The 136,602-nt window shown below is 49.2% G+C and overlaps 3 protein-coding genes, 45 non-coding genes and 1 pseudogene across 48 annotated transcripts; all 49 read left to right on the top strand.

The window, feature by feature from the left end:
• The first annotated feature begins 5,099 nt into the window (after positions 1-5,099).
• Positions 5,100-5,171, top strand: TRNAT-CGU (transfer RNA threonine (anticodon CGU)). The gene has a single exon. It is a non-coding gene; the product is annotated as a tRNA-Thr (tRNA).
• Positions 5,172-5,236: 65 nt separating this feature from the next.
• On the top strand, positions 5,237-5,308 carry TRNAT-UGU (transfer RNA threonine (anticodon UGU)). Its single transcript has one exon. It is a non-coding gene; the product is annotated as a tRNA-Thr (tRNA).
• Positions 5,309-5,376: 68 nt separating this feature from the next.
• Positions 5,377-5,448, top strand: TRNAT-CGU (transfer RNA threonine (anticodon CGU)). The gene has a single exon. It is a non-coding gene; the product is annotated as a tRNA-Thr (tRNA).
• A 6,473-nt stretch (positions 5,449-11,921) lies between these two features.
• Positions 11,922-11,993, top strand: TRNAT-UGU (transfer RNA threonine (anticodon UGU)). Its single transcript has one exon. It is a non-coding gene; the product is annotated as a tRNA-Thr (tRNA).
• A 3,478-nt stretch (positions 11,994-15,471) lies between these two features.
• Positions 15,472-15,543, top strand: TRNAT-UGU (transfer RNA threonine (anticodon UGU)). The gene has a single exon. It is a non-coding gene; the product is annotated as a tRNA-Thr (tRNA).
• Positions 15,544-22,133: 6,590 nt separating this feature from the next.
• On the top strand, positions 22,134-22,205 carry TRNAT-UGU (transfer RNA threonine (anticodon UGU)). Its single transcript has one exon. It is a non-coding gene; the product is annotated as a tRNA-Thr (tRNA).
• Positions 22,206-36,617: 14,412 nt separating this feature from the next.
• On the top strand, positions 36,618-36,689 carry TRNAT-CGU (transfer RNA threonine (anticodon CGU)). Its single transcript has one exon. It is a non-coding gene; the product is annotated as a tRNA-Thr (tRNA).
• Positions 36,690-36,756: 67 nt separating this feature from the next.
• Positions 36,757-36,828, top strand: TRNAT-CGU (transfer RNA threonine (anticodon CGU)). The gene has a single exon. It is a non-coding gene; the product is annotated as a tRNA-Thr (tRNA).
• Positions 36,829-36,896: 68 nt separating this feature from the next.
• On the top strand, positions 36,897-36,968 carry TRNAT-CGU (transfer RNA threonine (anticodon CGU)). Its single transcript has one exon. It is a non-coding gene; the product is annotated as a tRNA-Thr (tRNA).
• A 64-nt stretch (positions 36,969-37,032) lies between these two features.
• TRNAT-UGU (transfer RNA threonine (anticodon UGU)) lies at positions 37,033-37,104 on the top strand. The gene has a single exon. It is a non-coding gene; the product is annotated as a tRNA-Thr (tRNA).
• A 5,501-nt stretch (positions 37,105-42,605) lies between these two features.
• Positions 42,606-42,677, top strand: TRNAT-UGU (transfer RNA threonine (anticodon UGU)). The gene has a single exon. It is a non-coding gene; the product is annotated as a tRNA-Thr (tRNA).
• A 5,180-nt stretch (positions 42,678-47,857) lies between these two features.
• Positions 47,858-47,929, top strand: TRNAT-UGU (transfer RNA threonine (anticodon UGU)). The gene has a single exon. It is a non-coding gene; the product is annotated as a tRNA-Thr (tRNA).
• A 68-nt stretch (positions 47,930-47,997) lies between these two features.
• TRNAT-CGU (transfer RNA threonine (anticodon CGU)) lies at positions 47,998-48,069 on the top strand. The gene has a single exon. It is a non-coding gene; the product is annotated as a tRNA-Thr (tRNA).
• Positions 48,070-48,133: 64 nt separating this feature from the next.
• Positions 48,134-48,205, top strand: TRNAT-UGU (transfer RNA threonine (anticodon UGU)). The gene has a single exon. It is a non-coding gene; the product is annotated as a tRNA-Thr (tRNA).
• A 68-nt stretch (positions 48,206-48,273) lies between these two features.
• TRNAT-UGU (transfer RNA threonine (anticodon UGU)) lies at positions 48,274-48,345 on the top strand. The gene has a single exon. It is a non-coding gene; the product is annotated as a tRNA-Thr (tRNA).
• A 68-nt stretch (positions 48,346-48,413) lies between these two features.
• TRNAT-UGU (transfer RNA threonine (anticodon UGU)) lies at positions 48,414-48,485 on the top strand. The gene has a single exon. It is a non-coding gene; the product is annotated as a tRNA-Thr (tRNA).
• A 4,902-nt stretch (positions 48,486-53,387) lies between these two features.
• Positions 53,388-53,459, top strand: TRNAT-UGU (transfer RNA threonine (anticodon UGU)). The gene has a single exon. It is a non-coding gene; the product is annotated as a tRNA-Thr (tRNA).
• A 68-nt stretch (positions 53,460-53,527) lies between these two features.
• On the top strand, positions 53,528-53,599 carry TRNAA-UGC (transfer RNA alanine (anticodon UGC)). The gene has a single exon. It is a non-coding gene; the product is annotated as a tRNA-Ala (tRNA).
• Positions 53,600-66,761: 13,162 nt separating this feature from the next.
• Positions 66,762-66,833, top strand: TRNAT-CGU (transfer RNA threonine (anticodon CGU)). Its single transcript has one exon. It is a non-coding gene; the product is annotated as a tRNA-Thr (tRNA).
• Positions 66,834-66,898: 65 nt separating this feature from the next.
• TRNAT-UGU (transfer RNA threonine (anticodon UGU)) lies at positions 66,899-66,970 on the top strand. The gene has a single exon. It is a non-coding gene; the product is annotated as a tRNA-Thr (tRNA).
• A 68-nt stretch (positions 66,971-67,038) lies between these two features.
• Positions 67,039-67,110, top strand: TRNAT-CGU (transfer RNA threonine (anticodon CGU)). The gene has a single exon. It is a non-coding gene; the product is annotated as a tRNA-Thr (tRNA).
• Positions 67,111-73,568: 6,458 nt separating this feature from the next.
• On the top strand, positions 73,569-73,640 carry TRNAT-UGU (transfer RNA threonine (anticodon UGU)). The gene has a single exon. It is a non-coding gene; the product is annotated as a tRNA-Thr (tRNA).
• A 358-nt stretch (positions 73,641-73,998) lies between these two features.
• Positions 73,999-78,297, top strand: LOC149334337 (uncharacterized). Its single transcript, XM_089557907.1, has 3 exons — positions 73,999-74,043; positions 74,546-75,062; positions 77,921-78,297. Exons 1-3 carry the CDS (start codon positions 73,999-74,001, stop codon positions 78,295-78,297), a joined length of 939 nt encoding a protein of 312 aa, XP_089414033.1.
• Positions 77,119-77,190, top strand: TRNAT-UGU (transfer RNA threonine (anticodon UGU)). The gene has a single exon. It is a non-coding gene; the product is annotated as a tRNA-Thr (tRNA).
• Positions 78,298-81,872: 3,575 nt separating the features above from the next.
• On the top strand, positions 81,873-83,771 carry LOC149334336 (uncharacterized; annotated as a pseudogene).
• A 5,213-nt stretch (positions 83,772-88,984) lies between these two features.
• On the top strand, positions 88,985-89,056 carry TRNAT-CGU (transfer RNA threonine (anticodon CGU)). Its single transcript has one exon. It is a non-coding gene; the product is annotated as a tRNA-Thr (tRNA).
• Positions 89,057-89,124: 68 nt separating this feature from the next.
• TRNAT-UGU (transfer RNA threonine (anticodon UGU)) lies at positions 89,125-89,196 on the top strand. The gene has a single exon. It is a non-coding gene; the product is annotated as a tRNA-Thr (tRNA).
• Positions 89,197-89,264: 68 nt separating this feature from the next.
• Positions 89,265-89,336, top strand: TRNAT-UGU (transfer RNA threonine (anticodon UGU)). The gene has a single exon. It is a non-coding gene; the product is annotated as a tRNA-Thr (tRNA).
• Positions 89,337-89,403: 67 nt separating this feature from the next.
• On the top strand, positions 89,404-89,475 carry TRNAT-UGU (transfer RNA threonine (anticodon UGU)). The gene has a single exon. It is a non-coding gene; the product is annotated as a tRNA-Thr (tRNA).
• A 126-nt stretch (positions 89,476-89,601) lies between these two features.
• LOC149334331 (uncharacterized) lies at positions 89,602-91,072 on the top strand. Its single transcript, XM_089557906.1, has 2 exons — positions 89,602-90,172; positions 90,417-91,072. Exons 1-2 carry the CDS (start codon positions 89,602-89,604, stop codon positions 91,070-91,072), a joined length of 1,227 nt encoding a protein of 408 aa, XP_089414032.1.
• A 3,699-nt stretch (positions 91,073-94,771) lies between these two features.
• Positions 94,772-94,843, top strand: TRNAT-UGU (transfer RNA threonine (anticodon UGU)). The gene has a single exon. It is a non-coding gene; the product is annotated as a tRNA-Thr (tRNA).
• Positions 94,844-102,018: 7,175 nt separating this feature from the next.
• Positions 102,019-102,090, top strand: TRNAT-UGU (transfer RNA threonine (anticodon UGU)). Its single transcript has one exon. It is a non-coding gene; the product is annotated as a tRNA-Thr (tRNA).
• A 5,094-nt stretch (positions 102,091-107,184) lies between these two features.
• Positions 107,185-107,256, top strand: TRNAT-UGU (transfer RNA threonine (anticodon UGU)). The gene has a single exon. It is a non-coding gene; the product is annotated as a tRNA-Thr (tRNA).
• A 68-nt stretch (positions 107,257-107,324) lies between these two features.
• On the top strand, positions 107,325-107,396 carry TRNAT-UGU (transfer RNA threonine (anticodon UGU)). The gene has a single exon. It is a non-coding gene; the product is annotated as a tRNA-Thr (tRNA).
• Positions 107,397-107,519: 123 nt separating this feature from the next.
• On the top strand, positions 107,520-108,710 carry LOC149334326 (uncharacterized). The gene has a single exon (XM_089556234.1). It carries the CDS (start codon positions 107,520-107,522, stop codon positions 108,708-108,710), a length of 1,191 nt encoding a protein of 396 aa, XP_089412360.1.
• A 3,725-nt stretch (positions 108,711-112,435) lies between these two features.
• On the top strand, positions 112,436-112,507 carry TRNAT-UGU (transfer RNA threonine (anticodon UGU)). The gene has a single exon. It is a non-coding gene; the product is annotated as a tRNA-Thr (tRNA).
• A 5,158-nt stretch (positions 112,508-117,665) lies between these two features.
• On the top strand, positions 117,666-117,737 carry TRNAT-UGU (transfer RNA threonine (anticodon UGU)). Its single transcript has one exon. It is a non-coding gene; the product is annotated as a tRNA-Thr (tRNA).
• Positions 117,738-117,805: 68 nt separating this feature from the next.
• Positions 117,806-117,877, top strand: TRNAT-UGU (transfer RNA threonine (anticodon UGU)). Its single transcript has one exon. It is a non-coding gene; the product is annotated as a tRNA-Thr (tRNA).
• Positions 117,878-117,945: 68 nt separating this feature from the next.
• Positions 117,946-118,017, top strand: TRNAT-UGU (transfer RNA threonine (anticodon UGU)). The gene has a single exon. It is a non-coding gene; the product is annotated as a tRNA-Thr (tRNA).
• A 68-nt stretch (positions 118,018-118,085) lies between these two features.
• TRNAT-UGU (transfer RNA threonine (anticodon UGU)) lies at positions 118,086-118,157 on the top strand. The gene has a single exon. It is a non-coding gene; the product is annotated as a tRNA-Thr (tRNA).
• Positions 118,158-129,084: 10,927 nt separating this feature from the next.
• Positions 129,085-129,156, top strand: TRNAT-UGU (transfer RNA threonine (anticodon UGU)). Its single transcript has one exon. It is a non-coding gene; the product is annotated as a tRNA-Thr (tRNA).
• Positions 129,157-129,224: 68 nt separating this feature from the next.
• On the top strand, positions 129,225-129,296 carry TRNAT-UGU (transfer RNA threonine (anticodon UGU)). Its single transcript has one exon. It is a non-coding gene; the product is annotated as a tRNA-Thr (tRNA).
• Positions 129,297-129,364: 68 nt separating this feature from the next.
• On the top strand, positions 129,365-129,436 carry TRNAT-UGU (transfer RNA threonine (anticodon UGU)). The gene has a single exon. It is a non-coding gene; the product is annotated as a tRNA-Thr (tRNA).
• A 68-nt stretch (positions 129,437-129,504) lies between these two features.
• TRNAT-UGU (transfer RNA threonine (anticodon UGU)) lies at positions 129,505-129,576 on the top strand. Its single transcript has one exon. It is a non-coding gene; the product is annotated as a tRNA-Thr (tRNA).
• A 68-nt stretch (positions 129,577-129,644) lies between these two features.
• On the top strand, positions 129,645-129,716 carry TRNAT-UGU (transfer RNA threonine (anticodon UGU)). The gene has a single exon. It is a non-coding gene; the product is annotated as a tRNA-Thr (tRNA).
• A 68-nt stretch (positions 129,717-129,784) lies between these two features.
• TRNAT-UGU (transfer RNA threonine (anticodon UGU)) lies at positions 129,785-129,856 on the top strand. The gene has a single exon. It is a non-coding gene; the product is annotated as a tRNA-Thr (tRNA).
• Positions 129,857-129,924: 68 nt separating this feature from the next.
• TRNAT-UGU (transfer RNA threonine (anticodon UGU)) lies at positions 129,925-129,996 on the top strand. Its single transcript has one exon. It is a non-coding gene; the product is annotated as a tRNA-Thr (tRNA).
• Positions 129,997-130,064: 68 nt separating this feature from the next.
• Positions 130,065-130,136, top strand: TRNAT-UGU (transfer RNA threonine (anticodon UGU)). The gene has a single exon. It is a non-coding gene; the product is annotated as a tRNA-Thr (tRNA).
• Positions 130,137-130,204: 68 nt separating this feature from the next.
• Positions 130,205-130,276, top strand: TRNAT-UGU (transfer RNA threonine (anticodon UGU)). The gene has a single exon. It is a non-coding gene; the product is annotated as a tRNA-Thr (tRNA).
• The last annotated feature ends 6,326 nt before the right edge of the window (positions 130,277-136,602 follow it).

Raw genomic sequence — 136,602 nt, 5'->3', positions numbered from 1 at the left:
TGTCACAGAATTAATCAGCCCTGAACAGTGGCCGCTATAGCTCGCTACCGTGCCTAGATGCATGTGTGTGCCTCCCTGAATTTTGATGTTTTTATGGGGATCCAGTGTTGAGCTAGGGCTATGGCGGGCTCCTATTAAGCAGCCCGGTAACTTGACACGCAAATCAGACTGATTGAAGTTTTCCTCCTTTCTACGGAAGTTCTTCCATGCAATAACGAAAAAAGCCGCTATAGCTCAGTGGATTCGACTTCCGGCCACCGAGCGTGACGGACGTGTGTATCATGGGCTCCCAAGGAGCGGATTTAGCGGCCCAGCCGGGCCGCGGTATCAGGAGTACGATCAAACCGAACGAGGACTACGAGCTGATTTTGCCGCATTTGCCAACAGGTTCGAGCGTTTTGCATACTGTTTTTTTTGCATGGCGACGTCCAAGCCAGGCCATACCGTGTTGAAAACTTTCGTGACGCTCTTGAGCGTCTGTGATTGCTGCCGGAAGTCGTTGCCCTCGGGGCATATCAGATGAATCATGTTTGGGCCGTGACATTCTGCGATGAAGAAGGAAAAAACAAAATGCTACAGGCGGAGGCGTTCAACGTCAAGGACCACCGCTGTGCGGTCATTGACCCATGCAACCAAGGCGTCAGGCTGAAGATGGTCTGGCTGCTACACAGCGTGAAAGATGACGACGTGAAGGCAGCTCTGGCGGCTTTTGGAAAAGTGACCGACATAACTCGGGACAAGTGGAGAGTCAAAGGCTGCGTCGACAAGTCGTCTACTACGCGCTCAGTGACATTGAAGCTGAAGGTGGGCGTTACCATCGTGGACTTACCGCACCAGCTGCGTGTTAGAGAGGACGTCGCACTCGTCCACGCTCCTGACAGAGCTCCGCTCTGCCTCCGGTGCCGCGGCACCGGACACATACGTCGGGAGTGCCGTATGCCACGTTGCGGGCTCTGTCGTCGCTTCGGCCACGACGACGCCCAGTGCGTGCGAACATATGCTACCGTAGCTGGTCCTGGTCGTAGGGATACTACTGAGGAGCATATTATGGACGAAGTCTACGCGGTAGAGGCGGCCCGTGAGAGTCGGGAAGACGCAGTGCCCAAAAGCATAGCCTCAGAAAAAGCAACGCTTCCCACGGAACATGAGGCTGCCAACTCAGAAGAACCACCTGTGCCTGACACCAGAACTGAGGCGGACGCGGGAAAAGCAGATGATGCTGCGGTAGGTGCAGCTGAGACGGTTTTGGAATCGCCCGACGAGAAGGACGTTAACACGGAGATGCCCGCGGCGTCAACTTTGCCAGCGAAGAGGACGCACGACGAAGCTGATGACAAGGCGACGAGCTACGACGGGACGGACCATGAGGAACCTCTTCCCAAAGCGGCTCCTGTTCGACGTGCGGCCTACAAGACCAAGCCGAACATCCCTCCTGATCGTAGGACTTCGTCGGGTGTCCCTCCGCCTTAGCGGAGGTGCCTTGCAGAGTCTTCGTGTTGGTATCCCGGTCTTCGATCGGGTTCAGTGCTGCCACCGCCGTACTTCTCTGCAAACTGGAAGGATTTTTGATGAGGTGAGCTGCAAACCGATGTCACTTCGAGAGCGGCGAATCCCAACCATTTAGATGGCGTCTCAACGAACATCCTGCTTTCGTATTGCAACACTGAACGTGAGAGGTCTTTCTGCGCGAAGGAGGCAAAATCAGCTTAAGCGTCTCTTGTTCGAAAACGAAATCGATCGGTTGGCTATTCAAGAGACAAAAACTGAAAGCGAAGAGTTGACAGATGCGATGGCTGAAATTTACCGTGCACAGTTCAGTGTTTGCGCGTGCCATGCAAAAGGAAAGTCGGGAGGGTGTCTGATTTTAACTCGAAACTGCAAAGTCGCTGTGGAAACTGTATTTTCATGTGAAAGTGGCCGGATTGTAGCATGCGATTTTTACTTTTCTGGTGTAGAGTGGAGAGCTGTGTGTGTATATGCACCTAAAAGAATTCCCGAAGGAGATGCCCTTTTTCGCCGTGTTCAACCTTTCCTGCTGACAGAAAAGCGTGTACTATTGCTTGGAGATTTTAACTGTGTGTGTAGACCTGAAGATAGAGCCACGAACAAAACGCTGCAGGACACGAGTGCCGAGCTGCTGTTTGAGATGATTAATGAAGCAGAATTGGAAGACATTCGCGTTATAATGCAGGGTTCAGAACAAGCGCAGTACACGTATTTTCAAGGCGTTAGTCACGCAAGGCTGGACAGAATTTAGGTTTCTTCAGAGGTTGTGCCCTTGTGTTCCCAGTACCAGACTGTGCACGTCAGCTTCAGTGATCATTCTTTAGTCGTGGTCACACTTGGGGAGAGGAAAAGGACTGTCAAGTTCAGTTGGGAATTATTGAAATTTAATGACACATTGTTGGAGGATGAGGAGTTTAGCAAGAAACTAAAAGACTCAGTCAAAAGCTTGTTAGAAAAAGAGTCAGACTTTATACAAACATGGGAACAATTTAAATGCGACGTGAAAGTGGCCGCTATAGAAAGAGCATGTGTTTTAAAGCGTAAGGAAAAAGAGCAAGAAAAGGAACTTCGTACCGAGCTTGATTTCATGCTCAGCATGGAAGGCGTCAAGCCGGGGTTGTACAGACAAGAAATAAACGAGACCAAAACTAAGCTTGAACTAATAGATGAAACGAAATATCGAGGTGCAGTGATAAGGGCGCGCAGCGAAAGATTTTGGCTTGGGGAGACGCCCACAAAGAGGGCGCTCAGCGACGAAAAACAGTATGCAGTTTCGAAAGAGATAAAGAAAATTTTTTATCGCAATGACGTAATTTCCGAATCTGAGATGATTGAAAGGGCGTTTCTGGGATGTTACCAAAACTTGTTCAGCCTTAAAACGCCCGATGTTGAACACTATAAAACTGCATTCCTGTCGCTAATGCCAAGAGTCGAGGATGACCTGGCGCAGGCACTTGAGGAGCCCATAACGGCAGCAGAAATCGAGGCTGAAATACAGCAGCTGAGCTTAAACAAGTCGCCTGGGCCGGACGGCCTCGGTGCCGCACTTTACAAGGCTATGAAAACAGAAATGGCAATAGCATTACAACGCGTAACAAGCGAGTGTTATGAAAGAAAGTTAACTCCGCCGTCTTTCCGAACCTCCCGCGGGGTGTTGATCCCAAAATGGGAAGACCCGAGTAGGTTGCAGTCAGTTGAGTGTTACCGCCCAATAAGCTTAACTAACGTAGACTACAAAATTTATATGAAAGTGCTAGCCGGACGACTCCAAACAGTAATTAAAACCCTTGTTGGCCCACACCAGACCTGTGGCATAAAAGACAAAACCATTTTTACTAACATACACGTAGCTAGGAGGGTCCTTGAATGCTGTGATGCAACGGAGGGTCGTGTCGCCATGATCCAACTAGACCTGCATAAGGCGTTTGATAAAGTTGTACATGAAATTTTGTTCGCGCTGTTGGAACATGTGAATGTAGGATGTATCATCACTGATGGCGTGAGAATGGTTTACAATGGCTGTACATCAAGGTTCATAATTAATAAGCGCCTGAGTAATAGTATTCCTGTCTTGTCAGTGAGGCAGGGTTGCCCTCTTTCTCCACTGCTTTTTGCACTTTACCTGGAGCCCTTTTGTTTAAACATTCGAGGTTACGCCTTTTGTCATAATGAAGTGAAGGTATTGGCATATGCAGATGATATAGCAGTGTTCTGCAGAGACCAGGAAAGCGTGCAAGAAGTGGTGAGAGAAGCCATAAATTTTTCTGATGCAAGTGGCTGTGCGATAAGCTGGCAGAAATGTTTTGGTTTTTGGCATGGAAAGTGGCAGGCCACGCGGGAAGTATTCTGTCGAATGTGGTGGGTAGACACGCCAGGAAAGTACCTCGGCGTGCCGGTAACCAACTACACAGAAAGCAAAGAATATTGGTCCCATGAAACCGAACGAGTCAAAGCTCAGACAGGCAAATGTTGCGGTCACAACTTTTCCATGTTTTCTAGAGCTACGGTGTGCAACATGTTTTTAATAGCGAGGATTTTCTATGTTCTCCAAGCGTTAACTTTGCCAAGGACTTCAGTGCAAAGGTTGCACAGTGTGTTTGCAACGTTTATTTGGTCGTCAACATGGGAACGTACCAGCCGATGCAATATGTTCCATAAGGTGCGGAACGGGGGGCTAGGATTATCATATTTATTTCTGAGGCAGATAGTGACTAGATTCTTTTTCTTGCGTCAAGATAATGATTTTCTGCGAACTATTATACAAGTGCGATTGTCAGAATCACTGCCTGATTATGTTGTGTCATCCATGTCTGCAGGTCGGAGTGGGTTAAGTGCTTTCTTGCAAGAAGTTGTTGCAGCAGTGCGTATTCTTCGGTCAAAATTTTCCGATGAGTATCTAGCCATTCTAACAAGGAAAAAGATGTACAAGGACCTGCTCGATGTGTTTCTGCCAGTGCCTGTTTATCGCAGTGCATATATTTTGGGTCGCGAACGCGATGTGCTAAAAAGGGTCAAAAGAATGCCGGTGAAGCCTTCAGTGCGTTCTTTCTGTTTTCAATTGCATACTGGAACCCTCCCAGTGAAGCCATGGTTGCAGAGCAAAGGCCTTTTTGTACCTTGGTCAGTGGAATGTCTAATTTGCAAAAAAGTGGAAACTATAGAGCATATCCTTCTCGATTGTCATGACGCTGTCTTTCTTTGGGATGTCTTGAAACGCACCCTGAAAAAACAGTTACCTTTGACGCCTTTTGGAATACGCTTCCTACCATGTGCAGAAACAGGTGAAGTGCCTTGCGACCTGCTAATGTTGCTCTGCATGCATAGCCTATAGCGCACGCGAATGGATGTCAGGCATGAACATGCTGTTGTGCATCCTGCACATCAGTATTTCATTGAAAGCATCATGTACACACAGGAAGTTTTCGGACAGCGAGCTCCACAACCTGAGTGGTTGCCTCTCCTCGACCAACTAAAATCATTTAACCCATTTTGTCATCGTGCACTAGCTAGAAACTGACCGGTGCTTTTATTGTCATGTCATTGTATTTTTGTGTTTCGTTTTTCCGGCCAAGTCGGTAATAAAGAAAAAAAAAGCCGCTATAGCTCAGTGGTAGAGCGCTGGTCTCGTAAACCAGCGGGCGTGAGTTCGAACCTCACTTGCGGCTTCCCTTTTTTTGGCCTAGACGAAGATGCCAACTTCGTGTCACAGAATTAATCGGCCCTAACGGTGGCCGCTACAGCTTAGTGGTAGAGCGCTGGTCTTGTAAACCAGTGGTCGTGAGTTCGAACTTCACTGGCGGCTTCCCTTTTGTTTTGGCCTAGACGAAGATGCCAACTCCGTGTTACAGAATTAATCCCCCCTGAACAGTGGCCGCTATAGCTCAGTGGTAGAGCGCTGGTCTCGTAAACCAGCGGTCGTGAGTTCGAACCTCACTGGCGGCTTCCCTTTTCTTTTGGCCTAGACGAAGATGCCAACTTCGTGTCACAGAATTAATCGGCCCTGAACGGTGGCCGCTATAGCTCAGTGATTCTACTTCCGGCCACCGAGCGTGACGGGCGCAGGATCATGAGCTCCCACGGAGCGGCGACAGCGGCCCTTGCCGGCCGCGGAAACAGGCTAGATGTAGAGGATGATAACGACTACCAGATTATTTTGCCGCAGCTGCCCACCGGGCGTGTCGTGTTAAACACGGGGCGCATTTGTTTTTCAGTCCCGGACTGTCCGGGACTACTTGCGGACTCGAGTCCGGTATTTGTTTTTCTCGGGCAGCCCGAAAGCTCCGCGCACCTGCCTGCATCGCCATAGCAACGCGTTCGTTTTTAGCCTATGGCAGCCCGCGGGCTGCTTGGGGCTGCTGATAAGGCAGCAGATGATAGCTGTGCGCCGCGCTGGCAGCCATATTGAGTTAGACTCCGTGTGCATTTTGAGTATTTTTCATGTTCCTGGAGGTCGATATCATGCGTTAAACCTTCACATGAACTCCGTAGCTGCTCTCTGAGCCATCGCAGTACTTTTAGAGCGAAGCTCTTTGGCGTCCGTGCCTTGGTTTCGCGTCGTCGTCGGCCTCGTAACCAGCTCCGCCCCCCTTTCATCCCCCCAGCGCTAGCAGCGACCGACTGATAACGACCGACTGATACCGCTGGATGCCGCTGACGCCGCTAGAGAGTCAAGATAACGTGACTACATAGAACACCGTCGCCGCCATCCAGAAAGAGGAGGAAAGGGTCCCCCCCCCCTGTTCTTGTGTGGCGGATAGGGTGCTCTTCAGTTGCCGACGCGCCGGTTATTTCACGTAGGCCCCGGCACGTCGACGAATACGTGACCACCTTCCCACGGCTAGACCTGGTTCTTAGCGCTGCGGAAGCGAGGGTATCATATTGTTTGTGTCGGCATCGGCGGCGTTGTCCCTGAAACCAACTCCGCAGCTGGGGTTGACTCACTATCGAAAAGGTGAAACAGCTTATTTGCTGCGCTCAAATTTCGCATTAGGAAGTAACGTAATCGTCGGTAATTTTTTGTTCTTGCATCTTCGTTTATTTTCTTGAAATCCACCGCACACGGACGCGCGTTCGAAGCTGCGAGCGCGTATTGTTTGCTCGTGTCGTCAAGAGGTTCTCGTTCGCTTGTTTAGCGACATGCTGTCTGTACGCTTACCTGAAAGCATCGCAGGTGAACCACTCGTATACTGGAGCAGCTATAGAGCTTGTTGTCAACATTTTTGCGAAGGCTTTCGTCTATCTGCCGATCCGCAACGAGTTGGGCTACTTTGTGCGAACTTCGCCGCAAGCAGTAGCGGCGAGCATACCTCCGAAGCTGAGTTCTGTAATGCACCTACGCTAAGCTGACAGTACAGTCTTTAAATCGACTCAGTATCATGATCGAGCGCACGGCGTTGCTTCGGCGTCGTGGTGGCCGTGGCTTGCGTCGTCTGCTAGCAGATGACAGCGTCCTTGTACGGTAACCGAGGGGGAGCCCGGCTCTGGCGCCGAGTTCGAAAGCAGCCTATGGCAAGTAGGTCATGTGACCATGGGGCTGTTTCCTGTCAGAGCGGAAGCCGAGACCTGTCAGCAAGTAGTCCGGGACTGGAAAAACAAATGCGGCCACGGTTTTCTTGCATGGTGACGTGCGTCCGAGGCCCTTTCGGGTCGAAGATTTTCGTGAAGCCTTGGTCGAGACTGGTACGCTCCCCGACGTGGTGGCTTTGGGGGCGTATCAGGTGAACCACGTATGGGCGGTGACTATCAGTAGCGCGGAGGCAACGAAGCGCCTTCTCGCTTTTAAGGAGGTTCACGTGAAAGACCGTCGGTGCATCATTATCAACCCAGAAGACCAACAGGTGAGACTGCGACTGCATTGGATGTTGCATGGCGTGGCAGATTGACATAAGGACGGCCCTCGCGGCATTCGGAACAGTTACCGAAGTCACTCGGGAGCGCTGGCGGGTTCAAGGTTGCCAACAGAAAGGGTCGACTACAAGAGCCGTGCTCATGAAGCTGAAAGCTGGCATGAAAGTGGACGACCTCCCGCACCAAATCCGAGTCGCGGGTGAGCTGGCTCTCGTTGTCGTGCCCGGAAGGCCAATGCAATGTCTGCGTTGTGGAGGCAAGGGCCACGTCCGCAGGGACTGCAAGGTACTGCGATGTACACAATGTAGACGGTACGGTCATGTTGTGGCGGACTGCGTGCGGACCTACGCAGCGGCGACAGGGTCGACGGCAAGGGACTAGTCGGTAGACCTGCTGATGGACGTAGACGAGGCTGAAGCTGCTGCGAAGGGTGCCGGAGGTGACGAAGGGCTGGCAGTGACGAAGCATTCATCGGTGTCCACGGGGCAAGAGAGCAAGGTGACCGACAGCGCGGAGACGCAGACTGCGGCAGCGGCATCGCCTGAGACAGCTGAAAGAAGAGCGTTAACTGAGGGTGGGAGCCCACAACTTGACGAGTCGCTGAAACCAATGGACTGTGAGGCCGCGACGCGAAAGGACAACACTATCGTGGCCAGTGTCTCCGGCCCCGCAAAACGGTCCCATGCACAGACCGACAGTGAAGAAGACATGGCAGCCGCGACTAACGCAGAGGAGCCGCCTGCAAAAGCACCTCCACTACGACGACCACCTTTCAAGCCGCGGCCAAATGTCGCGACGGAAAGACGGCTGGCCGATAAGCCTGCACCGCAGCAGAGTGACCCTGGTCCACCCGATGACTCAGGGACAAAAGACGGCGTCTAGCTTAGTGCTAGGCGTGAAAGGTAAGCACCATGCTTCCGGCCTCTTCTTTCGATACCAAAATGTATCCGGAGTCTTGCCTTAATTTCGCCACGCTTAACGTAAGGGGCATGAGCGGGAAGCGAAAGCAGAGTCAAGTGCTCCGCCTTTTGACGGACAGAGACATAGATGTACTAACCGTTCAAGAAACCAAAGTGGAAGGGGAGGTGGAGACTGGAGGCATGGTGCAACGATTCACGTCGCGGTACTATGCAATTGTGAGCCATGCGATTGGCAACTCTGCTGGGTGTGTTGTGTTTGTGAAAAGGTTGCCGGGACTCGGGCTTATTTTTCTTGTCAATCGGGCCGCTACGCAGTATGCCATTTTTTGTACTGAAACGTTGAGTGGCGTGTGCTATGCATTTATGCGCCAAACGTAGTGGAAGACAGGGCAACGTTTTTTGAGAACCTGCAACAGTATCTTCTTTCCGACAAACAAATAGTTTTCATGGGTGACTTTAACTGTGTTTTGAGCGCTCGCGATAAAAGTAGCACCCGTGCCTTCAGGGACAGAAGTACTGAGGTTTTAAATCAAATGATAGACGAATACGCCTTGGAAGATGTTGCCGAATGCTTAGAGGGCGCACGCGATGTCCAGTAGACGCACTTTCAACGTGTCAGTCACGCGCGCCTCGACCGCATCTATATGCCACTTGATTTATTGCCGAAATGTCACAAGTACAATGTTTTGCCTGTGTCCTACTTGATCACTGTGCAGTCGAGTGCTCTGTAGGATCGAAGAAGCGAAATAACAGCTTTTCGTGGAACCTATGGAAACTAAACTCTAACCTGCTAACTGACAAAACTTTCACTGGTGCCGTGGTAGAAAAGATTAATAAAATAGAGAGGGAGGGAACAAACGAAGTCGGGTTGCAGTGGGAACTAGCGAAACAAGACATTAAAATGAAGGCTATAGAACGGTCCACCGTTCTAAGGCACGAAGAACGATTACAAGAAAGGCAGCTGAAAGTTATGCTAGAAAAATTATTAGCTCAAGAATGCAAACAACCGGGCATATTTATGGAAGCCATCAAGAAAACAAAGCAAAAGCTGGAAATTATCGAAGAAAAACAGTAACAGGGAGCGCTAGTTCGGGCGTGAGCGGCAGATTTGGTCGCGGGAGAAACGCCCACTAAGCGGGCGCTTGGAATGGAAAAGGCGCACGCTCGACGAAACCAGATTCACGAGGTAGAATGGGCAGGCACTTCAGTCTCTGATAACGATAGCATACAGCTGGCCTTCTTTGAGCACTTTCAGACAATCTTCGCGCAACACGAAGTCGACTCGAATGCATTTAGAGACGAGTTTTTGAAAAATATGCCACGGCTGGATGACGAACAAAAAGAAATTTTAGAGCAGCAGATTACGCAGCAAGAAGTCGAACGCGCTATACAAAGCTTAAACCCTGGAAAGTCTCCAGGCCCGGATGGTTGAAGTGCTGTTTTTTATAAAGTGTTTAAGAGTGAATTAACCCCTCTGCTGACGTCTTTATTTAACGAAGCCTACAATCATAATGCTCTGCCTCCATCCTACGGTACGTCCCACACAGTACTTATTCCTAAAACAGATGACGCGCAGAAACAAACTGGTTACATCATACAGGCCCATCTCGCTGACGAACGTCGATTACAAAATTTTTATGAAGGTGCTAGCTGCCAGACTTCAGATGGTAATTAAAGAAATTGTTGGCCCTCATCAAACGTGTGGCATCAAGGGACGGTCTATTGCTTATAACATTCACAAAGCCAGAAGTGTGTTGGAGTGCTGTGACGCCCTTGGCGCTCGTGTGGCAGTTCTCCAACTAGATTTAGAAAAAGCTTTTGACTGTGTTGCGCATGACATATTGTTTTCTATCCTTCATCATGTTAATTTAGGCACTATTATCACTGAGGGTGTGGCCTTGGCGTACGGAAATTGCGCTACCAGGTTAATTGTTAATAAATCGTTGGGGGCCCCCATTAACGTTCAGCGTTCTGTTCGCCAGGGTTGCCCCCTCAGTCCTCTTTTATTTTGTATTTATATAGAAACTTTGTGTAAGCACATTATAAGAAATAATGCAGTTCAAGGATTTCGGCTACAGATGGCTGAAGTCAAGATCCTAGCATATGCAGATGATGTTGCTGTTTTTGTCGCGAGTGACGATAGCATTCGTAACGCGGTCGACGGGGTAAAGCGATTCAGCACTGTGACGGGGAGCAGGGTTAACTGGGGGAAGTGTGTGGGGTTCTGGCATGGACAGTGGTCAGTGACCCCGGAAAATATTGCTAACGTGACCTGGCACACGACCCCTGTGAAATACTTGGGTGTCCCGCTGGAAAATTACCGTGACAGCGAACCGTATTGGACACGGCAGGTCCAAGAAACACGAAAAAAGGCTGAAAAGTGGAAAGCGTCCTATCGATCTATATTTGCGAGAGCTACAGTATGCAATCTGTTTTTCATCAGCAAACTGTGGTATGTGTTGCAAGTGATGCATTGTTCTCGAATTAACGTACAAAAGTTACATCGTATTTTTGCTGTTTTTGTGTGGGCCTCGAAATGGGAGAGGTGTACGCGAACCAATTTGTTCAGAAGAGTAAGGGATGGAGGACTCGGGCTTGGACATTTATGTGCGAAGCAATTGGTCAAAAGATTCTTGTTTTTGCGCGATGTGAATGATCCTTTTCTGCGCACAGAGTGCCAAGTAAGGCTCGGTAGGGCTTTGCCAGACTTTGTTATTTCAACTGAGTGTGTGACGGGTGGCATTTTTGGGTTTTTCAAGGAGATAGTTGCCAGCGTCCCATTTTTGAATGCTAGATTTTCAAAACAATATTTGAGTGATGTGAGCCGGAAAGATTTGTACGACGATTTGTGTGACATCCTCTTTCCGGTGCCCTTGTACAGGGCCATGTACTGTGGAGGGCCGGGCTACAACGTATTGAAAAGGGTAAAGAAAATGAAGGTGCCACCGGTAGTCAAGAGTTTCTTCTTTAAGTTACACTCCGGAACTTTACCTGTGAAAACTTTTCTTGAGGCAAAACAGTTATTTCTTCCTTAGGGGTCGCTTTGTCTCATAAGCAAACAGCCGGAGACAATTGATCACGTCTTTTTGCACTGTTGGGAAGGGGTCTATTTTTGGGACGTCCTGCAGAGGACTTTAAAGAAATAGCTTCCAATCCACTCATACGGAATAAGGTTTTTGCCAACCAAAAACGAGGATGGGGTTCCCTTAGACTTAGTCATGCTGGTGGGCCTCCACAGTATATGGCGCTCCCGCATGGCAGGGTATCATTGTGACCCTGACGCACGGCCAGCCCGTATGTACTTTAGAGAAAGTATGCACAAGTTTCTTGAAGAACAAAAGCTAATAGTGGAGGTTCCTGAGTGGTTACCAAGGCTGGAACCCCTCGTAACTTTAAGAGAATTTTAACCTAAGTCAGGCCCATTCTTTGGGATCCTGGCTAACTCTGTATAGTGTATGTACATTTTATTATGTCCTGTTTTGTAATGTCGAAGCCCGGCAATAAAGAAAAAAAAATAGCTCAGTGGTAGAGCGCTGGTCTTGTAAACCAGCGGTTGTGAGTTCGAACCTCACTGGCGGCTTCCCTTTTGTTTTGGCCTAGACGAAGATGCCAACTTCGTGTTACAGAATTAATCGCCCCTGAACAGTGGCCGCTATAGCTCAGTGGTAGAGCGCTAGTCTTGTAAACCAGCGGTCGTGAGTTCGAACCTCACTGGCGACTTCCCTTTTATTTTGGCCTAGACGAAGATGCCAACTTCGTGTCACAGAATTAATCGGCCCTGATCAGTGGCCACTATAGCTCAGTCGACTTCCGGCCACCGAGCGTGACGGACGTGCGTACCATGGGCTCCCAAGGAGCGGATTCAGCGGCCCAGCCGGGCCGCGGTATCAGGAGTACGATCAAACCGAACGAGGACTACCAGCTGATTTTGCCGCATTTGCCAACAGGTTCGAGTGTTTTGCATACCGTTTTTTTGCATGGCGACGTCCAAGCCAGGCCATACCGTGTTGAAAACTTTCGTGACGCTCTTGAGCGTCTGTCATTGCTGCCGGAAGTGGTTGCCCTCGGGCCATATCAGATGAATCATGTTTGGGCCGTGACATTCTGCAATGAAGAAGGAAAAAATATTACCGACGATTACGTTACTTCCTAATGCCAAATTTGAGCGCAGCAAATAAGCTGTTTCACCTTTTCTATAGTGAGTCAACCCCAGCTGCGGAGTTGGTTTCAGGGACAACGCCGCGGATGCCGACACAAACAATATGATACCCTCGCTTCCGCAGCGCTAAAAACCAGGTCTAGCCGTGGGAAGGTGGTCACGTATTCGTCGACGTGCCGGGGCCTACGTGAAATAACCGGCGCGTCGGCAACTGAAGAGCACCCTATCCGCCACACAAGAACAGGGGGGGGACCCTTTCCTCCTCTTTCTGCATGACGGCGACGGTGTTCTATGCAGTCACGTTATCTTGACTCTCTAGCGGCGTCAGCGGCATCCAGCGGTATCAGTCAGTCGTTATCAGTCGGTCGCTGCTAGCGCTGGGGGGATGAAAGGGGGCGGAGCTGGTTACGAGGCCGACGACGACGCGAAACCCAGGAACGGACGCCAAAGAGCTGCGCTCTAAAACAAAATTCTACAGGCGGAGGCGTTCAACGTCAAGGACCACCGCTGCGTGGTCATTGACCCACGCAACCAGGGCGTCAGGCTGAAGCTGTTCTGGCTGCTAAACGGCGTGCAAGATGACGACATGAAGGCAGCTCTGGCTGCTTTTGGAAAAGTGACCGACATAACTCGGGACAAGTGGAGAGTCAAAGGCTGCGTCGAGAAGTCGTCTACTACGCGCTCAGTGACACTGAAGCTGAAGGTGGGCGTTACCATCGAGGACTTACCGCACCAGCTGCGTGTTGGAGAGGACGTCGCACTCGTCTACGTTCCTGGCAGAGCTCCGCTCTGCCTCCGGTGCCGCGGCACCGGACACATACGTCGGGAGTGCCGTGTGCCACGTTGCGGGCTCTGTCGTCTCTTCGGCCACGACGACGCCCAGTGCGTGCGAATAAATGCTACCGTAGCTGGTCCTGGTCGTAGGGATACTACTGAGGAGCATATTATCGACGACGTCGACGCGGTAGAGGCGCCCCGTGAAAGTCGGAAAGACGCAGTACCGAAAAGCATAGCTTCAGAAAAAGCAACGCTTCCCACGGAACATGAGGCTGCGAACTCAGAAGAACCACCTGTGCCTGACACCAGAACTGAGGCGGACGCGGGAAAAGCAGATGATGCTGCGGTAGGTGCACCTGAGACGGTTTTGGAATCGACCGACGAGAAGGACATTGACACGGAGATGCCCGCGGCGTCAACTTTGCCAGCGAAGAGGACGCACGACGAAGCTGATGACAAGGCGACGAGCTACGACGGGACCGACCATGACGAACCTTTTCCCAAAGCGCCTCCTGTTCGACGTGCGGCCTACAAGCCCAAGCCGAACATCCCTCCTGGTCGTAGGACTTCTTCGGGTGTCCCTCCGCCTTAGCGGAGGTGCCTTGCAGGGTCTTCGTGTTGGTAACCCGGTCTTCGATCGGGTTCAGTGCTGACACCACCGTACTTTGCAAACTGGAAGGATTTTTGATGAGGTGAGCTGCAAATTGATGTCACATCGAGAGCGGCGAATCCCAACCATTTAGATGGCGTCTCAAATAACATCTTGCTTGCGTATTGCCACACTGAACGCGAGAGGTCTTTCTGCGCGAAGGAGGCAAAATCAGCTTACGCGTCTCTTGTTCGAAAACGAAATCGATCTGTTGGCTGTTCAAGAGACAAAAATTGAAAGCGAAGAGTTGAGAGATGCCATGGCAGAAATTTACCGTGCACAGTTCAGTGTTTGCGTGTGACATGCAGAAGGAAAGTCGGGAGGGTGTCTGATTTTAACTCGAAACGGCAAAGTCGCCGTGGAAACTGTATTTTCCTGTGAAAGTGGCCGGATTGTAGCATGCGATTTTTACTTTTCTGGTCTAGAGTGGAGAGCTGTGTGTGTATATGCACCTAATAGAATTCCCGAACGAGATGCCTTTTTTCGCCGTGTTCAACCTTTCCTGCTGACAGAAAAGCGTGTACTATTGCTTGGAGATTTTAACTGCGTGTGTAGACCTGAAGATAGAACAAGCAACAAAACCCTGCAGGACACGAGTGCCGAGCTGCTGTCTGAGATGATTAATGAAGCAGAATTGGAAGACATTGGCATTATAATGCAAGGTTCAGAACAAGCACAGTACATGCATTTCCAAGGCGTTAGTCACGCAAGGCTGGAAAGAATTTACGTTCCTTCTCAGGGTGTGCCCTTGTGTTCCCAGTACCAGACTGTGCACGTCAGCTTCAGTGATCATTCTTTAGTCGTGATCACACTTGGGGAGAGGAAAAAACTGTCAAGTTTAGTTGGGAATTATGGAAATTTAATGACTCATTGTTGGAGGATGAGGAGTTTAGCAAGAAATTAAGACTCAGTCAAAAGCTTGTTAGAAAAAGAGACAGACTTTATACAAACATGGGAACAATTTAAATGCGACGTGAAAGTGGCCGCTATAGAAAGAGTATGTGTTTTAAAGCGTAAAGAAAAACAGCAAGAAAAGAAACTTCGTACCGAGCTTGATATCATGCTCAGCATGGAAGGCGTCAAGCCGGGGTTGTACAGACAAGAAATAAGAGACCAAAACTAAGCTTGAACTAATAGATGAAACGAAATATCGAGGTGCTGTGATAAGGGCGCGCAGCGAAAGATTTTGGCTTGGGGAGACGCCCACAAAAAGGACGAAAAACAGTATGCAGTTTCGAAGGAGATAAAGGAAATTTGTTATCGCAATGACGTAACTTGCGAATCTGAGGTGATTGAAAGGGCGTTTCTGGAATATTACCAAAACTTGTTCAGCCTTAAAACGCCTGATGTTGAACATTACAAAACTGCATTCCTGTCGCTAATGCCAAGAGTCGAGGAGGACCTGGCGCAGGTACTTGAGGAGCCCATAACGGCAGCAGAAATCGAAGCTGCAATACAGCAGCTGAGCTTAAACAAGTCGCCTGGGCCGGACGGCCTCGGTGCCGCACTTTACAAGGCCTTGAAAACAGAACCTCACCGGCGGCTTCCCTTTTGTTTTGGCCTAGACGAAGATGCCAACTTCGTGTTACAGAATTAATCGCCCCTGAACAGTGGCCGCTATAGCTCAGTGGTAGAGCGCTGGTCTTGTAAACCAGCGGTCATGAGTTCGAACCTCACTGGCGGCTTCCCTTTTTTTTTGGCCTAGACGAAGATGCCAACTTTGTGTCACAGAATTAATCGGCCCTGAACAGTGGCCGCTATAGCTCAGTGGTGGATTCCATTTCCGGACGCCGAGGCGAACGGACGAGTGGGTCATGGGCTCCGTACGAGAGGCTTCAGCGGCCCAGCAGTGCCGCGGTAACAGGATTTCTGGCTCCGATGACCGGGATTATCAAGTGCTTTTGCCTAAGCTACCTACAGGGCGAGTTGTTTTAAGCACTCTTTTTTTTTTCATGACGATGTGCGTGAAAGGCCATATCGTGTGGAAGACTTCCGTGACACACTGGCTAGCCTAGGCCTGCTGTCTGAAGTTATCGCCCTGGGGGCGTATCAGATGTGTCATGTATGGGCTGTAACTTTCAAAACCAGAGAAGGCGTGCATAAGCTTTTGGCTTTGAAAGAATTGATTGTAAAGGAAAGGCGGCGCGTTGTGATAGACCCTAACAACCAAGCCTTGCGTATCAAGCTTCACTGGATGCTTCACAACGTACTGTACGATGACATGCGTGCGGCGCTCTTGCTGTACGGAAGAGTGACGGACGTCTCCCGGGAACGGTGGTGTGCTCAAGGCGTGCAAGACAAAGCGTCCTCGATGCGCTTGGTGGCCTTAAATTTGAAGACGGCTGTGACGGTGGACGACCTGCCACATCAGATCCGTGTTGCAGGTGACCTGGCGCTTGTTGTGGTGCCCGGCAGGGCCCCGCTATGCTTGCGCTGTCGGAATACCGGCCATATTCGACGTGACTGCCGCGTCCCACGCTACGCATTATGCCACCGACACGGCCACGGAGAAGAGCAGTGCGAGAAGACGTATGCCTCTGTCACGCAGAAAGCTACGAGGGAATTACCTGCTGATGGATGAACATGATGTTCAGGAATCTGCGAAAGGAGCAGACGAGAACAGTGCCGAGGACGCGAATTCTCCAGAACAGAAGTCCGGAGATGACCACAAGGCCAAGGCCAGTGATTCTGCGTCTCCCACTACTTCTAAACCGGAGCACACTACGTCGAACGCGACTACGCGTGCAAACTCTAAGCTCGCACGGCGGAACAATTCCAACAGACGATGCTGAGGCAATGGACGCGAGCTAGAAAGACACAAATGTGGTGGTGAAGAGAACTCTTGATGAGTTAGCTACCTAGGATGGACAACCAAACGAGCCGAATAACGATGAACTGCCGCCAAAGACGCCGGGGTAAATCGGGCGACGCTACGCCCGAAACCGAACATCCCGCAGGATAGAAGTTCGGCGGTCACGCCCACTTAGCAGAAAAACTTCTGATTCGAAATGCAAGAAACAACGAAACCTTCGAGCAACACATTCGAGGTACGGTTGTAGATTTTACTGGACATGGTTTTGGTTTGTCTTGATGTTATTTTAAGCATGAAATGCTTTTAGCCCCCGTTGTCGGCAGTGTGGTGACGTCACGCCGAGACCGAGAGCCATCATCCGGGCACTGAAATCCAGTCATCCGGGCACTGAAATCCAGATATCCGGGCACTGAAATCGAGTCATCCGGGCACTGAAATCGAGTCATCCGGGCACTGAATTCCAGTCATCCGGGCTCTGAAACGAGAACATCCGGGCACCGTACGAGACTTAGCGAGATTTAACGAGACTCCATAAGCCCTCCTACGCGACCGGCATGCAAGCGCTGGTTGGTCTCCAAACGAGACAAAAAATAACTGCTGCCAGTGCCTTCTCAATGTTTATCAAGATATCAGTGGAGCTGTGGGTTTGATAACGCACGGAATTATAATTTCCGATTTCTAATAACGCGTGCAAAAACCACATAAATTGCATGTTGCACTTCGTTGTCGTACGTGATCCGGGGGAGAAGCGCTGCGTTCAAAGGGCAAGGCATCGTGCCGAACGGGTGGTGGCGTTCCTCCCTTCCTTTACGGTGCGGTTCGGGTGTCCACCGAGATGGCAGAGAATTACTGCGCCATTTCCTTTCCTCAAAAAACCTTGCGTTCAAATGACAAGGCATCGCGCTGAACGGGTGGTGGCGTTCCTCCCTTCCTGTACGGTGCGGTTCGGGTGTCCACCGAGATGACATTGGGCCCGTAAACATTTCATGCTTACTCTACTTTCGTTTACGGGAGAGGCAGAGATTTTTTCACCTTAGACTTGATAGAACAGTGTCAGTCATGTTTGTAATGACACCATTCGTATCTTTATGCCTGATTTATTTGATTCAAAATGGCAAATAACCTAAATTCTTCCCTACGGATAGCGACAAATAATGTCAGAGGCTTGGCTGCAAGACGACGGCAATACCAACTTAGTCGCCTTTGCATGGAAAAACGAGCTAGATTTAATTGAGATACCAGAAAGAAAGGTGGAACAACAAGAGCAGACTGATCGTATGGTGTCCCCTTTCACAACGTGTTATAATGTCTGTGTATGCCATGCCGTGGGAAGATCTGCTGGCTGTGCTGTATTGATACGGAAAAGTGTGGGGATTATTGAGGAAATGATTACTGTGTCTGAAACTGGTCGCCTCATTGTCTTGGACTTTTCGTTGAAGGGGAAAAAATGGCGTCTGGTTTGTGTCTATGCCCCCAACAATGTCAGTGAGAGATGTATTTTCTTTGAAGAACTTAATCAGTATCTGCCTTATGAAATAAATGTTGGTCTGATGGGTGACTTTAATTGCGTTTGCTTTTCGGAGGATAGGTCGAAAGCGGCCTACCTACGTGATCGAAGCGCCGACTTACTTAGGTCCTTGGGTGATGACTATAACTTGGAGGATGTAGGTCACACAATAACAAGCAGCCGGCGGCCACAGTTCACTCACACCCAGCAGGGTAGTCAAGCAAGGCTTGACAGAGTTTACTTGTCCCTAGCTCTAATCCCCCACTGCAACAGCTACAATGTTATACCTGTTTCATTTTTAGATCACAGCCTCGTGAGTTTCGTCATTGGCAATAAGCAAAAGCAGCCACGATTTAACTGGCACCTGTGGAAGTTGAACGCTAAATTGCTCAATGATGAACCCTTTGTTAAAGGAGTTGAAGGAAAACTGGGACGGGTAGTGATTGATGAGCGAAAAAATTACTCGGCTGCCTGGGAACAATTTAAAAATGAAGTGAAAATGGCAGCGATTGAAAGAGCAAGCATCAAGCGTCGAAATGAGATGAAGAATGAGAAAGCTCTGCAGCGCCAGCTAGAATACTTGTTAAACGCTGCGAGTTTGGAGCCTGAAAAAGTGGCAGACGAAATAAGAACAACCAAAAGTGAACTTGAGGGAATAGACAATGAAAGATATAAGGCAGCTATCATTCGTGCACGAGGTGAACGATTATGGCTTGGGGACGCACCGAATAAACGCACTCTTACTGACGAGAAAAGGTATGCATAAAAAAAATGAAGTCAAACAGATCCGCTATAAGAACCAGGTGACGGGTGAGCAGAAAAGATAGAGGAGGCGTTCGCGGAATATTATCGCGTGTTGTTTAGCAACGTTACTCGTGTCAGCGACATTCTCATCACAGAATTCATGACTGGCATGCCAAAGATAGCAGATGACGTCAGAGACAGTCTTGAGGAAGAGATAAGTGTTTCCGAAATCGAGGCCGCTATCGGCGAACTGCCGGCAGGAAAGTCCCCTGGACCAGACGGCTTAGGAGCCACATTTTGCAAGGTGTTCGCCCATCAACTAGTATATGTGTTGCATCTTGTTATCAATGAGGCGTACAAAGCAAGGCGAGTGCCACCGTCCTTCAGAGCTGCTCATATTGTCTTGATTCCCAAGACGGATGATCGTGACAAGCTGATGTCAGTAGGTTCATACATGCCTATCAGCCTTATGAACACCGATTACAAAGTGTTAATGAAAGTCCTCGCGAAGCGGATGCATGGTGTTATCAAGCACTTGGTTGGGCCGCATGAAACATGCGGCATCAAAGGTCGAACAATCTACACGAACACTCACGTAGCCAGAAATGTGTTAGAATGCTGCGACGACATGGACGGCCAAGTTGTCAGGTTGCAACTCGATTTGGCGAAGGCTTTCGACAGGGTGTCACACGAGGTCCTCTTCTGCATATTGAAGCATGCAAATGTAGGCAGCACAATTTTAGACGGTGTAATGCTGGCCTATCGCGATTGCTGTACCCAGCTCATAATAAATAAGACACTAACGGAAAGGGTTCCAGTGCAATCTTCAGTAAGACAAGGATGTCCACTGTCTCCTCTCCTGTTTGCTATATATGTTGAACCATTTTGTTTAGGAGTAATTCATCAAAGAGCAATACGAGGTCTCAGAATGCATTCTACTGAAGTAAAACTGTTGGCGTATGTTGACGACATAGCCGTATTCTGTCAAGATCGCGAGAGTGTGTTGGAAGTGATCAACCTCGCTAAGGCAATCTGTAAGCTAACGGGCTCAGAGGTAAACTGGGAAAAAAAGTGTTGGTATATGGCATGGTAACTGGGACGTCAAACCAGAAAGTACTTGAAGGAATTGGTGAGCGCTAAAAAACACGGAAAAAGGGACGAACACACAGGACGAAGCGCTTTCTAACAACTGTTAAATCTCAAAAGGAACATGAATATATACACACATTTGACGTCATATCATACACAGAAGAGGGAGGAACGCACGCGCTGACAAGAATGAACCGAAAAAGGAAAACAGGTAAAAACTACGCGCGCTTACAACAGCCGAAGGTTATTGTTCTTGAGATAGGTTAATTCAGTTCCCCCTAACATCACCGAAGGGGAGCTGACGCATTGCTTATCTGGAGCAACGTGCATTGGAAAAAGCTTCGATAATTTCCCGTTCCCGTCTATTTCTAGCCCTACCTATAACCTTGGTGTTTTTTAGCAGTGGTATGCATTTACAATGTTCACAGTGAGGTGCCAGATTCCTAGATTTTGCAATTTGTTCACATAATCTTTCGTGTTCCCGGAGACTCTTGTTAAGGCATCTGCCCCTTTGCCCAACGTAAGTTCGTTGGCAGCTGAGCGGAATGCTGTAAATGACGTTTTCGTCACACTTTACATAAATCTTTTCGTGTTTGATTTGCACCCAGGTTTCTTTTTGTGGTCTTCAGTCTCGCTGACCTTTTTGCACATTCCAATGAGCTTATTGGGAGCTGAGAAAACCACCTGGACTCCGTACTTGTTGGCTGTCCCCCTTATTCTGTGGGAGATATTGTGAACATACGGCATCACGGCAGGGCGTCCCTCGTAGCTCGTTTTCTTAGTTTTGTGGGACCCAGTAACTTCTCTCAGTAATCTTTCAGCAATGCCGCAAAGTAACTGCTCCGGATAACCGCTCTCCTTCAATCGGGAGACCTGTTGGTCTACGCTGTGAATTATCGAGTGGCGGAAAGATTTTTTTATAGCTAGTTTCAGGCAAGACGTAGCTACAGCTCGCTTTACAATACTGGAATGACCGGAGTCAAACCGCAACAGCGGTTTTTCTGCTCTAGGCTTGTAAGCCCAGCAAGTGTGATTGTCACCGCAAGTCACCAGGATGTCTAGGAATCCAATCTGACTGTCTTTTGGGGTTTCAGAAGTGAACTGGAGGCCAGGAAAAGCTATCTTCCATTCATTAAGAATGCTTTCCACGTTTATAGAATCAAATGGGCTGTTGGGAAGGCAAAGCAAGTAATCATCAACATAACTAAAGCAAGTTAAGATATTATATGCATTTAGGGTGCTCGATATCTTCCGATTACCCTGTGCCAAGAAAATGTCGGATAACACAGGCGCCAAACAAGATCCAATACTTATGCCTCCCTTTTGCAAAAACAATTCAACTTCAAATTCTACGTACAAGGAGCATAGGTAGCATTCAATCAATTCGAGAAAGCGGTTGACACTCATCCCACTGGGGTTTTGAAACCTGACAATTCCGAAGTGTTCAATACTTTCTTCCACAGCTTTCAAGGCGGCGCTCCGTGGAATGCTATAGTACATGTCCACCACATCAATTGAAAGCTACAGCACCAGGGGGCTTGATTTAAAAAAATGTATGATTTCCTCAGATCCTTTAACCATAAATGGGTCCCGAATCGGGAGGATCGAAAGATGGGCTCTCAGGAACTGAGACAAGCAGCGTTGCCATGTTCCTCGGTCTTCAACGATGACCCTGAACGGCATGCCTTCTTTGTGCGTCTTGATTGTGTTTTTTAGCGCTCACCAATTCGTTCAAGTATGTATTTCCAATTAGCCGCAGTAGTAGCTCTTTTGAAACCAGAAAGGTTCGCTTCTACGACATGGACACGCACACCTACGACGTATCTTGATCTGCGATTCGAGCACTATCAGGAACCCGCAAGGTACTGGAGGGATTGAACGGAGAGAATGAAGGAGAGGAGGGGAAACTGGCAGGGTCGCGGCTTTTCATTGTTTGCGCGTGCCTCTGCTTGCAATTTGTTCTTGATAGCCAAAGTTTGGTATGTGTTGCAAGTGCTGTGTATGCCCCGCGCAAATGTGGTAGAGCGTTTGTGAGTTCGAACCTCACTGGCGGCTTCCCTTTTCTTTTGACCTAGATGAAGATGCCAACTTCCTGTAAGAGAATTAATCGGCCCTGAACAGCGGCCGCTATAGCTCAGTGGTAGAGCGCTGGTCTTGTAAACCAGCGGTCGTGAGTTCGAACCTCACTGGCGGCTTCCCTTTTCTTTTGACCTAGATGAAGATGCCAACTTCGTGTCACAGAATTAATCGGCCCTGAACAATGGCCGCTATAGCTCAGTGGTAGATTCCACTTCCGGCCGCCACAGCGTACGGACGTGTTAATCTTGAGCTCCGTCGGAGCGGTGTCAGCGGCCCAGTCAAGCCGCGGAAATAGGTTTTTGTCTGCCGTCGATGAAGGTTATCAGGTCATACTGCCAACTTTGCCCACAGGACGTATCCTGTCGAACACGATTTTTATGCATGCCGACCCAGCGGATAAACCATATCGCGTTGAAGATTTCAGGGATACTTTGGGTCACCTTGGTGCGCTCCCTGAAGTGCTTGCTTTGTTGGCGTATCAGATGAACCATGTCTGGGCCGTTACGCTCAAGAGCGCCGAGGCAACAAGAAGACTACTGGCGGCTGCAGATGTGAAGGTGAAGAACCGGCGCTGCCTATTGATCGACCCGAGCAACCAGGACATGCGGTTTTGCACGGCGTTAGTGATGATGATGTCCGGGATGCCTTGCTGCCGTACGGAACCGTGACTGACATTTCCAAGGAGCGTTGGCGAGCTTTCGGTGTCGCAGACAAAGGCTCTACGACGAGAACAGTGGCCCTCAAGCTGAAAAACGTAATTTCAGTGGATGACATTCCGCACCAACTCAAGATAGCAGGTGAGCCCGTACTTGTTGTTCCGGGAAGAGCGCCGCTGTGTCTCAGGTGCAAGGCCACAGGACCTATCCGGCGCGATTGTAAAGTGCCGAATGCAGCCTTTGTCGTCGTTTCGGTCACACGGAAGGGCAGTGTGTCAAAACGTATGCCAGTGCGGCAGGGCCTGCAAGAACCGACGGCCTCTCAGAACACCTCATGGACCAGGTGGACGTCGCGGAAGTCGCCGGTGCAGAAACAAACCAGAGTGCAAAGAACTCAAAGGAGACAACGAACCAGTCTCCTCAGCTTGAAGGGAATTGCCAGAATCAAGACCTGCAACCTGAAGAGAGCGCCTCGGGTAAGGCCGCCGAGGCAAGTGTTGCTTCTATCGACGCCAGCGGTAACTCAGCGTCAGCGCCTTCAAATGAAATGGCACCGATGGATACGCACGACAGCACAAGTGGTAGTCTGACCACAAAACGCGCGCGCGGTGTCACTGACGCAGCGGGCGCCCCCGACAAGGCCGAGCAAGAGGAACCGCCCCCCAAAGCGGCCTCTCTACGCCGACCATCCTTCAATCCGAAGCCCACTATTCCGCCTGACCGGATTCCACCACGGATGCAGCCTTCGCCATGAAGGAGCCCTGTTTTCGTGGCTGCTCTGGACGGAGCTGGGGCTCAAGGATTCCTGATGCGGCCTGGAGCAGCGGCAGATGCGGCCTCGTTCTTTTTCAACGCCAGCATGAACCAGCGGGGGCACCTTGGGGCACTGTCTTTCGGTCTTACTACCCTGTACCACAAAGTTCGCCCATTCTCGTCACCAAGGTATCAGGTGAGATCGTGCGGCTCGTTTAATTCATTTTCAGCATGGCAGTTAATCCTGAAATAGCTTTACGTGTGGCCTCGCTGAACGTACGAGGGCAGTCAGCCAGGCGAAGGCAGTACCAAGTCAGTCGGCTATGGATGGATAACGATATAGATATAATGGCTGTACAAGAAACGAAAGTGGAAAGCGATGAGCAAACGAGCCGCATGGTCCAGCCTTTCTCTGCTCGCTATAATATTTGCGTGTGCCATGCAATTGGTACATCGGTTGGCTGTGCGTTGTTCTTGCGCAACTCTTTGGGCATTTTAGTTGAAGGAGTAACTGTGGGTGATAATGGCCATTTCGTTGTCTGCGATTTCTCTTTGACGGGTGTGCAGTGGCGTGTCTTGTGCGTATATGCGCCTAATAGAGAGGATGGCCGGCGTAGTTTTTACGAGCGAATCGGCGTCTTCTTGAAATGTTCAAGGAGCGTCATTCTGCTCGGTGATTTCAACTGTGTCTGCTATGCCGAGGACAGATCAGGCAAGAGGTCGGTTCGTGCAAAAGTGCGCTACTACTGAGCACGTTAGTGCAAGAGTATAAAATGGAAGATGTTGGACATGTTTTGGCTGGCAGCTCGTCTGCGCACTTTACGCATTTCCAGCGTACAGGCCACGCCAGACTGGATCGGGCCTATGTTTTTTTTTACTTTGCTACCAAAGTGTTCGAATTATAAGGTTAAACATGTTTCCTTCAGCGACCATAGCTTAGTGGCTTTTACTATCGGTACAAAGCAGGAAAAATCGAACTTTTGCTGGGACCTGTGGAAATTTAACGTTAAGCTCCTTGATGATCAAGTTTTTGCCAATGAAGATAAAACAAAAATACAGCGGTTGCTTGACAGTGTGCCTTCGAGATATATTTTGTCGTGGGAACTTTTCAAGCAAGAAGTTAAAATAAGCGCTATAGAAAGTTGCACCTTCCTGAGACAAGAAGAAAGGAAAAAGAGAAAGAGCTGCAGTGCCAGCTAAGTTTCACCTTAAGCTTGGAGAATGTGCATCGTGGAAAGTATACCTCACAGATTAGAGACCTGAAAGCGCAGTTAGAGTGGGCAGATAAAGAAAAATACATGGGAGCAATAGTACGAGCCAGAGCGGAAAGGTTGTTGATGGGTGAAGCGCCGACAAAACGCTCGATAAGTGATGAAAAGCGATACGCGAAGCGAAACGAAATAAGACAGATTAGATGCAGGGACACGGTTACAAGTGACCGTGAGGAAATAAAAATGGCTTTTTTTGAGCACTATCGCAACTTGATAGGGCGTCAACGGCCAGTGGAAGGGAGATTTGAGCTTGAATTTCTTTCATTAATCCCAGCATTGGACTCAGCTGTTACAGCAGTACTGGAAGCGCCAATCACTGTCTATGAGCTCGAAAAAGCTATTGATGAACTTAGTCCTGGAAAAACACCTGATCCAGATGGTATTGGCGCGGCATTGTATAAGATGTTTAAGAGTGAAATATCAATAGCCTTGCACCATGTGATCTTGCAAGCGTATGAAGAAAACTGCACCCCTCCGTCCTTTCGTCGAACTCATATTGTACTGGTACTAAAAGTGAAGATACTTTAAAACTCTTATCTGTAACCTCATATCGTCCAATTAGTCTGACTAACGTTGACTATAAGATTTTTATGAAGATGCTAGTTAGAAGGCTGCAGAAGGTCATTAAGGAAATTGTAGGACACCATCAGACGCGTGGTATCAAGGACCGAACAATATCCACGAACATTCATGTGGCTAGAAGCATTTTGGAGTGTTGTGACGCTTGGGGCGACCACGTTGCAATGCTCCAGATAGACCTGGAGAAAGCCTTCGACCTTGTTGTTCATGACGTCCTTTTAAGAATACTAGAACATGTTAAAGTTGGGTCTATTTTACTGGATGGAATTAGAATGTCATACAACGAATGTTATGCTAGTGTTGTTGTCAATAAGCAACTAACTGAAATTTTTCAAGTTAGGTCGTCCTCAGTTAGACAAGGCTGCCCCCTATCGCCCTTGTTATTTGCGATTTACCTGGAATCCTTTTGTCAGAAGGATCCACTGTGAATATATTCATTGATTTAGACTAATGGCTAGCGAAGTGAAAGTTTTGCCGTATGCCGATGATATTGCTGTCTTTTGTCAATACGAGGAAAGTATTAGGCAAACAGTGTGTTTGGCAAAGACGTTATGTCGAATGACAGGTAGTTCAATAAACTGGGATAAATGTATAGGGTTTTGGCATGGCAGTTGGGATTTCACCCCTGAATCATTCGAAAACATAAAATTCTCGAATTTACCAGTGAAGTACCTAGGGGTCCCACTTGAATGTTACAAAGACACAAGTGATTATTGGGTGCAAGAGACTGAACGTTCTCGTGAGAAAACTCTAGGGTGGGGCGGAAGGGAGCTCTCCATGTTCTCCGGGTCTTCTGTATGTAATTTGTTTATAGTCGCTAAAGTTTGGTGTGTTCTTCAAGTGTTGTGCATGTCGCGAGTCAGTATTCAAAAGCTACATAGAGTGTTTGCTGTTTTTTGTGGGGTTCATTGTGGGAAAGAACAAGTCGAACCAGTCTTTTCCGACCGGTCAGAGAAGGGGGACTCGGTCTTGCCCACTTCTTTCTGAGACAGATTGAGTCTCGCTTTATGGTTTTGCGAACGCGGAGTCATCCTTTATTGCAAACTATGATACAGGTGCGTCTGTGGCACGAGTTACCAGAATTGTTTGTGTCTTCTTCTGGATTAAGGCGAACGAGTATTCGTGGTTTTTTGCGTGAAGTGATATTGAGTTTCAGAATGTTAAATGTTAGATTTTCCAAAGAGTACAAACTTGCTGGAGTGGAAGCCGCCTATACGCGCCTATGCGGGAGAGTGAAGCCTTGGCGGCCATCTTGCCAGTGGCAAAAAGCAGCAGTGCGCAACCGCGCTCGTGCTTCTTCGCGCTGCCTATGAAGTTGCTCGCGTTTACAAAACAATGAAAGCAAGCGGTTGGGGTTGTAAACATTTATTTTTCATCCATCAGCAGCCAACTAGCATGTAGAAAGCAGTTAACCTGAACAAATATTAAGGAACAAAAGCTTAATAATCAGACGCACAGTAAAAATAATGGTGAGAGGGAACCTACTGGTGATTGAAGATAATGACCCTTGACAGAACTGGTCTGACTTTATTCTTGATCAATTCCCGATTTCGTTCCTTTGTCATGTGGTGTATCCTCACTTTCACGTACTCTTCAGCGATTTTTTTGCACAAATTGTAGATATGATTGTCAAGCGGATCGAAGTCAAGGATGTGCTCCTCCAGTTTCTGGAACCACTTTTTCTCTGAGGACACACCCAGGACTTCCAAGATAACGTGTTTTGCCCTTGCCAGCACCGTTGTAATGGCATCACATTCAGGCTGCAGCCGTCGCAGCCCGTTCTCAACTGCTTCACACAGGCCAATGACGTCTTGCGACGGCGAAACAAGTCCACCCCGGCTCTTCTGCTTAATTAAAGGCGCAAGCGCATCAGAGTGCAGGGCTGTGATGCACTGATCGCATGATGTCGTTGCACTAACTTTTCGCACAATGAAGCCTGCTATATATGGCACCACGGCACCGACAAAAGCAGAAAGAGTTTCGGGCCAGTCAATGCGATGTGTGTAGTCGTGGTCATCGGGCTGCAGGACTGATGACCTGCGCATGTCAGTGACCGTGCTTTTTGCATCTACCATGGCTACAGTAGTGGTTGAATTCAAGATGGAGACGATGTCTTGGGAGCAGTTTCCAGAATTAGAAGACGTCACTTCCGTCTGAACCAACAGACGCTTGTATGCAGCCATGAACTGCGCAGCTGTTGGATTGTTGTTATGTCCCCCTCGTCCACGTATGGACCCGAAGAAGTTCTCGGCGTGATCTTGACTGAGTTTGTGGGTCAGCAAGTATTTCAGCTGATCCTGGCCGACAAGCTCGTCGAACATTCTTTCGGTGCTTGCCATGCATATCAAAAAGCCAACAAATCCAGTTTTTTTTTAGTCCTTCTGTAACTGGACGTCCTGCCGGATCTCTCAGCCCGTTTATGTACGCCCGGGTCTCCAAAAATAATTGCACCCAGCAGGATTCATTCTGTTTACGAAGAGGTGCCTTATAAGACCTTGCTAATGGGTTCCTGGAGTTCATGATGTCGAACAAGTGATCGAAAATTCTAATAAACTTTGATGTTGCGCTGGCACCCTTGAATTGTGGCAGCTTGAGCACTTGTTCGCAGAAGTCCAAGGCATCGGCAACTGAGGCACTGAGTGCTTGTACAGCATATCGGACCTTCATTTTTTTTTTTTGCTTTTCACACTGAACGCGGACCTTTGTGAGCTTGTTGCCAAGACGCAAACCCTCTCCACGTTGCAAAGCCTCCAATGCTACTACATAAGCCCACTTCGCATGCTTTCCTTCGGCGTCGATGAGGTGGCTTACGGTTGCCAATGAGTTGCGGATGAGCTTAATCATATGGCAGGCATCAAAAATAATGTGAACATTTTTAGTGCAGTCAGCTGGGTTGACAAAGCTTGAAATAAACCCATCAGAGTCCGGTCGAAGCTGAGCACCTAAGCACTTAGCCATAGTGAAGTTCGATGAGGCACCGTCAAATGTAAGAGAGACAACTTCAGCCTGAACTGATGCAAGCTTCTCAATACATTGTTTGGTCAGCTCCGCCCTCTCCGCTCCAGTTAGTGTGTCAATTAAAAAGTATGCGACTGGCATCTTGAGTCTGATGTTTATACCAACAATCATGAAGACACACACATTTCTGGCTTTGGGGAGACTATCATCATCTAACCCCGTTCCAAAGTCTACGTACCCGACAACTTTGTCTCCAACGAGTTCTACGTGTTTCCTTATGGCCATCTCATCTACGACCAGAGCGCAGTAGAACGGTTCACTCCGAGCTTGTGCAAACTTTTCGAGGAAACAAAATGCCTCACTCGTGAACCCAGGAGCTCCGTGGATTGATCGATACCAATCCCGAAGTGTTCGCTGTGACGGAAGGGCACCATTGAATTTGGATCGGACGTACTCGTATGCGGCTGGAGAATAAAAATGTAATGTCAGCGCGAACGCACGGAGCTCACGTGGGTACTTGCCCTTTTGTTCGTTGCTTGCCCTGCACAGAAGTTGTTGAATGTCACTTGAAAAGGCAGATGCAAACACGTGCGAGCCTTCCTCGGACAGGAGTTTTCGTTCTCTGATTTCTTTTGATTTCTTGTGCTGTCTCATTTATCTTCGCAAGCCTTCGCTTCGTCTGCTGCAACATCTTAATTTTCTTCTTCAACTGTGTTATCTCTTCTTCAGAGGCACTGACTTTGTCCTTGTACCATTGTTTGCTCGGTGAAAACGCAGTTGATGGCTCTCCAACTTCAGGCATTTCGCAGTCTTGATGCTTGCGCTCTGAACGCTTCCGTTTTACCTGAAATGGACACCACATATTTTTGTTCAGTCTCAAGTAAGAGAAAAGTGTAGCTGCGAAAGCAAATGGGTTTCATTTCTTACCATGAACTTAGTGCTTCATAAGACGATTTTACAGAAGGGTGAAGGGTGCTTCCATATTACCACGCAATCACAATAACTGTTACCACGCAATCACAATAACTTCTTTTCAACAACGAAGCAAAAAAATAGCGCGCACGGCACTCCTTTTTTCCACGAACACAATTTTTCAGCACGATACTAAAAAAAAACCACTAGCGACAAGAAGCTCAGACGTTTCCATCCATTTGCTTCCGTCCACTATCCGACAAGAACCTTCCTCGAATCTCGACTTCGGCAAGCCGTATTAATGCCACGCACACTTCTCACGTGAGAAAGGCGAATAATTCTGCCTAGCGTGTCATGGTTTAACATTCTCCAGTAATACTCACGGGCTTCTGTAGGTGCTGCGGAAAAGCAGGAAACACAGCAGGCACACTTCCCGCGCGCAGCCGCGTCGTCTGTCCGGTGCGGTCAAAGCACTCGGGCGCGAAGTCTACGGAGCACAGGCGATCTCCATCTTTTGCATGCCATCTTTCACGGTGAACGGCCCGCTTCCACAGGCTCCGCAGCTCGGGATCTTTTGGAAACCTGCCAGTAATTTAGGCACTATTATTTGTTGCACACATCTACCACATCAGTTTGCGCCGCTCGACAACGCGCGCGTAGGGCTCAATTGAACACGTTTTCGTGTACTTACAGGTGGAATGTGAGGCCACAACCCTTCTTCAGCCTGTTTGCACATCCGTAGGAAACGCAAGAGGCAACCATTCTCAAACCGTTGGTGTTTGCATGCCCGTCGCGTCAGCTTGCACTCAAACAGCGCGCCAAAGCAGCAGCGCGAGCCGGCGTCAAGCGCGCTTTCTGCCACTGGCAAGATGGCGGCGGCCGGCTTCACTTGACAAGCGCCCCCTCCACTCCAGCAAGTTTTATATATCCTCCTTGAAGAGTACTTGTCTTCAATAACTGAGAAAAAAGTGTACAGAGATTTACTAGATGTAATACTTCCAGTTCCAATGTATCGCTCCATATACGGTGTAGGCCCAGGAATGAATGTCTTGAATAGGGTTAAAAAAATGCCCGTGCGCTCGTCAACTAAGACATTTTTTTTACAATTACATAGTGGAACGCTGCAGGTTAAACCGTGGCTGGAGGAAAAGGGAATATTTGTCCCCTGGTCAGTTAACTGCATACTGTGTCGAAAGCCTGAAACTGTAGAACACATTTTTCTTGAATGTTGGGACGTGATATTCCTCTGGGATATTCTGCAGCGCACGCTCCAAGAGCAGCTGCCAATTTCACCTCGCGGCATCCGCTTACTCTCGGTTACTGATGAAGGAGGGATACCCCTCGATGTGGTCACTCTACTGGGTTTGCACAGTATATGGAAGACGCATATGGCTGTGAGAAATGCCGATGAACGTGTTCGCCCCGCGCGAGAGTACTTCATTGAAAATGCCGTGTTCATCAAAGAAGTGTTGAAAAGCCAAGGTCATCCGCCAGAATGGCTACCGGAAATGGACAAGTTAGTCAACCTGAAGCGTTTTTAAGCGACGCACCGTCCAAGAGGGCCGGGCGTCTTTTATTATCCATTGTAATGTGGTAGTGTTGATTATCTGTATGAGTGTTCTACAGGCAATAAAGGAAAAAAAAGCCGCTATAGCTCAGTGGTAGAGGATTTTTCCTTTTCCGGCTTTCGAGCAGGACGGTCACGGAATGTCAGGCTCCTCAGGAGCGGTTTCAGCGGCCCAGCCGGGCCGCGGTACTAGGGGTGTTGCCAACGACGACAAGGAATATCAAGTGCTTCTTCCTCAGCTACCAACAGGTCGTGTTGTTTTAAATACCATTTTTTTGCATGCAGATGTGCGGTATCGTCCGTATCGTGTGGAACATTTCCGAGATGCGCTGGCTGGCTTATCGCTGCTGTCCGAGGTAGTCGCCCTGGGGGCGTATCAAATGAGCCATGTGTGGGCAGTGACATTCAAAAGCGGCGACGGTGTGAAGAAGATACTCAGCGAGGGCGACATAAAAGTGAAAGAGCGGCGCTATGTGGTCATCGACCCCACCAATAAAGACATTCACCTGAAGCTACAATGGATGCTGCATAACGTGCCAGATGAAGACATACGCCATGCCTTTTCATCATATGGAAAGGTCGCTGAAGTTGCAAGGGAACGGTGGCGAGTTCAAGGCGTACAGGACAAAGGGTCGTCGACGCGACTGGTGACTCTTAGGCTCAAAACGGGCCTGTCGGTCGACGATTTGCCCCATCAGGTGCGCATTGGTGGGGAGCAGGCACTAGTTGTTGTCCCGAGGAGGGCTCCGCTTTGCCTTCGGTGCCGCAACACAGGCCACGTACGGCGAGAATGTCGTGTACCGCGTTGTGCGCTTTGCCGGCGCTACGGGTATGACGAGTACGAGTGTGTCAGGACGTACGCCAGTGTCACTGGACTGAGAGGGAAAGAGGATGTTTCCGAACTCCTCATGGACGAGGCTGACGCCGAAGAAGCTTCAGGTGGTAACGACAGCGTGCCGAAGGCTGCACCTGAACTGCCTCCTGAGAGCGCCAATACGGAGAAAAAGCAGGAGGATGTCGAGCACTGCAAAGAAGGTTCCAGGAACCAAGCAGTCAAAAGCGTAGGTGAGCCGGAAGAGACACCCGAGGTTGAGGAGGGCGTGGTCGATATGGACGGCGTCGAGGCAAGCGGAGCAACTGGTAAAAGATCGAGCAAGGAAATGTTAAACGACGGCGGGCTCCTTTCTCCCAGCAACGATGAACCACCATCTAAAACGGTGGGGGGACGCCGGGCGTCACTACGCCCGAAACCTAACATCCCGCCGGACAGAAGACCGGCGGCACAACCGCCCCCGTAGACGCCGGGACCGGTGCCTCAGAGGGCTCCTAGGAGCACAACGCCAAGCAATGGACGGTCAAGCAGCGGTGTGCTCGCGCGACGCTACCAAGGTACGAGAGAGAAGACAGTGTTGGGCATGTTGTACTGTATGCTGCGCGCAAAGAGCATTTCTGGCTACTGCTACGCGTCAAATGTCTGTCTCCACTGCACGATCTGTCTGTTCCTGTTCTTAAATGATAGCTGAAATGGAGAAAACACTAAGGATTGCCACCATTAATGTTCGAGGTCTTTCAGCAAGGCGGCGACAATACCAGCTCAGCCGCATCTGCCTAGACAATGAGCTTGACATTGTGGCTGTGCAAGAAACGAAAGTTGAGAGCCAGGAGCAGACAGATCGTATGGTTGCAGCGTTTACAGCGCATTATAATGTTTCTATTTGCCATGCTGTAGGTACACCCTCCCACTTTTTTAACCTGAACGCACGAGCACCGACTGCCCGGCGCTGCGGCGCCGGAAGAAGAAGGAGAGGAGAAAGCTTGCGAGGGCAACGGCACGCCCTCAATTCGTGCTGCTGGAATAAGGTTCGTCTGCTAGGCTGTTCTCAATAGTGCGAAGCAACCCCTGCCCATCATCGGCTGTTATGCATCGGAGCCCCAAGAAGCTGCGAGCAATTGATTTTATCCGCTGCATGTAGCACGGGTGAATCTGAAAAGAGCAAACATTTGGGAACAGCCTAGCATGCCCAAAAAACCAGTTGCAATCGTTGATTACAAAAAACTGACAGAAGAGGACCTTCGCTATTGACGCTTTAATTTCGCTATTTAAAGCAAATGCTCTCGAGACGCTACCCGCAAATGCAGCCGGCGCCTAGAGTCGTGCTTGGAACTCTACGCGTTTGCACCATCTCAGAGCCTTAAAGACGCATCAGATAGAACACGAAACAAACTCGGCCCGGCCATAAAAATTGCTTCACAGGGGTTGCTTCGCACGAAACAGAACAGCCAAGCAGACGGCGATAGCTGCAGCGACATGATCGGCGCGCATGCCCGTACCCCTCTCCCGATTTCCGCTCTGCTTCGCCTATGCACCGCTGCACCGGGCAGTCGACGCTCGCGCGTTCAGGTTAAAAAAGTGGGAGGGTGTACATCTGGTGGTTGTGCCGTCTTAACACGTAAATGCGCTGGCATTTTTGAGGAGTCGCTAGCTGTCAGTGAAAATGGGCGTCTGATTGTTTTAAATTTTCTTTTTGCCGGTTCGCAATGGCGACTGATATGTGTGTATGCACCAAATGACATGCAAGACCGAATTATTTTTTTTTCGAAAACATTGAACCCTACATCAAATGTAATAGTGCTGTTATTTTTCTGGGTGATTTCAAATGTGTCTGTTGTGTGGACGATCGTGCAAACAACCCCCACGTTAGAGACAAAAGCTCTGAACTATTGAACACGCTAATCAATGAACATAACCTTGAAGATGTTGGCATGGTTTTATCAAACGCGGGAAAACGACAATACACACATTTTCAGGGGAAAAGTCATGCGAGACTAGACCGAGCGTATCTGTCATTGGATCTGATACCTCTTTGTAACTGTTATTCCGTTACACCTGTATGCTTTAGTGACCACTGTATGGTGTCCTTTACGCTAGGGACGAAAAGAAAGCAATCAAAGTTTAATTGGCAATTGTGGAAGCTTAATGCTAAACTGCTCGAAGATGACACTTTTGTTAATAGCGTAAAAGAAAAGATTGACGATGTGTTGACAAGGGAGCCCGCGCAATACGCGGTCGCGTGGGAGGAACTAAAAATCCAAGTAAAAATGATGGCGATTGAAAGGGGCACTATCCGACGCTACAACGAAACGTTAAAGGAAAATGAGCTCAAACGGCAGCTTGAATGGCTAGTAAGGATGGAAGGAGAGGAACCCGGCGCGTACACTACTGAAGTAAGCAAAGTTAAAAGCGAATTGGAAGGGCTTGATGTGGAAAAATACAAAGCAGCAGTGATTCGCGCACGCGCAGAAAGGTTATGGCTGGGGGAAAGCCCAAATAGACAGGCGCTGGGCGATGAAAAACGATACGCTACGAAGAAGGAAATCAAACAGATATCTTATCAAAATGGAATCAGTTCTGATAGCGCGGTAATTGCAAGAGCATTCGTCGGGCACTATAGGTATCTTTTTGGCGGCGCAAAACAAGTGCAAAGTGGATTTGAAGAAGAGTTTCTTGCTGACATGCCGAAGTTAGAAGATGAAACTAAAGAGAGCCTAGAAGGTGCTATAAGCACAGACGAAATTGTGACGGCGATAAAGGAATTACCTGTAGGCAAGTCACCCGGGCCCGATGGCTTAAGTGCAGCCTTTTACAAGGCTTTTACGCCCGAACTGTCAGTGATTTTACAGCGTGTGTACGCAGAAGCGTACGAGGAAAATAGACTGCCCCCTTCTTTTAGGACAAGTCACAAGGTGCTAATACCAAAAACAGAAGACCCGGAGAAGCTGTTGTCAGTTGAGTCATACCGGTCAATTACATTTACAAACACCGATTATAAAATTTTAATGAAAGTTTTGGCGAAGAGAACACAAACAGTAATTAAAAGTCTCGTGGGGCCTCACCAAACATGCGGAATCAAGGGCCGCACGATCACAACTAATACTCATATTGCGAGAAGTGTTTTAGAATGCTGCGACGCGTTCACATGCCGAGTTGCTATGCTGCAGCTCGACCTGGCGAAGGCTTTTGACCAGGTCTCGCATGAAATAATGTTTGAGGTACTAAAACATACCAATATCGGCAGCGTGATTATTGAAGGTGTCAGGATGGCTTACAGCGACTGTACAACGCGTATTGTAATAAACAGGACGCTCAGCGAACTTGTTCTTGTCCAATCATCAGTGAGGCAAGGCTGCCCACTCTCCCCACTTTTGTTCACCTTGTACCTTGAACCCTTCTGTGTTGCTCTGTTGCGCCATGCAAGCATTCATGGCTTCAAACTGCAGTCATCAGAAGTTAAAGTGTTAGCTTACGTGGATGACATCGCTGTATTTTGCGAGGACAGAAGTAGTGTCCTTGAGGTGGTTCAAGTAGCCGACAAATTTTGCAAACAGACGGGCTCCCAGATTAATTGGGAAAAGAGCGTTGGCTTCTGGCACGGCAACTGGGACATGACTCCGGGCTATTTTGCAAATATGGCTTGGACGGCGACACCAGATAAATACCTGGGTGTCCCACTACAGTATTACAAAGGAAATAACGAATATTGGAAGGAAGAAATGGAGAATTTGAAAGAAAAGACTGCATCATGGCAAGGTCGCGGTTTCTCAATGTTTGCGCAGGCTACAGTGTGCAATGTATTTCTTGTCGCAAAGATTTAGTATGTATTACAAGTTCTCTTCATGTCACGTGCGAATGTGCAAAAAATGCACAGGGTTTTTGCGGTATTTATTTGGGGCTCGAGTTGGGAGAGGGTTAGTCGTTCAAATCTTTTTCGATCCGTTCGCAGTGGAGGACTTGGCTTATCAAGCTTGTTTGTTAGACAAATTGTGTCACGTTTCTTTTTCTTACGGGACCAAAGTGATGGTTTTTTTTGCGGACAATGTTACATGTTCGACTGGCTAGAACTTTACCTGATTTCATTGTTACCACTGGTGATGCTGTGAATCGTGGCGTAACTGGTTATCTGCACGAAATTGTTGTGTCATATCGCGTACTAACAGCTCGGTTTTCTTTGCAGTACTTGTCTTTGGTTAACAAAAAGAAATTGTACAAAGATTTAATTGACGTCATGGTGCCAGTCCCACTGTACAGAACGGTGTACTGCGGAGGCCCAGGAGATGATTTTTTGAAAAGAGTGAAAAAGATGCCAATAAGAGGTTCTATTAAAATTTTCTTTTTCAAGCTACACACTAATACTCTTCCAGTAAAGACGTGGCTCGAGGACAAAGTAATTTTTGTGCCCTGGACAGTAAACTGTCTTTTGTGCAAAAAACCAGAAACCATTGAACACGTTTTCATTGAATGCTGGGATCCGATCTTTCTCTGGGACATTTTACAACGCACACTTAAAAAAGAACTACCAATTACCCCTTCAGGAATCAGGTTTTTAACTGCAGAGACTGATGATGACCCACCGTATGACATGTTCATGCTCCTCGGCCTCCACAGTTTGTGGAAGACAAGGATGGCGGTTCGACATGCGGACATCGTTGTTCGTTCTGCCCGTGAAAATTTTATTCAGAGTGTCACAGACGTTGCGGAGGTGTATCGCGCACTAGCGGAGCCGCCGCAATGGATGGCTGTTCTTGAGGATTTGGTGAACCTTAAAAAATTTTAACCACGCCAGGTCTGCCTGTACTGGCGTGTTTTAATCGTGTCTGTATTGTTTGAACTGTTGTCTAAGGAGGCAATAAAAAAAAAAAAAAAGCTCAGTGGTAGAGCGCTGGTCTCGTAAACCAGCGGTCGTGAGTTCAAACCTCACTGGCGGCTTCCCTTTTCTTTTGGACTAGAGGAAGATGCCAACTTCGTTTCACAGAATTAATCGGCCCTGAACAGTGGCCTCTATAGCTCAGTGGTAGAGCGCTGGTCTCGTAAACCAGCGGTCGTGAGTTCGAACCTCACTGGTGGCTTCCCTTTTTTTTGGTCTAGAGGAAGATGCCAACTTCGTTTCACAGAATTAATCGGCCCTGAACCGTTGCCGCTATAGCTCAGTGGTAGAGCGCTGGTCTCGTAAACCAGCGGTCGTGAGTTCAAACCTCACTGGCGGCTTCTCTTTTCTTTTGGTCTAGAGGAAGATGCCAACTTCGTTTCACAGAATTAATCGGCCCTGAACAGTGGCCGCTATAGCTCAGTGGTAGAGCGCTGGTCTCGTAAACCAGCGGTCGTGAGTTCAAACCTCACTGGCGGCTTCTCTTTTCTTTTGGTCTAGAGGAAGATGCCAACTTCGTGTCACAGAATTGGCCCTGAACGGTGGCCGCTATAGCTCAGTGGTAGAGCGCTGGTCTTGTAAACCAGCGGTCGTGAGTTCGAACCTCACTGGCGGCTTCCCTTTTGTTTTGGCCTAGACGAAGATGCCAACTTTGTGTCACAAAATTAAACGGCCCTGAGCAGTGGCCGCTACAGCTCATTGATTCGACTTCCGGCCACCGAGCGTGACGGACGTGTGTATCATGGGCTCCCAAGGTATCAGGAGTACGATCAAACCGAACGAGGACTACCAGCTGATTTTGCCGCATTTGCCAACAGGTTCGAGCGTTTTGCATACTGTTTTTTTTGCATGGCGACGTCCAAGCCAGGCCATACCGTGTTGAAAACTTTCGTGACGCTCTTGAGCGTCTGTCATTGCTGCCGGAAGTGGTTGCCCTCGGGGCATATCAGATGAATCATGTTTGGGCCGTGACATTCTGCAATGAAGAAGGAAAAAACAAAATGCTACAGGCGGAGGCGCTCAACGTCAAGGACCACCGCTGTGTGGTCATTGACCCATGCAACCAGGGCGTCAGGCTGAAGCTGTTCTGGCTGCTACACGGCGTGAAAGATGACGACGTGAAGGCAGCTCTGGCGGCTTTTGGAAAAGTGACCGACATAACTCGGGACAAGTGGAGAGTCAAAGGCTGCGTCGACAAGTCGTCTACTAGGCGCTCAGTGACATTGAAGCTGAAGGTGGGCGTTACCATCGAGGACTTACCGCACCAGCTGCGTGTTGGAGAGGACGTCGCACTCGTCCACGTTCCTGGCAGAGCTCCGCTCTGCCTCCGGTGCCGCGGCACCGGACACATACGTCGGGAGTGCCGTGTGCCACGTTGCGGGATCTGTCGTCGCTTCGGCCACGACGACGCCCAGTGCGTGCGAACATATGCTACCGTAGCTGGTCCTGGTCGTAGAGATACTACTGAGGAGCATATTATGGACGAAGTCGACGCGGTAGAGGCGACCCGAGAGAGTCGGGAAGACGCAGTACCGAAAAGCATAGCCTCAGAAAAAGCAACGCTTCCCACGGAACATGAGGCTGCCAACTAAGAAGAACCACCTGTGCCTGACACCAGAACTCAGGCGGACGCGGCAAAAGCAGATGATGCTGCGGTAAGTGCAGCTGAGACGGTTTTGGAATCGACCGACGAGAAGGACGTTGACACGGAGATGCCCGTGGCGTCAACTTTGCCAGCGAAGAGGACGCACGACGAAGCTGATGACAAGGCGACGAGCTACGACGGGACGGACCTTGAGGAACCTCTTCCCAACGCGCCTCCTGTTCGAAGTGCGGCCTATAAGCCCAAGCCGAACATCCCTCCTGATCGTAGGACTTCGTCGGGTGTCCCTCCGCCTTAGCGGAGGTGCCTTACAGGGTCTTCGTGTTGGTAACCCGGTCTTCGATCGGGTTCAGTGCTGACACCGCCGCACTTTGCAAACTGGAAGGATTTTTGATGAGGTGAGCTGCAAACCGATGTCACTTCGAGAGCGGCGAATCCCAACCATTTAGATGGCGTCTCAAATAACATCTTGCTTGCGTATTGCCACACTGAACGTGAGAGGTCTTTCTGCGCGAAGGAGGCAAAATCAGCTTAAGCGTCTCTTGTTCGAAAACGAAATCGATCTGCTGGCTGTGCAAGAGGCAAAAATTGAAAGCGAAGAGTTGACAGATGCGATGGCAGAAATTTCCCGTGCACAGTTCAGTGTTTGCGTGTGCCATGCAGAGGGAAAGTCGGGAGGGTGTCTGATTTTAACTCGAAACGGCAAAGTCGCCGTGGAAACTGTATTTTCCTGTGAAAGTGGCCGGATTGTAGCATGCGATTTTTACTTTTCTGGTGTAGAGTGGAGAGCTGTGTGTGTGTATGCACCTAATAGAATTCCCGAACGAGATGCCTTTTTTCGCCGTGTTCAACCTTTCCTGCTGACAGAAAAGCGTTTACTATTGCTTGGAGATTTTAACTGCGTGTGTAGACTTGAAGACAGAACAAGCAACAAAACCCTGCAGGACACGAGTGCCGAGCTGCTGTCTGAGATGATTAATGAAGCAGAATTGGAAGACATTGGCATTATAATGCAAGGTTCAGAACAAGCACAGTACACGCATTTCCAAGGCGTTAGTCACGCAAGGCTGGACAGAATTTACGTTCCTTCTGAGGTTGTGCCCTTGTGTTCCCAGTACCAGACTGTGCACGTCAGCTTCAGTGATCATTCTTTAGTCGTGATCACACTTGGGGAGAGGAAAAGAACTGTCAAGTTTAGTTCGGAATTATGGAAATTTAATGACTCATTGTCGGAGGATGAGGAGTTTAGCAAGAAATTAAAAGACTCAGTCAAAAGCTCGTTAGAAAAAGAGACAGACTTTATACAAACATGGGAACAATTTAAATGCGACGTGAAAGTGGCCGCTATAGAAAGAGCATGTGTTTTAAAGCGTAAAGAAAAACAGCAAGAAAAGGAACTTCGTACCGAGCTTGATTTCATGCTCAGCATGGAAGGCGTCATGCCGGGGTTGTACAGGCAAGAAATAAGAGACCAAAACTAAGCTTGAACTAATAGATGAAACGAAATATCGAGGTGCAGTGATAAGGGCGCGCAGCGAAAGATTTTGGCTTGGGGAGACGCCCACAAAAAGGGCGCTCAGCGACGAAAAACAGTATGCAGTTTCGAAAGAGATAAAAGAAATTTGTTATCGCAATGACGTAACTTCCGAATCTGAGGTGATTGAAAGGGCGTTTCTGGAATATTACCAAAACTTGTTCAGCATTAAAACGCCTAATGTTGAACATTACAAAACTGCATTCCTGTCGCTAATGCCAAGAGTCGAGGAGGACCTGGCGCAGGTACAGGTGCAGTCAAAAGTAAATGGAAGGCGCGACAGCGTGGCAAACCATGTCGCAGCGCTTCCTAACGCCGGCTCTGGAAACTGCTTAGCTCGGTCGCCAGGAAGCCGCGCGCGCTATCAGCAGACCCTTGTATCGAGCGCACGGCCATCACTTTCGGCGGCTCGAACGGATGCTTAATGCTTTCCAAATGTGACACCACGGATTTCACGGGCGCTGCCAGCGATTAGTTTGAAGAGCGATTTGCGCCGTTTGAAAATAGTCAGCAGCTGGCCCGTGCTCCTTGTGGCGGCGAGCGGACGCTGCTATCATCGGCGTGTTTTGATTGCTTAGTGATGCTGACGCATTTAGCGGCAGGCAGCGCCCGTGAAATCCGTGGTGCCACATTTGAAAAGCAACACGCATCCGTTCGAGCCGCCGAAAGCGATGGCCGTACGCTCGGGACAAGGGTCTGCTGATAGCGCGCGCGGCTTCCTGACAACCGAGCTAATCAGTTTCCAGAGCCGACGTTAGAAAGCGCTGTGACATGGTTTGCCACGCTGTCGCGCCTTCCATTTACTTTTGACTGCACCTGTACTTGAGGAGCCCATAACGGCAGCAGAAATCGAAGCTGCAATACAGCAGCTGAGCTTAAACAAGTCGCCTGGGCCGGACGGCCTCGGTGCCGCACTTTACAAGGCCTTGAAAACAGAAATGGCAATAGCATTGCCGCGCGTAATAAGCGAGTGTTACGAAAGAAAGTTAACTCCGCCGTCTTTTCGAACTTCCCACGTGATGATGATCACAAAATCGGACGACCCGAGTAGGTTGCAGTCAGTTGAGTGTTACCGCCCAATAAGCTTAACTAACGTAGACTACAAAATTTATATGAAAGTGCTAGCCGGACGACTCCAAACCGTAATTAAAACCCTTCTTGGCCCACACCAGACCTGCGGCATAAAAGACAGATCCATTTTTACTAACATACACGTAGCTAGGAGTGTCCTTGAGTGCTGTGATGCAACGGAGGGTCGTGTCGCCATGATGCAACTGGACCTGCATAAGGCGTTTGATAAAGTTGTGCATGAAATTTTGTTCGCGCTGTTGGAACATGTGAATGTAGGATGCATCATCACTGATGGCGTGAAAATGGTTTATGATGGCTGTACATCAAGGTTCATAAATAATAACCGCCTGAGTAATAGTATTCCTGTCTTGTCGTCAGTGAGGCAGGTTTGCCCTCTTTCTCCACTGCTTTTTGCACTTTACCTGGAGCCCTTTTGTTTAAAGCTGTTAACTACGCAAAACATTCGAGGTTACGCCTTTTGTCATAATGAAGTGAAGGTATTGGCATATGCAGATGATATAGCAGTGTTCTGCAGAGACCAGGAAAGCGTGCAAGAAGTGGTGAGAGAAGCCGTAAATTTTTGTGATGGAAGTGGCTGTGCGATAAGCTGGCAGAAATGTTTTGGTTTTTGGCATGGAAAGTGGCAGGCCACGCCAGAAGTATTCTGTCGAATGAAGTGGGTAGACACGCCAGGAAAGTACCTCGGCGTGCCGCTAACCAACTACAGAGAAAGCAAAGAATATTGGGCCCATGAAACCGATCGAGTCAAAGCTCAGACAAGCAAATGGGGCGGTCACAACTTTTCCATGTTTGCAAGAGCTACGGTGTGCAACATGTTTTTAATAGCGACGATTTTTTACGTTCTGCAAGCGTTAACTTTGCCAAGGACTTCAGTGCAAAGGTTGCACAGAGTGTTTGCAACATTTATTTGGGCGTCAACATGGGAACGTACCAGCCGATGCAATCTGTTCCACAAGGTGCGGAACGAGGGGCTAGGGTTATCAAATTTATTTCTGAGACAGATAGTCACTAGATTCTTTTTCTTGCGTCAAGATAATTATTTTCTGCAAACTGTTATACAAGTGCGATTGTCAGAATCACTGCCTGATTATGTTGTGTCATCCATGTCTGCAGGGCGGAGTGGGTTAAGTGCTTTTTTGCAAGAAGTTGTTGCAGCAGTCCGTATTCTTCGGTCAAAATTTTCGGATGAGTATCTAACCATTGTAATAAGGAAAAAGATGTTACAAGGACCTGCTTGATGTGTTTCTGCCAGTGCCTGGTTATCGCAGTGCTTATCTTCTGGGTCCCGAAAGGGATGTGCTAAAAAGAGTCAAAAGAATGCCGGTGAAGCCTTCAGTGCGTTCTTTCTTTTTTCAATTGCATACTGGAACCCTCCCAGTGAAGCCATGGTTGCAAAGCAAAGGCCTTTTCGTACCATGGTCAGTAGAGTGTCTTATTTGCAAAAAAGTGGAAACTATATAACATATCTTTCTCGACTGTCATGACGCTGTTTTTCTTTGGAATGTGTTGAAGCGCACACTGAAAAAAGATTTCCCCCTGACTCCTTTTGGAACACGCTTCCTACCATGTGCAGAGCCAGGTGAAGTGCCTTGCGACCTGCTAATGTTGCTCTGCATGCACAGCCTATGGCGTACGCGAATGGATGTCAGGCATGAACATGTTGTTGTGAATCCGGCTCATCAGTATTTCATTGAGAGCATCATGTATACTCAGGAAGTTTTCGGACAGCAAGCTCCTCAGCCTGAGTGGCTGCCTGTCCTCGACCAACTAAAATCATTTAACACATTTTATCATCGTGCACTAGCTAGAAACTGGCCTGTGCTTTTATTGTCATGTCATTGTATTTTTGTTTTGTTTGGCCGGCCAAGTCGGTAATAAAGAAAAAAAAAGCCGCTATAGCTCAGTGGTAGAGCGCTGGTCTTGTAAACCAGCGGTCGTGAGTTCGAACCTCACTGGCGGCTTCCCTTTTCTTTTTGCCTAGACGAAGATGCCAACTTCGTGTCACAGAATTAAACGGCCCTGAGCAGTGGCCGCTATAGCTCAGGGGATTCTGCTTCCGGCCACGCTCGTGAACGGACGCAGGATGCAGGGCTACGTAGGAGCGGCTTCAGCGGCCCAGCAGGGCCGCGGAAACAGGTCTGCTGAACAAGAAAGTATGTATCAGGTTGTTTTACCAGGGCTGCCTACAGGGCGTTACGTTTTGAATACAGTTTTTTTGCACGCGGATATCTCGGCCCGCCCGTATCGGGTGGAAGATTCCCGGGACGCGTTGGCTCAGCATTCTTTGCTCCCGGACGTTATCGCCCTGGGGGCGTATCGCATGAGCCATGTCTGGGCCGTCACATTCAAAGAAGCCGAAACAGTGAAGAAGATTGCCAGCATCGGTGAACTTCGTGTGAAAGAACGGCGCTGCCTGGTGATTGACCCTGCGAACCAGGATGTGCGTTTGAAGCTGCACTGGCTGCTCTACAACGTGCCTGACGAGGAAGTGCGTGTCGCCTTCGCGCCGTACGGAAAAGTCTCTGAAGTGGCCCGAGAGCGTTGGCGAGTACAAGGCGTGTCGGAGAAAGGCTCAACCACCAGACTCATCACACTGAAGTTAAAAGCTGGCGTCAAGCTTGACGACTTGCCGCATCAGCTCAACGTCGGCGGGGAGCTAGCGCTGGTTGTCGTCCCGGGCAGGCCTCCGTTGTGCCTCCGCTGTCGAGGTACAGGCCATATCCGCAAATAGTGCCGGGTCCCTCGGTGCGGTGCCTGCCGACGGTTCGGGCACGAAGACGGCCAGTGTGCTCGCAGTTACGCGAGCATTGCCGGTCCCGGGAACAGTGAAGACTCATCTGAGTTGCTGATGGACGAGGCGGATGCAAAGGAGGCAGCCAGGGCAACTGGCCAAGTTTTAGCTCAAAAGGCACCTTCGCTGACGCCTCAATCGAAAAAGAGTTCGACGACGAGCAGTGCTGTAAAGCCTAGTGAAGATGTGGGCCTTGAACCGAAGCAAGGAAGTGTTGACAAGGCGGAAGACGTGACGAAAGCCGTGGCCGAATCTCCGGAGAATGTGGAGGCTATCAGCACCGATGCCATGGACTTCAGCCAGGAAGGTGCCGGTCTTCCAGCCGGGAAACGCTCCCATGATGAGAGCGTCGGCGAGAAGCCGCTGCCTTGTGTGGGTGGTGATGAGCCGCCGCCTAAAACATCGGGGATTCGACGCTCCACGTTGAAGCCCCCGCCGAACATCTCGGCCGAACGCCGGCAGGCGGGCAAACCGCCTCCGTAGCTGCTCAATGAGGTTTCGTGTTTTGTTTTTGTTTTTTCCTTTGTTGTGGTGGGAAGTACCCAGCAGACAGTGTGCCTTGGTCCGGAAAGGCTGGCGAGGGACATTCTTGTGGTTTCCCGACGTCAGCACTCGGATTCCTGGATCAACGACCATGTACACTGCACACTGTGAGTTAGAAAATGTTGCACAATTTTGTAGAGTGGGCGCTGTACCTCAATGGCATTCTATTCCAAGTGCATGGCGATGAAAATAGATACAGCTCTGCGCGTAGCAACTTTGAACGTCAGAGGCCTTTGTGCAAGGAGGCGCCAATGTCAGCTGAATCGTCTACTTGCTGACAACGCGCTTGATATAGTAGCTGTACAGGAGACGAAAATAGAAAGTGAGGAAGCTACTGATCGTATGGTGTCCCACTTTCGTTCAGTCTTCAATGTTTGTGTTTGTCATTCAGTTGGTACCTCGGGTGGATGCGTTATTTTTATGCGCAACAATCTAGGCATTATTGTAGAGTCTGTTTTCGCTTGTACCAGTGGACGTCTTCTTGTCGTTGATTTTACTTTTTCTAATGTGTGTTGGCGAGTTATCTGTGTGTATGCACCAAACGTTGAAGCCGAACGCCAAGAGTTTTTCAATCGCCTTGAATATTATTTTGTTTGTGACAGAACCCTGCTGGTGTTGGGTGATTTCAACTGTGTTTGTGTAGCGGCGGACCGTATGAAGCGCCGGCCGGTCTGCGAAAAAAGTGCTCAATTATTGAATAGTATTGTACGTGACCATTGTTTAGAAGACATCGGCGAAATGTTTACTTACGGTAATAGCCCTCAATATACACATTTCCAGCGTGACAGCCATGCTAGGTTGGATAGGCTGTATGTGTCTGCGGAACTCGTGCATCTCTGCATGGACTACGATGTTCAGCCTGTTGCATTCAGCGACCACTGCCTCGTAATCGCAACCTTTGGTGAAAAAAAGAAACAGACGTCCTTTAACTGGCACTTGTGGAAATTTAATGCTAAGCTGTTGGAAGACGAAGATTTCATAAATGAAACTACAAATGAACTGCACAGCTTACTAGAGACGCCGACTGACAGCTTGGCTGTTCAGTGGGAAGATTTCAAAGAATGGGTGAAACGTAAAGCAATAGAAAAGAGTTGTCTTAATAAGCATAAAGAGAAAGAAAAGGAAACTGAATTGAATGAGCAGTTAAAATTCCTGACCTGCATGGAAAGTTCTGAGCCTGGCCTTTTTTTGAAAGAATTAAGAGGAGTAAAAAGCCAGCTTGAACAAATAGACACAGACAGGTACAAAGCAGCCGTCATTCGCTCTAGGTCTGAGAAATTGTGGACTGGTGAAACGCCGACTAAACGGGCTTTGTCCGACGAAAAGCGTTACATTCGCCAGAAAGAAATCGTGCAGATAAGACACGGGGCTGAAGTTTCTAGCGACACGAAAGTTATCCAGAAGGTTATAATGGACCACTTTAACGGCCTTCTCGGAAATAAGCGGGAGATGGATGAAGCATTTCTGGTTCATTTTTTGCCCCTATTACCAAGGCTTGAGGATGAAGTGAAGGGGCGCCTTGAGAGGCCAATTAGTGTCGGAGAAATTGAATCCGCGATAGATGAATTGCAAAATGGAAAAGCACCTGGCCCAGATGGACTAAGCGCCAATTTCTACAAAATTCAAATGCATGATAGCTCCGTTTCTGCTCAATGTGCTCTCTGAGGCGTACGAGCGCAAAAAAGTTCCACTATCTTTTACTACATCACACATTGTCCTGATTCCCAAAACAGATGACCCGGAGAAGCGCTTGTTGGTGGGCTCTTATCGGCCGATAAGCCTCACCAACGTAGATTACAAGATATATATGAAAGTTCTAGCAAAGAGATTACAGGGCGTAATCAAAACATTGGTTGGACCACACCAGACTTGTGGCATCAAAGGATGGAGCATCGCGACAAACATACACGTTGCACGTAGCATACTGGAATGCTGTGACGCCCTTGGGGTGCGCATTGCAATGATTCAGTTGGATCTTGCGAAGGCCTTCGATCGGGTTTCACATGACGTTCTTTATTGCATTCTTGACCATTTGAACGTAGGGCGCGTTGTAGCGGAAGGCGTGAGAATGGCTTATGCGAACTGCAGCACGCGAGTAATCGTAAATAGGGAGTTGACAGACCGAATAGAAGTTAATTCTTCAGTGAGGCAGGGATGCTCTCTTTCGCCCCTACTGTTCGCGACTTACATAGAGCCACTCTGCTTGGCCATAATTAACAGTAACCGTACTTCCGGCTTTCAACTGCAGTCATCCCATATGAAAGTTCTCGCCTATGCAGATGATATTGCCATTTTTTGCTCAAACAAGGACAGTGTTACTGAAGTTACCAGCCTAGTCGAAAAGTACTGTCAACAAACTGGCTGCCTGATAAACTGGGACAAGAGCTTTGGGTTTTGGCACGGTAATTGGGATGATGCACCGGAACACTTCTGTCGGTTGCAGTGGTCAAAACTGCCAACGCGGTACCTTGGCGTGCCTCTCGAATGTTATCGGGATCCCAATGACTGCTGGAACGATGAAGCGTCAAGGGCGAAGGAGAAGGCCGATTCGTGGCAAGGGAGGCAGCTATCGATGTTTTCGCGCGCCTCTGTCTGTAACATTTTCCTTGTGTCAAAGATATGGTACCTAATGAATATATTGAGTGCATCCCGAGCCAATATTCAAATAATTCACCGCGTCTTTGCTGTTTTTGTCTGGGCGTCGACATGGGAGCGAACCAGTCGCACCAATTTGTTTATTCCTGTCAAAGGTGGTGGCCTTGGTCTTGTTCATTTGTTTTTACGCCAGGTTGTATCGCGATTTATGTTCCTCCGTGACCAGTCGGACAGTTTTTTGCGGACTGTTATTCAGCTGCGATTGCAGAGACTGCTTCCTGAAATTGTAGTGTCTTCAAGTGAGAATATGCGTGGTTCCGTCGTGGGGTACATGAGAGAGGTTGTACTCTCGTTCAAGCTTCTCCAAGTGCGGTTTTCTCTTGACTACTTGAGTGGAGTTTCAAATAAAAAGCTGTATAAGGAATTAGTGGATGTAATGATGCCAATTCCTCTTTACCGAAGCCTGCACCGTGGGAGTCCAGGGCAGGATGTTTTAAAAAGAGTTAAAAGCATGCCAGTTAACCCATCTATGAAAACGTTTTTCTACCAGTTACATTCAAATACACTCCCTGTTAAAACATGGCTGAACGAAAAGGGGATTTTCGTCCCCTGAACAACTAACTGTATCCTATGCAAGAAGCCCGAGACAATAGAACACGTATTCCTGGAGTGTTGGGACCCCATCTTTCACTGGGACGTCCTTCAAAGAACTATCAAGAAAGATCTACCCCTGGACCCCTACGGTATTAGATTTTTGCCCATTCAAAATGAAACAGGAGTGCCCTATGACTTACTCATGCTGCTCAGCCTCCACAGCTTGTGGAAAACCAGAATGCAGGTGCGGCATGCAGATGTAAACGTGTGTTCTGTGCGAGAAAACTTCATTGCAAGTGTCGTGTGCCTGAGAGAGGTATACCGAGCACAAGCTGAACAGCCTGTCTGGCTCTCTGTACTAGATGACTTGGCTGTATTGAGAAGATTTTAATCACCCTTGTATCAGCCGCATTGGGCTGAGGTGTTTTACATTTTTTTGTAATTTTGTTTCTGTGTCAAAATCCGCAATAAAGAAAAAAAAGCTATAGCTCAGTGGTAGAGCGCTGGTCTTGTAAACCAGCGGTCGTGAGTTCGAACCTCACTGGCGGCTTCCCTTTTCTTTTGGCCTAGACGAAGATGCCAACTTCGTGTCACAGAATTAAACGGCCCTGAGCAGTGGCCGCTATAGCTCAGTGGTAGAGCGCTGGTCTTGTAAACCAGCGGTCGTGAGTTCGAACCTCACTGGCGGCTTCCCTTTTCTTTTGGCCTAGACGAAGATGCCAACTTCGTGTCACAGAATTAAACGGCCCTGAACGGTGGCCGCTATAGCTCAGTGGTAGAGCGCTGGTCTCGTAAACCAGCGGTCGTGAGTTCGAACCTCACTGGCGGCTTCCCTTTTCTTTTGGCCTAGACGAAGATGCCAACTTCGTGTCACAGAATTGGCCCTGAACGGTCGCCGCTATAGCTCAGTGGTAGAGCGCTGGTCTTGTAAACCAGCGGTCGTGAGTTCGAACCTCACTGGCGGCTTCCCTTTTCTTTTGGCCTAGACGAAGATGCCAACTTTGTGTCACAGAATTAAACGGCCCTTAGCAGTGGCCGCTATAGCTCAGTGGTAGAGCGCTGGTCTTGTAAACCAGCGGTCGTGAGTTCGAACCTCACTGGCGGCTTCCCTTTTCTTTTGGCCTAGACGAAGATGCCAACTTCGTGTCACAGAATTAAACGGCCCTGAGCAGTGGCCGCTATAGCTCAGTGGTAGAGCGCTGGTGTTGTAAACCAGCTGTCGTGAGTTCGAATCTCACTGGCGGCTTCCCTTTTCTTTTGGCCTAGACGAAGATGCCAACTTCGTGTCACAGAATTAAACGGCCCTGAGCAGTGGCCGCTTAGCTCAGTGCATTCTGCTTCCGGCAGCCGAGCTGAACGGATCGCAGGGTCATGGGCTCCAACGGAGCGGCGATAGCGGCCTTTGACGGCCGCGGAAACAGGATCGATGACTGCGGTGATAAGGATTACCAGATTATTTTACCGACACTGCCAACAGGACGTGTTGTTTTCAACACCGTTTTTCTTCACGGCGACGTGCGAGCGAGGCCGTTCCGGGTCGAGGATTTCCGTGACGCCCTGGCCGAGACCGGTACGCTCCCCGACGTGGTCGCGTTGGGGGCGTACCAAATCAACCACGTGTGGGCGGTTACCCTGCGGAACACGGAGGCAGCAAAGAAGTTGCTCGCCTTCAACGAGCTGCAAGTTAAGAAACGCCGCTGCCTCATTATCGACCCGGAAGACCAGCAGGTAAAGCTGCGGCTACACTGGATGCTTCACGGTGTGGCCGACGACGACATCCGGACGGCATTCGCGGCGTTTGGCAAAGTTACCGACGTTACGCGTGAGCGGTGGCGGATACAAGGCGTCAATGACAAGAGCTCAACGACAAGAACTGTCCTACTGAAGCTGAAGCCCGGCTTGAAAGTGGAAGACCTGCCACACCAGGTACGTGTCGCCGGAGAGTTGGCTCTTGTCGTGGCGCCTGGGCGTCCAATGCATTGCTTGCGCTGCCAAGGTACAGGCCACGTGCGGCGTGAATGCAAGGTTCCCCGCTGTACGAAATGCCGGCGGTACGGCCACGCGGATAATGAGTGTGTCCACACTTACGCGGTGGCTACGGGCGGGACGTCGAAAGACGACTCTGCGGAACTCCTGATGGATGTAGTCGAGGCCGAAGAATCTGCGAAAGGCATAGAGGAACCCGAAAAGCAAGCAGGATCGACGGGCTCTTCGGGACCCTCCAGCAGCGATGCCGCACGCAAGCCTGAAGGGGCAGAACCTACTAGAAAGGAGACGGAGGCGTCGAGCGGTGAAGTAAGCGTGCCAGCGCTCCAAGCAACCGAGCCAGCGACTCTGACCGAGGAGAACCTTGACCAGAGCGGCGCCCGCACGACCGGCGTTCCTGCCCCAGCGAAGCGGCCACACGCCCAGACCGGAACCGAAGACGACAAGGCGGAAGCCCCCAGCGTCGAAGAGCCGCCGGCAAAAACGACCCAAGGACGGCGGTCGTCCATCCGGCCACGACCAAATGTGTCGACGGAGAGGAGAGCCCTTGACAAGCCGCCCCCGCAGCCAGGCCTGGCACCAGCACCGGATGGCTCCGGTGTCAATGATGTCGTCTAGCCAAGCGCTAGACGTGAAGGGTAAGCACCATCTTCCCGGCCTCTTTCTTCTGCATAAAAATGGCTCATGCGTTCCCCATGAAAGTCGGTACACTTAATGTCAGGGGACTCTCAAGTAAGAAGAAGCAGAGCCAGGTGTACCGCCTTTTAACTGAGCACGACATTGACGTCCTGGCAGTGCAGGAAACGAAAATTGACGGTGAAGAGGAGACCGGGAGCATGGTGCGACGTTTCACGTCTAGGTTTTTTGCAGTTGTCGCCCACGCTGTAGGAACGTCTGCGGGTTGTGTCATCTTTGTAAAGAATGTACCGGGACTTGAGGTTCAGGCATATACGGCGTGTCCTTCGGGTCGATTAGTTTTGGTTGACCTCCTGTACGACAAAATTTATTGGCGCATCATTTGTGTGTACGCCCCAAATGCGGTGGATGAGAGGACAGCGTTTTTTCAACGCGTACAAAAGCACTTCAGTTGAGAGAAATGCCTGATCGTCATGGGTGACTTCAATTGCGTCCTGAGAGGCTGTGACAAAACCAGTGCAAGGGCATTTAGGTACAGAAGCACTGAAGTACTCTCAGAAATTATAGACACATGCAACCTCGATGATGTGGCCGAATGTTTAGAAGGCGAGCGTTGTGTGAGACTCACACATTTTCAACGGTCAAGCCATGCACGGTTAGATCGCATTTATGTGTCACCGAACGTTATTTCAAAATGCAGTAGCTACAATGTAGTACCGGTATCATTTTCGGATCATTGTTTAGTGCAGTGTGGGATAGGGACAAAGAAACGAGGAAATCAGTTTTCTTGGGAGATGTGGAAATTAAATAATAAGCTCATTACAGACGACATCTTTAGCAGGAAAGTAAACAAAGAAATAAGTAAATTAAAGCCGAGCTGGGAACTGAAAGTATGGCAGCAGTGGGAACTTTGCAAACAACAAATAAAAATAGCAGCAATCGAAAGGTCAAGCTGCATACGACAAGAGGAGAAGCGTGAGGAGGACAATTTTAGATCTTTACTAGCTAGACTTCTCGAAAGAGAAAGCGAAGAGCCTGGCAAATGGATGGATGACATTAGGAAAATAAAAAATAAGATTGAACTCTTTGAAGAAGAACGCTATCGTGGCGCACTGGTGCGGGCTAGGGCGCAAGATATAGCAGATGGGGACAAACCTTCAAAACGAGCGCTAGGAATGGAAAAAACGCATGCTCAACGAAACCCCATTGAACAGATTGAATGGGGCGGGGCGTTATCTGGAGAAAGCGGCCATATCCAGCAGGCATTTCATGAATATTATCAGGCGCTGTTTGCAAAGCAAGAAGTGGATGTGAGCGCATTCAAGGAAAAGTTTCCTGGCGCTTTGCCGCGATTTGATGACGAACAGAAAGAAAGGCTGGAGCTGTCGATAACTGCGTCGGAGGTCGAGCAAGCGATAGAAAATTTGAACCTGGGAAAATCTGGACCTGATGGGTTAAGCGCCGCTTTTTACAAAGCATATAAACACGAAATAGTGCCAGTACTGACAGCAGTTTTTAACGAAACCTACAAAGAAAATGAATTGCCCCCGTCTTATGGTAAATCCCATACAGTGCTAATCCCTAAATCCGATGACGCAGAAAAGTTAAAGCAGGTCACAGCATATCGTCCTATCTCCCTCACAAACGTAATTATAAAGTTTTCATGAAGATTTTAGCCCGTAGACTACAGTCAGTAATTCAGGATATAGTCGGTCCCCACCAGACGTGTGGGATCAAGGGACGCTCTATTGTTTCCAATATTCATAGAGCGAGGTGTGTGCTGGAACGTTGTGATAACACAAATAGCTGTGTAGCCATCCTTCAGTTAGATCTTGAGAAGGCATTCGATTTTGTTTCGCACCATATCCTGTTCTCCATGCTCGACCATGTGAATGTAGGGTCCATTATTTGCGAGGGAGTGGCCTTGGCGTACCGGAGCTGCAAGACAAGATTAATTGTAAATAAGAGTTTGGGGGCCCCCATAAGCCTGCAGCGTTCGGTGCGCCAGGGTTGTCCCCTCAGCCCTCTTCTATTCTGCATTTACATTGAAGCGTTGTGTTTGAATATCATGGAAAGTGAAAAAATTCGTGGCTTCCAGCTACAGGCGGCAGAAGATAAGCTGCTGGCTTATGCGGATGATGTCGCGGTGTTCACAGTTAACCGGGAATGTGTAACTGAGGCCGTGGCATGCGCAAAAGAATTCACCAAGGTCACCGGTAGTAAAGTGAACTGGTCAAAGTACCTGGTACTTTGGCACGGAGAATGACCAACGATGCCCGGCAATTTTGCAAACATGTCCTGGGTGACCACCCCATTAAAGTACTTAGGCGTCCCACTGGACGGTTATCGCGATAGCGATTCGTAATGGAAAGCACAAGCGCAAGCCACGCGTGAAAAGGCGGAGAGGTGGAAAGGGCGACATCATTCAATTTTCGCAAGGGCCACATTGTGCAATCTGTTTTTTATGTCTAGGCTGTGGTACGTAATGCAAGTGTTGCATTGTGCAAGGATGAACGCACAGAGACTGCACCGGATCTTTGCCGTTTTTGTGTGGGCTGCGGACTAGAAACGCTGCAGCCGGACCAAATTGTTTACGCGAGTGAAGGACGGTGGCCTGAGTCTGGGACACTTATATCTGCGCGATGTAAGCGATTCGTTTTTGCGCACTGTGTGCCAATTAAGGCTCGGAAACGCACTGCCGACTTTGTTGTCTCAACCGAAAGTTTCTCGGGACGTATTTTTGGTTAGTTTAGAGATGTTGTCGCCAGTGTTCGATTCCTGTCTGTTCGATTTTCATATGAATATTTATCTTCTGTTAGCAGGAAGAAGTTGTATAAAGATTTGTGCGATGTAGTTCTTCCACAACCTATGTACAGGGCCTTATACAATGGAGGCCTGGGACGCGCCGTACTTAAGCGTGTGAAGGCGATGCAGGTGCCGCCAAGTGCAAAAACTTTTTTCTTTAAATTACATACCGGAACACTACCAGTAAAGAAATTTTTGGAAGGGAAGCATTTATTTCTACCTTGGGGATCCCATTGTTTAATTTGTACACAACCAGAAACAATAGACCATGTTTTTTTGCACTGTTGGGAGAGCGTATACTTTTGGGACATCTTACAAAGGACTTTAAAAAAGGAATTTCCGCTCGACTTTCATGGTATTCGGTACTTGCCTGTAGAGAGTGAGGATGGGACACCAGTCGACCTTATTATGCTAATGGGCCTCCATTGTATTTGGCGGTCCAGAATGGCAGGATATCATCGCGATCCTGATGCACGGCCAGCACGGATCTTTTTTGGGGAGTGCATGCATAAGTATATTGAAGTTCAGAAACTTGCTCCTGAAGCTCCCGAGTGGCTCGAAAGAGTCTAGCCTTTGGTGACGCTGAAGGAGTTTTAACGTGACGAAGCCACGCACCACCAGGCGGATAGTGTTGGTAATTATTGTTCATTGTGCTCTGTAAGTGTATTTGTGTACTGTGGTTCTTGCCGAAGTCAGGCAATAAAGAAAAAAAATAACAGTGGCCGCTATAGCTCAGTGGTAGAGCGCTGGTCTTGTAAACCAGCGGTCGTGAGTTCGAACCTCACTGGCGGCTCCCCTTTTCTTTTGGCCTAGACGAAGATGACAACTTCGTGTCACAGAATTAATCGCCCCTGAACAGTGGCCGTTATAGCTCAGTGGTAGAGCGCTGGTCTTGCAATCCAGCTATCGTGAGTTCGAACCTCACTGGCGGCTTCCCTTTTCTTTTGCCTAGACGAAGATGATAACTTCGTGTCACAGAATTAATCGGCCCTGAACAGTGGCCGCTATAGCTCAGTGGGCAAATCCGGAGGTTGTGCGTTATTTTTGAGGAATAATCTGGGCATTGCAAATGAAAGTGTTGTTGCGTCCGAAGGAGGACGGTTGTTGGCTGTTGATTTTAGTTTTTCTGGATATGCTTGGCGAGTGATTTGTGTCTACGCTCCTAATAGTCAAAAGGAGGGTGCTAGTTGTTTTTCAAAAAGTCGAGCTGTATTTGAACTGCGATAAAAGTGTCGTTTTGATGGGCGACTTCAATTGCGTTTGCTTGCCAGTGGATCGAGTCCCGAAGGTTCCGGTGCGTGATCAGAGTGTATAGTACATGGATGCAATAATTCAAGAACACTGTTCTGTTCTAAGCAGCAGACAGACGCTTCAGTGGCAGCAACGCAAAAAGCTCTTTATTCGAGGCAGCAGCGTCCTTTTATAGGCAATGCTGCATGCCGGTCAGGCACACGTCATTTCCGTTACAATGTTATCAGACTGACTGGCTGATACAGAACATTCCTTCCTCCTTAATCAAAGCTACACGCGTTTCTTTCCGCGTTCATAACTGGAGGCTTGATAGCGATCAGGAGGACGTCTTGTGCGAATACTTCTTCGCAAATGGGCCTCTTCGGGTGTAGCCATGGTTGATGCGGTGGGACTTGAAGGCTGCGCTGCCATGTTTCTTGCCTCAGGGTGCAATGCCGGTTCCTCATTTGAAGTGGCGTCATCTATGCGAACATCCTCAAGCTTGTCCGCAGTGGTACCACTAATCACGGAGCCAGCAGGCAGGGAGGGAGCTGATGGCAAGTCTCGCTGAACAGCGGCACTTGGAGTGGACTCAGGATGCGCTTCTTTTGCGACGTCGGGATGGAGTGATGACTTTGCACCCGATATCCAGCTGGGTCTCAAGTGGTCGATATGCACAAAACGAAACTGGTCACCGACTTTGACTACAAACGTAGAGTCGCTTACACGTTGCATTACGACCGCTTCCCCCCCATGACAGGGTTTCCTCTCTCGTAGTCTTGACGAGAACTGCATCACCGGCTTCCATCTGCGGGTCCCTTCCTCGGCTCTCGTTGCGATGAGTGGCGTCTCTGGCTTGGCGGCTGCGCATGTCCTGCACAAAACTTGGCTTCAGGAGCGAAAGCTTCACCCAGGGTGGTCGTTTCAGGAACAGCTCAGCCGGCGTTCTTCCTGTTACGGAGTTCGGGGTGTTTCTGTAAGCAAGCAAGAAGTCGTTAAGTCGTTGGTGCAGAGTTCTGTTCTGCCCTGTTAGGTTATCGTGAAGCACTTGCTTGAGTAGAGCGGCCTTTGTCGTCGGAACTAGCCTTTCTGCTGCCCCGTTCGATGAAGCGTGGTAGGGTGGCGTACGCGTGTGGCGAATCCCGTGAGAAGAGGTGAAATTGTAGAACTCCTGCGCAGTAAACTGAGGTCCATTATCACTGATCAGTTCCTCCGGGTAGCCATACGCTGCAAATATCTCCATGAGACAGTCGATTGTTTTCGACGTCGTCGTAGTGCGGAGGCATTTTACTTCTATCCACTTTGAGTAAGAGTCTACTAGAAGGAACAAGTTCGAGAGTGCCGCCGCGGTGGCTCAGTGGCTATGGTGCTCGGCTGCTGTCCCGAAAGACGCGGGTTCGATCCCGGCCGCGGCGGTTGAATTTCTTTGGAGGAGAAATTCGAGGCCCGTGTACTGTGCGATGTCAGTGCACGTTAAAGAACCCCAGGTGGTCGAAATTTCCGGAGCCCTCCACTACGGCGTCTCTCATAGCCTTAGTCGCTTTGGGACGTTAAACTCCATAAACCAACCAACCAACAAGTTCGAGCCACCCTTCATGGTGAAATCGACATGGACTCTCTGCCAAACACGAGTTGGATAAGTCCATGGGTGCAATGGCCCTGGTGCCTTCGCAGGCATGGTCGTTTGGCACACTGTACATTGACGGACAGTGTCTTCAATGTTCTTGTCAATCAACGGCCACCAAACAAACGACCTAGCAAGCATTTTCTTTCTTTGCATTCCAGGGTGTTCTTCATGTAGCAATGTTAATACTGCTTCTCGAAGTGCGTCCGGAATGATCACTCGCTGGCCCCACGTGATGCAGCCTTGCTCATACGATAGTTCGTTTCGACGAACGTAAAAGGGCTGAAATTTATCATCGTGGTGCGCGGGCTAGCCAGATAAGGTGAACTGCACGACTTTGGAAAGAAGGCGATCCCTTTTAGTCGCAGCAGCAACCTGGCTCGCAGTGAGAGGCGTTGACTCAAACACTGCAAGGCATTCTTCAGTGTCGTCTTTATGCTTCACCAGAAGTGGAAGCCTTGAAAGAGCGTAGGCAACTTCCATGTTTTTGCCGTTCCTGTAGCGCAGTCTGTACTGATAAGCTGCTAAGGTGATAGCCCAACGCTGAATCCTAGCTGCAGCCAAAGAAGGAATTGGTTTATCTGATGCCAAGATCCCCAACAGTGGTTGGTGGTCTGTATACAGCGTGAATTTGCGCCCGTACAGGTATCTATGAAACCTGCTCAGACCAAAAATTAATGCTAGGGCTTCCTTCTCGCCTTGCGCATAGTTGCGTTCCACTACACTCAATGTTCTGGAGGCAAATGAAATGGGTGTTTCCGAACCATCAGGCATGACGTGAAAAATTATTGCCCCAAGACCGTAGGCCGACGCGTCGCAGCTTAAACCGATTGGCTTTTTCACGTCGTAAAAAGTCAGAACTTGACTGTCTACAAGACGCTGCTTGGCTTCCACGAATGATCTTGAACATTCGTCCGTCCAAGCCCAACTCGTGTCCTTTTTCAGCAGGTCGTACATTGGTGCAGCTACTGTGGCTAAATCTTTGACGAATTTGGCGTAGAAATTCACCAGACCCAAGAAGGCTCGTAACTCAGTTACGTTGCTTGGCTGAGGTGCTTCCGTGATGGCTTTTATCTTTGTTGATGTTGGAAAAATGCTATCAGCTGTCACTTTGTGTCCAAGATAAACGACGGACTGCTTGAAAAATTCACATTTCTGTTCTTTTACAGTGATATTGTGCTTTGCCAGTCGTTGAAGTACCTTTTCCACAGTTTCTTGACAGTCGTCTATATTGTCGCCTACGACGATGACGTCGTCGATATAGCAACCCACTTTTCGCATCCCTTTTAAGATTTCGTCCATTAACGACTGAAAGATAGCGGGTGCGCTAGAGATGCCGAATGGTAGGCGCTGAACCTGGAATAATCCGAGATGAGTGTTTACGGTTAACAGCGCTTTGCTTTCCTCAGCAAGCGGCACTTGCTGATAGGCTTGCGATAGATCCAGAACGCAAAAGATTTTACCTCCTGCGAGCATGGAATACAAATCTTCCGGCAATGGCAGAGGGTAATGGTCAGTTTTTAGAACAGGATTAACCGTGACTTTGTAGTCGCCGCATAACCTTAATCCTGCGCCGCCTTTCTTCGCGACCACCACCAGAGGCGTTGCCCAGTCACTTTTCGTGACCCTCTTTAGTATTCCGGCTTGCTCGAGCTTTTCCAGCTCCTTTGCTACTTCCTCTTTGATGGCAAATGGTATTGGCCGTGCTTTTGAGAACACTGGTTGAGCCCCTTCCTTTACAAAGATGCGAGCTTCGAAGTTTTTGACGACTCCCGGGGTCCTCTTGAAAACCTCGGGATACTTTTTCCGTAAGGCTTCGACCCTCTGCTCCAATGACTTATCCGTGGACAGGCTGTATACTGCTTTCCAGTTTATCTGCAGTTTTTCCAGCCAGTCTCTTCCCATGAGAGCGGGCATCGGCGTTCCGTTTCCCTTCACTACCACTACAGGCAAAGAGATTTCGCTTGCGTCCTGCTTGACTAAGACGTTTGCTTTTCCAATTACCTTCAGCTTTTCTCCGGTGTAAGTGCGCAACGACACATTGGATTGCACACATTTAACATGCGGGAAATACTGCTTATAGAACTGCTCTCGTACGATCGTGACTGCTGCACCTGTGTCAATTATCATCGAAACAGTCTTCCCTTCAATGTTCAGGTCGACGCTGTAGCCCCTTGAACTTTTGCCCGAGAAGAACACAGTCTGACAACTCAAGTCCTCGAATTCGTCGTCCGTGGTGTCGACGTATCTGACAGCTTTTGCTTTGGCTCCGCGTTCGCAGACGGCTTGCAAATGCCCTTTTTTGTTACAATTTCTGCAGGTGTGGTTGCGATACCAACATTTTTCTCCCGCATGACTCTTTCCGCAATGCTTGCAAGCACTTCGCCGCTCTTCCTCGCGTTTATCTTTTGGCCATGCAACCGTCCTCGATTTCTTTTCCTTATCACGGCGACGTTCACCCTGAATGACGTTGACGCTGCACGGTTTTGTGTAAAACTCATGCATTTGCTTCGCCTGTTGTGCCGCTAGCTCTTTATCTAGCGCCGTTTGGCACGCCAGCTCGAACGTCAAGTCAGGCTATGCAAAAAGAGCCCGTTGCGTTTCCTCGTCACGCAAACCAGCTACAAGCCTGTCCCTGAAGGCATCATTTAAAAACGTGCCGAAATTGAAATCTCTTGCAAGATGCTTCAGTTCAGTGATGAAATCTTTGACGCTTTCATTTTCTTGCTGCATTCGGCGATTAAATTTACAACGCTCTGCGATAATTGAATGAGCTGGGCTGAAATGAGCTTCCAGAAGCTGTTTAATTTCTTCGAAAGTCTTCTGAGAAGGCAAATGAGGCACAATTATCTTCTTTAGCTCTTCGTATACTTGCGCACCGAGTACGTTCAGAAACAACTTCAGTTTCTTGTCTGCAGAGACATCAGTTATGTCTACGAAGTTCTCGAAGCGTTCAAAATACGAGCGTATGTTGTCGATTTTCGGGTTGAATTCGGGCATTCTGCCGAGCTTAGGACCATGTCCAGGTTCTGCCATAATGAGCAAATTTCACTTATCTGCGTTCTTGCGCTCCTCCGGCGTTCCTGCGCTCCTCCGGCGTTCCTGCGCTCCTCCGGCGTTCCTGCGCTCCTCCGGCGTTCCTGCGCTCCTCCGGCGTTCCTGCGCTCCTCCGGCGTTCTTGCGTTACTCCTGGCCGCCGATGAGATCGTGGCTGCAAGGGCTCCGTGTCGCCTTGCACCGTAGGCGGTTCAGCCTCGTGACTGCTGCTGCCCGGCGGCGGTTTACTGCGCGCCGTATCCTATCCTCGTCGCCAGATGTTCTGTTCTAAGCAGCAGACAGACGCTTCAGTCGCAGCAACGCAAAAAGCTCTGTATTCGAGGCAGCAGCGTCCTTTTATAGGCAACGCTGCATGCCGGTCAGGCACACGTCATTTCCGTTACAATGTTATCAGACTGACTGGCTGATACAGAACAAACACGACATGGAAGATCTTGGCTGGATGTTGTCCCAAGGCTCGCACCCATGCTTTACGCACTTCCAACGCGGCAGCAATGCGAGGCTAGATAGAGTGTATGCAAGCATAGGATTTGTGACCGTGTGCAGTAAATATGTAGTTAAACACGTTTCATTTAGCGATCACAGCCCTGTGATGGTAACCTTGTTAGTAAAGCTGTTAGGACTCGCTTCAATTGGAAACTTTGGAAATTTAATGTGAAACTGTTAGAAGACGAAACCTTCGTTGAACAAGTTAAAAAAGAAGTGACCAAAATGTCTTCCGCCCAGTCAGGAAGGTGCGGAGGTAACTGGGAAAACTTTAAGAACACCATTAAGATGCTAGCGATAGAAAGAGGAACTATCCTTCACCAAAATGAAAAGAAAATAAGCGAATATTTGCAGTGCCAATTAAACTTTTTGACATGTATGGAAACAGCAGCACCTGGGTTGTACGTAAAAGAAATCCGAGAAGTTAAAAACCAGCTAGAACCTCTAGAAACAGATAAGTACCGAGCGGCTGTGATGAGGGCGCGCGCTGAAAAGCTGTGGGCGGGAGAAACGCCCAACAAGCGTGCGTTGTGTGACGAAAGAAGGCGTGCAGCACAAAATTAAATCCGACAGATTCGTTACCGCAACAGAATAACGACCGATAGAGAAGAAATTAAGCAGGCGTTTGTCGAGCATTACAAAGAGCTGATAGGGAATGAAAGAAGTGTGAAGAGTGGGCTGTGTGACGAATTTTTGCAGATCATGCCTCCATTAGACGAAAATACACGAGCTCGCCTAGAACAGCGTATTAGTTTGGAGGAGGTTCAGAAGGCTTAGATGAACTACCGCTGGGGAAAACACCAGGGCCGGATTGTCTAGGGGCTGCTTACTATAAAATATTCAGAAAAGAAGTCAGCCCGAATTTATATGAAATGATCTCAGAAGCATATAGAGTAAATCAAATGCCACGTTCCTTTCGTACTGCTCACATAGTACTGATCCCTAAAACAGATGACCGAGAGAAATTGCAGTCAGTGGGGGCTTATAGTCCGATAACCCTCACAAATGTTTACTATAAGATTTATATGAAGATCCTAGGTCGACGTTTGCAGAGTGTGATCACTAAACTCGTTGGACCGCACCAAACGTGCGGAGTGAAAGGCCGTACAATTTGCACGAATGTGCACGTTGTTCTCAGTGTCCATGAATGCTGTGATGTCTTCGGGGGCCGAGTCGCAATAATGCAACTCGACCTGTCGAAGGCGCTTGATCGTGTGGCGCACGATGTCCTGTACTCGGTTCTGGAACAAGTAAATTTAGGCAGTGTAATACAAGATGGGCTTAAAATGGTTTACAGCAACTGTACGGTGCAGATCATTGTCAACAAGAACCTGAGTGAAGCCGTCCCTCTGCGTTCCTAAGTTAGGTAAGGATGCCCAATCTCGCCCTTGCTGTTTGCGCTTTATCTCGAGCTTTTCTGTTTAAATCTTACTAAGAACGATAGAATCAATGGCTTCATGTTTCAGTCATCTAATGTTAAAATCCTTGCGTACGCAGATGACATAGCTGTATTTTGCAGTGTATTTTGCAGTGGGAGAGGGTCAAAAGAACTAATTTGTTTCGAACTGTTCAAGATGGCGGTATTGGCCTCGCGCATTTGTTTGTCCGCCAGCTTGTGTCCCGATTTATGTTTGTGAGGAATCAGAACGACCCCTTTTTGCGTTAAGTGATGCAAGTTCGACTGAGCAGTGCTCTGCCCGATTTTGTAGTGTCTACTGTGAGATTGTCAACTTATGGTGCTAGAGGTTACCTGAAGGAAGTTGTGGACTCTGTGCGATTCCTTAATGTTCGGTTTTCACTGGAGTAGCTCAACACTGTAAAGAGGAAAAAACTGTACAGAGATCTGATAGACATCATAATGCCTGTGCCTCTGTATCGTACAATAAACTCTGGAGGCCCAGGGCAAGATGTTCTCAAAAGAATTAAAAAGAAGCCAGTTAAGGCAAGCACAAAAACATTCTTTTTCAAACTACATATGAGTACTTTGCCGGTTAAGACGTGGATTGCGCACAAAGGTATATTTGTACCATGGAGAACGAACTGCTTGCTTTGCAAAAAGCCTGAAACCATAGAACATGTGTTCATTGAATGCTGGGGCCCAATTTTTTATTGGGATGTTTTACAACGTACGCTTAAGAAAGAGTTACCCATATAACCAATTGGCATTCGCTACTTACCGGTAGACAAAGATGACACAGGTGTCCCCTATGACATGATTATGCTCCTGGGCCTGCATAGTTTATGGAAAACTCGAATGGCTGTCCGTATTGGAGATGTTGTTATCCGATCTGTCAGGGAGAACTTTGTGGAGAGTGTGTGTTACTTACGAGATGTGTAGCAAGCGCAGGCGGACCCACCTGCATGGTTGAGTGTGCTTCATGAACTGGTGCAATTCAAGAAATTTTAACTTGTGACCGCCCGAAGCAGGCCTGGTTGTTTTAGCAATGTATCGTGCTTGTTTCATTAAAAAGGTTAAAAAAAATAAAGTATAGGTCAGTGGTAGAGCGCTGGTCTTGTAAACCAGCGGTCGTGAGTTCGAACCTCACTGGCGGCTTCCCTTTTCTTTTTCTTTTGGCCTAGACGAAGATGCCAGCTTCGTGTCACAGAATTAATCAGCCCTGAACAGTGGCCGCTATAGCTCGCTACCGTGCCTAGATGCATGTGTGTGCCTCCCTGAATTTTGATGTTTTTATGGGGATCCAGTGTTGAGCTAGGGCCATGGCGGGCTCCTATTAAGCAGCCCGGTAACTTGACACGCAAATCAGACTGATTGAAGTTTTCCTCCTTTCTACGGAAGTTCTTCCATGCAATAACGAAAAAAGCCGCTATAGCTCAGTGGATTCGACTTCCGGCCACCGAGCGTGACGGACGTGTGTATCATGGGCTCCCAAGGAGCGGATTTAGCGGCCCAGCCGGGCCGCGGTATCAGGAGTACGATCAAACCGAACGAGGACTACGAGCTGATTTTGCCGCATTTGCCAACAGGTTCGAGCGTTTTGCATACTGTTTTTTTTTGCATGGCGACGTCCAAGCCAGGCCATACCGTGTTGAAAACTTTCGTGACGCTCTTGAGCGTCTGTGATTGCTGCCGGAAGTCGTTGCCCTCGGGGCATATCAGATGAATCATGTTTGGGCCGTGACATTCTGCGATGAAGAAGGAAAAAACAAAATGCTACAGGCGGAGGCGTTCAACGTCAAGGACCACCGCTGTGTGGTCATTGACCCATGCAACCAAGGCGTCAGGCTGAAGATGGTCTGGCTGCTACACAGCGTGAAAGATGACGACGTGAAGGCAGCTCTGGCGGCTTTTGGAAAAGTGACCGACATAACTCGGGACAAGTGGAGAGTCAAAGGCTGCGTCGACAAGTCGTCTACTACGCGCTCAGTGACATTGAAGCTGAAGGTGGGCGTTACCATCGTGGACTTACCGCACCAGCTGCGTGTTAGAGAGGACGTCGCACTCGTCCACGCTCCTGGCAGAGCTCCGCTCTCCCTCCGGTGCCGCGGCACCGGACACATACGTCGGGAGTGCCGTATGCCACGTTGCGGGCTCTGTCGTCGCTTCGGCCACGACGACGCCCAGTGCGTGCGAACATATGCTACCGTAGCTGGTCCTGGTCGTAGGGATACTACTGAGGAGCATATTATGGACGAAGTCTACGCGGTAGAGGCGGCCCGTGAGAGTCGGGAAGACGCAGTGCCCAAAAGCATAGCCTCAGAAAAAGCAACGCTTCCCACGGAACATGAGGCTGCCAACTCAGAAGAACCACCTGTGCCTGACACCAGAACTGAGGCGGACGCGGGAAAAGCAGATGATGCTGCGGTAGGTGCAGCTGAGACGGTTTTGGAATCGCCCGACGAGAAGGACGTTAACACGGAGATGCCCGCGGCGTCAACTTTGCCAGCGAAGAGGACGCACGACGAAGCTGATGACAAGGCGACGAGCTACGACGGGACGGACCATGAGGAACCTCTTCCCAAAGCGGCTCCTGTTCGACGTGCGGCCTACAAGACCAAGCCGAACATCCCTCCTGATCGTAGGACTTCGTCGGGTGTCCCTCCGCCTTAGCGGAGGTGCCTTGCAGAGTCTTCGTGTTGGTATCCCGGTCTTCGATCGGGTTCAGTGCTGCCACCGCCGTACTTCTCTGCAAACTGGAAGGATTTTTGATGAGGTGAGCTGCAAACCGATGTCACTTCGAGAGCGGCGAATCCCAACCATTTAGATGGCGTCTCAACGAACATCCTGCTTTCGTATTGCCACACTGAACGTGAGAGGTCTTTCTGCGCGAAGGAGGCAAAATCAGCTTAAGCGTCTCTTGTTCGAAAACGAAATCGATCGGTTGGCTATTCAAGAGACAAAAATTGAAAGCGAAGAGTTGACAGATGCGATGGCTGAAATTTACCGTGCACAGTTCAGTGTTTGCGCGTGCCATGCAAAAGGAAAGTCGGGAGGGTGTCTGATTTTAACTCGAAACTGCAAAGTCGCTGTGGAAACTGTATTTTCATGTGAAAGTGGCCGGATTGTAGCATGCGATTTTTACTTTTCTGGTGTAGAGTGGAGAGCTGTGTGTGTATATGCACCTAAAAGAATTCCCGAAGGAGATGCCTTTTTTCGCCGTGTTCAACCTTTCCTGCTGACAGAAAAGCGTGTACTATTGCTTGGAGATTTTAACTGTGTGTGTAGACCTGAAGATAGAGCCACGAACAAAACGCTGCAGGACACGAGTGCCGAGCTGCTGTTTGAGATGATTAATGAAGCAGAATTGGAAGACATTCGCGTTATATTGCAGGGTTCAGAACAAGCGCAGTACACGTATTTTCAAGGCGTTAGTCACGCAAGGCTGGACAGAATTTAGGTTTCTTCAGAGGTTGTGCCCTTGTGTTCCCAGTACCAGACTGTGCACGTCAGCTTCAGTGATCATTCTTTAGTCGTGGTCACACTTGGGGAGAGGAAAAGGACTGTCAAGTTCAGTTGGGAATTATTGAAATTTAATGACACATTGTTGGAGGATGAGGAGTTTAGCAAGAAACTAAAAGACTCAGTCAAAAGCTTGTTAGAAAAAGAGTCAGACTTTATACAAACATGGGAACAATTTAAATGCGACGTGAAAGTGGCCGCTATAGAAAGAGCATGTGTTTTAAAGCGTAAGGAAAAAGAGCAAGAAAAGGAACTTCGTACCGAGCTTGATTTCATGCTCAGCATGGAAGGCGTCAAGCCGGGGTTGTACAGACAAGAAATAAAAGAGACCAAAACTAAGCTTGAACTAATAGATGAAACGAAATATCGAGGTGCAGTGATAAGGGCGCGCAGCGAAAGATTTTGGCTTGGGGAGACGCCCACAAAGAGGGCGCTCAGCGACGAAAAACAGTATGCAGTTTCGAAAGAGATAAAGAAAATTTTTTATCGCAATGACGTAATTTCCGAATCTGAGATGATTGAAGGGGCGTTTCTGGGATGTTACCAAAACTTGTTCAGCCTTAAAACGCCCGATGTTGAACACTATAAAACTGCATTCCTGTCGCTAATGCCAAGAGTCGAGGATGACCTGGCGCAGGCACTTGAGGAGCCCATAACGGCAGCAGAAATCGAGGCTGAAATACAGCAGCTGAGCTTAAACAAGTCGCCTGGGCCGGACGGCCTCGGTGCCGCACTTTACAAGGCTATGAAAACAGAAATGGCAATAGCATTACAACGCGTAACAAGCGAGTGTTATGAAAGAAAGTTAACTCCGCCGTCTTTCCGAACCTCCCGCGGGGTGTTGATCCCAAAATCGGACGACCCGAGTAGGTTGCAGTCAGTTGAGTGTTACCGCCCAATAAGCTTAACTAACGTAGACTACAAAATTTATATGAAAGTGCTAGCCGGACGACTCCAAACAGTAATTAAAACCCTTGTTGGCCCACACCAGACCTGTGGCATAAAAGACAAAACCATTTTTACTAACATACACGTAGCTAGGAGGGTCCTTGAATGCTGTGATGCAACGGAGGGTCGTGTCGCCATGATCCAACTAGACCTGCATAAGGCGTTTGATAAAGTTGTACATGAAATTTTGTTCGCGCTGTTGGAACATGTGAATGTAGGATGTATCATCACTGATGGCGTGAGAATGGTTTACAATGGCTGTACATCAAGGTTCATAATTAATAAGCGCCTGAGTAATAGTATTCCTGTCTTGTCAGTGAGGCAGGGTTGCCCTCTTTCTCCACTGCTTTTTGCACTTTACCTGGAGCCCTTTTGTTTAAACATTCGAGGTTACGCCTTTTGTCATAATGAAGTGAAGGTATTGGCATATGCAGATGATATAGCAGTGTTCTGCAGAGACCAGGAAAGCGTGCAAGAAGTGGTGAGAGAAGCCATAAATTTTTCTGATGCAAGTGGCTGTGCGATAAGCTGGCAGAAATGTTTTGGTTTTTGGCATGGAAAGTGGCAGGCCACGCGGGAAGTATTCTGTCGAATGTGGTGGGTAGACACGCCAGGAAAGTACCTCGGCGTGCCGGTAACCAACTACACAGAAAGCAAAGAATATTGGTCCCATGAAACCGAACGAGTCAAAGCTTAGACAGGCAAATGTTGCGGTCACAACTTTTCCATGTTTTCTAGAGCTACGGTGTGCAACATGTTTTTAATAGCGAGGATTTTCTATGTTCTCCAAGCGTTAACTTTGCCAAGGACTTCAGTGCAAAGGTTGCACAGTGTGTTTGCAACGTTTATTTGGTCGTCAACATGGGAACGTACCAGCCGATGCAATATGTTCCATAAGGTGCGGAACCGGGGGCTAGGATTATCATATTTATTTCTGAGGCAGATAGTGACTAGATTCTTTTTCTTGCGTCAAGATAATGATTTTCTGCGAACTATTATACAAGTGCGATTGTCAGAATCACTGCCTGATTATGTTGTGTCATCCATGTCTGCAGGTCGGAGTGGGTTAAGTGCTTTCTTGCAAGAAGTTGTTGCAGCAGTGCGTATTCTTCGGTCAAAATTTTCCGATGAGTATCTAGCCATTCTAACAAGGAAAAAGATGTACAAGGACCTGCTCGATGTGTTTCTGCCAGTGCCTGTTTATCGCAGTGCATATATTTTGGGTCGCGAACGCGATGTGCTAAAAAGGGTCAAAAGAATGCCGGTGAAGCCTTCAGTGCGTTCTTTCTGTTTTCAATTGCATACTGGAACCCTCCCAGTGAAGCCATGGTTGCAGAGCAAAGGCCTTTTTGTACCTTGGTCAGTGGAATGTCTAATTTGCAAAAAAGTGGAAACTATAGAGCATATCCTTCTCGATTGTCATGACGCTGTCTTTCTTTGGGATGTCTTGAAACGCACCCTGAAAAAACAGTTACCTTTGACGCCTTTTGGAATACGCTTCCTACCATGTGCAGAAACAGGTGAAGTGCCTTGCGACCTGCTAATGTTGCTCTGCATGCATAGCCTATAGCGCACGCGAATGGATGTCAGGCATGAACATGCTGTTGTGCATCCTGCACATCAGTATTTCATTGAAAGCATCATGTACACACAGGAAGTTTTCGGACAGCGAGCTCCACAACCTGAGTGGTTGCCTCTCCTCGACCAACTAAAATCATTTAACCCATTTTGTCATCGTGCACTAGCTAGAAACTGACCGGTGCTTTTATTGTCATGTCATTGTATTTTTGTGTTTCGTTTTTCCGGCCAAGTCGGTAATAAAGAAAAAAAAAGCCGCTATAGCTCAGTGGTAGAGCGCTGGTCTCGTAAACCAGCGGGCGTGAGTTCGAACCTCACTTGCGGCTTCCCTTTTTTTGGCCTAGACGAAGATGCCAACTTCGTGTCACAGAATTAATCGGCCCTAACGGTGGCCGCTACAGCTTAGTGGTAGAGCGCTGGTCTTGTAAACCAGTGGTCGTGAGTTCGAACTTCACTGGCGGCTTCCCTTTTGTTTTGGCCTAGACGAAGATGCCAACTCCGTGTTACAGAATTAATCCCCCCTGAACAGTGGCCGCTATAGCTCAGTGGTAGAGCGCTGGTCTCGTAAACCAGCGGTCGTGAGTTCGAACCTCACTGGCGGCTTCCCTTTTCTTTTGGCCTAGACGAAGATGCCAACTTCGTGTCACAGAATTAATCGGCCCTGAACGGTGGCCGCTATAGCTCAGTGATTCTACTTCCGGCCACCGAGCGTGACGGGCGCAGGATCATGAGCTCCCACGGAGCGGCGACAGCGGCCCTTGCCGGCCGCGGAAACAGGCTAGATGTAGAGGATGATAACGACTACCAGATTATTTTGCCGCAGCTGCCCACCGGGCGTGTCGTGTTAAACACGGGGCGCATTTGTTTTTCAGTCCCGGACTGTCCGGGACTACTTGCGGACTCGAGTCCGGTATTTGTTTTTCTCGGGCAGCCCGAAAGCTCCGCGCACCTGCCTGCATCGCCATAGCAACGCGTTCGTTTTTAGCCTATGGCAGCCCGCGGGCTGCTTGGGGCTGCTGATAAGGCAGCAGATGATAGCTGTGCGCCGCGCTGGCAGCCATATTGAGTTAGACTCCGTGTGCATTTTGAGTATTTTTCATGTTCCTGGAGGTCGATATCATGCGTTAAACCTTCACATGAACTCCGTAGCTGCTCTCTGAGCCATCGCAGTACTTTTAGAGCGAAGCTCTTTGGCGTCCGTGCCTTGGTTTCGCGTCGTCGTCGGCCTCGTAACCAGCTCCGCCCCCCTTTCATCCCCCCAGCGCTAGCAGCGACCGACTGATACCGCTGGATGCCGCTGACGCCGCTAGAGAGTCAAGATAACGTGACTACATAGAACACCGTCGCCGCCATCCAGAAAGAGGAGGAAAGGGTCCCCCCCCCTGTTCTTGTGTGGCGGATAGGGTGCTCTTCAGTTGCCGACGCACCGGTTATTTCACGTAGGCCCCGGCACGTCGACGAATACGTGACCACCTTCCCACGGCTAGACCTGGTTCTTAGCGCTGCGGAAGCGAGGGTATCATATTGTTTGTGTCGGCATCGGCGGCGTTGTCCCTGAAACCAACTCCGCAGCTGGGGTTGACTCACTATCGAAAAGGTGAAACAGCTTATTTGCTGCGCTCAAATTTCGCATTAGGAAGTAACGTAATCATCGGTAATTTTTTGTTCTTGCATCTTCGTTTATTTTCTTGAAATCCACCGCACACGGACGCGCGTTCGAAGCTGCGAGCGCGTATTGTTTGCTCGTGTCGTCAAGAGGTTCTCGTTCGCTTGTTTAGCGACATGCTGTCTGTACGCTTACCTGAAAGCATCGCAGGTGAACCACTCGTATACTGGAGCAGCTATAGAGCTTGTTGTCAACATTTTTGCGAAGGCTTTCGTCTATCTGCCGATCTGCAACGAGTTGGGCTACTTTGTGCGAACTTCGCCGCAAGCAGTAGCGGCGAGCATACCTCCGAAGCTGAGTTCTGTAATGCACCTACGCTAAGCTGACAGTACAGTCTTTAAATCGACTCAGTATCATGATCGAGCGCACGGCGTTGCTTCGGCGTCGTGGTGGCCGTGGCTTGCGTCGTCTGCTAGCAGATGACAGCGTCCTTGTACGGTAACCGAGGGGGAGCCCGGCTCTGGCGCCGAGTTCGAAAGCAGCCTATGGCAAGTAGGTCATGTGACCATGGGGCTGTTTCCTGTCAGAGCGGAAGCCGAGACCTGTCAGCAAGTAGTCCGGGACTGGAAAAACAAATGCGGCCACGGTTTTCTTGCATGGTGACGTGCGTCCGAGGCCCTTTCGGGTCGAAGATTTTCGTGAAGCCTTGGTCGAGACTGGTACGCTCCCCGACGTGGTGGCTTTGGGGGCGTATCAGGTGAACCACGTATGGGCGGTGACTATCAGTAGCGCGGAGGCAACGAAGCGCCTTCTCGCTTTTAAGGAGGTTCACGTGAAAGACCGTCGGTGCATCATTATCAACCCAGAAGACCAACAGGTGAGACTGCGACTGCATTGGATGTTGCATGGCGTGGCAGATTGACATAAGGACGGCCCTCGCGGCATTCGGAACAGTTACCGAAGTCACTCGGGAGCGCTGACGGGTTCAAGGTTGCCAACAGAAAGGGTCGACTACAAGAGCCGTGCTCATGAAGCTGAAAGCTGGCATGAAAGTGGACGACCTCCCGCACCAAATCCGAGTCGCGGGTGAGCTGGCTCTCGTTGTCGTGCCCGGAAGGCCAATGCAATGTCTGCGTTGTGGAGGCAAGGGCCACGTCCGCAGGGACTGCAAGGTACTGCGATGTACACAATGTAGACGGTACGGTCATGTTGTGGCGGACTGCGTGCGGACCTACGCAGCGGCGACAGGGTCGACGGCAAGGGACTAGTCGGTAGACCTGCTGATGGACGTAGACGAGGCTGAAGCTGCTGCGAAGGGTGCCGGAGGTGACGAAGGGCTGGCAGTGACGAAGCATTCATCGGTGTCCACGGGGCAAGAGAGCAAGGTGACCGACAGCGCGGAGACGCAGACTGCGGCAGCGGCATCGCCTGAGACAGCTGAAAGAAGAGCGTTAACTGAGGGTGGGAGCCCACAACTTGACGAGTCGCTGAAACCAATGGACTGTGAGGCCGCGACGCGAAAGGACAACACTATCGTGGCCAGTGTCTCCGGCCCCGCAAAACGGTCCCATGCACAGACCGACAGTGAAGAAGACATGGCAGCCGCGACTAACGCAGAGGAGCCGCCTGCAAAAGCACCTCCACTACGACGACCACCTTTCAAGCCGCGGCCAAATGTCGCGACGGAAAGACGGCTGGCCGATAAGCCTGCACCGCAGCAGAGTGACCCTGGTCCACCCGATGACTCAGGGACAAAAGACGGCGTCTAGCTTAGTGCTAGGCGTGAAAGGTAAGCACCATGCTTCCGGCCTCTTCTTTCGATACCAAAATGTATCCGGAGTCTTGCCTTAATTTCGCCACGCTTAACGTAAGGGGCATGAGCGGGAAGCGAAAGCAGAGTCAAGTGCTCCGCCTTTTGACGGACAGAGACATAGATGTACTAACCGTTCAAGAAACCAAAGTGGAAGCGGAGGTGGAGACTGGAGGCATGGTGCAACGATTCACGTCGCGGTACTATGCAATTGTGAGCCATGCGATTGGCAACTCTGCTGGGTGTGTTGTGTTTGTGAAAAGGTTGCCGGGACTCGGGCTTATTTTTCTTGTCAATCGGGCCGCTACGCAGTATGCCATTTTTTGTACTGAAACGTTGAGTGGCGTGTGCTATGCATTTATGCGCCAAACGTAGTGGAAGACAGGGCAACGTTTTTTGAGAACCTGCAACAGTATCTTCTTTCCGACAAACAAATAGTTTTCATGGGTGACTTTAACTGTGTTTTGAGCGCTCGCGATAAAAGTAGCACCCGTGCCTTCAGGGACAGAAGTACTGAGGTTTTAAATCAAATGATAGACGAATACGCCTTGGAAGATGTTGCCGAATGCTTAGAGGGCGCACGCGATGTCCAGTAGACGCACTTTCAACGTGTCAGTCACGCGCGCCTCGACCGCATCTATATGCCACTTGATTTATTGCCGAAATGTCACAAGTACAATGTTTTGCCTGTGTCCTACTTGATCACTGTGCAGTCGAGTGCTCTGTAGGATCGAAGAAGCGAAATAACAGCTTTTCGTGGGACCTATGGAAACTAAACTCTAACCTGCTAACTGACAAAACTTTCACTGGTGCCGTGGTAGAAAAGATTAATAAAATAGAGAGGGAGGGAACAAACGAAGTCGGGTTGCAGTGGGAACTAGCGAAACAAGACATTAAAATGAAGGCTATAGAACGGTCCACCGTTCTAAGGCACGAAGAACGATTACAAGAAAGGCAGCTGAAAGTTATGCTAGAAAAATTATTAGCTCAAGAATGCAAACAACCGGGCATATTTATGGAAGCCATCAAGAAAACAAAGCAAAAGCTGGAAATTATCGAAGAAAAACAGTAACAGGGAGCGCTAGTTCGGGCGTGAGCGGCAGATTTGGTCGCGGGAGAAACGCCCACTAAGCGGGCGCTTGGAATGGAAAAGGCGCACGCTCGACGAAACCAGATTCACGAGGTAGAATGGGCAGGCACTTCAGTCTCTGATAACGATAGCATACAGCTGGCCTTCTTTGAGCACTTTCAGACAATCTTCGCGCAACACGAAGTCGACTCGAATGCATTTAGAGACGAGTTTTTGAAAAATATGCCACGGCTGGATGACGAACAAAAAGAAATTTTAGAGCAGCAGATTACGCAGCAAGAAGTCGAACGCGCTATACAAAGCTTAAACCCTGGAAAGTCTCCAGGCCCGGATGGTTGAAGTGCTGTTTTTTATAAAGTGTTTAAGAGTGAATTAACCCCTCTGCTGACGTCTTTATTTAACGAAGCCTACAATCATAATGCTCTGCCTCCATCCTACGGTACGTCCCACACAGTACTTATTCCTAAAACAGATGACGCGCAGAAACAAACTGGTTACATCATACAGGCCCATCTCGCTGACGAACGTCGATTACAAAATTTTTATGAAGGTGCTAGCTGCCAGACTTCAGATGGTAATTAAAGAAATTGTTGGCCCTCATCAAACGTGTGGCATCAAGGGACGGTCTATTGCTTATAACATTCACAAAGCCAGAAGTGTGTTGGAGTGCTGTGACGCCCTTGGCGCTCGTGTGGCAGTTCTCCAACTAGATTTAGAAAAAGCTTTTGACTGTGTTGCGCATGACATATTGTTTTCTATCCTTCATCATGTTAATTTAGGCACTATTATCACTGAGGGTGTGGCCTTGGCGTACGGAAATTGCGCTACCAGGTTAATTGTTAATAAATCGTTGGGGGCCCCCATTAACGTTCAGCGTTCTGTTCGCCAGGGTTGCCCCCTCAGTCCTCTTTTATTTTGTATTTATATAGAAACTTTGTGTAAGCACATTATAAGAAATAATGCAGTTCAAGGATTTCGGCTACAGATGGCTGAAGTCAAGATCCTAGCATATGCAGATGATGTTGCTGTTTTTGTCGCGAGTGACGATAGCATTCGTAACGCGGTCGACGGGGTAAAGCGATTCAGCACTGTGACGGGGAGCAGGGTTAACTGGGGGAAGTGTGTGGGGTTCTGGCATGGACAGTGGTCAGTGACCCCGGAAAATATTGCTAACGTGACCTGGCACACGACCCCTGTGAAATACTTGGGTGTCCCGCTGGAAAATTACCGTGACAGCGAACCGTATTGGACACGGCAGGTCCAAGAAACACGAAAAAAGGCTGAAAAGTGGAAAGCGTCCTATCGATCTATATTTGCGAGAGCTACAGTATGCAATCTGTTTTTCATCAGCAAACTGTGGTATGTGTTGCAAGTGATGCATTGTTCGCGAATTAACGTACAAAAGTTACATCGTATTTTTGCTGTTTTTGTGTGGGCCTCGAAATGGGAGAGGTGTACGCGAACCAATTTGTTCAGAAGAGTAAGGGATGGAGGACTCGGGCTTGGACATTTATGTGCGAAGCAATTGGTCAAAAGATTCTTGTTTTTGCGCGATGTGAATTATCCTTTTCTGCGCACAGAGTGCCAAGTAAGGCTCGGTAGGGCTTTGCCAGACTTTGTTATTTCAACTGAGTGTGTGACGGGTGGCATTTTTGGGTTTTTCAAGGAGATAGTTGCCAGCGTCCCATTTTTGAATGCTAGATTTTCAAAACAATATTTGAGTGATGTGAGCCGGAAAGATTTGTACGACGATTTGTGTGACATCCTCTTTCCGGTGCCCTTGTACAGGGCCATGTACTGTGGAGGGCCGGGCTACAACGTATTGAAAAGGGTAAAGAAAATGAAGGTGCCACCGGTAGTCAAGAGTTTCTTCTTTAAGTTACACTCCGGAACTTTACCTGTGAAAACTTTTCTTGAGGCAAAACAGTTATTTCTTCCTTAGGGGTCGCTTTGTCTCATAAGCAAACAGCCGGAGACAATTGATCACGTCTTTTTGCACTGTTGGGAAGGGGTCTATTTTTGGGACGTCCTGCAGAGGACTTTAAAGAAATAGCTTCCAATCCACTCATACGGAATAAGGTTTTTGCCAACCAAAAACGAGGATGGGGTTCCCTTAGACTTAGTCATGCTGGTGGGCCTCCACAGTATATGGCGCTCCCGCATGGCAGGGTATCATTGTGACCCTGACGCACGGCCAGCCCGTATGTACTTTAGAGAAAGTATGCACAAGTTTCTTGAAGAACAAAAGCTAATAGTGGAGGTTCCTGAGTGGTTACCAAGGCTGGAACCCCTCGTAACTTTAAGAGAATTTTAACCTAAGTCAGGCCCATTCTTTGGGATCCTGGCTAACTCTGTATAGTGTATGTACATTTTATTATGTCCTGTTTTGTAATGTCGAAGCCCGGCAATAAAGAAAAAAAAATAGCTCAGTGGTAGAGCGCTGGTCTTGTAAACCAGCGGTTGTGAGTTCGAACCTCACTGGCGGCTTCCCTTTTGTTTTGGCCTAGACGAAGATGCCAACTTCGTGTTACAGAATTAATCGCCCCTGAACAGTGGCCGCTATAGCTCAGTGGTAGAGCGCTAGTCTTGTAAACCAGCGGTCGTGAGTTCGAACCTCACTGGCGACTTCCCTTTTATTTTGGCCTAGACGAAGATGCCAACTTCGTGTCACAGAATTAATCGGCCCTGATCAGTGGCCACTATAGCTCAGTCGACTTCCGGCCACCGAGCGTGACGGACGTGCGTACCATGGGCTCCCAAGGAGCGGATTCAGCGGCCCAGCCGGGCCGCGGTATCAGGAGTACGATCAAACCGAACGAGGACTACCAGCTGATTTTGCCGCATTTGCCAACAGGTTCGAGTGTTTTGCATACCGTTTTTTTGCATGGCGACGTCCAAGCCAGGCCATACCTTGTTGAAAACTTTCGTGACGCTCTTGAGCGTCTGTCATTGCTGCCGGAAGTGGTTGCCCTCGGGCCATATCAGATGAATCATGTTTGGGCCGTGACATTCTGCAATGAAGAAGGAAAAAATATTACCGACGATTACGTTACTTCCTAATGCCAAATTTGAGCGCAGCAAATAAGCTGTTTCACCTTTTCTATAGTGAGTCAACCCCAGCTGCGGAGTTGGTTTCAGGGACAACGCCGCGGATGCCGACACAAACAATATGATACCCTCGCTTCCGCAGCGCTAAAAACCAGGTCTAGCCGTGGGAAGGTGGTCACGTATTCGTCGACGTGCCGGGGCCTACGTGAAATAACCGGCGCGTCGGCAACTGAAGAGCACCCTATCCGCCACACAAGAACAGGGGGGGGACCCTTTCCTCCTCTTTCTGCATGACGGCGACGGTGTTCTATGCAGTCACGTTATCTTGACTCTCTAGCGGCGTCAGCGGCATCCAGCGGTATCAGTCAGTCGTTATCAGTCGGTCGCTGCTAGCGCTGGGGGGATGAAAGGGGGCGGAGCTGGTTACGAGGCCGACGACGACGCGAAACCCAGGAACGGACGCCAAAGAGCTGCGCTCTAAAACAAAATTCTACAGGCGGAGGCGTTCAACGTCAAGGACCACCGCTGCGTGGTCATTGACCCACGCAACCAGGGCGTCAGGCTGAAGCTGTTCTGGCTGCTAAACGGCGTGCAAGATGACGACATGAAGGCAGCTCTGGCTGCTTTTGGAAAAGTGACCGACATAACTCGGGACAAGTGGAGAGTCAAAGGCTGCGTCGAGAAGTCGTCTACTACGCGCTCAGTGACACTGAAGCTGAAGGTGGGCGTTACCATCGAGGACTTACCGCACCAGCTGCGTGTTGGAGAGGACGTCGCACTCGTCTACGTTCCTGGCAGAGCTCCGCTCTGCCTCCGGTGCCGCGGCACCGGACACATACGTCGGGAGTGCCGTGTGCCACGTTGCGGGCTCTGTCGTCTCTTCGGCCACGACGACGCCCAGTGCGTGCGAATAAATGCTACCGTAGCTGGTCCTGGTCGTAGGGATACTACTGAGGAGCATATTATCGACGACGTCGACGCGGTAGAGGCGCCCCGTGAAAGTCGGAAAGACGCAGTACCGAAAAGCATAGCTTCAGAAAAAGCAACGCTTCCCACGGAACATGAGGCTGCGAACTCAGAAGAACCACCTGTGCCTGACACCAGAACTGAGGCGGACGCGGGAAAAGCAGATGATGCTGCGGTAGGTGCACCTGAGACGGTTTTGGAATCGACCGACGAGAAGGACATTGACACGGAGATGCCCGCGGCGTCAACTTTGCCAGCGAAGAGGACGCACGACGAAGCTGATGACAAGGCGACGAGCTACGACGGGACGGACCATGACGAACCTTTTCCCAAAGCGCCTCCTGTTCGACGTGCGGCCTACAAGCCCAAGCCGAACATCCCTCCTGGTCGTAGGACTTCTTCGGGTGTCCCTCCGCCTTAGCGGAGGTGCCTTGCAGGGTCTTCGTGTTGGTAACCCGGTCTTCGATCGGGTTCAGTGCTGACACCACCGTACTTTGCAAACTGGAAGGATTTTTGATGAGGTGAGCTGCAAATTGATGTCACATCGAGAGCGGCGAATCCCAACCATTTAGATGGCGTCTCAAATAACATCTTGCTTGCGTATTGCCACACTGAACGCGAGAGGTCTTTCTGCGCGAAGGAGGCAAAATCAGCTTACGCGTCTCTTGTTCGAAAACGAAATCGATCTGTTGGCTGTTCAAGAGACAAAAATTGAAAGCGAAGAGTTGAGAGATGCCATGGCAGAAATTTACCGTGCACAGTTCAGTGTTTGCGTGTGACATGCAGAAGGAAAGTCGGGAGGGTGTCTGATTTTAACTCGAAACGGCAAAGTCGCCGTGGAAACTGTATTTTCCTGTGAAAGTGGCCGGATTGTAGCATGCGATTTTTACTTTTCTGGTCTAGAGTGGAGAGCTGTGTGTGTATATGCACCTAATAGAATTCCCGAACGAGATGCCTTTTTTCGCCGTGTTCAACCTTTCCTGCTGACAGAAAAGCGTGTACTATTGCTTGGAGATTTTAACTGCGTGTGTAGACCTGAAGATAGAACAAGCAACAAAACCCTGCAGGACACGAGTGCCGAGCTGCTGTCTGAGATGATTAATGAAGCAGAATTGGAAGACATTGGCATTATAATGCAAGGTTCAGAACAAGCACAGTACATGCATTTCCAAGGCGTTAGTCACGCAAGGCTGGAAAGAATTTACGTTCCTTCTCAGGGTGTGCCCTTGTGTTCCCAGTACCAGACTGTGCACGTCAGCTTCAGTGATCATTCTTTAGTCGTGATCACACTTGGGGAGAGGAAAAAACTGTCAAGTTTAGTTGGGAATTATGGAAATCTAATGACTCATTGTTGGAGGATGAGGAGTTTAGCAAGAAATTAAGACTCAGTCAAAAGCTTGTTAGAAAAAGAGACAGACTTTATACAAACATGGGAACAATTTAAATGCGACGTGAAAGTGGCCGCTATAGAAAGAGTATGTGTTTTAAAGCGTAAAGAAAAACAGCAAGAAAAGAAACTTCGTACCGAGCTTGATATCATGCTCAGCATGGAAGGCGTCAAGCCGGGGTTGTACAGACAAGAAATAAGAGACCAAAACTAAGCTTGAACTAATAGATGAAACGAAATATCGAGGTGCTGTGATAAGGGCGCGCAGCGAAAGATTTTGGCTTGGGGAGACGCCCACAAAAAGGACGAAAAACAGTATGCAGTTTCGAAGGAGATAAAGGAAATTTGTTATCGCAATGACGTAACTTGCGAATCTGAGGTGATTGAAAGGGCGTTTCTGGAATATTACCAAAACTTGTTCAGCCTTAAAACGCCTGATGTTGAACATTACAAAACTGCATTCCTGTCGCTAATGCCAAGAGTCGAGGAGGACCTGGCGCAGGTACTTGAGGAGCCCATAACGGCAGCAGAAATCGAAGCTGCAATACAGCAGCTGAGCTTAAACAAGTCGCCTGGGCCGGACGGCCTCGGTGCCGCACTTTACAAGGCCTTGAAAACAGAACCTCACCGGCGGCTTCCCTTTTGTTTTGGCCTAGACGAAGATGCCAACTTCGTGTTACAGAATTAATCGCCCCTGAACAGTGGCCGCTATAGCTCAGTGGTAGAGCGCTGGTCTTGTAAACCAGCGGTCATGAGTTCGAACCTCACTGGCGGCTTCCCTTTTTTTTTGGCCTAGACGAAGATGCCAACTTTGTGTCACAGAATTAATCGGCCCTGAACAGTGGCCGCTATAGCTCAGTGGTGGATTCCATTTCCGGACGCCGAGGCGAACGGACGAGTGGGTCATGGGCTCCGTACGAGAGGCTTCAGCGGCCCAGCAGTGCCGCGGTAACAGGATTTCTGGCTCCGATGACCGGGATTATCAAGTGCTTTTGCCTAAGCTACCTACAGGGCGAGTTGTTTTAAGCACTCTTTTTTTTTTCATGACGATGTGCGTGAAAGGCCATATCGTGTGGAAGACTTCCGTGACACACTGGCTAGCCTAGGCCTGCTGTCTGAAGTTATCGCCCTGGGGGCGTATCAGATGTGTCATGTATGGGCTGTAACTTTCAAAACCAGAGAAGGCGTGCATAAGCTTTTGGCTTTGAAAGAATTGATTGTAAAGGAAAGGCGGCGCGTTGTGATAGACCCTAACAACCAAGCCTTGCGTATCAAGCTTCACTGGATGCTTCACAACGTACTGTACGATGACATGCGTGCGGCGCTCTTGCTGTACGGAAGAGTGACGGACGTCTCCCGGGAACGGTGGTGTGCTCAAGGCGTGCAAGACAAAGCGTCCTCGATGCGCTTGGTGGCCTTAAATTTGAAGACGGCTGTGACGGTGGACGACCTGCCACATCAGATCCGTGTTGCAGGTGACCTGGCGCTTGTTGTGGTGCCCGGCAGGGCCCCGCTATGCTTGCGCTGTCGGAATACCGGCCATATTCGACGTGACTGCCGCGTCCCACGCTACGCATTATGCCACCGACACGCCCACGGAGAAGAGCAGTGCGAGAAGACGTATGCCTCTGTCACGCAGAAAGCTACGAGGGAATTACCTGCTGATGGATGAACATGATGTTCAGGAATCTGCGAAAGGAGCAGACGAGAACAGTGCCGAGGACGCGAATTCTCCAGAACAGAAGTCCGGAGATGACCACAAGGCCAAGGCCAGTGATTCTGCGTCTCCCACTACTTCTAAACCGGAGCACACTACGTCGAACGCGACTACGCGTGCAAACTCTAAGCTCGCACGGCGGAACAATTCCAACAGACGATGCTGAGGCAATGGACGCGAGCTAGAAAGACACAAATGTGGTGGTGAAGAGAACTCTTGATGAGTTAGCTACCTAGGATGGACAACCAAACGAGCCGAATAACGATGAACTGCCGCCAAAGACGCCGGGGTAAATCGGGCGACGCTACGCCCGAAACCGAACATCCCGCAGGATAGAAGTTCGGCGGTCACGCCCACTTAGCAGAAAAACTTCTGATTCGAAATGCAAGAAACAACGAAACCTTCGAGCAACACATTCGAGGTACGGTTGTAGATTTTACTGGACATGGTTTTGGTTTGTCTTGATGTTATTTTAAGCATGAAATGCTTTTAGCCCCCGTTGTCGGCAGTGTGGTGACGTCACGCCGAGACCGAGAGCCATCATCCGGGCACTGAAATCCAGTCATCCGGGCACTGAAATCCAGATATCCGGGCACTGAAATCGAGTCATCCGGGCACTGAAATCGAGTCATCCGGGCACTGAAATCGAGTCATCCGGGCACTGAAATCGAGTCATCCGGGCACTGAAATCGAGTCATCCGGGCACTGAAATCGAGTCATCCGGGCACTGAATTCCAGTCATCCGGGCTCTGAAACGAGAACATCCGGGCACCGTACGAGACTTAGCGAGATTTAACGAGACTCCATAAGCCCTCCTACGCGACCGGCATGCAAGCGCTGGTTGGTCTCCAAACGAGACAAAAAATAACTGCTGCCAGTGCCTTCTCAATGTTTATCAAGATATCAGTGGAGCTGTGGGTTTGATAACGCACGGAATTATAATTTCCGATTTCTAATAACGCGTGCAAAAACCACATAAATTGCATGTTGCACTTCGTTGTCGTACGTGATCCGGGGGAGAAGCGCTGCGTTCAAAGGGCAAGGCATCGTGCCGAACGGGTGGTGGCGTTCCTCCCTTCCTTTACGGTGCGGTTCGGGTGTCCACCGAGATGGCAGAGAATTACTGCGCCATTTCCTTTCCTCAAAAAACCTTGCGTTCAAATGACAAGGCATCGCGCTGAACGGGTGGTGGCGTTCCTCCCTTCCTGTACGGTGCGGTTCGGGTGTCCACCGATGTGACATTGGGCCCGTAAACATTTCATGCTTACTCTACTTTCGTTTACGGGAGAGGCAGAGATTTTTTCACCTTAGACTTGATAGAACAGTGTCAGTCATGTTTGTAATGACACCATTCGTATCTTTATGCCTGATTTATTTGATTCAAAATGGCAAATAACCTAAATTCTTCCCTACGGATAGCGACAAATAATGTCAGAGGCTTGGCTGCAAGACGACGGCAATACCAACTTAGTCGCCTTTGCATGGAAAAACGAGCTAGATTTAATTGAGATACCAGAAAGAAAGGTGGAACAACAAGAGCAGACTGATCGTATGGTGTCCCCTTTCACAACGTGTTATAATGTCTGTGTATGCCATGCCGTGGGAAGATCTGCTGGCTGTGCTGTATTGATACGGAAAAGTGTGGGGATTATTGAGGAAATGATTACTGTGTCTGAAACTGGTCGCCTCATTGTCTTGGACTTTTCGTTGAAGGGGAAAAAATGGCGTCTGGTTTGTGTCTATGCCCCCAACAATGTCAGTGAGAGATGTATTTTCTTTGAAGAACTTAATCAGTATCTGCCTTATGAAATAAATGTTGGTCTGATGGGTGACTTTAATTGCGTTTGCTTTTCGGAGGATAGGTCGAAAGCGGCCTACCTACGTGATCGAAGCGCCGACTTACTTAGGTCCTTGGGTGATGACTATAACTTGGAGGATGTAGGTCACACAATAACAAGCAGCCGGCGGCCACAGTTCACTCACACCCAGCAGGGTAGTCAAGCAAGGCTTGACAGAGTTTACTTGTCCCTAGCTCTAATCCCCCACTGCAACAGCTACAATGTTATACCTGTTTCATTTTTAGATCACAGCCTCGTGAGTTTCGTCATTGGCAATAAGCAAAAGCAGCCACGATTTAACTGGCACCTGTGGAAGTTGAACGCTAAATTGCTCAATGATGAACCCTTTGTTAAAGGAGTTGAAGGAAAACTGGGACGGGTAGTGATTGATGAGCGAAAAAATTACTCGGCTGCCTGGGAACAATTTAAAAATGAAGTCAAAATGGCACCGATTGAAAGAGCAAGCATCAAGCGTCGAAATGAGATGAAGAATGAGAAAGCTCTGCAGCGCCAGCTAGAATACTTGTTAAACGCTGCGAGTTTGGAGCCTGAAAAAGTGGCAGACGAAATAAGAACAACCAAAAGTGAACTTGAGGGAATAGACAATGAAAGATATAAGGCAGCTATCATTCGTGCACGAGGTGAACGATTATGGCTTGGGGACGCACCGAATAAACGCACTCTTACTGACGAGAAAAGGTATGCATAAAAAAAATGAAGTCAAACAGATCCGCTATAAGAACCAGGTGACGGGTGAGCAGAAAAGATAGAGGAGGCGTTCGCGGAATATTATCGCGTGTTGTTTAGCAACGTTACTCGTGTCAGCGACATTCTCATCACAGAATTCATGACTGGCATGCCAAAGATAGCAGATGACGTCAGAGACAGTCTTGAGGAAGAGATAAGTGTTTCCGAAATCGAGGCCGCTATCGGCGAACTGCCGGCAGGAAAGTCCCCTGGACCAGACGGCTTAGGAGCCACATTTTGCAAGGTGTTCGCCCATCAACTAGTATATGTGTTGCATCTTGTTATCAATGAGGCGTACAAAGCAAGGCGAGTGCCACCGTCCTTCAGAGCTGCTCATATTGTCTTGATTCCCAAGACGGATGATCGTGACAAGCTGATGTCAGTAGGTTCATACATGCCTATCAGCCTTATGAACACCGATTACAAAGTGTAAATGAAAGTCCTCGCGAAGCGGATGCATGGTGTTATCAAGCACTTGGTTGGGCCGCATGAAACATGCGGCATCAAAGGTCGAACAATCTACACGAACACTCACGTAGCCAGAAATGTGTTAGAATGCTGCGACGACATGGACGGCCAAGTTGTCAGGTTGCAACTCGATTTGGCGAAGGCTTTCGACAGGGTGTCACACGAGGTCCTCTTCTGCATATTGAAGCATGCAAATGTAGGCAGCACAATTTTAGACGGTGTAATGCTGGCCTATCGTGATTGCTGTACCTAGCTAATCATAAATTAGACACTAACGGAAAGGGCTCCAGTGCAATCTTCAGTAAGACAAGGATGTCCACTGTCTCCTCTCCTGTTTGCTATATATGTTGAACCATTTTGTTTAGGAGTAATTCATCAAAGAGCAATACGAGGTCTCAGAATGCATTCTACTGAAGTGAGACTGTTGGCGTATGCTGACGGCATAGCCGTATTCTGCCGTGATAGCGAGAGTGTGTTGGAAGTGGTCAACCTCGCTAAGGCATTCTATAAGCTAACGGGCTCAGAGATAAACTGGGAAAAAAGTGTTGGTATATGGCATGGTAACTGGGACGTCAAACCAGAAAGGTTTGCTTCTACGACATGGACACGCACACCTACGGCGTATCTTGGTGTGCCACTGGAGCACTATCAGGAACCCGCAAGATACTGGAGCGATGCAACGGAGAGAATGAAGGAGAGGACGGGAAACTGGCATGGTCGCGGCTTTTCATTGATTGCTCGTGCCTCTGCTTGCAATTGGTTCTTGACAGCCAAAGTTTGGTATGTGTTGCATGTGATGTGTATGACCCGCGCAAATGTGCAGAAAATGATTCGGGTTTTTGGTGTGTTCATATGGGGTTCAACTTGGGAGAGGGTGAGTCGTACCAACCTTTTCCGCTGAGTCCGCGATGGAGGCCTGGGTCTTTCTCATTTGTTTATAAGGCAGATTGTGTCACGTTTCTTTTTTCCGCGCCACCAAATTTAAGCGACAGGTTTTTGCGCACAGTCATACAAGTTCGACTTGCGAAAGCGCTTCCTGAATTTATTGTGACTACAAGTGATATAAGATGCCGCCGTGTGACTGGTTACTTCCACGAAATTGTTGTTTCCCTCCGCATGTTGCATTCAAGGTTTTCATTGCATTACCTCTGCTCTGTTACAAAAAAGCAACTATATGCAGACTTAATTGAAAATCTACTTCCGACACCGGTGTATAGGTCTGTTTACTGTGGGGGCCCAGGAAAGGACGTTTTAAAACGGGTTAAAAAAATACCGGTAAGACCTTTACTCAACTCCTTTTTCTTTAAGCTGCACACGAACACACTCCCCGTAAAAACATGGCTAGATCAGAAGGGGATATTTTTACCCTGGACAATTAACTGCTTTCTCTGTAAAAAACTAGAAACTATTGAACACGTATTTATTGACGGTTGGGACCATATATTCCACTGGGACATACTGCAGCGAACTCTAAAGAAACAACTTGCAGTAACGACATACGGGATCTGGTTTCTCTGAGTCAAGTGTGATGAAGGCATTCCCTTTGTCATAAATCGGGTAGCGGCATCCCACCGCTGCCACCAGTTGTTAGGTCGCCTAGGCTTCGGATACCACCGCTGGCAACCAGTTCTGACGGCTCGGGTAGCATTGCCAGTTGTTGCGTCTCCCTGGGGCACGTCCAGGATGAAAAACAGTCTGAAGCTTCGAAGGTTGGGGATACGAAAAACAAGCAGGTTTAATGGCACTTTTTTAAGACACTTATTTACATGATGAAGATTAGAGAAGAAGAGCAAAAAATCAAAAATTATGAGTTCATAGCGTCGAGCGACTGGATGAGCCTTTTACCCAAGGCCCAGAGCGTTCGTTCTCACTTAGGGCGCTGGTTAAATACCCTAAGGTTCCACCCCTTCACCAGGTGGCAATTCAACACGACGCACAGATCGGCACAACACAACACAGCAAACGGAGGCACCTGGTGCAGAGTCCACACGTGGGAATTTGGCGAGGAGGAAACGCAAGTCCGCAACTCGTTCGCACTGCGGTGCAACATCCCTGCAAGCAGAACGTGTCTATCGAACACAGGTGTGGCGTAGGCATGCTGGCGCGGCGGAAGCACCTACGCCGGCTTCCACCGATTCATTCCGGTTCTTCTCAGACGTGGTGAATCCCTTCTTCCCTGTCGTCTGTTCATCGGCGGTCGCTTCTTGCGGGGTATCAAAGGGAAGGTCGTTCACGCCGAGCCGAGTGTGGGAAGAGCTTCATCGGCCACTTCCCAGCCAGTCATCCTTTTCGATGGGGTCCTCGTGGGGTCAAACGACCTTTCGAAATTTCCGCTGTTGAATTCACCACCGTGATCATCGCGGGTCTCAAGCTTAGTCGTGACACCTTTGATATGTTTATGCTACTGGGCCTCCACAGTCTGTGGCAAACCTGAATGGCAGTCCGCCATGCAGATGTCAGTGTTCGGTCTGCAAGCGAAAATTTTATTCAGCACATGGTCTACATGAGGGAAGTCTATCAGGCGTTACCCGAACCCCCTGAGTGGATTAATGTATTTGATGGAATGGCGTGTCTGAAGAAATTTTAACCTTATTCCGGCAACCGAAGTCAGGCTGGTGTGCTTTGTCTGTATATTGAATGTCATGATACCGGTAATAAAGGAAAAAAAACCGCTATATCTCAGTGGTAGACCACTGGCCTCGTAAACCAGTGGTCGTGAGTCCGAGCATCCCTGGTGGCTTTCCTTTTCTTTGGCCCAGAGGAAGGTGATAACTTTGTGTCACAGGATTAATCGGCCCTGAACAGTGGCCGCTATAGCTCAGTCATTCTACTTCCGGCCACTGGCGTGTACGGACGCAGGTTCATGAGCTCCCACGGAGCGGCGATAGCGGCCGTCGATGGCCGCGGAAACAGGATTGAAGATAAGGAAGGACAGGAGTACGAAATCGTTTTGCCTACGTTGCCTACCGGTCGTGTTGTTTTAAACACCGTGTTTTTGCACGGCGACGTGCGAGTTAGGTCCTACAGGGTCGAGGATTTCCGCGACGCCCTCGCCAACGCTGGTGCGCTCCCCAACGTTGTGGCGTTAGGGGCGTATCAGGTCAACCATGTTTGGGCGGTCACGCTCAACAGTATCGAAGCAACGAAGAAGTGGGCAGCGATAAAGGAACTGGAAGTTAAAGGACGGCGCTGCATTATCATCAATCCTGCCGACCAACAGGTGAAACTACGGCTGCACTGGATGCTGCATGGTGTAGCCGACGACGACATTCGGACGGCTCTTGCGGCTTTTGGGAATGTAACGGAGGTGACCCGGGAGCGTTGGCGTGTTCCAAGCGCCAAGGAGAAGGGGTCTACAACCAGGACCGTTCTCCTGAAGCTGAAACCCGGTGTGAAGGTTGACGACCTCCCACACCAATTATGCGTCGCCGGGGAGCTGGCCCTTGTTGTGGTGCCTGGGCGGCCCATGCAGTGCCTACAGTGCCGCGGCACGGGTCACGTTCGACGTGAATGCAAGGTACACCGGTGCTCTTAATGCAGGCGGTATGGCCACGGTGACAGTGAGTGCGTTCGCACATACGCGGTGGCTACCGGTGCGGTATCGAGAGACGATACCGCAGAGCTTCTGTTGGATGTCGTTGAGACGGAGGAGGCGGCAAAAGGAGCCGTGGAAGTTGGTAAGGATGCTGGGACGACCGACGCATCAGGGCCTCCTATCGGAGACATTAGTGGACATTGCAACCAAAGGAAGCAGATCGAAGAGGAAGAATTACTTTCGAGTCAGGTGAACACGTCGGCAAACGGGGAGAACATCTTGGCAACTAAGGACGCCGAGCCAATGATCAGCGAGGAACAGTAGGACCAGAGCTGCGCCCGTTCAGCGAGCGGCACCGCCCCAGCCAAGCGCCCTCATGGCCTGACCGACAACGAAGGGGACAAGGCAGCAGCTCTCAGTGGTGAGGAGCCGCCAGCAAAAAGTGGTCAATCCCGACGGTCGTCTTTCAGACCGATACCCAAAGTTTTGGCGTACAAGCGTGCCGGCGATAAGGCAGTCCCACGGCAAGGTCAGGGGCCTGCACCGGATGGCTCGGGTGGCAACGACGGCGTCTAGCCATGTGCTAGACGTGTGGGGTAAGCACCATGCTCTTGGCCTCTTCACTATTTGCGACAATGGCTTCTGTAACCCCGTTGAAAGTAGCCACACTCAATATTAGGGGCTTGGCAGGAAAGAAAAAGCAAAGCCAAGTTTACCGGCTTTTAACAGAGGACGATATTGACTTACTGGCCGTGCAGGAGACAAAAGTAGAAGGGGAGGAAGGGACTGGGAGCATGGTGCGACGTTTCACGTCTAGATTCTACGCTGTAGTGAGTCATGCGATAGGTACATCTGCTGGCAGCGTCCTTTTTGTGCAGAAGTTTCCGGGTCTTGTCGTGCAAGCTCATTTCTCGTGTCCGTCAGGTCGTTGTGTCGCTATCGATTTTACATTGAACAATATTTAGTGGCGAATTGTGTGTGTACGCACCAAATGTTGCGGACGAAAGGGCTGCGTTTTTTCAAAGTGTTCAACAGCGTCTTAGTTCCAAGAAACAGCTTATCATCATGGCCGACTTCAACTATGCCCTAAGTGGCTGCGATAAGACCAGTGCGAGGGTGTTCAGGGACGCAAGTGCGAAGATACTGTCGCAAATCATAGATAAATGGAACCTTGAGAATGTGGCAGAGTGTTTGCAAGGCGCGTGTGGTGTGAAGTACACACACTTTCAGAGGACAAGCCATGCTCGGCTTGACCGCATTTATGTATCGCTGGATGTGATTCCAAAATGCAACAGTTACCATGTAGTGCCGGTGGCTTTTTCGGACCACAGTTTAGTAGTATGTGGGATAGGATTGAAGAAACGGGGCAGTGCTTTTAGTTGGGATCTGTGGAAAATAAATAACAAGCTAATTAAGGACGATGACTTTACCTGTGCAGTAATTGAAGAAATAAGCCAAATAGAGCCTAGTAGTGAGCTGAAAATATGGCAACAGTGGGAACTTTGCAAAGAACAGGTTCAAATTAAAGCAGTTGAACGGTCTAGTGCCATTGCGTACGAAGAGAATCTAAACGAACGCAATCTAAGATGTATGCTTGCAAAACTGCTAGAAAAGGAAAGTGAAGCGCCTGGTAAATGGATCGATGACATGAGGAAAATAAAACAGAAAATTGAACTAATAGAAGAGGACCGTTATCGTGGAGCGTTGGTGCGGGCCAGAGCGGAAGATGTAGCAGCAGGGGAGACGCCGTCGAAACGAGCGTTGGGAATTGAAAAAGCTCATGCTCGGCGAAATCACATTGATAGCATAGAATGGGGTGGCATCTTATCAGACGAAAAGGAACATATACAGCGTGCGTTTTTTGAATACTGTCAGGCGCTCTTCGCATTACAGGATGCAGACATGAATACGTTTAAGAACAGGTTTCTTGGGGCACTGCCGCGACTAAGCGACGAGCAGAAAGACGTTTTAGAGCTGGCAATAACCGAATCAGAGGTAGAAATGGCAATAGACAATTTAAATTCTGGGAGATCACCAGGACCAGACGGGTTAAGCGCGGCGTTTTACAAATCATTTAAGAGCAGAATCGCGCCAGTGTTGAAGACGGTCTTTAATGAAGCTTACGACGTGCGTGAATTGCCTCCGTCGTATGGTAAATCACATACTGTCCTAATTCCGAAAACGGATGAAGCTTACAAGTTACGACACGTAACAGGATACAGGCCAATTGCTCTCACAAATGTCGATTATAAAATTTATATGAAGGTGTTGGCGCAAAGGTTACAGTGTGTAATCCAGGAAATTGTTGGCCCCCACCAAACGTGTGGGATGAACGGCCGGTCTATTCTTTCTAACATACACAAGGCAAGATGTGTGCTCGAGTGCTGTGATTTTACAAATAGTCGCGTTGCCATCTTGCAGCTTGATCTCGAAAGGGCGTTCGACTGTGTCGCGCATAAAATTTTGTTGTGCATACTTGATTATGTGAATGTTGGGTATGTTATGCGGCAGGGAGTCGCCTTGGCGTATCGGAACTGTACGACGAGATTGATTGTTAACCAGAGTCTGGGGGCCCCCATTCGTGTGCAGCGTTCGGTACGTCAAGGCTGCCCCCTCAGCCCTCTTCTGTTTGCCATCTACATCGAGACTTTGTGTTTAAACATAATCGATAACGAGAGAATAACTGGTTTTCGGCTGCAAGCTGCGGAGGTGAAGCTGCTGGCATATGCGGATGATTTAGCGGTTTTTTCCGCTAATCGAGAAGGTGTAACAAAGGCCGTTGAATGTGTCGCTGAATTCTGCAAAACCTCTGGCAGCTGAGTGAACTGGTCCTAGTCAGTGGAGCTCTGGCACGGAGCGTGGCAAACGACGATGGACCACTTTGCAAACGTACCCTGGGTGAAGACCCTAACGAAGTACCTTGGAGTACCCCTAGAAAGCTATCGCGATAGCGAAACATATTGGAGAGTGCAGACCCAGGGCGTGAGAAGGCGGAAAGATGGAAAGGAACAGGCTTATCAATTTTCGCTAGAGCCACCGTGTGCAACCTTTTCTTTATCAGTAAGGTGTGGTATGCGATGCAAGTGTTGCATTGTGGAAGAATGAGCATACAAAAGCTACATCGAATTTTTGCTGTTTTTGTGTGGGCTGCACAACGGGAAAGGTGCAGCCGGACGAAATTGTTTAGAAAAGTGAAGGATGGTGGAGTGGGTCTGGGACACCTTTTCTTGCGGCAGATTGTTAACAGATTTATCTTTCTGCGTGATGTCAGTGATCCGTTTTCGCGCACCGTGTGCCAAGTAAGGCTGGGGCGCGCGCTGCCTGACTTTGTTGATGCAACCGAAACCCTATCGGGCGGAATTTTTGGGTACTTCAGAGAAGTTGTCGCAAGTGTCCGATTTCTTTCAACGAGGTTTTCCAACGAATATTTATCTACAGTGAACAAGAAAAAACTGTATAAGGATTTATGTGAAGTTGTCTTGCCGGAACCCATGTATAGGGCCTTGTACAGTGGAGGCCCTGGAAGGAATGTGTTAAAGAGGGTAAAGAGAATGAACGTTGAGCCAGGGGTTAAAACTTTTTTTTTTCAAGTTGCACACTGGAACGTTATCAGTCAAAATGTTTTTACAGGATAAGGGCTTATTTCTTTCGTGGGGTCATCACTGCCTTATTGCAAGCAACTAGAAACGATAGATCACATTTTTCTGCATTGTTGGGAAGGGGTTTACTTTTGGGACGTACTTCAAAGGACTATAAAGAAACAATTTCCACTTCACCCCCATGGAATACGGTATCTGCCCACTGAAAACGAGGACGGAGTACCTTTCGATCTGATAATGTTATTGGGCCTCCACAGTATTTGGCGCGCGACAATGGCAGGATATTACTGATTCCGACGCGAGGCCAGCAAGAATTAATTTTCGTGAAAATGGGCACCGGTTTGTTGATAGGGTCAAAGCTGTTGGCGAGGCTTCCGAGTGGTTGTCAAGGGTGGAGCCTTTGATGGCCCTAAAGGAAATTTAATGTGACAAAGCCAGCCATTGGCAGGCTGACTATATCAACAATAAGTGTTCATTGTGTCCCGCCATTTTGTTGTGTAATGTCAAAGCCAGGCAATAAAGAAAAAAAGCTATAGCTCAGTGGTAGAGCGCTGGTCTTGTAAACCAGCGTTCGTGAGTTCTAAACTCACTGGCGGCTTCCCTTTTCTTTTTGCCTAGACGAAGATGCAAACTTCGTGTCAAAGAATTAATCGGTTCTGAACAGTGGCCGCTATAGCTCAGTGGTAGAGCGCTGGTCTCGTAAATCAGCGGTCGTGAGTTCGAACCTCACTGGCGGCTTCCCATTCCTTTTGGCCTAGACGAAGATGCCAACTTCGTGTCACAGAATTAATCGGCCCTGAACGGTGGCCGCTATAGCTCAGTGGTAGAGCGCTGGTCTTGTAAACCAGCGGTCGTGAGTTCGAACCTCACTGGCGGCTTCCCTTTTGTTTTGGCCTAGACGAAGATGCCAACTTCGTGTTACAGAATTAATCGCCCCTGAACAGTGGCCGCTATAGCTCAGTGGTAGAGCGCTGGTCTTGTAAACCAACGGTCGTGAGTTCGAACCTCACTGGCGGCTTCCCTTTTGTTTTGGCCTAGACGAAGATGCCAACTTGGGGCACAGAATTAATCGCCCCTGGACAGTGGCCGCTATAGCTCAGTGGTAGAGCGCTGGTCTTGTAAACCAGCGGTCGTGAGTTCGAATCTCACTGGCGGCTTCCCTTTTGTTTTGGCCTAGACGAAGATGCCAACTTCGTGTCACAGAATTAATCGCCCCTGAACAGTGGCCGCTATAGCTCAGTGACATTCTACTTCCGGCTACCGTTCGGTGCGGACGCAGGATCATGAGCTCCGGCGGAGCGGCGATAGCGGCCTTGGCTGGCCGCGGAAACAGGATCACTGATAGCGATGACGGCGATTATCAGCTTATACTGCCCCAACTGCCAACAGGAAACATCGTTCTGAACACCGTGTTTTTGCATGGCGACGTGCGAGCGCGGCCCTACAGGGTGGAAGATTTAAGAGACGCCCTCCTGCCGACTGGTTTGCTGCCGGACGTGGTGGCTCTGGGAGCCTACCAGGACAATCACGTGTGGGCAGTCACCCTTAATGGCGCGGAGGCTACGAAGCGGCTTCTGGCCTTTAAGGAACTAAACGTGAAGAAGCGTCGCTGCGTCATCATCGACCCACAGGATCAGCAGGTGAGGCTTAGGCTTCACTGGCTGTTGCATGGTGTGGCTGACGACGACGTGCGGACCGCGTTAGCGGCGTTTGGGACCGTCATAGACGTTAGTAGGGAGCGGTGGCGTGTTCAAGGTGTGAGCGACAAGGGTTCCACGACGAGGACCGTCGTTCTGAAGCTAAAGAGGGGCATGACAGTTGAAGACTTGCCGCATCAAATACGGGTTGGCCGCCGTGGTGGCTCAGTGGCTATGGTGCTCGGCTGCTGGCCCGAAAGACGCGGGTTCGATCCCGGCCGCGGCGGTTGAATTTCTTTGGAGGAGAAATTCGAGGCCCGTGTACTGTGCGATGTCAGTGCACGTTAAAGAACCCCAGGTGGTCGAAATTTCCGGAGCCCTCCACTACGGCGTCTCTCATAGCCTCAGTTGCTTTGGGACGTTAAACCCCATAAACCACCACCAAATACGGGTTGGAGGAGAGTTGGCCTTAGTCGTCGCACCCGGCCGTCCGATGCAGTGCTTGCGCTGTCACGGCACCGGCCACGTCAGGAGAGAGTGCAAGGTGCCGCGCTGCTCGAGCTGCAGGCGTTTCGGACACGAGGACTCCCAGTGTATCCATACGTATGCCTCGGCAATGGGACCGAGTGCAAGGGAAGAAACCGAGCACTTAATGGACGCGACCGAAGCAGAGGACGCGGCGAAGGGAACGGGTGAGCCGGTGCCTAGTGCAGTGGCAGAACTATCAGCCCTCGCTGGTGGACCGCAGGACACAAGCGCAGACCGTCCCAGTCAGCCGGTGGCTAGTCCACCACCGGTGCAGCAGGACCTTGATAAAAGCGGCGCGAGTCGTCAGGCGCAACCGTCTCTATCATCTAAGGGACAGGATGCACCAGTCAATGGCGCTTCTGTTACAACGGGTACCGGGACGGCAACGAAACGCCCCCACGAAGTCTCCGGGGACCACGACGACAAGGTGCTCGCAGGCAGCGTTGACGAGCCGCCAGTGAAAGCGGCGCAAGGACGGCGGGCTACCTTCAAGCCGCGACCAAACGTCAACGTGGACAGGAAGCCTGCCGACAAGCCTCCCCCGTCGAAAAGCGACAGCAGCCAACCGGACGGCCCCGGAGGCGTCTAACGGTTTGCTAGATGCTAAAGGTAAGCACCATGCTCCGGGCCTCCCTCCTACTGCAAACCTAAATGGCTCCTGAACCGTCTCTATGTGTAGCTACTTTAAATGTCAGAGGGTTAGCACAAAAACGAAAACAAAGTCAATTGTATCGGCTGGTAACAGAGAAGGACATTGACATTCTAGCTGTTCAGGAGACAAAAGTCGAGGGAGAGGGGGAGACTGCGAGCATGGTGCTGCGTTTCACAGCGAGGTACTACGCCGTCGTTAGCCACGCTGTTGGGTTGTCAGCAGGATGTGTACTGTTTGTGAAAAAGTTGCCCGGTCTTACTGTTCAAAGCATCATGTCATGCCCATCTGGGAGATTAATAGTGTGTGACTTCCTTCTGTGTGAAGCGGAATATCGGGTGATTTGTGTGTATGTGCCTAATACAGTTGAGGAAAGACATAATTTCTTTGCCTATGTCCGACAGTACGTGATGCCTGAAAAACGCCTCATTATTTTGGGTGACTTTAACTGCGTGCTTAGGTCTGCAGACAAAACCAGTTGCACAGCATTCCGAGACAAGAGTACAGATTTATTAGCAGAGGTCATTGCCGAAGCGGAATTAACAGATGTAGCTGAATGCCTGCAGAGCGCACGCGCTGTAAAGTACACTCATTTCCAGGGTGCTGGCCACGCACGCCTGGATCGGATCTACGTCTCTCTGGATGTGATACCGAGGTGCCGTAGTTACGACGTTGAACCGATGTGTTTTACTGATCACTGCCTGGTTAAATGCGCTATAGGAACAAAGAAACAAATGAAACACTTTGTATGGGACATGTGGAAAATGAATTCTAAGCTACTTGGCGACGAACAATTCGTAGCAAAAGCATTAGAAGAAATTAAGACTAAAACCAAACAGTAGCCTGAATCTCGGTCAGCAGTGGGAACTATGCAAGCAGCAGATTAAAGTCACAGCAATTGACAGGGCCAGTGCGATTCGCTTCCACGAAAAAATGAAGGAAACCGAGCTGCGAACAACATTGCAGAAACTGATAGCAGAGGAGTGCAAAACGCCCGGTATTTTCATAGATGACGTCAGGAATCTAAAGCAGAAACTGCAGTTGATCCAGGAAGAACGTTATCGGGGTGCGCTGGTGCGAGCGAGAACAAATTCACTGAAAGCAGGCGAGGTGCCTACGAAGCGGGCTTTAGAATTTGAAAAGACAAACCCCCGACGAAATCACATAGCATAGATAGAGCGGAATGGCGTCGTTGTGAATGACAACGAGGGCATAGGGCGAGAGTTCTCTGAGCATTATCAGGCGCTATATGCGTTCCATCCTGCCGATCTGGACGGGTTTAAAAAGACTTTTCTTGCCCACATGCCGAGATTGGACGATCAGATAAGAGAATTTTTGGAGCGACCAATAACTGAAGGTGAAGTGTGCCTTGCCATTGAAAACTTAAACAACGGAAAGTCGCCTGGGCCCGATGGCTTGTCCGCCTCCTTTTACAAGTTTTTCAAAGAAAAGCTGTCTGCAGTGCTCACGGAAGTGTTCAATGAGGCGTACCGAATGAAAGCTCTACCACAGTCCTATAGTACATCACACACTGTTCTTATCCCTAAGACTGATGATGAGGAAAGACTTGTTACTTATTACAGACCAATCTCTTTAACCAACGTAGACTACAAATTTTTAATGAAATTTTTGCGAGCAGACTCCAAACAGTGATTAAAGACCTAGTAGGCTGCCACCAGACATGTGGAATCAGGGGCAGGTCTATAGTCAGTAACATACATAAGATACGGTGCGTGCTTGAGTGCTGTGACATCATGAAAGCTTGTGTCGCTGTGCTGCAGCTCGACCTAGATAAGGCATTTGACTGCGTCCCACATGTTATTTTGTTCGCTATTCTTGATCATATTAATGTCGGCTCGATTATCAAAGAGGGAGTGGTCATGGCGTACAGAAATTTCACCACGCAGCTAATCATAAACAAGTCATTGGGGGCCCCCATTGCGGTGCAGCGTTCGGTGCGCCAGGGCTGCCCCCTCAGCCCACTTTTATTTTGTCTGTACATTGAAACGCTATGCTTGGTTATCATTCAGAATGATTCAATTCGTGGGTTTCAACTGCAAGCGTCTGAAGTAAAGCTCTTAGCATATGCCGACGATGTCGCCGTATGCTGCATCGACCAAGGAAGTATTACAGCAACGGTTGAAGTAGTGAAGTGTTTCCGGGATCTCACGGGCAGTTTAATTAACTGGGGTAAATGCCTGGGATTCTGGCATGGAGAATGGCCGACAATCCCAGACACATTCGCTGGCGTGACGTGGGTGAACACCCCAGCGAAGTACCATGGGTGTCCCATTGTAATTCTACAAAAACAATGACGACCTCTGGCTAAGCCACCTGCAGGAAACGCGAGAAAAAGCAGACAGGTGGAAGGGGGTTCCTCTATCGTTCTTTGCCAGGGCCACGGTGTGTAACCTTTTTTTTGTAAGTAAGCTATGGTATCTGATGCAGGTACTGCACTGCTCGCGGCTGAATGTGCAAAGGCTGCACAGAGTGTTCGCAACCTTTATATAGGCATCGCAATGGGAAAGGTGTAGCCGAACGAATTTGTTCAGAAGGGTGAAGGATGGTGGTCTCAGTCTGTCGCATCTCTTTGTGCGACAACTTGTAAATAGGTTTATGTTTTTTCGTGACACAAGCGATCCTTTTTTGCGCACAGTGTGCCAAGTTAGATTACGATGTGCGCTGCCTAGTTTTGTTGTTGGCACAAATGGGATGCCCGGACCCATTTCAGGATTTTTCAAAGAGGTGGTGACTAGTATACGGTTTTTGTCGACGCGTTTTTCAAATGGTTATCTTTTTTCAGTGAAAAGAACAACACTGTACAAAGATGTATGTGACAACATTTTTCCAGAACCATTGTACAGAGCCTTGCATAGTGGACAGCCCGGTCAGAATGTTTTAAAAAGGGTAAAGAGAATGCAGGTGACACCTGGCATGAAATCCTTTTTCTTCAAGCTACATACGGAAACAATGCCAGTAAAGAAATTTCTAGAGCAACGGGGTTTTTTCTTAACGTGGGGAGCTGACTGTCTGATATGCAAACAGCCCGAAACTATAGTCCATGTTTTTCTGCATTGCTGGGAAGGTGTGTACTTTTGGGATGTTCTACAGAGAACGGTCAAAAAGGATTTCCCATTGGACCCTCACGGCATTAGATACCTAGCAGTAAATAATGAAGACGGGATTCCATTTGACCTCATAATGCTGGCTGGCCTCCACTCTGTATGGCGTTCTCGCATGGCCGGTTTCTATTGCGATCCGGATGCGAGGCCCGCACGGATGTATTTTTGCGAGAGTATATCCAGATTTGTTGAAGTTCAGAAATCGCTTGAGTGTGTACCACAGTGGTTGCCGAGAGTAGAAGCGTTGACAGCGCTGAAGGAATTTTAATGCGACAATGTCAGTGCAAAGCTGACTGCTACAGCATTTTTTGTTTCTTTCTGTTTTTGTTTTAGTGTATCGTCCTGTATTACTGTTCACTGTCGGAGACCGGCAATAAAGAAAAAAAAAGCTCAGTGGTAGAGCGCTGGTCTCGTAAAGCAGCGGTCGTGAGTTCGTACCTCACTGGCGGCTTTCCTTTTTTTGGCCTAGACGAAGATGCCAACTTCGTGTCATAGAATTAATCAGTCCTGAAGAGTGGCCGCTATAGCTCAGTGGTATAGCGCTGGTCTTGTAATCCAGCGGTCGTGAGTTCGAACCTCACTGGCGGCTTCCCTTTTCTTTTGGCCTAGACGAAGATGCCAAATTCGTGTCACAGAATTAATCGCCCCTGAACAGTGGCCGCTATAGCTCAGGGGATTCCACTTCCGGCCGCCGTAGCGTACGGACGTGTTAATCATGAGCTCCGTCGGAGCGGTGTCAGCGGCCCAGTCAAGCCACGGAAACAGGTTTTTTTTTGCTGTTGATGAAGATTATCAGGTGATACTGCCAAGTTTGCCGACAGGACGAATCGTTTTGAACACGATTTTTATGCACGTCGACCCAGCGGATAAACCATATCGCGTTAAAGATTTCAGGGATACTTTGGTTCATCTTGGTGCGCTCCCTGTAGTGCTTGCTTTGGGGGCGTATCAGATGAACCATATCTGGGCCGTTACGCTCAAGAGCGCCGAGGCAACAAGAAAACTACTCACGGCTACGGACGTCAAGGTGAAGAACCGGCGCTGCCTACTGATTGACCCGAGCAACGAGGATGTGCGCCTCAAAATTCACTGGGTTTTGCACGGCTTTAGTGATGATGATGTCCGGGCTGCCTTGCTGCCGTACGGAACCGTGACTGACGTTTCCAAAGAGTGTTGGCGAGCTTTCGGTGTTGAAGACAAAGGATCCACTACAAGAACAGTGGCTCTCAAGTTGAAAAACGGAATGTCAGTGGATGACATACCGGACCAACTCAAGATAGCAGGTGAGCCCGCACTTGTTGTTGTTCCGGGAAGGGCGCCGCTGTGTCTGAGGTGCAAGGCCACAGGACATATCCGGCGCGATTGTAAAGTGCCGAAATGCAGCCTTTGTCGTCGCTTCGGTCACACTGAAGAGCAGTGTGTCAAAACATACGCCAGTGCAACAGGGCCTGCAAGAACCGACGACCTCTCGGAACACCTCATGGGCCGCCGCGGTGGCTCAGTGGTTATGGTGCTCAGCTGCTGACCCAAAAGACGCGGGTTCGATCGCGGCCGCGGCGGCTAGAATTTCTTTGGAGGAGAAATTCTAGAGGCCCGTGTACTGTGCGATGTCAGTGCACGTTAAAGAACCCCAGGTGGTCTAAATTTCCGGAGCCCTCCACTACGGCGTCTCTCATAGCCTTATTCGCTTTGGGACGTTAAACCCCATAATCCAACCAACCAACACCTCATGGACGAGGTGGACGTCGCGGAAGTCGCCAGCGCAGTAACCAACCAGAGAGCAAATTACTCAAAGGAGACAACGAACGAGTACTCTCAAATCGATGGGAATTGCAAGCACCAAGAAGCCCTGCAACCTGAAGACAGCGCCTCGGGCAAGGCCGCCGAGCCAAGTGTTGCTGCTATCGGTGCCCGCGGTAACTCAACGTCAGCGCCTTCAAATGAGGAGGCACCGATGGATATGCGCGAGAACACAAGTGGTAGCGTGACCACGAAATGCGCGCGCGACGTCACCGACGCAGCGGGCGCCCCGACAAGGCCGAGAAAGAGGAACCGCCCCCCAAAGCGGCCCCTCCACGCCGACCATCCTTCAATCCGAAGCCTATTATTCCGCCTGACCGGATTTCACCAGGGATGCAGCCTTCGACATGAAGGACCCTGCGTTCGTGGCTGCTCTGGACGGATCTAGGGCTCAAGGGTTCCGGATGCGGCCTGGAGCAGCGGCAGATGCGGCGTCACTCTCTTTCAACGCCAGCATGAACCAGCGTGGGCACCTTGGGGCACTGTTCTCGGTCTTACCAGCATGTACCGCAAAGTTCACCCATTCCCGTCACCAAGGTATCAGGTGAGATCGTGCGGCTCGTTTAGTTAATATTCTGCATGGCAGTTAATCCTGAAATAGCTTTGCCTGTGGCCTCGCTAAACGTACGAGGGCTGTCAGCCAGGCGAAGGCAGTACCAAGTCAGTCGGCTATTGATGGACAACGATATAGATATAATGGCTGTACAAGAAACGAAAGTGGATAGCGATGAGCAAACGAGCCGCATGGTACAGCCTTTCTCTGCTCGCTATAATATTTGCGTGTGCCATGCAGTTGGTACCTCGCGTGGCTGTGCGTTGTTCTTGCGCAACTCTTTGGGCATGGTAGTTGAAAGAGTAACTGTGGGTGATAATGGCTGTTTCGTTGTCTGCGATTTCTCTTTGAAGGGTGTGCAGTGGCATGTCTTGTGCGCATATGCGCCTAATAGAGAGGATGGCCGGCGTAGTTTTTTTGAGCGAATCGGCGTCTTGAAATGTTCAAGGATCGTCATTCTGCTCGGTGATTTCAACTGTGTCTGCTATGCCGAGGACAGATCAGGAAAGAGGTCGGTTCGTGCAAAAGAGCGCTACTACCGAGCACGTTAGTGCAAGAGTATGAAATGGAAGATGTTGGACATGTTTTGGCTGGCAGCTCGTCTCCGCACTTTACGCATTTCCAGCGTGCAAGTCACGCCAGACTGGATCGGGCCTATGTTTCTTTGACTTTGCTACCAAAGTGTTCGAATTATAAGGTTAAACATGTTTCCTTCAGCGACCATAGCTTAGTGGCTTTTACTATAGGTACAAAGCAGGAAAAATCGAACTTTTGCTGGGACCTGTGGCAATTTAACGTTAAGCTCCTTGATGATAAAGTTTTTGTAAATGAAGTTAAAACAAAAATACAGCGGTTGCTTGACAGTGTGCCTTCGAGATATATTTTGGCGTGGGAACTTTTCAAGCAAGAAGTTAAAATAAGCGCTATAGAAAGTTGCACCTTCCTGAGACAAGAAGACAGGAAAAATAGAAAGAGCTGCAGTGCCAGCTAAGTTTCACCTTAAGCTTGGAGAATGTGCATCCTGGAAAGTATACCTCACAAATTAGAGACCTGAAAGCGCAGTTAGAGTGGGCAGATAAAGAAAAATACATGGGAGCAATAGTACGAGCCAGAGCGGAAAGGTTGTTGATGGGTGAAGCGCCGACGAAACGCTCGATAACTGATGAAAAGCGATACGCGAATGGAAACGAAATAAGACAGATTAGATACAGGGACACGGTTACAAGTGACGGTGATGAAATAAAAATCGCTTTTTTTTAGCACTATCGCAACTTGATAGGTCGTCAACGGCCAGTGGAAGAGGGATTTGAGCTTGAATTTCTTTCATTAATCCCAGCATTGGACTCAGCTGTTACAGCAGTACTGGAAGCGCCAATCACTGTCTATGAGCTCGAAATAGCTATTCAGGAACTTAGTCCTGGAAAAACACCCGGTCCAGACGGTATTGGCGCGGCATTGTATAAGATGTTTAAAAGTGAAATGGCAATAGCCTTGAACCGTGTGATATTGCAAGCGTATGAAGAAAACTGCACCCGTCCGTCTTTTCGTTAACTCATATTGTACTGGTACCCAAAAGTGAAGATCCTTTAAAACTCTTATCTGTAACCTCATATCGTCCAATTAGTCTGTAGCGCCCGGCGACGCTATAAAGCGCCGGCGCTGAGATCGGCGTTCCCGCGCTAGAGGAAAATAAAGATGAACAGCGCGTGCTGGGCGCGCACGCCCGGCACGGGCAGTCCGGAACTAGAAGCCTGCCACGCTGGTCGTCTCTCTCTGGTGCTCCGCTGCGACCCTGCTAATACCTCAACAGTGGTGACCTGGCGAACCGTGCCTTCTATCGCAGCGGCGTTCCAGCATGGCGTACTGGCAGCACCCAAGTTTCGACCCGCCGCTCCCGGCGTTCCGGCCTGCAGGCGTCGGCGGGTGGTTCGCCCAACTGGAGGCTGCGATGTACCTGAACGGCATCACCATCCAGCCGTTCAAACACGAAGTCCTTTGTGACATCCTCCCGGCCGACCTCCTGCGTCGGCTCACCTACTCTGCTTTCGGCGGCCGGCCATACGATGAGCTGCGTGCGGCCGTCTTGGCGTACTTCGGCGCCTACTACGTTCCGCCGCCGCTCTACGACGCAGCGGACCCGTTTTCGCCGCCGCCAGTCTCTGGCCCTGCACCGGCCTCGCTCGCGCCCACGCAGCCTTCATCAGAACCCGGCCCGCCTCAGCAGCCCCTCGTCGCATCGCCGCCACTCCCGTCCAGCGTCTCCAGCCCGGTTGTCTCTCTCGACGCCACACCAGGTGGGATCCGCACGAGCTCCGCCTCGCGCCCTGCTCCCACTACTATCCGACCCGCGTCTCTAGCTCTGCCTCCTTGCGCTTCAGTGGCATTGTCGCCAGAGCCTCCTGCAGCCAAGGACAACTCTGCGGCAGCAGCCGTGCCGAGGCTTCCGGCATCTCCACCTACCTCGTCACTACCGTCAACAGCTCTGCAGGCCTCTGCTGTGAGGTTGAAGCCGCCACCACAGCATCTGTCAGATACCAATTCCACTACCCAGGCAGCCACACCGCCTGCCCAAAGGGCCACGCTCCAAACCCTCGGTACTGTCACCCACTTCTCGGCGTCTGACCCTGGCAACTCGACACTGTCGCAGCAAGCGCCTGTTTTGGTGCCTGACTTGAGCAACCTTCAGCACCGAATGATCAAGTTACCCACACCGAATAGTGCGGCAACTGTCCATCCACCAGCTGTGTCTCTTGCTGTCCGCCAGCCGTCTGATGTAGCAGTCTCAACTACACGGCCTGTCACTGCCACAACCTTCTTGCAGACACCCACAGCTGATCATGCCCACACGCGCATCGACACTGGCGAGGTGCTCCGGACTGTCACTCCCGTTTCATCCAAGCACCTTGGATTGAGCCCAGCAACTTGCTCCGGCATCGTCACAGCTGTCACCGTTGTGTCGACGGTCCCACCACATCTGCTGTCAGTCCATGGAGCCGTTTCGGCCGCTCCTGTGCTTGTGATCGCGTACACGGTGCGTCAGATCCCCATGGACATCAGCCGCAACACTCCAACATCGCTGACACTTGTGTCAGCGGGCAGCACTACAGCCGGTGACGGCCTGACCATGGCCTCCCCTGCCTCCATGTCCATTGTCAGCTCGCTACCCTGCATCATTCGCCCGTTGCGCAGCAGTCAGGCTCGTTCACCAGAGCCCGCGTCCTCCACCCGACGGCTCTTCCCGGACCCTGACATGAACTTACTGGACACTCATTCCCTCCTCTCTTCCACCGAGTCCACATTTCGACGTTCCGTCTAGGCGGGGGGCCCTGTAGCGCCCGGCGACGCTATAAAGCGCCGGCGCTGAGATCGGCGTTCCCGCGCTAGAGGAAAATAAAGATGAACAGCGCGTGCTGGGCGCGCACGCCCGGCACGGGCAGTCCGGAACTAGAAGCCTGCCACGCTGGTCGTCTCTCTCTGGTGCTCCGCTGCGACCCTGCTAATAAATCAACAAGTCCGACTAACGTGGACTATAAGATTTTTATGAAGGTGCTAGCTAGAAGGCTGCAGAAGGTCATTAAGAAAATTGTAGAACACCATCAGACGTGTGGTATCAAGGGCCGAACAATATCCACGAACATTCATGTGGCTAGAAGCATTTTGGAGTGTTGTGACGCTTGGGGCGACCACGTTGCAATGCTCCAGATAGACCTGGAGAAAGCCTTCGACCTTGTTGTTCATGACATCCTTTTAAGAATACTAGAACATGTTAAAGTTGGGTCTATTTTACTGGATGGAATTAGAATGTCATACAACGAATGTTATGCTAGTGTTGTTGTCAATAAGCAACTAACTGAAAGTTTTCAAGTTAGGTCCTAAGTTAGACAAGGCTGCCCCCTATCGCCCTTGTTATTTGCGATTTACCTGGAACCCTTTTGTCAGAAGGTCATCCACTGTGAAGATATTCATGGATTTAGACTTATGGCTAGCGAAGTGAAAAGTTTGGCGTACGCCGTTGATATTGCTGTCTTTTGTCAAGACAACGAAAGTATTAGGCAAACAGTATGTTTGGCAAAGACGTTCTGTCGAATGGCAGGTAGTTCAATAAACTGGCATAAATGTATAGGGTTTTAGCATGGCAGTTGGATTCCATTCCTGAATCCTTAGAAAACATAAAATTCTCGAATTTAGCAGTGAAGTACCTAGGGGTCCCACTTGACTGTTACAAAGACGCAAGTGATTATTGGGTGCAAGAGACTGAACGTTCTCGTGAGAAAACTCTAGGGTGGGGCGGAAGGGAGCTCTCCATGTTCTCCCGGTCTACTGTATGTAATTTTTTTATAGTCGCTAAAGTTTGGTATGTTCTTCAAGTGTTGTGCATGTCGCGAGTCAGTATTCAAACGCTACATAGAGTGTTTGCTGTTTTTTTGTTGGGTTCATTGTGGGAAAGAACAAGCCGAACCCATCTTTTCCGACCGGTCAGAGAAGGGGGACTCGGTCTTGCCCACTTGTTTCTGAGACAGATTGAGTCTCGCTTTATGTTTTTGCGAACGCAGAGTCATCCTTTATTGCAAACTATGATGCAGGTGCGTCTGTGGCACGAGTTACCACAATGTGCTGTGTCTTCTTCTGGATTAAGGCGAACAAGTATTCGTGGCTTTTTGCGTGAAGTGATATTGAGTTTCAGAATGTTAAATGTTAGATTTTCCAAACAGTACTTGTCTTCAATAACTAAGAAAAAATTGTACAGAGATTTACTAGATATAATGCTCCAGTTCAAATGTATCGCTCCATATACGGTGTAGGCCCAGGAATAAATGTCTTGAAAATGGTTAAAGAAATGCCCGTGCGCTCGTCAACTAAGACCTTTTTTTTCCAATTACATAGTGGAACGCTGCCGGTTAAACCGTGGCTGGAGGAAAAGGGAATATTTGTCCCCTGGTCAGTTAAGCGCATACTCTGTCGAATGCCTGAAACGGTAGAACACATTTTTCTTGAATGTTGGGACGCGATATTCCTCTGGGATATTCAGCAGCGCACGCTCAAAAAGCAGCTGCGAATTTCACCTCGCGGCATCCGCTTCCTCTCGGTTACTGATGGAGGAGGGATACCCCTCGATATGGTCACTCTACTGGGCTTGCACAGTATATGGAAGACGCGTATGCCTCTGAGAAATGCCGATGAACATGTTCGCCCCGCGCGAGAGTACTTCATTGAAAATGCGGTTTTCATCAAAGAAGCGTTGAAAAGCCAAGGTGATCCCCCAGAATGGCTACCGGAAATGGACAAGTTAGTCAACCTGAAGCGTTTTTAAGCGACGCACCGTCCAAGAGGGCCGGGCGTCTTTTATTATTCATTGTAATGTGGTAGTGTTGATTATCTGTATGTGTTCTACAGGCAATAAAGAAAAAAAAGCCGCTATAGCTCAGTCGTAGAGCGCTGGTCTTGTAAACCAGCGGTCGTGAGTTCGAACCTCACTGGCGGCTTCCCTTTTCTTTTGGCCTAGACGAAGATGCCAACTTTGTGTCATCGAATTAATCGCCCCTGAACAGTGGCCGCTATTCTGGATTCTACTTCCGGCCACCGAGCGTGACGGACGTGTGTATCATGGGCTCCCAAGGAGCGGATTTAGCGGCCCAGCCGGGCCGCGGTATCAGGAGTACGATCAAACCGAACGAGGACTACCAGCTGATTTCGCCGCATTTGCCAACAGGTTCGAGCGTTTTGCATACTGTTTTTTTGCATGGCGACGTCCAAGCCAGGCCATACCGTGTTGAAAACTTTCGTGACGCTCTTGAGCGTCTGTCATTGCTGCCGGAAGTGGTTGCCCTCGGGGCATATCAGATGAATCATGTTTGGGCCGTGACATTCTGCAATGAAGAAGGAAAAAACAAAATGCTACAGGCGGAGGCGGTCAACGTCAAGGACCACCGCTGTGTGGTCATTGACCCATGCAACCAGGGCGTCAGGCTGAAGCTGTTCTGGCTGCTACACGGCGTGAAAGATGACGACGTGAAGGCAGCTCTGGCGGCTTTTGGAAAAGTGACCGACATATCTCGGGACAAGTGGAGTGTCAAAGGCTGCGTCGACAAGTCGTCTACTACGCGCTCAGTGACATTGAAGCTGAAGGTGGGCGTTACCATCGAGGACTTACCGCACCAGCTGCGTGTTGGAGAGGACGTCGCACTCGTCCACGTTCCTGGCAGAGCTCCGCTCTGCCTCCGGTGCCGTGGCACCGGACACATACGTCGGGAGTGCCGTGTGCCACGTTGCGGGCTCTGTCGTCGCTTCGGCCACGACGACGCCCAGTGCGGGCGAACATACGCTACCGTAGCTGGTCCTGGTCGTAGGGATACTACTGAGGAGCATATTATGGACGAAGTCGACGCAGTAGAGGCGACCCGTGAGAGTCAGGAAGACGCAGTACCGAAAAGCATAGCCTCAGAAAAAGCAACGCTTCCCACGGAACATGAGGCTGCCAACTCAGAAGAACCGCCTGTGCCTGACACCAGAACTGAGGCGGACGCGGGAAAAGCAGATGATGCTGCGGTAGGTGCAGCTGAGACGGTTTTGAAATCGACCGACGAGAAGGACGTTGACACGGAGATGCCCGCGGCGTCAACTTTGCCAGCGAAGAGGACGCACGACGAAGCTGATGACAAGGCGACGAGCTACGACGGGACGGACCATGAGGAACCTCTTCCCAAAGCGCCTCCTGTTCGACGTGCGGCCTACAAGGCCAAGCCGAACATCCCTCCTGATCGTAGGACTTCGTCGGGTGTCCCTCCGCCTTAGCGGAGGTGCCTTGCAGGGTCTTCGTGTTGGTAACCCGGTCTTCGATCGGGTTCAGTGCTGACACCGCCGTACTTTGCAAGCTGGAAGGATTTTTGATGAGGTGAGCTGCAAACCGATGTCACTTTGAGAGCGGCGAATCCCAACCATTTAGATGGCGCCTCAACTAACATCTAGCTTGCGTATTGCCACTCTGAACGTGAGAGGTCTTTCTGCGCGAAGAAGGCAAAATCAGCTTAAACGTCTCTTGTTCGAAAACGAAATCGATCTGTTGGCTGTTCAAGAGACAAAAATTGAAAGCGAAGAGTTGACAGATGCGATGGCAGAAATTTACCGTGCACAGTTCAGTGTTTGCGTGTGCCATGCAAAAGGAAAGTCGGGAGGGTGTCTGGTTTTAACTCGAAACGGCAAAGTCGCTGTGGAAACTGTATTTTCTTGTGAAAGTGGCCGGATTGTAGCATGCGATTTTTACTTTTCTGGTGTAGAGTGGAGAGCTGTGTGTGTATATGCACCTAATAGAATTCCCGAACGAGATGCCTTTTTTCGCCGTGTTCAACCTTTCCTGCTGACAGAAAAGCGTGTACTATTGCTTGGAGATTTCAACTGCGTGTGTAGACCTGAAGATAGAACAAGCAACAAAACCCTGCAGGACATGAGTGCCGAGCTGCTGTTTGAGATGATTAATGAAGCAGAATTGGAAGATATTGGCATTATAATGCAAGGTTCAGAACAAGCACAGCACACGCATTTCCAAGGCGTTAGTCACGCAAGGCTGGACAGAATTTATGTTCCTTCTGAAGTTGTGCCCTTGTGTTCCCAGTACCAGACTGTGCACGTCAGCTTCAGTGATCATTCTTTAGTCGTGATCACACTTGGGGAGAGGAAAAGGACTGTCAAGTTTAGTTGGGAATTATGGAAATTTAATGACTCATTGTTGGAGGATGACGAGTTTAGCAAGAAACTAAAAGACTCAGTCAAAAGCTTGTTAGAAAAAGAGACAGACTTTATACAAACATGGGAACAATTTAAATGCGACGTGAAAGTGGCCGCTATAGAAAGAGCATGTGTTTTAAAGCGTAAAGAAAAACAGCAAGAAAAGGAACTTCGTACCGAGCTTGATTTCATGCTCAGCATGGAAGGCGTCAAGCCGGGGTTGTACAGACAAGAAATAAAAGAGACCAAAACTATGCTTGAACTAATAGATGAAACGAAATATCGAGGTGCTGTGATAAGGGCACGCAGCGAAAGATTTTGGCTCTGGGAGACGCCCACAAAAAGGGCGCTCAGCGACGAAAAACAGTATGCAGTTTCGAAAGAGATAAAGGAAATTTGTTATCGCAATGACGTAACTTCCGAATCTGAGGTGATTGAAAGGGCGTTTCTGGAATATTACCAAAACTTGTTCAGCCTTAAAACGCCTGATGTTGAACATTACAAAACTGCATTCCTGTCGCTAATGCCAAGAGTCGAGGAGGACCTGGCGCAGGTACTTGAGGAGCCCATAACGGCAGCAGAAATCGAAGCTGCAATACAGCAGCTCAGCTTGAACAAGTCGCCTGGGCCGGACGGCCTCGGTGCCGCACTTTACAAGGCTTTGAAAACTGAAATGGCAATAGCATTACAGCGCGTAATAAGCGAGTGTTACGAAAGAAAGTTAACTCCGCCGTCTTTTCGAACTTCCCACGTGGTGTTGATCCCAAAATCGGACGACCCGAGTAGGTTGCAGTCAGTTGAGTGTTACCGCCCAATAAGCTTAACTAACGTAGACTACAAAATTTATATGAAAGTGCTAGCCGGACGACTCCAAACAGTAATTAAAACCCTTGTTGGCCCACACCAGACCTGCGGCATAAAAGAAAGATCCATTTTTACTAACATACACGTAGCTAGAAGTGTCCTTGAATGCTGTGATGCAACGGAGGGTCGTGTCGCCATGATGCAACTGGACCTGCATAAGGCGTTTGATAAAGTTTTGCATGAAATTTTGTTCGTGCTTTTGGAACATGTGAATGCAGGATGTATCATCACTGATGGCGTGAAAATGGTTTATGATGGCAGTACATCAAGGTTCATAATTAATAACCGCCTGAGTAATAGTATTCCTGTCTTGTCGGCAGTGAGGCAGGGTTGCCCACTTTCTCCACTGCTTTTTGCACTTTACCTGGAGCCCTTTTGTTTAAAGCTGTTAACTACGCAAAACATTCGAGGTTACGCCTTTTGTCATAATGAAGTGAAGGTATTGGCATATGCAGATGATATAGCAGTGTTCTGCAGAGACCAGGAAAGCGTGCAAGAAGTGGTGAGAGAAGCCGTAAATTTTTGTGATGCAAGTGGCTGCGCGATAAGCTGGCAGAAATGTTTTGGTTTTTGGCATGTAAAGTGGCAGGCCACGCCAGAAGTATTCTGTCGAATGAAGTGGGTAGACACGCCAGGAAAGCACCTCGGCGTGCCGCTAACCAACTACAGAGAAAGCAAAGAATATTGTGCCCATGAAACCGAACGAGTCAAAGCTCAGACAAGCAAATGGGGCGGTCACAACTTTTCCATGTTCGCAAGAGCTACGGTGTGCAACATGTTTTTAGTAGCGAGGATTTTTTACGTTCTGCAAGCGTTAACTTTGCCAAGGACTTCAGTGCAAAGGTTGCACAGAGTGTTTGCAACATTTATTTGGGCGTCAACATGGGAACGTACCAGCCGATGCAATCTGTTCCACAAGGTGCGGAACGGGGGGCTAGGGTTGTCAAATTTATTTCTGAGACAGATAGTCACTAGATTCTTTTTCTTGCGTCAAGATAATGATTTTCTGCGAACTGTTATACAAGTGCGATTGTCAGAATCACTGCCTGATTATGTTGTGTCATCTATGTCTGCAGGGCGGAGTGGGTTAAGTGCTTTTTTGCAAGAAGTTGTTGCAGCAGTCCGTATTCTTCGGTCAAAATTTTCCGATGAGTATCTAACCATTGTAACAAGGAAAAAGATGTACAAGGACCTGCTTGATGTGTTTCTGCCAGTGCCTGTTTATCGCAGTGCTTATCTTCTGGGTCCCAAAAGCGATGTGCTAAAAAGAGTCAAAAGAATGCCGGTTAAGCCTTCAGTGCGTTCTTTCTTTTGTCAATTGCATACTGGAACCCTCATAGTGAAGCCATGGTTGCAAAGCAAAGGCCTTTTTGTACCTTGGTCAGTAGAGTGTCTTATTTGCAAGAAAGTGGAAACTATAGAACATATCTTTCTCGACTGTCATGACGCTGTTTTTCTTTGGGATGTGTTGAAGCGCACACTGAAAAAATATTTCCCCCTGACTCCTTTTGGAATACGCTTCCTACCATGTGCAGAGCCAGGTGAAGTGCCTTGCGACCTGCTAATGTTGCTCTGCATGCACAGCCTATGGCGTACGCGAATGTATGTGAGGCATGAACATGTTGTTGTGAATCCGGCTCATCAGCATTTCATTGAGAGCATCATGTATACTCAGGAAGTTTTCGGACAGCAAGCTCCTCAGCCTGAGTGGCTGCCTGTCCTCGACCAACTAAAATCATTTAACCCATTTTATCATCGTGCACTAGCTAGAAACTGACCTATGCTTTTATTGTCATGTCATTGTATTTTTGTTTTGTTTGCCCGGCCAAGTCGGTAATAAAAAAAAAAAGTGGCCGCTATTCTCAGTGCTAGAGCGCTGGTCTTGTAAACCAGCGGTCGTGAGTTCGAACCTTACTGGCGGCTTCTCTTTTGTTTTGGCCTAGACGAAGATGCCAACTTTGTGTCACAGAATTAATCGCCCCTGAACAGTGGCCGCTATAGCTCAGTGGTAAAGCGCTGGTCTTGTAAATCAGCGGTCGTGAGTTCGAACCTCACTGGCGGCTTCCCTTTTCTTTTGGCCTAGACGAAGATGCCAACTTTGTGTCACAGAATTAATCGCCCCTGAACAGTGGCCGCTATAGCTCAGTGGTAGAGCGCTGGTCTTGTAAACCAGCGCTCGTGAGTTCGAACCTTACTGGCGGCTTCCCTTTTGTTTTGGCCGAGACGAAGATGCCAACTTTGTGTCACAGAATTAATCGCCCCTGAACAGTGGCCGCTATAGCTCAGTGGGATTCCACTTCCGGCCACCGAGCGTGACGGACGTGTAATGACTAGCTCCGTCGGAGCGGCTACAGCGGCCATGTCTGGCCGCGGAAACAGGAATTTTGGCTCGGACAGCGAGTACCAGGTTGTACTGCCTAGTTTGCCTACAGGGCGTTTTGTTTTGAACACAGTTTTCCTGCACGGGGACATCAGTGCTCGCCCCTACAGGGTGGAAGATTTTCGAGATGCGCTCGCTCCACTTTCGCTCCTGCCGGAAGTTATCGCCCTGGGGGCGTATCGCATGAGTCATGTGTGGGCCGTAACCTTCAAGGACGCCGACGCTGCGAAGAAGATTATCAACATCGGTGAGCTCAAAGCAAAAGGTGCGCGATGTCTTGTGATAGATCCTGCAAACAGGGACGTCCGAATGAAGCTACATCGGCTTCTACACAGCGTACCGGACGAAGACGTGCGGCTTGCCCTCGCTCCGTTCGGGAACGTGACGGACGTCACAAGGGAGCGATGGCGCGCACAAGGCGTGTCGGACAAGGGTTCAACTACGAGGCTAGTGACCCTTAAGTTGAACGCCGGCGTCAAGATGGACGACTTGCCCCACCAGGTGAGCGTAGCCCGAGAGCTTGCGCTTGTGGTCGTGTCGGGCAGGCCTCCCCTTTGCCTGCGCTGCCGCGGCACTGGCCATATTCGGCGTGAGTGCAAAATCCCACGTTGCGGTGCTTGCCGTCGTTTCGGGCACGAGAAAAGCCAGTGCGCTCGGACGTACGCCAGCGTCACCGGACCATCGACCAGTGAGGAGACGACAGAGCTGCTCATGGATGAGGCCGATGCGGAGGACGCATCGAGAGCGGCGAGCGGGCCAGTGGCGAGCGAGACCGCGTCGGCTGCTCCTCGGGCGGATCAGTTGGAGGCGCAACTTTGCCCGGTCGACACTCCGTCGAAGTCGCCTCCAGCTCCTGCACAGGCTGACGATGTCGTGACGAGAGATGCGACTGCAAAGCCTGGGGACTCTCCGGTGAGCGCCGCCTGTAATGTGGCTGAGCCCATGGACATTCCACCAACAACCAGTGTCACGGCCGGAAAACGGGCGCATGATGACAGCGCAAGCAAGGAGCCGCCGCAGGATGCCAGTGGGGGTGATGAGCCTCCTCCTAAAACGCCAGGTATGAGGCGAGCGTCCTACAAGCCGCGGCCGAACATTCCGGCCGACTCACGGCAGGCGGTGAAACCGCCTCCGTAGTTTTGCACAGTATAACCCGAGCTGGGGCGTGGGTGGTTTGTGGTGCGGGCGTGATGGTAGACACCATGCGATAAGGGCTTTTTTTTTCACTCGATATGGCGATCAATCTCACGGGAGCACTGCGTGTAGCAACTTTGAATGTACGAGGCCTCGGGGCAAGAAGGCGACAATGCCAGTTGAGTCGCCTTCTTCTAGAGAACGATCTGCACGTAGTAGCAATTCAGGAAACTAAGATTGAAAGTGAGGAGGCGACGGATCGAATGGTGTCTGTTTTCCGTACGCATTTCGATGTATGCGTCTGTCACTCTGTTGGCGCCTCATGTGGCTGTGTTCTCTTCATTCGGAATAACATTGGTATCACTGTGCAGTCTTTGCTCTCCTGTGAAAGCGGCCGACTTCTTGTCGTTGATTTTGTGCATTGCGGCCAGAATTTCAGGGTTATTTGTGCGTATGCGCCGAATGTAGAGACCGACCGGAAACTGTTTTTTGAGCGCTTCCAGATTTATTTAAACTGTGACAGGGTGCTGGTATTAGCGGGTGATTTCAATTGTGTTTGTCATGCCTCAGATCGTGCAAATGGTGCTTCGGTGCGAAACAAAAGCGTGGACGTCTTGAAAGAAGTGGTCTACGACCACTATTTAGAGGATATTGGGAATGTATTCTTATATGGTACCCGTCCGCAGTATACTCATTTTCAAGGAAATAGCCATGCACGGCTAGACAGACTGTATGTGTCAGCAGAGCTGGTACCGCTATGTACCATGTACGAAGTAAAACCTGTGCCTTTAGTGACCATTCCCTAGTAATAGCGACTTTTGGAAATAAACAAAAGAAAACTCGTTTCAACTGGCACTTGTGGAAATTTAATTCTAAATTATTGGAAGACGAGGGATTTAATAATGGAGTAACGCAAGAGCTAAAGAAGCTACTTGCAGCGCAACGGATAAACTACGCTACCGATTGGGAAGAGTTTAAGCAGCTTGTCAAAATAAGAGCGATTGAAAAATCTAGCACCTTGAGGTACGCAGAGAAACAAACCGAAACACAGCTTCGCGATCACCTTGAATTCCTGACCAGTATAGAAAGCGCTGAACCAGGAACATGTTTTAATGAAATAAGGGATGTAAAAATACAGCTTGAAAGAATAGACGCTGATAAGTACAGAGCTGCAGTTATCCGTGCACGGTCCGAGAAGCTGTGGGCAGCGGAAACGCCAACAAAGCGTGCTATGTCTGATGAGAAACGATACGCATGTCGGAAGGAAATACGACAAATAAGTACCGGCGCAGATATTTCGACAGACAGCAGTGTTATCAAGCGCGTAATCTGTGACCACTTCAAAGATGTATTGGGTCATTCGCGAAAAGCTGAAGAAAAGTTTTACAGTGAATTTCTACCGTTCATGCCGAAACTTGACGAAGAAGTGAAAACGCGTCTTGAGCAACCAATTTCCGTGAACGAAATAGAGCACGCGATAGACACATTACCAATTGGTAAAGCTCCTGGTCCAGACGGCCTGGGGGCTGCTTTCTACAAAAAATTTAGAGCTATGATAGCTCCTGTCCTGCTGAAAGTATTTGCCGAGTGTTACGAAGCAAAACGTGTTCCCATGTCCTTCACAACTTCACACATTGTGCTCATACCAAAAACTGATGATCAGGAAAAACGCCTGTCGGTGAGCTCTTATCGTCCGATAAGCCTCACCAACGTTGACTACAAAATATTCATGAAGGTGCTGGCAAAAAGATTGCAGGGAGTCATAACCATGCTGGTAGGGGAACATCAGACATGTGGCATAAAGGGGCGAAGCATCGCCACTAACATACACGTAGCGCGATCCGTGCTGGAATCCTGCGACTTTTTTGACGACCAAGTGGCGATGATGCAGCTGGATCTGGCAAAAGCCTTTGATCGTGTTTCCCATGAAGTACTCTTGGCCATATTAGATTACTCGAATGTGGGCGAGATAATAACAGAGGGCGTGAAAATGGCCTAGGCAAATTGTACAACTCGAATTGTTGTCAACGGTGACCTCACAGAGAGCCTGCAAGTGCGGTCTTCTGTGAGGCAGGGTTCTCCATTGTCACCGTTGCGATTCGCGGCCTACCTTGAGCCACTTTGCCTGGCTATCCAGAATAACGACCGCATAATGGGCTTCAGGCTGCAGTCAGCGCAAGTGAAAATCTTGGCATATGCCGATGACATTGCAGTTTTCTGTTCAAATAGAGAGAGTGTTTGTGAAGCCACAGATGTAGTTCACAAATTCTGTAGATCCACTGAGGCTCAGATCAACTGGGAAAAAAGCTACGGGTACTGGCATGGCAGTTGAGAAGTCACGCCCGACTACTATTCTCGAATGCGCTGGTCCACCATTCCGACAGTATATCTAGGAGTACCACTTGATTGTTACCGAGAGCCTGATCGGTACTGGAATGAGCAAGCAGCGAAAATCAAGGAAAAAACCTATGCTTGGCAAGGACGACAATTGTCCATGTTCTCACATGCCACTGTTTGTAATATTTTCCTTGCCGCAAAGATATGGTATGTGATGAGTGTGCTGAGCGCAGCGCGGGTCAACATTCAAGAAATCCATCGTGTTTTTGCCGTTTTTATTTGGTCTTCGACTTGGGAGAGGACCAGTCGAACAAATTTGTTTTTGTCCGTGAAAAAAGGTGGGCTTGGACTTGCACACTTATTTTTGAGACAAGTGGTCTCGCGTTTTATGTACCTCCGAGATCAAAACGATATGTTCCTACGCACCGTAGTGCAAACTCGGCTAGGTCGATTTCTTCCAGAGTTTCTTGTGTGTTCGTGCCAAAGCATGGGTGGGGCCGTGAGAGGGTATCTGCGAGAGGTCGTACTCGCGTATAGGATGTTGCATGTGCGATTTTCTATGGAATATTTGTGTGGCGTAGGGAGAAAAAAATTTTATAAGGATTTAGTGAACATAATGCTACCTGTACCGATGTACCGTTTCCCACAACGTGGAGGCCCAGGAGCATATGTTCTTAAGAGAGTAAAGAAGATGCCAGTATCGCCATCAGTCAAATCCTTTTTCTTTAAACTTCACACTAACACATTATCAGTCAAAACATGGATGCAAGATAAAGGCATCTTCATTCCCTGGTCAACTAACTGTTTTCTATGCAAAAGAGCTGAAACCATAGAACACGTTTTTTTGGACTGTTGGGACCCCATCTTCTTCTGGGATGTTCTTCAAAGGACTTTAAAAAAAGACTTACCCTTAGATTCCTATGGCATAAGATTTTTACCGTGCCACGACGCAGATGGCATTCCATTGGATGCGATTATGCTCCTGGGCCTGCACAGCTTGTGGAAAACAAGAATGCAGTTCAACCATGCTGATGTAGAAGTTCGTTCTGTACGGGAACACTTCATTCAAAGTGTTGTACGTTTCAGAGAAGTGTATCGAGGACTACCTGAACCGCCAGAATGGGTTGATGTGCTTGACGGTTTGACGCAACTGAAAAAATTTTAACATGTCGTGTCAGCCAAAGCCTGGATGACACGTTTTAGCAATTGTATATTGTTGTGAACGTCGAAGTCGGCAATAAAGAAAAAAAAAAGGCTATAGCTCAGTGGTAGAGCGCTGGTCTTGTAAACCAGCGGTCGTGAGTTCGAACCTCACTGGCGGCTTCCCTTTTGTTTTGGCCGAGACGAAGATGCCAACTTTGTGTCACAGAATTAATCGCCCCTGAACAGTGGCCGCTATAGCTCAGTGGTAGAGCGCTGGTCTTGTAAACCAGCGGTCGTGAGTTCGAACCTCACTGGCGGCTTCCCTTTTGGTTTGGCCGAGACGAAGATGCCAACTTTGTGTCACAGAATTAATCGCCCCTGAACAGTGGCCGCTATAGCTCAGTGGGGGATTCCACTTCCGGGCGCCGAAGCGAACGGACGTGTGATGACGGGCTCCGTTGGAGCGGCTACAGCGGCCATGTCTGGCCGCGGAAACAGGTTTATGTCAACTGATAGTGAGTACCAGGTTGTTCTGCCCAGTTTGCCTACAGGTCCGTTCGTTGTAAATACAGTTTTTTTGCACGCGGACGTAAGTGCTCGCCCGTACCGGGTAGAAGATTTCCGCGACGCCCTCGCTCAACAGTCGGTGCTCACCCAGGTTATCGCCTTGGGGGCGTACCGCATGAGCCATGTTTGGGCTGTCACGGTCAAGGACGCTGAAACGGCGAAGAAGCTAGCCAGCATTGGTGAATTGCAAGTGAAGAAGCAGCGCTGCCTCGCCATCGACCCGGCCAACAGGGACGTCCGCATGAAGGTGCACTGGCTTCTCCACAGTGTACCGGATGAGGACGTACGCGTCGCCTTCGCCCCGTTCGGCAAAGTCACTGAAGTCGCCCGAGAGCGTTGGCGGGTCCAAGGAGTGACCGACAAGGGCTCTACCACCAGGCTCGTGACACTGAAGCTGAATGCTGGAGTGCAAATCGACGATGTGCCCCATCAGCTAAGTGTTGCAGGTGAGCTGGCCCTCGTGGTTTTGCCGGGCAGGGCTCCGCTCTGCTTTCGCTGTCGCGGCACGGGTCATATTCGCCGCGAGTGCCGCATCCCAAGGTGTGGTGCCTGCCGGCGCTTCGGACACGAAGACAGCCAGTGCGAGCGGACATATGCCAGCGTCACCGGACTGGGCAGCAAGGAGGATACGTCCGACTTGCTAATGGATGAGGCGGACGTCGAGGAGTTATCGTCGGCGGGAGGCAGACAAGCAGCGCATTTGCCAACGGCAACTCAGCCTCAACTGCAAACTACGCAGAAACCTGTCGTTGTGGCAAACGCCGCGGAACAGCAACAACCGCCTGGCCAGGACGTCGTGGCTACGCCGAAAGGCGAGGAAAAAAAGCAGCCTGAACCGCACGTGAGCGACGACCACTCCGCGGCAGAGAACATGGACACGTCCCGTGAATCAGCGAGTCCCGCAGCCGGGAAGCGGACGCATGAAGACACCACCAGCATGCTGCAGCAGCGGGACGAAAGCGGCGGGGACGAGCCGCCGCAGAAAACGCCAGGTAGGCGGGCGTCGTTCAAGCCGCGACCGAACATTCCGGTCGACTCTCGGCAGGCGGGTAAACCGCCTCCGTAGCTTTGTGTTGCCTTCGTCATAATGGGAACGGGGGGATTTCTAAGCTCTATGGCTGTGTCGATGTGCCGTTTTCTTTTCGTGTCGAGGCGAGGTGCTGTTGGCACCAAGGTTCTTCCTGCATGCCTCAGTGTATATTTGGTTGGCAGACTTGCGGTGTGTATATGGGCACACAGACCTGGAGAGCGAGAATTCTTTCCGGGGATGAGCACCATTCCATTGTGTTACCATGGCTCTTAATCTCGGGGAAATGCTACGCGTAGCAACGTTAAATGTCCGGGGGCTAGGTGAAAGAAGGCGACAGTGTCAGCTAAGCCGCCTTCTTCTTGATAGAGAATTACACTTAGTTGCCGTACAAGAGACGAAAATCGAAAGCCAAGAACTGACCGACCGAATGGTGTCCAATTTCCGTACGCATTTCGACGTATGCGTTTGTCATGCGAATGGTGGATCAGGTGGTTGCGCCCTTTTCATCCGTAATAACTTGGGGATCTGTGTACAGTCAGTGTTGTCATGCCAAAGTGGTCGCCTTTTGGTTGTTGATTTTTCTGTTTATGATTTATCTTTCCGTGTCATTTGTGTCTATGCACCCAAAGTTGAGACCGAGCGTCGATCTTTCTTTGAACGTGTTGAAGCCTACCTTAACTGTCACAAAGTGTTGATATTGTTGGGCGACTTTAATTGCGTATGTACAATGGATGATCGCGCTAAACGCACACGAGTTCGGGACAAGAGCGCAGAAGTATTAAGTGCCCTGGTGCATGATTATGATTTAGAAGACATTGGTAGCGTATTGACGAATGGTACACGTCCTCAGTACACCCATTTTCAGCGTGACAGCCACGCGAGATTAGACAGATTATACGCATCACCCGAACTGGTTTCTTCATGTGCATCATATGAAGTGCAACCAGTTCAGTTCAGTGACCACTGCTTGGTAACTGCAACGTTTGGAAGGAGGCAAAACAAAAGTCACTTCAACTGGAACCTCTAGTTTAACGTGAAGCTTTTGGAAGATGATGCATTTGTTAGCGCAGTAACTGAAGAATTAGAGAAGTTGCTCACACTGGAGCCAAACCAGTTCGGAGTTGAATGGGAAGAGTTTAAACAAAGAGTTAAAATAGTAGCCATCGAAAGAAGCAGCATTATTAAGTTCAACCAGAAACAAAACGAAACAAAACTTCGCCAGGAACTAGAATTCTTGATAAGCATGGAAAACATTCAGCCCGGTAAATGTACTGAACAAATAAGGCGGGTGAAAACACAGCTCGAAACTATAGACACAGAAAGATACAAAGCGGCAATTGTACGAGCAAGATCCGAGAAGCTGTGGGCGGGAGAAACGCCAACAAAGCGCGCACTATCCGACGAAAAAAGATACGCATGTCGGAAAGAAATCCGGCAGCTTGCCAACGGAAACGAGATCACGACTGACCAAAAGGTTATCAAGACAGTGATGGCCGAGCATTTTCGGAACTTGATAGGTCACCCACGTGATACGAAAGACAGCTTCCAGAAAGAATTTCTTTCCTTTATGCCACAGCTGGACGAAGAAGTACAGACGCAACTGGAAGAACCGATAACCGTCAGTGAAATAGAACGCGCAATAGATGACCTGTCCCTTGGTAAAGCACCCGGGCCTGACGGCCTAGGAGCTGCCTTTTATAAAGCTTTCAACTGTTCTGTTGCTCAGATTTTGCACAATGTCATCACTGAGGCATACGACAAAAAGCGAGTTCCTTTATCATTCACAACGTCACACGTCGTGCTGATACCAAAGAGTGACGATGAAGCAAAACGTCTCTTGCCAGGGTCTTATCGCCCGATAACCCTTGTCAATGTGGACTACAAAATATTTATGAAGGTTTTAGCGACACGACTTCAGCGCGTTATAACAAAGTTGGTATGGCTGCATCAGACTTGCGGCATCAAAGGCCGAAGCATTGCAACAAACGTGCATGTCGCGCGAACGGTCCTCGAGTGTTGCGACGCTTTTGGCGAGCGCGTTGCGATGATGCAGCTTGATCTGGCCAAAGCCTTCGACCGTGTCTCGCACGGGGCTCTGCTCTGCATTTTAGAGCATTCTAACGTAGGCTGCGTTATCACTGAAGGCGTCAGAATGGCGTACACTGACTGCTCAACGCGAATCATCGTAAACGGGGAACTGACAGACAGCCTGAGCGTTCGCTCGTCGGTGAGGCAGGGATGCCCTCTTTCGCCCTTGCTGTTCGCGGCTTACCTTGAGCCGCTATGTTTGGCAATTGCAAACAATGAACGCATAACAGGATATAGAGTACGTGAGGCAGAAATAAAAATCTTGGCCTACGCGGATGATATCGCCGTATTATGCGCAAACAAAGAAAGCATTAAAGAAGCCACAGCTGTTGTTGAACAATTTTGCGAATACACCGGAGCCGAGATAAATTGGGAGAAAAGTTATGGATTTTGGCATGGAGAATGGGACGCCACGCCGGAGCAGTTTTGTCGCCTTCATTGGTCAACAGTTCCTAAGCCATACCTCGGTGCGCCCCTCGAGTGTTATCGTGATCCTGAACAATACTGGACCGATCAAACAACGAAGGCAAAAGAAAAGGCTGATGCATGGCAGGGAAGACAGCTGTCAATGTTTTCCCGGGCGACTGTCTCCAATGTCTTCCTAATTTCAAAATATGGTATGTGATGAACGTGTTGTGTGCATCGCGAACGAGCATACAAAAAATCCATCGTGTCCTCGCTATTTTCATTTGGTCCTCGACCTGGGAGAGATCTAGCCGAACTAATTTGTTTATCTCAGTCAAGTGTGGTGGGCTAGGTCTGGTTCACTTGTTTTTGCGGCAAGTCGTGTCACGATTTCTTTTCTTAAGGGATCAAAATGACCCCTTTCTCCGCACCGTGATGCAGGTGAGGCTACATAGACTTCTCCCAGGATTCATTGTGACGTCATGTGAGAACACATGTGGCGCTGTGACTGGTTATCTGCGCGAAGTAGTGCTCGCGTTCAGGTTGTTAAACGTGCGGTTTTCACAAGGCTACTTGTGCAGTGTTAGTAGGAAGAAACTGTATAAGGACCTTGTTCACACCATGCTACCTGTACCGTTATACCGTTTACCACACCGTGGACGCCCTGGACAAAACGTACTCAAAAGAGTAAAGAAAATGCCAATATTACCTTCAGTTAAAACCTTTTTCTTTAAGCTACATACCAACACACTTCCAGTTAAGACCTGGCTTCAGGAAAAAGGCATGTTCATACCGCGGTCAACAAACTGCTTTTTATGCAAAAAGCCCGAAACCATAGAGCACGTATTCCTAGACTGCTGGAACCCGATTTTCCATTGGGATGTACTCCAGCGCACATTAAAGAAACAGTTGCCTCTTGACCCATATTGAATACGATTCCTGCCGGTAGACGCTTCGGACGATATACCGTACGATCTTATCATGGTCCTGGGCCTCCACGCGCTGTGGAAAACGAGAATGCAGTTTGAACATGCCGAACCTGTCGCGCGTTCTGTCAGAGACCACTTTATCGAAAGTATCGTATGTCTCAGAGAAGTTTGTCGAGCGCTCCCTGATCCACCAGAATGGATTGCTTGTCTGGATGCATTGGTGTCTCTGAAAAAATTTTTGTGTCATGTTAGCCCAAGTGTGGCTGATATGTTTAACGCCTTGTAGCCTTTCATTTTGACTATAATCCTGGCAATAAAAAAAAAAAAAGCTCAGTGGTAGAGCGCCGGTCTTGTAAACCAGCGGTCGTGAGTTCGAACCTCACTGGCGGCTTCCCTTTTGTTTTGGCCTAGACGAAGATGCCAACTTTGTGTCACAGAATTAATCGCCCCTGAAAAGTGGCCGCTATAGCTCAGTGGTAGAGCGCTGGTCTTGTAAACCAGCGGTCGTGAGTTCGAACCTCACTGGCGGCTTCCCTTTTGTTTTGGCCTAGACGAAGATGCCAACTTTGTGTCACAGAATTAATTGGCCGTGAACAGTGGCCGCTATAGCTCAGTGGTAGAGCGCTGGTCTTGTAAACCAGCGGTCGTGAGTTCGAACCTCACTGGCAGCTGCCCTTTTGTTTTGGCCTAGACGAAGTTGCCAACTTTGTGTCACAGAATTAATAGGCCGTGAACAGTGGCCGCTATAGCTCAGTGGTAGAGCGCTCGTTTTGTAAACCAGCGGTCGTGAGTTCGAACCTCACTGGCGGCTTCCCTTTTGTTTTGGCCTAGACGAAGATGCCAACTTTGTGTCACAGAATTAATTGGCCGTGAACAGTGGCCGCTATAGCTCAGTGGTAGAGCGCTGGTCTTGTAAACCAGCGGTCGTGAGTTCGAACCTCACTGGCGGCTCCCCTTTTGTTTTGGCCTAGACGAAGTTGCCAACTTTGTGTCACAGAATTAATTGGCCGTGAACAGTGGCCGCTATAGCTCAGTGGAGTCTGCTTCCGGCCACGCCAGTGAACGGATGCAGGGCTCCGTTGGAGCGGCTTCAGCGGCCGTGTCTGGCCGCGGTAACAGGTCTGCTGAACAAGAAAGTATGTATCAGGTTGTTTTACCAGGGCTGCCTACAGGGCGTTACGTTTTGAATACAGTTTTTTTGCACGCGGATATCTCGGCCCGCCCGTATCGGGTGGAAGATTTCCGGGACGCGTTGGCTCAGCATTCTTTGCTCCCGGACGTTATCGCCCTGGGGGCGTATCGCATGAGCCATGTCTGGGCGGTCACATTCAAAGAAGCCGAAACAGTGAAGAAGATTTCCAGCATCGGTGAACTTCGTGTGAAAGAACGGCGCTGCCTGGTGATTGACCCTGCGAACCAGGATGTGCGTTTGAAGCTGCAGTGGCTTCTCTACAACGTGCCTGACGAGGACGTGCGTGTCGCCTTCGCGCCATACGGAAAAGTCTCTGAAGTGGCCCGAGGGCGCTGGCGAGTACAAGGCGTGTCGGAGAAGGGCTCAACCACCAGACTCATCACACTGAAGTTAAAAGCTGGCGTGAAGCTTGACGACTTGCTGCATCAGCTCAACGTCGGCGGGGAGCTAGCGCTGGTTGTCGTCCCGGGCAGGCCTCCGTTGTGCCTCCGCTGTCGAGGTACAGGCCATATCCGCAAAGAGTGTCGGGTCCCTCGTTGCGGTGCCTGCCGACGGTTCGGGCATGAAGACGGCCAGTGTGCTCGCAGTTACGCGAGCATTGTCGGTCCCGGGAACAGTGAAGACTCATCTGAGTTGCTGATGGACGAGGCGGATGCAGAGGAGGCAGCCAGGGCAACAGGCCAAGTTTTAGCTCAAAAGGCACCTTCGCTGACGCCTCTATCGAAAAAGAGTTCGAAGACGAGCAGTGCTGTAAAGCCTAGTGAAGATGTGGGCCTTGAACCGAAGCAAGGAACTGTTGACAAGGCGGAAGACGTGACGAAAGCCGCGGTCGAATCTCCGGAGAATGTGGAGGCTATCAGCACCGATGCCATGGACTTCAGCCAGGAAGCTGCCGGTCTTCCAGCCGGGAAACGCTCCCATGATGAGAGCGTCGGAGAGAAGCCGCAGCCTTGTGTGGGTGGTGATGAGCCGCCGCTTAGAACATCGGGGATTCGACGCTCCACGTTGAAGCCCCCGCCGAACATCTCGGCTGAACGCCGGCAGGCGGGGAAACCGCCTCCGTAGCTGCTCAATGAGGTTTCGTGTTTTGTTTTTGTTTTTTCCTTTGTTGTGGTGGGAAGTACCCAGCAGACAGTGTGCCTTGGTCCGGAAAGGTTGGGGAGGGACATTCGTGTGGGTTCCCGACGTCAGCACTCGGATTCCTGGATCAACGACCATGTACACTGCACACTGTGAGTTAGAAAATGTTGCAAAATTTTGTACAGTGGGCGCTGTACCTCAATGGCATTTTATTCCAAGTGCATGGCGATGAAAATAGATACAGCTCTGCGCGTAGCAACTTTGAACGTCAGAGGCCTTTGTGCAAGGAGGCGCCAATGTCAGCTGAATCGTCTACTTGCTGGCAACGCGCTTGATATAGTAGCTGTACAGGCGACGAAAATAGAAAGTGAGGAAGCTACTGATCGTATGGTGTCCCACTTTCGTCCAGTCTTCAATGTTTGTGTTTGTCATTCTGTTGGCACCTCGGGCGGATGCGTTATTTTTATGCGCAACAATCTAGGCATTATTGTAGAGTCAGTTTTCTCTTGTACCAGTGGGCGTCTTCTTGTCGTTGATTTTACTTTTTCTAATGTGTGTTGGCGAGTTATCTGTGTGTATGCACCAAACGTTGAAGCCGAACGCCAAGAGTTTTTCAATCGCCTTGAATATTATTTTGTTTGTGACAGAACCCTGCTGGTGTTGGGTGATTTCAACTGTGTTTGTGCAGCGGCGGACCGTATGAAGCGCCTGCCAGTGCGCGAAAAAAGTGCTCAATTATTGAATAGTATTGTACCTGACCATTGTTTAGAAGACATCGGCGAAATGTTTACTTACGGTAATAGCCCTCAATATACACATTTCCAGCGTGACAGCCATGCTAGATTGGATAGGCAGTATGTGTCTGCGGCACTCGTGCATCTCTGCATGGACTCTGATGTTCAGCCTGTTGCATTCAGCGACCACTGCCTCGTAATCGCAACCTTTGGTGAAAAAAAGAAACATACTTCTTTTAACTGGCACTTGTGGAAATTTAATGCTAAGCTGTTGGAAGACAGAGATTTCATAAATGAAACTACAAATGAACTGCACAGCTTGCTAGAGACGCAGACTGACAGCTTGGCTGTTCAGTGGGAAGAATTCAAAGAATGGGTGAAACGCAAAGCAATAGAAAAGAGTTGTCTTAATAAGCATAAAGAGAAAGAAAAAGAAACTGAATTGAATGAGCAGTTAAAATTCCTGACCTGCATGGAAAGTTCTGAGCCCGGCCTTTTTTTGAAAGAATTGAGATCCCCGCAGGGAGGCGTCTGCAGCATGCAGACGTTGGTGAGTGGCGACACCACGGGGTTAACCCGAGCATCCGCAGGGACATCCCCACAGGGGGATGATGGTGAACAATGCGTCACCACGGACCCGAGCATCCGCGCTTAGCCGTGCGTGGCATCGCCGTGTCCGGGGAAAAGGGGATCCTGGTGGTTGAGTCGATGCCGAGCGTTTGGACCCTTAAGGCCCCTCGGCGGAGGCAACACACCACTTTGGCCCCAGCTTCCTGTAGACGGCACCTCCGGCCTGACCCGACCGGGGGAAATCGGCAGTCGCCTTTTCCTGTTCTCCTCTCCATCTTTCACTTTCCTATCTCCTTTCTTACAACTCTCCTGTATCCTCCTCCCTTCTTGGTTTTTTCCTCTTTTTCCTGGCGGCGAGGGTTAACCGTGTGTGACCAACTACCCTGTGTTGAGTCATATTAGGTTATAGTTAAGGTGTACAGCTGGCGTGGGCAGGACTTTCTTTCAAGTTCCTGTCGCGTCCCCTTGTTGGACTCCATGGTGGGTGGCTGGCACCATGACCGAAAAACATCAATTTTTTATGGCTCCCCCCCTTTCCAAACCCGATCGCTCTCTTAAAAGAGTGCGGAACGAAGCATCAGACTTTTTCATGAAAAAGAAGCCCACTTTCACTAAGTTTCATGTTATACACAGTAACTGTGAACAAAAGCAAGCCCGAATCATATCCCCATTTCTTGTTACCAAATGCTTAACAGATACCTTAGGGCCTGGCTACAAGGTATCCAAAATGTCAAGCGGCGACCTACTCCTCGAACTACGCGAGAGCATCCAGTGCTCGAAACTTGCAAACATCGATTCCATAGGGGACATCTCTGTCTCCGTGACTCCCCACCGATCCCTCAACTCAGTCAAAGGCGTTATCTCCGAAGCTGACTTTATCCACCTTGCAGAAACCGAAATGCTTCAAGGACTCTCCGACCAGAATGTAATTGACGTCCATAGGATCAAAATCCGCAAGGATAACAAGGAAATAGACACTAAACACATGGTCCTTACATTTAACACCAGCAGCTTACCCGAAACAATCGAAGTAGGGTACCTGAAAGTCAACGTAAGACACTACATACCCAACCCCCGTCGCTGTTTCAATTGCCAGAAGTTTGGCCATGGCTCGCAGAGCTGCCGCGGCCGCAAAACCTGCGCGAAATGCGCATCAAAGGACCACCAGTCTGAGGAATGTGACGCAGCACTACGCTGCGCAAATTGCGAAGGAGACCATGCTGCGTACTCCAGGGCGTGTCCGTCCTGGAAAAAAGAGAAAGAAATCATTACCATAAAGACAAAAGAAAACATTTCATTTAAAGAAGCCAGAAGGCGTTTTGCAGTTACAAATACATTCTCCTTCTCAGCAAAAGCAAACTTCGCTGATGTGGTGCGCAGGGGCGTAGCACCACACAGCACTCCGGCACCTGCCGAGGCCAGTGTCACTGTGCCTGTAGCAGGGCCACCCACGCCCCAGGCAGGGACAGCGAAAGCTGCTCTGCCAACTCCAAGCCAGGGAGTGCCGGCCCATGGGTCGACATCCCGCAGGACCTCCCCCCGTCGGGGGAGACCTGACACTCACACACGCGCGGCTTCCCCGCGGTCGTCCAGCACCTGTCGCGAGGTGATGGACGTATCCCACAGTCCGCCTGCTTTAGAGCGGCGGAACAGCTCTCTTGAGCGGAAAAAAGGCAGGGCCACTATAACGGCCCCAGAAAATAAGTAAACTCCCAATCGTTCCTATCCCAAACATAAATATGGCTTTTCTAGTTCAGTGGAACTGTAGAGGAATGTTGAGGAACTACAATGACATAAAAGATATCCTAGGGTCAATCTCGCCCGTAGTCTTATGTCTTCAAGAAACAAATCTAGGTCCACAACATACAAATATCCTGAAACATTATAAAACTTTTAGACACGATCGTGAGCACGCAAATAGACTATCTGGAGGCGTTGCGATTGTCGTGCAAAGCGGCGTCCCTGCTCGAGAAATCACACTCAAAACAAAACTTGAAGCCGTTGCGGTCAGTGTCGTCAGCCATAAAACAATTTCTATCTGTTCTGTATATATTCCTCCACATTTTACATTAACAGTCCACGATTTACAAGAACTGATCAATGAACTTCCAGAACCGTATCTAGTTGTTGGGGACTTCAACGCTCACTCCCCTTTTTGGGGAAGCGAGCGCTGTGACTCTAAGGGTCAAATAATCGAAGATTTTATCATCACAAACAATGTATGTCTTTTAAATACAGGAAAAGCCACCTACTGCTCCCCTACCTCGGGGAAAATGTCCTTTTTAGACTTGTCATTTAGCTCACCTTCTGTTTTTAATGATTTTAAATGGGATATCATTGACAACCCATATGGCAGTGACCACCTCCCTATACTAATCACTTTAGCATCCCCACCGGAAATAATCCCCACAAGGCCACGGCGCTGGAAGCTTCACCTCGCCGACTGGTCACTTTTTAAAGAAAAGGCAAATTTAGAAAATATACTTTTAGATAATCTCTCCATCGACCAGATAAATGAAAAGTTCACTAATTGTATCATAACTGCCGCACTCACAGCTATTCCACAGTCATCAGGAGTGGTGCAACAAAATCATAAAATATGGTGGACAAAAGACTGCAAGGAAGCAAAAAAATTACAAAACAGAGCTTGGGGTAAATTTCGCAGGTATCCGACTCATGAGAATCTCATAAATTTTAAAAAAGCAAGAGCTAAAGCTCGGTACGTCCGTCGTAGTGCCGAGAAAAAATCATGGCAAACTTACGTCTCTTCTATAAACAGTCACACCACTTCTAAAAAAATGTGGGAACATGTGCGAAAATTAAATGGAAACTTTTCACCGTTCACAATTCCTTTATTGACAACACCTGGCACACAAACAAGCATAGGGGAACAGGCAGACATATTGGGGGAACATTTCGCAGCAGTTTCAAGTTCATCACACTATGCGCAGTCTTTTTTAAAATACAAAAACACAGCCGAAAAACAAAGACTTCCAACTAGTGGAGGGGCAAACCAAAAATATAACAGTGTGATTACCCTCCAAGAAATTAACACAGTACTGTCTGCTGGTAAAAAAACCGCTCCAGGACCCGACCAAATCCACTACGAAATGCTGGCCCATCTCTCTCAACCTGCCGTAGAAGCACTTTTAAAGTTCTTTAACAAAGTTTGGATATGGGGAAAAATACCTGAGGCCTGGAAAAAAGCTATTATTGTGCCGCTTCTTAAACCTAGTAAACCCCCAACCTCTCCTAGCAGTTATAGACCCATAGCCCTGACTAGTTGCCTCGCCAAATCCTTCGAAAGTGTCCTAAATATACGACAAACCTTTGTTCTTCAATCCTGTGAACTCCTTGATATCCACCAGTGTGGTTTTAAAAAGGGATGCTCAACTACAGATCACCTAGTCCGTCTGGAAAATACAGTCAGACAAGCTTTTATACACAAACAACACTGTCTTGCAGTCTTTTTTGATTTAGAAAAAGCATATGATACTACCTGGAGGTTCGGGATCCTCCAGGACTTAGCTGAGCTTGGCATCCGTGGCAGAATACTGAACTCCATTAAAGACTTTTTGACTAACCGTTCATTTAATGTCCGTCTAGGCTCAACCCTTTCGAGGGATTTTATTCAGGAAAATGGAATGCCTCAAGGATGTATTTTAAGCACAACTCTTTTTATTGTAAAAATGAATTCTCTTAACAAAATAATACCAAGGTCTGTCATGTATTCACTTTATGTAGATGACCTCCAGATAGCTTACACATCCTCTAACATATCAACATGTGAAAGACAAATACAGCTAACAATCAATAAACTGACAACATGGGCAGACAGAAATGGTTTCCGATTTTCCCCACAGAAAACAGTGGCCATTCTGTTTTCACTCAAACGAGGCTTGCAGGCAGACCCCACCCTACACCTTAATGAAATAGATTTACCAGTAGAAAATGAACATAAATTTCTAGGCATAACATTTGACAGAAAACTCACTTTCCTGCCTCATATTAACACGTTAAAAAAGAAAACTTCCCGATCACTGAACATACTCAAAGTCCTTTCACATAAACACTGGGGTTCTGACAGGGCAGGCCTTCTAAAAATTTATCGCTCTGTGGTACGATCCTCATTAGACTATGGCAGTATAGTATATGGTTCAGCAAGGCCATCGTACCTGAAACGACTGGACCCAGTGCACAATTTAGGTTTACGTCTTGCAACTGGCGCTTACAGGACATCACCCATAAATAGTCTTTACGTTGAAACAAATGAACCCTCTCTTACAGATAGAAGAAGCATACTCACATGCTCATACGTTCTAAAAATCCGTTCCCTACCAAAACATATCTGTTACCCTATTGTTACAAATTGCCCATCGAGAACACTGTTTAATAACAAACCACTAGCTATCAGACCACTCCTGCTGCGTTTTGAAGAGATGTGCCAAAACCTCGGCCTACAAGATGCATTACCCGACATTGCTCGAAGACAAGACCCACTGCCTCCATGGTACAATTTTCCTAAAATCTGTGATTTCACCCTTACTCAATTTCATAAAAAACAAACTCCACGACAACATATACTACAAGAATTTCTTGCACTCGAGCAAAAATACAGTAAGTTCACAGATTTTTATACAGATGGCTCAAAAACAGATGTTTACGTAGGAAGTGCAGTGGTGCAAGGTAATTCGGAGAAAACAGTAAGACTTCCAAATTGCGCATCCATCTTCACTGCAGAATGTTACGCAGTCTGGCTGGCCATAGACAAAATATTAAAGGAGCACCTCACAAACAGTATAATCTACACAGATTCCTTAAGTGTGCTTAAAGCTCTCCACGCTAGAAACGCTACCACTCCTATTCTTGGTGACATTATACACAGCATAGTAACAGCCGCAGCTAAAAGACAAAATATAAAACTCTGCTGGGTCCCGAGTCATATCGGAATAAAAGGGAACGAGAAAGCAGACTTGTGCGCTGCTCAAGCTCGTAGGATGGAAACGAAAAAAGTAAACATACCTTTTAACGATTGCATAAAATTAGTACAACGGAAATTAAGGAAGAAATGGCAGTCGGCTTGGAACAGTGAAGTCAATAATAAGCTACACTTAGTAAAGCCGGTTTTAGGGGAATGGAGGTCGTGTGACCACCAGGAACGCTTCAAGGAAGGGATTCTCTGCCGTCTCCGAATAGGCCACACTCACCTTACACATAACTTCCTGCTAACAAAACAAAACAAACCTGTTTGCGAAGAATGCGGAGATGAACTTACCGTTAACCACATTTTATTCTCTTGTGCGAAACTGGAAAAACTAAGAAAAAAATACTTCACCGAATTTTATAACGAATGCATTCCTTTTCACCCAGCACTGCTTTTAGATGATAATGCCATTGTTAACATACCTTCTCTTTTTAGCTTTTTAAAAGAAGCAGACGTGCTTGAAAAACTGTAAATTTCGATCCGCTAGTTCACCTTATTAGGTGATACACCTCAGCTACTTTCTCATTCATGAGAAGAAGGCTGAGGTTTTTATTTGTCTGGTTGGGAGCCTCGGGATCCTTGCCCAGGCAAGGATAGGCGCTGAGACTACCTGACCTTCTAAATGCTTTTAACATTAGCCATGTCTGAATTTCGTTTCTTCCCTTATTACTAGGTAATACAGTATTATTAGGCCATCTACACCAGCGATGATTTTTAACATTTTTGAAAATTCTACAGAAAACTCATTATATACCCTGAGCTTGGCGCATGATGGCCTTAGCTGCCTATGTGCCATAAAACCCAACACAACACAACAACACAACACAAAAGAATTGAGAGGAGTAAAAGCCAGCTTGAACAAATAGACACAGACAGGTACAAAGCAGCCGTCATTCGCTCTAGGTCTGTGAAATTGTGGACTGGTGACACGCCGACTAAACGGGCTTTGTCCGACGAAAAGCGTTACATTCGCCAGAAAGAAATCGCGCAGATAAGACACGGGGCTGAAGTTTCTAGCGACACGAAAGTTATCCAGAAGGTTATAATGGACCACTTTAACGGCCTTCTCGGAAATAAGCGGGAGATGGATGAAGCATTTCTGGTTCATTTTTTGCCCCTATTGCCAAGGCTTGAGGATGAAGTTAAGGTGCGCCTTGAGATGCCAATTAGTGTCGGAGAAATTGAATTCGCGATAGATGAATTGCAAAACGGAAAAGCACCTGGCCCAGATGGACTAAGCGCCAATTTCTACAAAGAATTCAAATGCATGATAGCTCCGTTTCTGCTCAATGTGCTCTCTGAGGCGTACGAGCGCAAAAAAAGTTCCACTATCTTTTACTACGTCACACATTGTCCTGATTCCCAAAACAGATGACCCGAAGAAGCGCTTGTTGGTGGGCTCTTATCGGCCGATAAGCCTCACCAACGTAGATTACAAGATATATATGAAAGTTCTAGCAAAGAGATTACAGGGCGTAATCAAAACATTGGTTGGACCACACCAGACTTGTGGCATCAAAGGATGGAGCATCGCAACAAACATACACGTTGCACGTAGCATACTGGAATGCAGTGACGCCCTTGGGGTGCGCCTTGCAATGATTCAGTTGGATCTTGCGAAGGCCTTCGATCGGGTTTCACATGACGTTCTTTTTTGCATTCTTGACCATTTGAACGTAGGGCGCGTTGTAGCGGAAGGCGTGAGAATGGCTTATGCGAACTGCATCACGCGAGTAATCGTAAATAGGGAGTTGAGAGACCGAATAGAAGTTAATTCTTCAGTGAGGCAGGGATGCCCTCTTTCGCCCCTACTGGTCGCGACTTACATAGAGCCACTCTGCTTGGCCATAATTAACAGTAACCGTATTTCCGGCTTTCAACTGCAGTCATCCCATATGAAAGTCCTCGCCTATGCAGATGATATTGCCATTTTTTGCTCAAACAAGGACAGTGTTACTGAAGTTACCAGCCTAGTCGAAAAGTACTGTCAACAAACTGGCTGCCTGATAAACTGGGACAAGAGCTGTGGGTTTTGGCACGGTAATTGGGATGATGCACCGGAACACTTCTGTCGGTTGCAGTGGTCAAAACTGCCAACGCGGTATCTGGGCGTGCCTCTCGAATGTTATCGGGATCCCAATGACTGCTGGAACGATGAAGCATCAAGGGCGAAGGAGAAGGCCGACTCGTGGCAAGGGAGGCAGCTATCGATGTTTTCGCGCGCCTCTGTCTGTAACATTTTCCTTGTGTCAAAGATATGGTAAAGATATGGTACCTAATGAATGTATTGAGTGCACCCCGATCCCATATTCAAAGAATTCACCGTGTCTTTGCTGTTTTTGTCTGGGCGTCGACATGGGGGTGAACCAGTCGCACCAATTTGTTTATTCCTGTCAAAGGTGGTGGCCTTGGTCTTGTTCATTTGTTTTTACGCCAGGTTGTATCACGATTTATGTTCCTCCGTGACCAGTCGGACAGTTTTTTGCGGACTGTTATTCAGCTACGATTGCAGAGGTTGCTTCCTGAAATTGTGGTGTCTTCGAGTGAGAATATGCGTGGTTCCGTCGTGGGGTACATGAGAGAGGTTGTACTCTCGTTCAGGCTTCTCCAAGTGCGGTTTTCTCTTGACTACTTGAGTAAAGCTTCAAAAAAAAAGCTGTATAAGGAATTAGTGGATGTAATGATGGCAATTCCTCTTTACCGAAGCCTGCACCGTGGGAGTCCAGGGCAGGATATTCTAAAAAGAGTTAAAAGCATGCGAGTTAACCGATCTATGAAAACGTTTTTCTACCAGTTACATTCAAATACGCTCCCTGTTAAAACGTGGCTGAACAAAAAGGGGATTTTCGTCCCCTGGACAACTAACTGTATCCTATGCAAGAAGCCCGAGACAATAGAACACGTATTCCTGGAGTGTTGGGACCCCATCTTTCACTGGGACGTCCTCCAAAGAACTATCAAGAAAGATCTACCCCTGGACCCATACGGTATTAGATTTTTGCCCATTCAAAATGAAACAGGAGTGCCCTATGACTTACTGATGCTGGTCAGCCTCCACAGCCTGTGGAAAACCAGAATGCAGGTGCGGCATGCAGATGTAAACGTGCGGTCTGTGCGAGAAAACTTCATTGCAAGTGTTGTGTGCCTGAGAGAAGTATACCGAGCGCGAGCTGAACAGCCTGAGTGGCTCTCTGTATTAGACGACTGGGCTGTATTGAAAAGATTTTAATCACCCTTGTATCAGCCGCATTGGGCTGAGGTGTACATTTTTTTTGTAATTTTGGTTCTGTGTCAAAATCGGCAATAAAGAAAAAAAAAGCCGCTATAGCTCAGTGGTAGAGCGCTGGTCTTGTAAACCAGCGGTCGTGAGTTCGAACCTCACTGGCGGCTTCCCTTTTCTTTTGGCCCAGACGAAGTTGCCAACTTTGTGTCACAGAATTAATCGGCCGTGAACAGTGGCCGCTATAGCTCAGTGGTTGAGCGCTGGTCTTGTAAACCAGCGGTCGTGAGTTCGAACCTCACTGGCGGCTTCCCTTTTCTTTTGGCCCAGACGAAGTTGCCAACTTTGTGTCACAGAATTAATCGGCCGTGAACAGTGGCCGCTATAGCTCAGTGGTAGAGGGCTGGTCTTGTAAACCAGCGGTCGTGAGTTCGAACCTCACTGGCGGCTTCCCTTTTCTTTTGGCCCAGACGAAGTTGCCAACTTTGTGTCACAGAATTAATCGGCCGTGAACAGTGGCCGCTATAGCTCAGTGGTAGAGGGCTGGTCTTGTAAACCAGCGGTCGTGAGTTCGAACCTCACTGGCGGCTTCCCTTTTCTTTTGGCCCAGACGAAGTTGCCAACTTTGTGTCACAGAATCAATCGGCCGTGAACAGTGGCCGCTATAGCTCAGTGGTAGAGGGCTGGTCTTGTAAACCAGCGGTCGTGAGTTCGAACCTCACTGGCGGCTCCCCTTTTCTTTTGGCCCAGACGAAGTTGCCAACTTTGTGTCACAGAATTAATCGGCCGTGAACAGTGGCCGCTATAGCTCAGTGGTAGAGGGCTGGTCTTGTAAACCAGCGGTCGTGAGTTCGAACCTCACTGGCGGCTTCCCTTTTCTTTTGGCCCAGACGAAGTTGCCAACTTTGTGTCACAGAATTAATCGGCCGTGAACAGTGGCCGCTATAGCTCAGTGGTAGAGCGCTGGTCTTGTAAACCAGCGGTCGTGAGTTCGAACCTCACTGGCGGCTCCCCTTTTCTTTTGGCCCAGACGAAGTTGCCAACTTTGTGTCACAGAATTAATCGGCCGTGAACAGTGGCCGCTATAGCTCAGTGGTAGAGGGCTGGTCTTGTAAACCAGCGGTCGTGAGTTCGAACCTCACTGGCGGCTTCCCTTTTCTTTTGGCCCAGACGAAGTTGCCAACTTTGTGTCACAGAATTAATCGGCCGTGAACAGTGGCCGCTATAGCTCAGTGGTAGAGCGCTGGTCTTGTAAACCAGCGGTCGTGAGTTCGAACCTCACTGGCGGCTTCCCTTTTCTTTTGGCCCAGACGAAGTTGCCAACTTTGTGTCACAGAATTAATCGGCCGTGAACAGTGGCCGCTGTAGCTCAGGGAGAAAGACGAAGACGGCGTTCCGAACGGTCGCGTTTTTGATGCTCTCCGCAGAAATGGATAAATCGGCCCTTGGCCGAGGTACTGTTGCGGCTTCTGCTGCCAGTAATACTTACCGTACTGTTCTTCCCCGTCTGCCTGCTGGTAAGCTGGTTTTTAACTCCGTATTTCTGCATGCGGACCTTGCTGGCCGTCCCTATCGTGCCCAGGACTTCAGAGATGCCTTACGGGGCGTCGTTGACCTCTGTGACATCAGCTCTATCGGACAGTTTCAGATGTCTCAAGTATGGATGATAACATGCAAGACAGCGTTAGCGAAAGCTAAGCTCGTGAGCACTCAGGAGTTACAAGTGAAAAACCGCCGTTGTCTAGTGATTGACCCGGAACCGAAGACAGTAAAGCTCAAGATACTTTGGCTCCCTGAACATCTTGAAGATTTTTACATTCGGGACGCCCTTCGTGCTTGCGGAACGATTACGTCTATCACAGTGGAGCACTGGAGGGTTCCAGAAATCGAGGGCATGCGCACCTTGAATCGAGACGTTGCCTTGACTCTTGCTGATGGCGTCACTGTCAATGACGTGCCTCACATTTTGACAATTTGCGGTGTACAATGTGTGGTTTTAGTGCCAGGAAGGCCACCACTGTGTCTCCGTTGCCACAAGGTTGGCCATATACGCCGTCATTGCCGCACTCCTCGGTGTGATGATTGTCAGCGTTTCGGCCATGCTACAGAGGAGTGCGTAGTGTCGTATGCTGATAAGATACGAGGTGGCACCCGTGCCATGGACGACGCATTGCAGGAGCACTTGATGGACGCAACAGAAGTTTTGGATGCTGCTGGTGGCACGCCAGCCGTTGCGCCCATTGACTCAGCGACTACTGACCCGCTGTCTGGCCCCGTTCCTGCTGTGCAGCATGAGCCTACCCAGCCTTCACGGATGGAGCAGCTGTCTGCAGATGATGAGCGTTGATGCCTGGCGGAGCAGGCTCCAGCTATATGTAGTGTCAGTGATGGCACTCTTGGAGCACGTGCCTGTGCTGTGCGTGGGCCAGAGGAAGACAAGGACGACGGTGTGGCTCCGGCGTCGAGTGTCTGCACTGCGACATCTTCTGAGGCTCCTGCCGGATGTGCCACACAGGTAACAGAGTGCCAACCTGGCACTTCACTCCCCGACGGCAACTGTGATGCCGAAGAGCAAATTTCAAGTGCGGCCTCGAAGCGCGGTGTGTCTCCGAGTTCTGCCTCCTCTGAGGAGGACAGTGTCCCCGCCAAGCACAAGTCCCGCCATCGAAAGTCAAAGAATAAGAAACCTCCTCGGCGCTCCAGATCAAGGCGAAAGGGCGTCAACTCTAGGCAGGTCTCACCTTCCGGAGTGATGCCCCCAGACACCGTGGATGCCTGATTGAAGCTCCAGTTAGCCACCGTGGCGTCTAACCAGCAGTTGACTGTCTCAACACTCAACATATGTGGACTCCGTTCAAGGCAGAAACAGGTACAGTTACGCCGATTGCTTTGGGGCAATCGGCTAGACATTGTCGCTATTCAAGAACCTAAGATAGAAAGTGAAGTGGATACAGAGATAGCCCTGCGACCTTTCCTAACAGATTACAACGTCTGTGTGTCGCACTCAGTGGGTCTTTCGGCAGGTTGCTTTCTTTTCTTAAAGAAGAGTCTACCTATTTCTGACTTTAAATACCAGGTTGACATAGAAGGGCGTCTGATATGTTGTGACTTTCGACTGCATGGCGAGTCGTGGAGGGTTATCAATGTGTATGCTTCAAATAATCCGGTGCAACGAACAGATTTTTTTTCATGCCATGGCAACTCTCCTAGGATGTGATCGTTATGTCGTTTTCATGGGTGACTTCAACTGTGTGTGCGACCCACGCGATCGCACAGGCCCTAACCAAAACGCCGATAAGAGCTCTGGTATATTATTGTCTATTACCGAAAACGCAGGTTTAATTGATGCCGGATTGCCATCCGCCTTCACATACATCAGAGGAGCCTCACATTCACGCCTTGATCGCATTTACGTTTCCGTAGATCTCCTTAAACGGCACATTTCATGTGATGTCAAGCCTGTTTCTTTCTCAGATCATGCTACGGCCATTGCGCGGATTGGAGAATGCGCCCGTCCCAAATTTAAGCCGCAGTGGGAACTGTGGAAGCTTAATTCCGAGCTTCTAAATTATGAGCATTTTCAGCAGCGAGTGATGACAACTTTGGAATCTTCCTTGGTCATGGATGTCCCATTATTTGCAGCTTGGGAGATGTTTAAGCTAGAAGTTCGTAGCATAGCTATTGAGATCGGCTCCGTGAAGTCTTATCTTAAGCATGGTGAGGAGAAACGGTTACTTCAGAGTCTTTATAACCTGCATGCGCTTGAATGTGAGGCTCCTGGCTTGTACACAGAGGAAATTGGTGCTGTTAAGTGCAACCTTCAGAAGTTTGATGCAGAACGCTATCGTGCGGCCCGTGTACGATCCCGCAGCAAGCGTGCTCTGCACTCTGAGGAGCCTACTAGACAGGCCTTGCTAGATGAGCGTCGTCACGTGCCTGCCAAGCGAATTTGAGCTCTACTGTGGTGGTGCCCTGGTCACAAGTACAGATGTCATAGTTACCGAGTTTGGAAACCACTATAGCTCTCTGTTTGCTGCCACGTCTAGCACTGCTGATGATCATCATATAGCGCGATTGGTGTCCATGATTAACCCACTCAATGAGGATGAGTGCAAGGCAATAAGTGGCTCTTTAAGTTTGGGTGAATTGCAAGATGCAATTGATCAATTGTCGCTTTCGAAAACTCCGGGGCCTGACGGCCTCTCAGGAGAATTTTACAAGGCATTTAAATCCGTTCTAGCCCCTGTCCTGCTCCAAATTTTTGAGACAAGTATTGATGTTGAATTTCTGCCTCAGTCATTTACGAAAAGTCATATTGTCTTTATACCAAAAACCGAGAATAAGGAAAAACTTCGATTTGTAGAATGCTACAGACCAATCACGCTTTCTAATGTAGATTATAAGATTTTTGCTAAATTACTGTCAAATCGGCTGCAGCTTGCAATGTCTACTTTGATTGGGCCTCATCAAACATGTGGCTTGCGGGGACGATCACACTTTGTGTGATCTTTGTGCCACAACTTTGTGTCACAGAATTATTCGGCCCTGAACAGTGGCCGCTATAGCTCAGTGGTATTCTGCTTCCGGCAGCCGAGCTGAACGGATCGCAGGGTCATGGGCTCCAGCGGAGCGGCGATAGCGGCCTTTGACGGCCGCGGAAACAGGATCGATGACTGCGATGATAAGGATTACCAGATTATTTTGCCGGCACTGCCAACAGGACGTGTTGTTTTCAACACCGTTTTTCTTCATGGCGACGTGCGAGCGAGGCCGTTCCGGGTGGAGGACTTCCGTGACGCCCTGGCCGAGACCGGTACGGTCCCCGACGTGGTCGCGTTGGGGGCGTACCAAATCAACCACGTGTGGACGGTTACCCTGCCGAACACGGAGGCAGCAAAGAAGTTGCTCGCCTTCAACGAGCTGCAAGTTAAGAGACGCCGCTGCCTCATTATCGACCCGGAAGACCAGCAGGTGAAGCTGTGGCTACACTGGATGCTTCACGGCGTGGCCGACGACGACATCCGGAAGGCATTCGCGGCGTTTGGCAAAGTTACCGACGTTACGCGCGAGCGGTGGCGGACACAAGGCGTCAATGACAAGAGCTCAACGACAAGAACTGTCCTACTGAAATTGAAGCCCGGCTTGAAAGTGAAAGACCTGCCACACCAGGTACGCATCGCCGGAGAGTTGGCTCTTGTTGTGGCGCCTGGGCGTCCAATGCAGTGCTTGCGCTGCCATGGTACGGGCCACGTGCGGCGTGAATGCAAGGTTCCCCGCTGTACGAAATGTCGGCGGTACGGCCACGCGGATAACGAGTGTGTTCGCTCTTACGCGGTGGCCGCGGGCGGTGCGTCGAAAGACGACTCTGCGGAACTTCTCATGGATGTAGTCGAGGCCGAAGAATCTGTGAAAGGCATAGAGGAACCTGAAAAGCAAGCAGGCTCGACGGGCTCTTCGGGACCCTCCAGCAGCGATGCCGGACGCAAACCTGAAGGGGCGGAACCTTCTAGAAAGGAGGCGGAGGCGTCAAGTGATGAAGTAAGCGTGCCGGCGCTCCCAGAAACCGAGCCAGCGACTCTGACCGAGGAGAACCTTGACCAGAGCGGCGCCCGCACGACCAGCGTCCCTGCACCAGCGAAGCGGCCACACGCCCAGACCGGAACCGAAGAAGACAAGGCGGATGCCCCCAGCGTCGAGGAGCCGCCGGCAAAAACGACGCAAGGACGGCGGTCGTCCATCCGGCCACGACCAAATGTGTCGACGGAGAGAAGAGCCCTCCACAAATCGCGCCCGCAGCCAGGCCTGGCACCAGAACCGGATGGCTCCGGTGTCAATGATGTCGTCTAGCCAAGCGGTAGACGCGAAGGGTAAGCACCATGTTCCCGGCCTCTTTCTTCTGCATGAAAATGGCTCATGCGTTCCCCATAAAAGTCGGTACACTTAATGTCAGGGGACTGGCAAGAAAGAAGAAGCAGAGCCAGGTGTACCGCCTTTTAACTGAGCATGCCATTGACGTCCTGGCAGTGCAGGAAACGAAAATTGACGGGGAAGAAGAGACCGGGAGCATGGTGCGACGTTTCACGTCTAGGTTTTTTGCAGTAGCGGCCCACGCTGTAGGCACGTCTGTGGGTTGTCTCATTTTTGTAAAGAATGTACCGGGACTTGACGTTCAGGCATATACGGCTTGTCCATCGGGTCGATTTGTTTTGGTTGACTTCCTGTACAACAAAACATATTGGCGCATCATTTGTGTGTACGCCCCAAATGCAGTGGATGAGAGAACAGCCTTTGTTCAAAACGTACAAAGGTACTTCAGTTGTGAGAAATCCCTGATCGTCATGGGCGACTTCAATTGCGTCCTTGGAGGCTGTGACAAAACCAGTGCAGGGGCGTTTAGGGACAGAAGCACTGAGGTACTCTCAGAAATTATAGACACGTGCAACCTAGATGATGTGGCCGAATGTTTAGAAGGCACGCGTTGTGTGAGGTTCACACATTTTCAGCGGTCAAGCCATGCGCGGCTAGATCGCATTTATGTGTCGCTGGACGTTATTACAAAATGCAGCAGCTACAGTGTAGTACCGGTATCATTTTCTGATCATTGTTTAGTGCTGTGTGGGATAGAGACAAAGAAACGAAGAAATCATTTTTCTTGGGAGATGTGGAAATTAAATAATAAGCTCATTACAGACGACATCTTTAGCAGGAAAGTAAACGAAGAAATCAGCAAATTAAAGCCGAGCACCTTTAAAGTCCTTTTTTCTTCGCACTGCTAAAGACTGGAATGGCCTTCCCCACGACATTGATGCCATCACCTGCCAATCAAGTTTTGTGAACAATTTAAATATGCATTTCATAAATATCATGTAAGCAATCATATTCAACCTATATTTGTACTCCCACCCCTTATGTAATACCCCCAAAGTGGGGTCTTTAAGGAAATAAAGTGAAGTGAAGTGAAGAGCGGGGAACTGAAAGTATGGCAGCAGTGGGAACTTTGCAAACAACAAATAAAGATAGCAGCAATTGAAAGGTCAAGCTGTATACGACAAGAGGAGAGGCGTGAGGAGGAAAATTTAAGATCCTTACTGGCTAAACTTCTCGAAAAAGAAAGCGAACAGCCAGGCAAATGGATGGACGACATAGGAAAAATAAAACACAAAATCGAACTCTTCGAGGAAGAACGCTATCGTGGCGCCCTTGTGCGGGCTAGGGCGCAAGATATAGCTGTTGAGGAGACACCTTTAAAACGAGCTCTAGGAATCGAAAAAAAACGCATGCTCCGCGAAACCACATTGAAAAGATTGAATGGGGCGGGGCGTTATCTGTACACAGCGGGCATATCCAGCGGGCATTTCTTGAGTATTAACAGGCGCTGTTTGCAAGGCAAGAAGTGGATGTGAGCGCATTCAAGGAAACGTTTCTTGGTGCTTTACCGCGATTAGATGACGAACAGAAAGAAAGGCTGGAGCTGTCGATAACTGCGTCAGAGGTCGAACAAGCTATAGAAAATTTGAACCTGGGAAGATCTCCTGGACCTGATGGGTTAAGCGCAGCTTTTTACAAAGCATATAAACACGAAATAGTGCCAGTACTGACAGCAGTGTATAATGAAG

This window comes from Amblyomma mixtum, chromosome 8, assembly GCF_055824585.1.
Source record: "Amblyomma mixtum isolate Tamu chromosome 8, ASM5582458v1, whole genome shotgun sequence".
NCBI classification, from domain to species: Eukaryota; Metazoa; Arthropoda; class Arachnida; order Ixodida; family Ixodidae; genus Amblyomma; species Amblyomma mixtum.
The sequence above is the reverse complement of the archived record's forward strand: the minus strand, read 5'-3'. Positions and strand labels throughout refer to the sequence as shown.

Coding starts and splice junctions, on each gene's coding strand:
- LOC149334337 (XM_089557907.1), top strand. CDS start 73,999: ATGAATCATGTTTGGGCCGTGACATTCTGCAATGAAGAAGGAAAA. Junction 74,044..74,545: donor TCTGCAATGAAGAAGGAAAA/AATATTACCGAC, acceptor GCGCTCTAAAAC/AAAATTCTACAGGCGGAGGC. Junction 75,063..77,920: donor GGTAGAGGCGCCCCGTGAAA/GTCGGAAAGACG, acceptor GGTGCCCGGCAG/GGCCCCGCTATGCTTGCGCT.
- LOC149334331 (XM_089557906.1), top strand. CDS start 89,602: ATGAGCTCCGGCGGAGCGGCGATAGCGGCCTTGGCTGGCCGCGGAAAC. Junction 90,173..90,416: donor TCAAATACGGGTTGGCCGCC/GTGGTGGCTCAG, acceptor GGGTTGGAGGAG/AGTTGGCCTTAGTCGTCGCA.
- LOC149334326 (XM_089556234.1), top strand. CDS start 107,520: ATGACTAGCTCCGTCGGAGCGGCTACAGCGGCCATGTCTGGCCGCGGA.